This window comes from Scardinius erythrophthalmus (assembly GCF_964197995.2).
Source record: "Scardinius erythrophthalmus genome assembly, chromosome: 2".
Taxonomy (NCBI): domain Eukaryota; kingdom Metazoa; phylum Chordata; class Actinopteri; order Cypriniformes; family Leuciscidae; genus Scardinius; species Scardinius erythrophthalmus.
Window position 1 is genome coordinate 21,383,620 of NC_138222.1, and position 118,070 is coordinate 21,501,689.

General features: G+C 39.9%; 1 protein-coding gene across 3 annotated transcripts; it reads right to left on the reverse strand.

Annotated features, from left to right (window-relative positions):
• Positions 1 to 21,615: 21,615 nt before the first annotated feature.
• On the reverse strand, positions 21,616 to 108,570 carry LOC308683822 (cellular tumor antigen p53-like). Of its 3 annotated transcripts, none has more exons than XM_081354609.1 (12): positions 108,448 to 108,550; positions 107,868 to 107,978; positions 107,509 to 107,569; positions 106,789 to 107,001; positions 69,301 to 69,487; positions 68,561 to 68,673; positions 40,216 to 40,325; positions 40,000 to 40,124; positions 23,363 to 23,469; positions 23,165 to 23,268; positions 22,986 to 23,046; positions 22,597 to 22,866 (listed from the first exon to the last, which is right to left on the reverse strand). In XM_081354609.1, exons 2-11 carry the CDS (start codon positions 107,933 to 107,935, stop codon positions 22,989 to 22,991), a joined length of 1,146 nt encoding a protein of 381 aa, XP_081210735.1. In that variant the 5' UTR covers positions 107,936 to 107,978; positions 108,448 to 108,550; the 3' UTR covers positions 22,597 to 22,866; positions 22,986 to 22,988. The 3 variants fall into 3 exon arrangements, with proteins under 3 accessions (XP_081210734.1, XP_081210735.1, XP_081210736.1); XM_081354610.1 differs by having other exon boundaries at positions 22,757 to 22,866; positions 107,868 to 107,950; positions 108,448 to 108,570; XM_081354608.1 differs by having other exon boundaries at positions 21,616 to 23,046; positions 107,868 to 107,950; positions 108,448 to 108,570.
• Positions 108,571 to 118,070: the final 9,500 nt, after the last annotated feature.

Consider the following 118,070-nt stretch of genomic DNA (forward strand, 5'->3'; position numbering starts at 1 on the left):
TTTTTTACAACCACTTAGCATGCTCGGATCATGACCTTAATTTTTGTGTGTGTTCACATACCTAATGCCATAAAAGTCACCATAACATTTCATAACATTCTGATGAAGCTGTGATTTTTAGAAATTCAAAACAGAAAATGCTTCGGTCAGAAATGACCGAGGACCGTCTGAGGGTTATATATATATATATATATATATATATATATATATATATATATATATATATATATATTATATATATTTATATATATATATATATACACACTGAACAAAATTATAAACGCAACACTTTTCTAGGCAAATCTGTCTAAATCTGTGTTAGTGAGCACTTCTCCTTTGCTGAGATAATCCATCCACCTCACAGGTGTGGCATATCAAGATGCTGATTAGACAGCATGATTATTGCACAGGTGTGCCTTAGGCCGCCACACAATTTTGTGGTGCACATACACTGGCCATTAGAGTATGACCGCCAGCGAACTGATCTGAAAACAAGTGATCTTCCGGCGAATGCGATTTTACATTCATTTATTCAGTCGGTGTGTCTGAATTAATGAAATAATGAAATGAAATGAAATAAAATAAATAAATAAATAAATAAATAAATGTTTATTTCACAGTCCAATTTCACCTGAAAATTAGAGTAGGCTACAACTCACATTCAGTCTAATTCTAAATTCCAAAATATCATGTTTCAAAAAATTCTGTCAGGAGGGGAAATCCAAGATGGCGCAGAGAGCGATTGCATTTATGCAGGCTCTGATAAAAATGGCATAATAATAATCTCCTATAATCGATACCTCTGGCAAAGAAAACAACCAGTTGTGTGGAAACTGTATCCATTATTAATTGAATTTTGGTTTTGTTGTGCTACCTAAGACTCTTCGTTCCTTCAAATGTAAACGAGATGGTTAACCAAGTAGATACCAGGCTAGCCGACCATGACTTTAACATGACCGCGCTCATGGAGGCATGTGATGATGAAGAAGTTAAAGCGATGATGGAAGAAAGTACCAAGTAAGATATACACATACCATTACCCAGCACGAACTGGGAAAAGAGTGTTCCTAAAAGAAGGTTATGCACTCATTGATGGACTGAGAGTTGACCCGTAACTGATGATTCTGAAAGGTAACATCCAGACTCAGGTTACAATATTCAAGGATTGTCACTATATCAGATGGAAATAATCTGAGCAACTATGTCGAAGAAAAGGTAGTTAACTACAGTTTAATTGTAATAAGCTGGTATTGTCAGGGTTCTCCTCTGACAGTTCTGTCAGTCTTGTCTTTGTTTGTTTAATGTGTCTTTGTTTATGTTGTGCTTGAACACATGGCTCTGTCTTTGTTTGTCCTCCTTGTTTCCAATTACCACAAGCTCTTGTTTAGTCATTGATTAGTCTTCGTTTGTCTGAGTGTGCTCACCTGTTCCTTGTGTTTTCTGCTCCCTTTATATTAGCTGTGTCCCAATGTGAAGGCTGCATCCTTCGAAGGATGCACCATGTAGCCTTCGTAGGATCTCCTAATTGCGGAACCAGGTGTTCCCGATTAACGCTCCTTGCACCAAGCAAAGGTGCGAGAGGACAGCTGCCATCCTGATAATTCATTTGATATAATTGAGTAAACAGCTATGGAGCCAGAATTGGCTATTGTCATTTTTATGTTTTACAATTTACTGGAGGACATGGTGAGGATGTTTCAGCCCCGGCACTGGTTTGCGTCCCAATTCAGAGGCTGAATTGGTGGATTACACTTTAAACTGTTCAATTATTGGGTGTTAACTTGGTAAATATTGTAATGATATATGAAAAAGAAAAGAAAACTTAGGCCTCTCTCTCTCTCTATATATATATATATATAATATTATTATTATTATTATATAATTTTTTTTTCCAAAGGTTTAAATGTTCACTTATATCTTACCTTGATGCGATTTTGTAGGCTAGTGTATTCTTTTTATTATGTACACAAATGGACCATGGTGAACATACAGGTTTTCAACCCTGTTTGAATATAAAACCCAGTTGAATATAAAAAAGTCCAGAGCAAACGTTACTCCCGCTTGTCATCGGCAGCTGTCACAGTTGCCAGGCGACAAGCATAATTCCTCCGTAGGCTAGACCGGTCCGAGCACTTCAGATGCGCCCTTTGATATGGGATGCAGCTGTAGTTAGCAACAATTTGTTAATATTGTGACAATGGGCCTACATTTTGTTACTTTAATTTTCGGAACTACATACTTCGTTAAGTATTCACGTACAAATGTGAAGTAACCTACTGAAGTAAGAAATACATTTTTGATTATGAGTATCGAATTAGTCAATTTGCTGATGACACAGTAATATTTTTAAAAGACAAATCCATAATTGGAGTACTCAAATTAAATTGGATAAAATCATATTTAACAGCCTAATTCAATATGGTTTCATACCAAAATGTGTATTCAAGAGAGTCAGAGATTTAGAATTTTTGATGAAATGTGATTTTGATATTTCTAAATTGCCAATTAAGCTTGCAAATTTCCACAAAAATATACTGCAATACTGGAAAATGATATTTAGCCACAACTTCACACCTCATGGCTCCTCCCTGTGGAATAATCGGACCATTACAATAAATAGGCAGGATCTTTACAGCTGGCTAAATATTTGTACTGAAATTCTTTCACTCAATTTATTTCAGGTTTTTATTTATGTAGATCGTCTCTCAAAAAATATGTCATTGATGTCATTTATTATTACTATGGGTAAATCATATATACATAAAAGCAAATGGAATAACAGCAAACCTTCTGTAATGTGTTTTGGAAAATGAATGTAAAAATTATCTAGCATCCATAAAATACTTATCCAAAGATAATCAATCCCTTGGTGAATTGTATAAAGTCATGCATGAGTCTCTTTCTTTCTAAGATTTTGTGCATGCTTGAATTATTTTATTTATTTTTATTCTATTTTTCTTCATTGCAACCCCCTAACCAACCTAAGTGTTTTGAAGATTGTTTTTATTTAATGTACTAAATATGTGTTTTTATTTTTTTTATACACATTAACCTATTTGGGCATAGGCATATGTGCACAGATATCGAATGGAGATTTCATTGTATGATATTTGTATATTATTGTTCCCTTCATGAGTTTGTAAATTGATATTGTTCAATGATAAAAAAAAAAAAAAAAAATCTGTCTGAATAAAAGTCTATATGAATAAATTAATAATTAATTAATTAATTAGATAAATAAACAAATATTTCACAGCTAAACTTGTCATTGTTTGATGCTGAATTTCAAAATAAAAGTCCATCTGAATAAATGAATAAATGAATGAATAAATAAATAAATATTTCACAACCCAATTTCACCTGAAAATTATAGTAAACCTCAGTCCATCACTGTCTGCTACTGAATTCCAAAATATAAGCCCTCCAACACATTAAAAATACGCTATTTTGTCTATTCATTCAAAAACTGATTAAAAGAAAAGTCCTATTTTCCAAAGACCAATTTCACCTCTGATGGAGAGTACACCTCACAGTGTCAGCTACACCATTTCAGGATGGTCTGATGTTGTATTCCAAAATAGGAGCCCCCAAAAATTCATATTTATGCTGTTTTGTCTATACATTTAGAAACCCATAAAAAGAAAACTCATAGTTTTGCATTTCCTCAAACGCAAACTCAAACTCACTGCGAGACAAATGTCCTGAATAGACATGCCTTTCGCCCAAGCCCATGATGACGCAAAACTCCTTGTGAAGTGAGCGCGCACCCTCATTGGGCAATCGGTTCCTCGGGAAGCATAAGCTAGTCGCACAGCTTCCACAATCCAGTGTGATAGCCTCTGTTTCGACAGTGCGCTGCCTTTCTTGGTGCCCGCGTAGCAGATGAAAAGCTGCTCCAAAGTTCGAAACTGGCTAGTCCTGTTCACATAAGCACGCAGTGCACGCATGGGGCATAAAGCACACTTCTGTGACACTGAATTAGCGTCTAGTTCAGTGGGGCAAAACGCTTGAATTGTAACCACCTGAGCTCTGAACGGAGTTGAGAGCACCTTCGGCGTGTCGCCACATCTGGGAATGAGTCTGACCATGCAATCGTCCGGTCCGAACTACATACACACACTTTTCACTGACAGGGCATGCAAGCCTCCCACTCGTTTTCCGCAGGCTAGCGCGAGCAGCCACCGCCTAGCCCCCCGGAGAAAACTCGATATCAGGGGGTGCTTCCCCACCGAATAGCCATCTACCATGTCACGAAAGGTGGCAATAGTGGCCACGTATACTTTCGCTGTAGACGGGGAGCTGCCAGCGTCCAGACGTTCCTGCAAGATGGTCAGAATAGTGGAAATATCACAAATAAGTAAATAAGAAATAAGTACCCGATCCGTCCACAAGATCAGCTGCCTCACTAAGCCCTGCAGGGATTGCGAGCGCAACCCTCCCTGGTGATTGATGTATGCCACCACCACCGCATTGACCGTTCTGATGAGAACATGACGGTCTTTCACGAATGGAAGGAAGCTCTTCAGAGCTAGACGAACCGCTTCTATCTCCAAGCAGTTAATATGCCAGCGCTTCTGGTCCCCCACCCACGTACCGAACGCTGGTCTGCCATCACAGAGGGCTCCCCAGCCGGATAGTGATGCATCCGTAGTGACCACTATCCGCCTGACCACTCTGTCCATAGCAGCACCCTGTTCGTACATGGTCGTGCCGGACCAAGGTGCCACAGTCTCGAGACATGAACGCGTTATGATAGGGGAGAGGGGGAGAGGTTTCGCTTATGTCGCGGGTAATAGTTAGGGGAGGAAAAGAGCTCTTTTGCTGAGACATGTAATGCTTTTTATTTATTTAAACAGAACACTGCGGTTTCATAACAACATTTACACAAACATTCTCGGCTTTCTCTGTTGGTTGCCGAGGGAACTCTGAGCGGGAACTAGCTCTTTTCACCCTAGGTCCACTGTCGTGCACGGACCGTGCTCTTTTCCTCCTGGCACGAACATCAGGAACGCTGCTCCTTCTTGCCGCCAGTCACCCTTGGCAGCTGGAAGCTGAAACAACTGTTTCTCCGCCCCTTCCACTGTCGTCAGCAGCTGGGTACCCTGTGCATGGGCTCGGGCTGAGTGAGGGGAGCGCCATGACTGGGTGAGCTCCGCGTGGAGCTCAGGGTAAAAAGGGTCTCTGCGGGGCGTCCGCCCTCCAGGGTCGGGCACCTGCCAGTCAGGTGAGGGCGCGGGTGCCATTGGCTATTTGCAAGCAAAAGAGTTATTCAAATCAGGCTTCAGCATTTCGAGGAAAATGGATTTCCCCATATGTAATGTCGAGGGACCGACTCGATAAGGGAACCACAGTTAAAAGCCACAAGTTTTTCTTTCTTATAAACTTCATCTTAACTCCTTCGTCACCATTGCATGGCTTCATTTGTCAGGTGGTTTGAGGCGAAACTTGTGCTAATATTAGTTCAATAATTGTTTCAGGGAGCAACGAGCAGACAGTTCAATTTATTAAATTGCGGTCTGAAAATGACCATTTCTTTACGGGGCCGAAAAACTCCACCAGCTTGGCTTGGAGGCAAGACAACAACCTATTTGTAATATTTGCACTAGTCTGTCTCACTTGTGTATTATAAGAAATATCACTCACCCTATCAAGCCCACAACAATAAGAAAAGCAGTAGATAAGGCAATGGGGTTTCACTTTTATGTGTTTTGTAGTGCTGTCATGCAAGCTATGTCTACAAAGGTTTTAAACAAATTTAAGAATCTAGAAATATGATTTCTGAAGTATTTTGTATGCATGTCCTTATGTGTCATATTTTGCAGTGTTAAGGCACCAGTGGATGGAGTTTGTTTTTCCTGAGCATAAACGGAGTTGTGTAGACTGTTTGTTCCCTGCATTTCGACGATGATTGTTTTATAAACAAAGCCCAGATCGACGGATTTGCAGATCGTCTAATGCTTAAGGATCGAGCAGTCACAATGATAAAGGTTCGCTGTCGCATGCGGTGAGTAAACTGCTTCAAATGTCTCTCTGTGTTGTTGTTAGCTCGGTTAGCACAGCTTTAGCTCCGCCCACACGGCCCGCCCCCAGCCGCTCGTTTTTTTTCCGGAAAGACTCGGTACAGCCTATCTTTCTTTTATAAATATAATAAAACTAAAGACGTTTTGGAGATATGAAGGATGCAATACTACTCTATAGGTACTCAAGATTAACAGGAGATTGAGTGAAAATGAGCATTTCACCCCCCCCTTTAACAAGCCATGGTTAATTTGCTCTGCAAGTGTCCTGGGATATGTGAGGGTGTGAGGAAACCCACTGCTGAATCTTGGCCCTGGTTTGTCCTCATGGATGAGGTGTTGGGACAGAGGCATTGCACCAACCCGCCTGTCCTCATTGCCTCAATCTCTGAGGACACACCAGGGCAGAGTTCAGCAGTGGGTGCCCATGGTGAGGAGGAGCCAGGGGCAGCACCACCAGCACCAGCAGCAGGAGTTCTCTTACGAAAGGTTCTCTCGTATTGCGTAAGTTGCTTACGCTACGGGTAAAATGGTCTTTTCTCGAGATCTGAAGCCAAAAATTATCCTTAATTTTGTGTTTATTGTCAACGCTGTGCGGCAGCCAGCAGACCATAGCAGGCTGTATAAGCGTGCTCATTGGCTGACCTGCGGCAACTGCAGCAGCCTATTGGTGAGCCCTGCGTGACGTCGCGCCCTTCACGCGTCACAGCCCGCCAGAATGGGTGTGGCTAGCGTGTATAAAGGAAGGGCTCACAGGCTGGAAATCTGATTTTCATGTCTTCAGCGAAGCTCTACGCATCGCTGGATCTTGAGAAGCCGCCGCCGTTGAAACAAGCGACCAGCAAGCTTAGGAAAGCGTCTGAAGAAGCCGGTCGTCTTCGCCGCCTTCAGCCTTCCGTGCCTGCCACGCTATCCGGCGTCATATCCTTACATTGCTTCTATGTGTGTGTGTGTGTGTGTGTTCGCCGTCGCGACACACACTCTCTAAAAGAGCGTGAGGCGTTTGTTTCAAAATGCCTTGTATTTCCATGTGCTATGTCGACCCTGCAGGCTCGGCTAGCCATTTCCAACATGGACCACGCTTCCGTCTCTCTCGTTTGGGTCGCGCCGAAATGCGCCGCCCGCAGAGACCTCCGGAATGCGGTCCTGCCCGTGAATGCACGCCGGGGGATTCCCTGCGTGCATCGTGAGCTCACGGCCAACTGTTCGTGAATGCAGGCCGGGGGATTCCCCGCGTGTATCGTGAGCTCGCGGGCCGGCCAGCTGTTCGTGAATGCACGCCGGTGGAATCCCCGCGCGCATCGTGAGCTCGCGGCCAGTCTTTCTTACGTTACAGAAAGCAAACCCGCCCCTTGCGCCCTCCCGTTCATACGGCAGGGCTCGAGCATTATGAGCGTTTTAAACATATGAGCCCACGCCGGTGCCTACCCTGCATGACTCGCATGACGCTCTCTTATATGCTCACGCTAACTGAAAGCTTGTGTCATTTCCCTCCGTGGCTCAGTGGCGGAATCTAAGGCTTTCGCGCCAGAGACACGTGTTCGATTCCCGGCTCTGGCGGCAGATAAATTATGTTGCTCTCCTTTGAGCTCGCGGCCAGCTTTCTTATGATACAGAACCAGACAGATCCTCGCGCAGATTCGCCCGGGAGACTGGTTTATTTCCCTTGATCTGAAAGATGCTTACTTTCAGATTCAGATAATACCCCGTCACAGGCCATTCTTGAGATTCGCCTTCGACGGTCAGGTATATCAATACACTGTCCTGCCGTTCAGCCTGTCTTTAGCACCCCGTACATTCACGAAGTGCATGGACACAGCTCTCGCTCCCCTGAGAGGTCATGCGAATTTTGAACTATTTGGCCGATTGGCTGATTCTAGCACAGTCGGAGGAAGAACTTATCTCTCACAGAACAGTGCTTCTCAGTCACCTGGAAAGCTTGGGTCTCACGGTCAACTGGACCAAGAGCTCATTACTGCCCAGTCAGTCAGCCTCTTTTCTGGGTTTAGAACTGGACTCTGTGGCAATGATGGCCCGGCTGTCGACACAGCGTGCGTGCCGTGTTCTACGCCTGGCCGCGTCTTTCCAGAAGGGCAGCGCCGCACCTCTAAAAACATTTCAGAGGATGCTGGATTGTATGGCTTCAGCTGGGTCTACTGCGTATGCGCCCGCTGCAATGCTGGTTGGACGCTCGAGTGACTCACCGAGCCTGGGCGTCTGGCGGCATTCAAATCAGAGTGACTCAGAGCTGCGTTTCAGCACTGAGACCCTGGTTAGCGGCCGACTGGTACCAGCGGGGAGTGACAATGGGAGCCGTCTCGCACTGAAAAGTCTTATAAAAGGTTTATAAGCCTCCATATAAACTGTTTGGAGATGATAGCGGTCGAGAACGCGCTCAAGCGCTTCCTCCCACATATACAGGGCCACCATGTGCTAGCCCGCTCGGACAACATGTCCGTGGTGTCCTACGTGAACCACCAGGGCGGTGTCAGATCCAGGAATCTCTTCAGACTGACAGAACGCCTTCTCGTGTGGGCTCATCACTCGTTGCGCTCGCTGAGAGCTGCGCATGTGCCGGGCCACATGAATGTCGGCCCAGACAGACTGTCCAGAGACAACATTCCCCCGGGAGAATGGTCCCTGCACCCCCAGACAGTTAAGCTACTGTGGCGCCTTTTCGGCAAAGCGGAAGTCGACCTTTTTGCGTCAAAAGACAACACTCACTGCCCGAGATTCCTCTCGAAGAGGGAGGACGCGCTGGCCCAAACCTGGCCCAGCCGACCGCTGTATGCTTTCCCTCCGATCTCGCTGTTACCACAGGTAACCAAGAGGATCAGGGAAACGTGCTACTCAGTGCTCCTCATAGCCCCGCGATGGGAGATCCAGATTTGGTACCCAGAGCTAGTGAGGCTGTCGCACTCAGCCCCATGGCCGATCCCGGTGAGGAAAGATCTTCTCTCTTTAGCCGGTGGATCAATTTGGCATCCCCATCCAGAGCGCTGGTCTATGCATGCGTGGATAATCAACGGATACCCGTTGATCTGCCAGAAGGGGTCGTGAACACGATTACGCAGTCTAGAGCTCCTTCTACGAGAAGACTCTACGCGTCTAAATGGTCAGTGTTCTCCAAATGGTGCGCTACTAAGAGCCTGGATCCACGCACGTGTGGGGTTTTGTGGGCGCTCTGCTTCCTGCAAGAGCTGTTGGACAAGGGCAGGTCCCCTTCCACGCTCAAAGTGTATGTCGCGGCTATTGCAGCATTCGCGGAGACGACACGCACCCTTGCGATAGGAAGGAACGAGCTTATCATCCGCTTCCTTAGAGGAGCCAGGAGGATGAACCCCCCGCGGCCACCTTCAGTTCCTATTTGGGATCTTTCTTTGGTCCTAGAGGCCCCGAAAGCTTTTCCCTTTGAGCCATTAGAATCCGTGGATCTGAAATACCTCTCGCTCAAAACTGTTTTTCTGATAGCTCTGTCATCAGTAAAACGTGTGGGGGATCTACACGCCACATGTCTCGAGTTTGGGCCAAATGACTCCAAAGTCATCCTCAAACCGAGACACGGTTACTTCCCCAAGGCGATTGGCACTCCCTTTAGGGTGCAGATCATCTCCCTATCGGCTCTGCCAGCATCCGATAGCGAGGACAGTGATAACCTCCTATGCCCCATCAGGGCGCTGAGAGTTTACATCACACGCTCCGCCGCCTTCAGGCGTTCTGAGCAGCTCTTTGTTTCGTTTGGTGGGCGCACTAAAGGTCTCGCCGCCTCGAAACATAGCCTGTCCAGATGGATAGTGGACACTATCGCAGCAGCTTATGCGTCCAAACACCTGCAGTGCCCTATGGGCATTAGAGCCCACTCCACTAGAGGCATGGCCTCATCGTGGGCTTGGTCCAGCGGGATTTCTATTCACGACATTTGTATGGCGGCAGGCTAGGCCTCCCCCTCTACATTCGTGAGATTTTATAACCTGGAAGTTCCCGCCTTGCAGGCTAAACTGTTATCAGTATAAGTGATACGTACGTTCTGCTCATCTTTTCATGTGCAGACTACTCTCATGTACTGCTAGCTCTTCTGGTGAGCTGCACTAAGGGGTGAGATTCTCTATACACAGACCGGCGGAGCCGCTCTGTATTTTCCCCGCTATGTGCCTGTGCACTTGTGTTGGCCCGCGTTGCTGGCCGCCTATTCTCCACACAGCTGCGCTAAGGGTTGATACTCTCTATACATAGGCTTCCCCGGGCTTCTCCTGGGACTCATGCAGTGGATGCTCGGCGCGCACGGCGTTGACAAGGGGTTCCCGTAGTGTAAGCAACTTACGCAATACGAGAGAGCCTCTCGTAAGAGAACATACTCGGTTACCTAACGTAACCTCTGTTCTCTCTAGAAGAGGGAACGAGTATTGCGTAACCTGCCGTGTCGCGCCACGAGCTTATTCGCTTCAGTCTATGAAAACCAGATTTCCAGCCTGTGAACCCTTCCTTTATACACGCTAGCCACACCCATTCTGGCGGGCTGTGACGTGTGAAGGGCGCAAAGCGCCCTCATTGGGCGTGACATCATGCAGGGCTCACCGATAGGCTACTGCAGTTGCCGCAGGTCAGCCAATGAGCATGCATATACAGCCTGCTATGGTCTGCTGGCTGCCACACTGCGTTGACAATAAATACAAAATTAAGGATCATTTTTGGCTTCAGATCTCGAGAAAAGACAACTTTACCTGTAGCGTAAGCAACTTACGCAATACTCGTTCCCTCTTCTAGAGAGAACAGAGGTTACGTTAGGTAACCGAGTATGTTGTTTCACTTATTTTTTAAAAGGAAAGAAAAATTCTGTACATTATTTATTTTTATGCAACTTTAAATATGTAAATAAAAGAGAATGAATTGTTCTGGACATTGTTTATTTTTGTAATGACAGTCATAATTTATACATGAAACAAATTCTTCTATCCACCATATTCCTGACGACCTTACTGCGTTTTGAATTATGGGTGGCACTTCCAGTTTGGGGAACTTCCATTCAAAAAGGCTGAAACGAATCATTTCAAATCATAAGTTTGCCCTATAAATAAAGCTGATCTGTCAGTTTGACTAGATGAGCTGTCAATTTTCCTTCATGATTTATTTTCAGACATCATGAGAATAACACTTGGTATTTTAACGTGGCATGTTATAACAAGAATATCTATGGCAAGAGCTCTTTTCAGTCACTGCTTTCTTTTCCTTGTGATTCTTTTCTTTTTTCCCTTTGCATTCCACTGTAAAAGTATGAAAAAGGACAACAACATATACTGCACATTTGTGGTCTAACTCCCGAATTTTATTTACGATATATTCCATTAATAATTCATTGGAATCCACAAAGAATCTCGTTATTCTCCTCAAATCCTCAGGTCTCTTTCCAGGTTTGTTTTCACAGGTAAATGCAATTTATAATCTGTCAAAATGACGGAAATCACTTTAAATTTGTATCACGTAATGCTGAAGTAAATGAACATTTTTGATTAAGGCAACCAGTTACATAATACAGATATATATTAGTGATATTTAACCAAAGACTCGTGCTTTTGGGATTATTTGGTCTGTTGAAGTACCTTGTTGATGCTTTTACACTTTTAAATTTCCTTTTAATGTTTGATGGTTAAAGGGTGAGTAGATCAATGTCATCTTATTGTGACACTTTTTTTATTGCGTTCATAGAGCGAGCCTTTTTTGCTGATTGTTTACATCTTAACGGAATTTACACCCATAATTCGCGCAAAGCATCATGGGGTGTAGGAATAAGAAAAATATAAAATATAAAAAAATAAAAAATTGGTAAATGAAAATCATTTGTTCTATAGGCTACGTACAAGTACTTTTTCCAACTATTTACAACATACGTTAAACATATCAAAATCAACATAAACATTTTAATTTATAGTAGGCCTACATAAAAAAAGAAAAAAATGATGTAGACTTTTATTGAGCAGAGCAGGGAGACCCTGATGGTGCTGCTGGACTGGGATGGGCTGCCACAGAGACCCTGGTAAAACCCTGCTGGTGGGACATCATCTGGATCTGGGGTGGTCTCCAGAGTGTTTGAGTGCATATTTCCACTATCCACTAAGTTGTCTACCAACAGGTTTGCAGGGCTGACTCAATCAACGGCTGCCATGTCACTGAGATTTTTTTCAGAAAGAGTATATTTCTGAAACAAGTAATAAAAACTCAGTGAGTGTTTTAGCGCAATTTTCTCACGTCATGGGATCACAACACTAAGAGATAGTAAATCTTTTCCTGGATTTTTTTTTGTGCGTTCCCGAGATTAGACCTTCCTTAACATAATGCCGAAAACCCGAAGTCTCTAGGTGGTCTGGTTGAGGAGTAGATAGAAGTGCAAGATTGGTGCGCACAGACAGAACAGAAATCATGAGTTAACCCTCTGGAGTCTGAGGTGTTTTCTGGGCACTGGAGGTGTTCTGACATGCTCTGACATTTGTGCTTTTTTCAGTTATTTATAAACATGTTAATGGCAAAGGTGTAAATTCACTCTATATAGCACAAACAGGGCTACCAAAATATGTGATCACCATGCATGTATATTTTTTTTTTTTAAGAGAATAATGCTTATGCGTGGTTATTGAAAAAATTAAAAATGAAAGTTGCTGAAAGAAGACCTCAAAACTCATAATAAATATGCATGAATAAGACTTTTGAGAAATGGATGTTCTTCCTTCGAGTTCTGGCTTCAAAATTATGTGAAAATAGTCTTGCTTTATCGTTCAGATAAAACAATACATTGATTTAAATTGATGTAAAACAGGTTTTGCTTGGAAAGCCATTATGCGAGTGGGCGTGAACGAGGAGTGGTTTACACCTTGGAATACAAAATGTCCCACCCATTATGCATAATGACTCTGCATAATTAGCCATTCATTCAGGTGTGACTCTGACTGACTGAGCCACAATGCAAGGACAAAAAATTAGAAGACTTATATTGACCATTTAAGATTTTGCTTACATCTATCTTGTAAATATGTTTTGCTCTTTATTAAAAAGGTTACAATTACAACAATAATTAAAATTTCAACAATATTTCAAGTGTACTCTTTCTTTGTAAAAAAAAAAAAAAAAAAGATTATAGGCCTACATTTTAGGCCTATCTATGTATTCATTAGTTTGAATATAGCCAAAATTGGAACAGCTAACATCTTAGTTGATGACTTTATTTTATATATATATATATATATATATATATATATATATATATATATATATATATATATATATATATATATATATATAAATTGCTAAACAAAAGCTTATTTGATATATATATATTCAGTATATTCTACAGTAAAAACTGTACTCAAATCTATTCAGCAAAATGTTGTCTTTCATATTTCGCCTGACTGTAACGTTGTTTTTATGAAATATTAGGGCATATAAATGTTAATTTGCAGTTTAATACGTATTGCTTATACAAATAGCCTACATTTTATTTCAACATATTTCAGTCGATTTTTACTCATCTCAGTAGGCTATAGTAATACAGTTTGCTAAAACATCATCATTCATTCACACACGCGATTTAAATTTAAACTGTCTTTTTGCGAGCTGTGGTAAACAGCGCGCATCTCTGCCGTTCATTCATCAAAAACAGAAACCCGATTCACGTGAGAAGAAAAAAAAACTTACAGTATTCCTCAGCTCGCTCCTCGATATACCCGCACTTCTGAGGTAGGCTACTTTTTTCATCAAAAGCTTATGTGGCAGTATATTCTACAGTAAAAACTGTACTCAAATCTAGTCAACAAAATGTTGTCTTTCATATTTCGCCTGACTGTAACGTTGTTTTTATGAAATATTAGGGCATATAAAATTGCAGTTTAATACGTATTGCTACGTACAAATACGTACAAATAGCCTACATTTTATTTCAACATATTTCAGTCGATTTTTACTCATAGTAATACAGTTTGCTAAAACATCCTCATTCATTCACACACGCGATTTAAATTTAAACTGTCTTTTTGCGAGCTGTGGTAAACAGCGCGCATCTCTGCCGTTCATTCATCAAAAACAGAAACCCGATTCACGTGAGAAGAAAAAAAAACTTACAGTATTCCTCAGCTCGCTCCTCGATATACCCGCACTTCTGAGGTACTTTTTTCATTGTTATTGCTCACAGCGCTGCTGAGACGGTGTTAAAGTAATGATCTGAATAAACTGATATGTGGGCGTTCACAGGTTTGCTTGGATTGCCTCATTCATTTGCGTTTGAATAGTGCGCGCTCTCCGTAGGCGGAGTCACATTACATTTGAATTAGCTCTAATGAGGTCGACTGGAATCGCTCTCTTTTAATACAGATTTCACAACATGAGAATATTTGTTTTTTATATAAATTACTTCATTTAAGAGAAGAGAATTCAAGCTTCATGCCTGTATGTCTGTTTGCCTGTTTGACTGAGTATTCGCTGAGTTATTGTTAATTTTCGGACGCGTTTCAGAATGGACGACACTGGCAGATAGAAGGCAGAACTCGCATCACATTTATTTTTCTTTATTTGGCAAAAAGCACAACACTTTGTTTTTATTGTGAGTATACACAAAAATAATACACATTTAACAGAATCGATTGATGTATGAAACTTGTTTTGTAAAATCAAAGTCAAAAGAGTATTTTGGGTCTCAATTCAACTCATAAGGAAAAAAGCGAGCAGATCACGCCGGCGTGATCTCCGACCTCTGAGGGTTAACAATCGCAATTTTGTCCGGTGGAAAATTGCGCTAAAAAGTCATTTTAATAACTTCTAATACCGCATTGGAGAAAAACTACCGCTGCGTCCCATATGAAAGCTGCCAATGACGAGCGGGAGTAATATTCAAAATTTAATATTCTAATATTTAATAATCTTGAAAACCTGTATGTTCACCATGGTCCATTTGTGTACATAATAAAATGAATACACTAGCCTACAAAATCGCATCAAGGTAAGATATAAGTGAATATTTGAACCTTTGGAAAAAAAAAAAATATGATGTTTTATTAACAAAGTTCGGGAGGAGCAGGTTCAGATAATTAACCAAATTATGCACAGCTGGAGATTAATCAGTAATCAACTCAATGACAGAGTATAAATTCACAGCAGACCTATCTCTGTACATTGAAAGTTTGTCAGCATCCCTCCTCCACCCCATCTCCTCACTTCCAGTTCCATCTACACTTACCAACTGGGGGGGAGTACTCTGGGTTCGGGCCTAACTCCGAGCTCGGAGCCCTCCCCCCGGACAGCACGCCAAATACGCATAAACGTATTGTACTAATTATATGTAGATGTGAACTCGTGAAATATATATATATATATATATACGCCAATTCAGGATGCAGCCTCTGAATTGGGACGCAGCAAACCAGCTTAATTTAGCTGGCCATGGTCTTGGCTAAGCCGAAAATACATGACCCGGCAGCGCCGGACCTGAAATATCCTCACCATGTCCTCCAGTAAAATATAAAGCATAAAAATGACAATAGCCAATTCTGGCTCCATAGCTGTTTACTCAATTATATCAAATGAATTAATAGGATGGCAGCTGTCCTCTTACACTGTTGCTTGGCGCCAGGAGTGGTAATCAGGAACACCTGGTTGCGCAATTAGGAAATCCTACGAAGGCTACATGATGCGTCCTTCAAATCACGCATAGGCTGCATCCTTCGAAGGATGCAGCCTTCATATTAGGACACAGTTATAATGTCGGGGTAAAGAAAACATAAATCAGGGTACCAGAAACGCCATGAAAAGAAATAGAGGGAGGCCAGGAGAGTCCTGCTGTGAGTTTGTTTGCTTCGGTGCTGTAAGCTCCGTCTTAGCCTCGTATTTCTTTCTGTTTTGAATCATCATTTACTATAATTTCTAGTTGCTTATACTACTAAATACAGCTTACCCAACATCTCAGATTAACCTGACATCGCTAGCTTCCGTTATTATTAGCACAACACGCTAGTAATTCGCTAGCCTGTTAACGCGCCACCCGTGCGCTCAGTTATTTTTATTTTTTTTTTTTTCTCGTGCGCCCGCGCTTTTGAGTTCATAAAAAGCCCAGGTGAGTAAGAATCAGTCAACAAACATGGTGAGTAATGTCAAGATAACATTGACATTGTTATACTTGACAATAACAAGTCCTGTTATTGTCACTTGCACTTAATGTCACATGTTTAGCATTAGCATAACTTTAATTGAGGATAGTAAGAGTGCTAGAGCTTTAGATACTATTTTGGATGCGCCTAGCATAGTGAACTCTTTACATGATGCGGTTCCGGCTGAGTTAGTGCCAGCGCAGCAAGGCAAATGGGTGACAGTGAGGGATTGCTCTAGACGCAGACCTGACCTGGCAGAAATGACAATTTGGGCACCAGGTCAGGAAGCAGACAGACTGGCTTAACCGACTGTCTGCTAGCGGCCTCGCGTCACCAAGGTCAGGTAAATCCTATCACATAGAGCCTCTTTCACCTAGATATCATCATATAGAGACTGTGTCTGTTCCCTGAATTTGGAAATCCAAAAAACGTTCCAAACCCATCTAAGGTTAAAAATTTAATTGATGTTCAACAAATAAAAAACAGCTATAATACAGATGAGCGAATGCTAAAGCTTGGGTTGCTGAATATTCGATCGCTTACTCCAAAAGCACTCATTGTTAATGATATGATTTCAGATAATAACCTAGATGTGCTGTGTTTGACAGAAACCTGGCTAAAACCAAACGCTGTAAAGTAATTACATTACTTTAAATGAGTCCACCCCGCAAGATTAATGTTATAAACATGAACCTCGTCTGAAAAGCAAAGGGGGAGGTGTTGCTGTAATTTATAGTAATATTTTCAAAACCACTAAGAAATCTAGTTTTAAATATACTTCTTTTGAAGTGTTGGTGCTTAATGTAAAAATATATAGTGTGAACGATAAATCACGTTTGAGATTTGTGCTGGCTACTGTATACAGGCCACCAGGGCACCATAAAGATTTTATCAAAGAATTTGCGGACTTTTTATCAGAATTAATATTGACTGCAGATAAAGTACTAATTGTTGGTGATTTTAATATACACATAGATAATGAAAAAGATGCATTGGGATTGGCATTTAAAGTCCCTGTAAAGGCAATTAAAAAAAAAAAAATTCTAAACACATTATAAATGTAAGAAATGTATTGCTAAAACATATTACAAAGACCGTGAACTGTGAAGTACTGAATTGTGGAGTTAGACCGTTAAACAGTTTTTCACCGTTGCTGTGTTCCGGATTTTTTGGGCGGGGCTAAAACGGGGGCTCGGTGACGCACTGGAGCCCCTGGGCTCCTGGACACGCCCCTACTTGATGACGCACTGGAGCCCCTGAGCTCCTGGACACGCCCCTACTTGATGACGCACTGGAGCCCATTCACATCAGTTTGCAACTCAATCGCGAATTACTGTCAGTAGTACTATTAGTTGCTACATCCTACAGTTTGCTAGCTAGCTATGCCTTCGTCACAGAAATGCGTATTACCTGGATGCGATCACGTACAAAACAGATTGGTGTCCTTATTTAAATTTCCGAAAAACTATCATATCAACAAGAGGTGGATTAATTTTGTGAATAGCCACCTTGATGGAGAGCTGAGGATCACCGCCAAAACCCGCCTCTGTAGTGATCATTTTACACGGGATAGTTTTATAAACTTTCGTCGGAGACAACTGGGATTCATTCACTGATAATCCACTGTTACTGGTGAATGTGGCCGAATCGACTATCTCCCGCCTCGGCCTTCATCCTCCCGTCGCGCCGACAACTGGTGCCATCATCGGCAGTGCGTGCCCACCAATGAGTGTAAGTTGTCTTGTGTGCTTATGTTATAATTATAGTAGGTAGTCCAGGCTCGAACATGTATGGCTTTGTAAAACAAATTAAGCTGCTAGGAGCATCCTTTCCGGCTGTAGCGGTGACAGTTGAGTGTGGTGAGTCGACGGCAGCGAGCTTTCCCGCGAGTTGGCGTGGTTTCAGCGCAGCCAGCGGACACGCCCCCAGCGTTTGAGAGCAGAGACTACTGCTCATTTTTTCAAGATTTTGATCGCTTATTTCATGTACTTGCCGGCTTTTTTTATCATTAAAATTTGGCTGGGTGGCTAATAACACATTTTTTCTGTGGTGTGACAAACTCAGAACACATACTTCATTTTGACTTTACAGGGACTTTAAAGACATTGTAAACTCAATTGGAGTTAGACAACACGTGTCAGGACCTACTCATTCTCATAATCATACTCTAGATCTAATTTTATCACATGGAATAGATGTTGATGCCGTTGAAATTCTGCAGCAGAGCGATGACATCTAAGATCATTATTTAGTCTCATGTAAATTACATTTAGCCAAGGCTGCAAAGCCGACTCCGTGTTATAAATATGTTAGACCTATCACTTCTGCAACTAAAGATTGCTTTATCAATAATGTTGGCTACAAACCGGTTGCTGAGTTTATATGTGAAAACGAGACAACCACAGCAATAGCCGAAACTCTTAAGATCCTGAAACAGTGGATCCTGCATTGGGAGCCAAAGTACTTCATGCTTGATTATTCATAACAGGAATATCAAGCTCTGGACCATACATTTCCAAATGCACAAAAGTATTTATGCTCATTCCATCGTGAGCAAGCTTGGATACGATGGACAAGACAAGGTACAGTCCAGCTGAAGTGAATTACTTTTTATTTTTTATACCAGAATTCCATTATAGTCTTTACTTTTCATTATAATCCTGAAATAACTTCATAAAACAAGTAATAAAAACTCAGCGCAATTTTCTCACGTCATGGGATCACAACACTAAGAGATAGTAAATCTTTTCCTGGATTTTTTTTGTGCGTTCCCGAGATTAGACCTTCCTTAACATAATGCCGAAAACCCGAAGTCTCTAGGTGGTCTGGTTGAGGAGTAGATAGACAATCCAATGTTAAGTTCAGGACAATCTTATTCACTTTCACACTGTTGCTAAAAATATTCTACATTGCACTCTTCATATCACAGTCCTGCAAAGATGACAGAATTTACTCACATTTGCTGTCCTGCGGTAATACATGAGAGCAGTTGCGTTTTAGACTAAACATATGGTGACTGCGTGCGACCTGGACCACATCAGTGAACGGTGAGATATTTTAGTAAATAAAATTATCCTGTCAGAAAATTTTTGCGATTACTTCATTATTTATTTTTCCATCTGAATCATATCAGTGATCTTTTGTGGGGTTTTACGCATGTGCAGTAAGGTGAATTTAGCGTTTTCAGGCGTTTTTCAAAAGTTTCTCATCCACACTGAAACGTCCGAAAACGCCTGAAAACGCTAGTGTGGACGGAGAGCGTTTATAATCGAAAATGCCGTTTTCAAATGTATCCGGATTAATGTAGACATAGCCGTATTCGCAGTAGCAAGTCTCAGTACTTGCTCTGCAGCAGCATCTATTCCACCAAGACCAAATATATTAACATCGCCAATATCCATTTCCAGGCCAATCTCTATTATCATACCAATTTCCTAAGAGTTGTCATGACAGAATTGTGGTAATGGAGTGGCCATGTGGGTGACATTAAAAAAAATTCAATTTCTGAAGCAAAACCCCAAAAATTCACAGGAACTGTGGAATGTAGTTAGTTCACCTTGGGCTGAAATACCAATTTCTAGGTGCCAGAAGTTAGTTGACTCGATGCAACACAGATGTGCAGCAGTTTTCACAAATAATGGTTATGCAACTGAATATTATCTAAGTAATTTAAAGTTAAATCTTACATTTATTCAGTTTATAAGTGTTTGAGACAAGTGTACCAAAAAACAAAACAGCAGCAGCGTAGCAGATCTATTCAGTCAAGATCAAACATGTTAACATTATCATATCAATTACCATGCCAAACACTCAAGTTGTCATGACAGAATTGGCCTCAGTTTAACAATGTTTCTCAACTGATAAAAACAAGTAAGAACAAGATAATTGACCGTTCGCAAAAGCCACGCCCCCTAGTTATTGTTACTACGCCCGTCAAACAATTGAGAACCAGACACATAGCCATGGCTGGGTTGAGCTCCATACCTATTGGTATAAGTGATTGGTTTTGGAGTAATGCAGCAGGCATATCTTCCAGGGCACGACAGAAAGGGCTGCAATCTAGTTTAGGTTACAAAGATTCAGTTTCTACCTGTTCTATCAGAGGTATGATAGGTTAGCTATGCTAGCTAAGCTAAGGATGATGACCAGCCTAAACAAGTAACATTAGCCTACAGTTTCCCCACCTCTCAAGTTTAACCTTTCATCATCGCATATGTTATACGTGTCTTTAAACATTTCATACTGCACTCGCTCGCGTCCTATTCGCTTTGGACGCGCGAATATTCAAAATATTCAAGCGTTGAACTAGACGCGATACACGCGAATTTGACGCTCCATTCGCGTTTTGTGTGAACGTAGCATAAGGAACAGGCTCCGATGTCAAGATTGCAATACTGGAATGTGTGTGTGTGTGTGTGTGTATCAGAGAGAGAGAGAGAGGCACGGGCGCGATTGAAGTTACTCCGTCATTTTATTCATACAGGACATCATTAAAACTGCAAAGTGTTGTAAGAGTAACTTACTTAAACTACTTATTGATAATTGATATGCCAAGTTAGCTCGCTAGCTTTACTTACAGCAGACATATGTATGCTTATTAATCTCCGAGGCATTTAGCTGTGAGTGAGGTCTCCCACACTGCTTAATCCATTGTCGGCATCTTTCCGCTTGGGTCTTGGGTTTTGAAAAGGCAAAAAAAAAAAAAAAAACGCCCCCTCCCTCTAAACTTTTGGGGTACCTGGTGTCAGACTTGCAGGTGCCATAGGCGTATCGTTTCACCTTGTTGCTGAAATCGCAATGTTTGACGGAGGTCCTTCTCTCCTTAGTTACAGTTGCTGAGCTAGGATTGGACGAGGACCGTTCGAGGGCAGGGTTTTTGCGAACGGTCAATTAACATGCTGATCAAGACTCAAGGCCTGTTCCACATAAACACCTAAATTACAAAGGGTAGCTTTAACAGAATAAGATAAAGGAACAAGGCATTTTATCACTTTCGGGAGAACATCAGCAAGAGCAGAAATAAGAACTTCAGATTTTTTTCCCCCAGTATTTAAAAGGGAGTTCACCCACAAGTGAAAATTCTGTCAATTTACTCACCCTCAAAATGTTCCAAACCTGTGTGCATTTCTTTCTTCTGCTGAACACAAAAGATCATTTTGAAGAATGTCTGTAACCAAACAGTTGATGTGCCCCATTGACTTCCATAGTATTTTTTCCCTACTATGGAAGTCAATGGGGCCATTCAACTGTTTGGTTAACCATATTCTTTAAAATATCTTTTGTGTTCAGCAGAAGAAAGAAATGCACACAGGTTTGGAACAACTTGAGGTTGAGTAAGTGAATTTTTTGGGCGAACTATTCATTTAACGGCAAGTAATTATCTGCCATCCAATCGTTTATATAGTTTTTGCAAGTTAGAAGAACAGACAATTTTGTAATTTCATGAGGCTTAAAATAAATAATATATGCATAATCTCCATAACAATGATAAACACCCTTTAATGTACGTATTAATTGCCCAAGAGGCAGCAAATATAGCGCAAAAAGCAATGGGGCCAAAACAGAACCCTGGGGAACACCACAGGACAGAAATGCTGTTGATGAGGCATAATTTTGAACTCTGGCTGAAAAAGACCTGTCTGATGAGTATGAAGAGAACCACTTTAAGGCTGTTCCAGAGATGCCAATACACTGACTTTTCCAGGAACTTAGCCATGAAAAGTGGTTGAACAGCAGCTTGCTTGAAATACATTGGAACAGAACCAGACATCAGAGACTTAATTATAGAAAGGATGCAAGGACCATGGTGTCTAATATTTTTAAACAAAGCAGTGGGTACCACAATCAAGAGGACTAAGAGAAGCTAACCAGTTTGGTAAGATCTTCTAATGTAATCTGAGAAAAATTCTCCAGGAGATACAAAGTATTTTGAAAGGAAGTAGAATGAATGTTATTTCATGTACTGTTTATCTAAGCCACAAAAACCAAGTTAACTGTTGCTGATGGTGTTAAACTAAATTTTGGGATTGTGTCTACTACTAGATATGTGACTCTAATGTTTTAAAATTGCATGTGTTTAAGGGATATGAAGCCAGAAAAACTTAGTAGAAAGATGCAGTCTTATAAAACAAAATAAACTGTCGACAATGCAGGTACAGCAACTCAAAAGCATCAGCATAGATTCATTTTTACATAATGCTTCTGTAATTACTTCATGTAATTTTCATTGAGGGTGTTTGAAGCAGGTTGACAATCAAAAATTGTATGCTTATCCTGAATTCTTGTTTGACAAGCAAAAGCCAGTACATCAATTTTAAATATAATTAAAGAAATTATACCTCAGAACCCAAACAGTATATATTTTTTCATTGAACCGCTTAAAACCGCTTTTGAAATTCCTTTTCTATTTGTGCAGTTAGATGCATCAGGGTTAAGAAACACTTCAGATCTAATATGCAATTACAAACTCAACATTTATCTTTTTATTTTTACAAATATATCCTTGCTGGTTTTACAAAAGATTACTGAAGTAAATAGAAGTAGTAAAGCTTTTGCATGTGTGAATAAACATGCAAAAACTGGTGACACTTGAATAAGGTAAGGTACATGACAGATGAAGAGAAGTCGAATTAGAAAACATTTTACTTCACTACTAATAAGAAAAAAAAAAATATTGAGCATGTACATTTTTTTTGTGAAATTTAGAATGTTTGAAACTTTGGCATCTAAAAAAACAAAAAACAACAAAAAAAACAGGTTACCCCACCTTCAGAACAACTAGAAGCAGAACACTGATTTTTTTGTGCATAGAAAATAACATTTTAAAAAGCTATTTATTCTGAACCTTTTAAGATTTTTTTCCACTCTTCGGCTGCAGACAGGATTGATCATGTTTTGAGGCGTGTCTAGAGGAGAGATTAAAATAGGTAAAAAATTTGGCATGTAAAAATTAAGGAAATATTAACTAGTGTTACAACAAGGAACAAAAACAGAGACCAACAAAATGGCTGTCAGGAGTCGTACCGTTTTTGTCTGTACTTTTCTTGGTCAGCAACAGGCATCATGTGCATAAGCTCCAAACTAGCGTTTATAGTCTTTAGCATTTTGAAACGTTCCTTGCCCCGTACCTAGAAAATGAGGGAAAACAAACCTCTTAAGAAATGTTCATGAATTGTCTTTTTATAAAATAAGTTAATTTATAAATATTCCCATGTTACACACATGAAGAATGTAGATGTCTTCGTCAGAACTGGAGTCAGTCTTGATCTTCTTGCACGCAAGACCAGCAGCAGGGAGCGGCTCTTTTAACAGATCAGAAACCTGACGCTCTGGTGTGATTGGGTCAAGGTGAATAAGATTTAACAGATAAAATAGTTACAAATAATGCACATAATACTGGGATGGGTTAGATATTACCATTTTTATCAATTGCTAAAACACTAAACCCTATTCTCTGGACCAAATGCTCAGTGGCCTAAACATGTTTGTCAAATCACTCTTTTGGCAAAACCTCCAACAAGTTCAGTTAGACACTATTTGCAAAACTCTAAACACATTTTCACTCACTAAAACATTTTGCACTGTGCTGGAAATCAAAAGTTGAACAACTACAACACAGTTGTCATTGTTTACACACATCCACTTATTCACACGTTTTTAATGATGTGATTAAAACAACTGTACAACATATAAGCCAGTTCAGAGTGCACATACGTTGATCCGAACAGTGGATGCAAACAATCTGAGAGGGAGAGGAGAAACAGCTTGTCAAAGAGGTGATGGACGAAGAGGACGAGGAAAAAGAGGGTGAGAAAGAGCAAGTTGTTGAGTGTTGTCAAGCTGGCTACAATATTATACTTGCAGTACACAATATATTCAGCTAAGTTGCAATTACAATACTTTACCTAATTGCCAAATTGGTTTACTGTATCCAATATAATTTTTTTCTGCAACTACATGCTCTGGATGCAGTGTAACACTTGACAATGTATGATGAGTAGGAGTAGCGTAAGCTTTGACGCCTCTCGTGGTTCAAACAAACAGGGCAACCGCGTTCGTCATTACGTTGTGTGTTAGTTCAATGGTTACGCTTTTGGCATAAGTCGACTTGCATATGGCCGTCTGTAATTGTAGGGACATCAACTTTACATTTTCACACCCCTAAACATGATGCAGAACAAAAACTGTTATTGGTTGCGTTACATGTCTGTCAAACATCCTCTTGGGCAATGTTTGACAGACCAATGAAAGCTGCAATAGAGTCCAGACCTCCTACCGTAAGTCTGAAGGTCTGGCTATGCGAGACTAGTTTTCCCTGAAGAGATAAAAGTTGTTGTTGAAAACGAAAGTTAAGAGTGAAGCACATTCATTGCGTTTTACTGTGAAATGAGAGTTCCATATCTTTAAAAAAATCATCACATTAATTTCTCTCTCATCCAATCGCAACCCACCCTAAATTTATTGGAATGTTATGTTTTATTACTTGGCCTGACCGACCCGCGGATTCAGGGCTTAAAGTGAAAAAAAATCCTGAGCCTGAACTTTCTGTGGCTCAACCAGGACTTTTACCAAGCCCGTTTCAGGCATGAAAACCGGTCAGGGGTGAAAAAGGTGAGAAGGATATTACCCCTTTAGGGGGGTCCGGGGGCATGATCCCCCGGGAAGAAAATTTTGAAAATTATATATTTAAAGCATCAATCTGATGCATTTTGCGATGCATTTTTTTGCCAACCTTGGAAGAGCTGGAGAAACTTAACTTCAGCCATGAGTCAAAAATATTATGGCCTCCTTGCTTAGTATTATGCAAGCCATTTCATGCCAGCCTGTCACTGGGTCTAACATTTACAGTATATGAGGCACAATGTGGTAAGGGCACCACAAATGGCTTAATGCAAAACCCCCACAAGATATGGTGGACATGCTGTAACTCATCTACTCTCCCATCGTGATTGACAGCCAATACAATGTTATGTAATTCAGATTTGAATACATTTTATTGGCAAAGATAACCTAAAACACACAATACAGTGGTCATCCTCTATTGACGAGGTTTGCCAAATCGGGTTACACAAAGAGCAAGTCGAAGAGCCCAAATACTGTAGAAGAGCAAGTTTTTCACAGTCTATAGGACTGTCACTCCAGTTCAACTCCAAACTAAGTAATATGATACTGTCACTGTTAGGGATGGGTATCTTTAAGTATTTATCAATACTACTCCTCTTATCGATACTCCTTATCGATCGGGTACTTTAACTTTACTTTATAAGGAAAAAAAAAAGTTAGATAGAGACTACTGTATATAGGCAATGTAGCCTAGGCCTATATTTATTTTTTATTACACTTTTTATTACACATTTACTCTACATTTGGACCTAATTTATTTCCGATTTGTGCAAAGACTTAATATATGGGAGGTAAAATACAAGTATAGACCAAAATGTGAAGTTCATATTTTTCTAAATGATCTACACCGCGTGTCTTTCCCGTGCACACCTGTCTCACCGCGTGCACGGCTGCAGAAGGGAGGCACGTAGCGGAGCGGGGATGGTCCGACAACGTGCTCTCGTGCGGGGTACCGGGGATGGACAGATCCAATGCAGCGAATGAATTCATGAGAGCGACAGAGCCTTTTAGTGCTAATTTTAGCGCCGGTGATAAGCGCGGCAACGCAGCGACCCCGTTCGCCCGACTTTATTCCACAGAATAAGCAAAACTCTACACTCACTGTGGATCAGTCGTAGAACTTGCTGCTCTTCTCCTCTTTATCCGATGACTCGTCTGGTCGATCATTAGCGTTTTTTGCAAAAAACGCAAAACTTATTTTGCAAAACTTATTTTGCATAATCCACAACAACAGGCCTGTTTTCCACCTACCCTGCGCCCATTGCCGCTTCTTTTAGATGTTTAAGTTGTAAATAAGCCATTAACACTAGCTACAGCATCCGCGTAGTCATTGTTTTGGTTTCCGAGAGAGGCACGTTAGAGCGAGGCTGCGTGTGAGATGCATTTAGGGACCGTAATGGCGTGTTCACACCAAACGCGAATTTAATTATTTGCGCAAGTAGATTACAAAGTCAATGCAAAGACGTGAATAGACGCCGGGCGGCACGAATGACGCGAATTGGGCGACGCGTTTGCCGCGAAATCTCGATAATCGCATCAAACGCGTTTTCCGCGCGAGTTGAAAAATTTTAACTCGAGCGGAAAATTCGCGTTTGAAGACGGTGAAATTTACCGAGTTGAGTGCGCCTCTGGATGGTGCTGTGAACCCAGACACGTCGGCGTTTGGCTTTCCTCCGTATTTGGGACTTCCACAACAAGTACAGAGCAGCAAGCAATATCTTTTATTTCAGACATGACGGAAAAATTATGGCAGAAAGAAATTGTGTTGATGATGATGATGACACTCCTTTTCGCGGGATGTTTTTATTCGCGAGTGACGCGAAAAACATCCCGCGAGTAATCTAGAGCGAGTAACGCGATGCGAATATACACTTCACGTTTGGTGTGAACACACCATAAGAAGTGCGGGAAAGGCGAGTTTTTTTTCACAAATGCGCGGAAAATCGGGACAAATATATAACAGTCGAGTTCTCCAGCGGGTGGCAATAGTGGTAGGTTGAAGGGGACCGGTGTGTTATTCAAGTCAGATTAAAGTGCCTCCGACTGTAATTTGCAGCCTGATAAATACATTTTGCCTGCGCCGGAGGCCGGACCTGCCCTCAAGCCGGAAATCCGGCCCACCGCCGGAATACTTTAAGCCCTGTGGATTATTCCGGTGTCCACGGATATAATCGTGCTCCGCGCATCACTATTGTGTGCTCCCGCAGAATGTCCTGAGCCCCGGCTCGTTTGAGACCAGCAAGTTTTGAACTGATCTGTCTGGACATGAACTGCCTTTCTGCAGTGGAAATGGGTGCAACGTTTCGAGAATGGACACAGGCAGTGTTTTTTTTTTTTTTTTTTTGGATGTTTAAAGTTGTGAAAAATAGTTTAAAGAAATGTCTTAGCAATTGTGACTTTTTTTGAGGTGGTTATCCATCTTATTTTCAGCCCCCTCATTTAACCCTCTGAGGTCTGGGGTGTTTTTGGGGTCCTTGAGATGTTCTGACATGCCCTGACATTTGTGCTTTTTTCAGTTGCTTATAAACATATCAATGGAAAAAAAAAATTACACTATTTAACACAAACAGGACTACCATGATATGTGAGCCACATGTATGTACATGTTTTCATTTTTGAAAGAATAATGTTTATGCATGGTTATTGAAAAAACTAAAAATGAAAGTTTCTGAAATAAGGCCACAAAACACATACTAAATATATGTCAATAAGACTTTTGACTAATGGATGTCGTCGCCTAGAGTTTTCTTCAAAATGATGTGAAAATCATCCTGCCTAATCATTCACATAAAACGATACATTGATTTAAGTTTTGTGAAACACTTAGTTTGGAAAGGCAATATGCGGATGGGGCGGATCATGCATATTTAGTAGTTTACACCTGATGAGACAATGCCCCTGCATACTTAATGAGCCATTCATTCAGGTGTGTCACCTATAGATAACTTAAATATACAAGCTTCATAAAAATGATCATTCTAGAAGAAAATTTCAGATGGCATTTAGAGGCTTTTGCATCTGAACTCTTCATACATACACACACACACACACACACACACACACACATATATACACACACACACACACACACACACACACACATATATATATATATATATATATATTTTTTTTTTTTTTTTTTTTTGGAATATTTATCCTCTCCCCAAATTTGTTACTAATAAAACACAACACAAATTATTAAAAGAAAAAAAATATATTTACCTTTTAATAGTTCGTCTACATCTACAGTTAATTTGCAGTTTAATACGTTGCTTATACAAATAGCCTACATTTTATTTCAACATATTGCAGTCGATTTTTTTTGCGAGCTGTGGTAAAAAGCGCGCATCTCGGCCGTTCATTCATTCATAAACAGAAACCCGATTCGCGTGAGAAGGAAAAAAAACTTACTACTGTATTCCTCAGCTCAGTCTGATCCTTGCTCCTCGAAATACCCGCACTTCTGAGGTATTTTCCATTATTATTATTCCTCACAGCGCTGCGAGACGGTGTAAACAAGTAATGATCTGAATAAACTTGTGTTTTCTCGAGCTGATATGGGGGCGTTCACAGGTTTGCGCCGTGGATTGCCTCAGTCATTTGCGTTTGAATAGCGCGCGCTCTCCGTGGGCGTGTCACATTACATTTGAATCAGCTGTAATGAGCTCGACTGGAATCGCTCTCTTTTAATACAGATTTCACAAGATAAGAATATTTGTTTTTTATATAAATTACTTTATTTAAAAGAAAAGAATTTAAGCTTCATGCCTGTGTGTCTGTATGTCTGTTTGACAGTATTCACTGAGTTATTGTTCATTTTCGGACGCGTTTCACAATGGACTACACTGACAGAGAGAAGGCAGAACTCACTTCGTGTTTATTTTTCTTTATTTGGCAAAAAGCACATCACTTTGTTTTTATTGTGAGTATACACAAAAATAATACACATTTAACAGAATCGATTGATGTATGAAACTTGTTTGTAAAATCAAAGTCAAAAGAGTATTTCGGGTCTCAATTCAACTGATAAGGAAAAAAGCGAGCAGATCACGCCGGCGTGATTGCCGACCTCAGAGGGTTAAAGGGATAGTTCACTTGGAAATTAAATTTTGGTATGTTTTAGCTTACCTCAAGGGCATCCAAGATGTAGGTGTCTTTGTTTCCGCAGTAGTTTCAATTTCGATATTTTTAGGTCAAACCGTTCTTGTCTGTCATTCAAATAATGCAGGTCTATGGTCACCACCTCAAAGTGCATGCACAGAGAAGTCCAAATTAAACAATTCCCCATCGTAAGTACACATTGATGGCCTAAGACATGAAATGAGCGGTTTGTGTGATAAAACGAACAGTATTTATATCGTTTTTACGGTACACAACCATGTCCAAGTGTTCTGAGGGCGCGCGCTTCCTGGTGTGACACGTGTGTGCGCGTTCTGGCTTAGTCTGCGCAAGCGCCGGAAAGTGCCGGAAGTGATCTCTCGTGCGTAAAAGGTAGGTAAAAACTATATAAATACTGTTCGTTTTCTCACACAAACTGCTCGTTTCGTGTCTTAGGCCATCAATGTGTACTTACGATGGGGAATTGTTTAATTAATTGTTTTGCGAGGATGACGATGACGACGACGACACATGCATCATATTGTATTGCATATAATGTGTGCTGGTCAACTAGTCTAAAATTAAGAAACCCCTAGGAAAAAAAAAACAAAAAAAAACATAGGAACATTGTGCACAATTATTAATTTATTACTCCAATATCCAAACAGGGAAAAGGGCTTCTATTTGTGACGTGCTGTCATTGCGTTTGAACATTGCACATTTTAAACAGGACATGCATTAGCTGAATAAATGTTAGCCAGTACAAACATTTATAGAAAACAGTTGACAATGAACAGACAGGAGTCCAATAATAGCATACTAATCACTTATTCTAAAAATAATATCAAGTATAAGTTAGACGAATCAGACATATAATGAGGGCTGTGTTAACAGTAAAACGTCCGTCATCAACGAATTTTAAAAACACGGATGGATAATACAAAATGTTTTCTGACATTGACAGAAAAAAAAAACCAAGCAAGAACAAATTTTAAACTTAGCCCGTCAATTTTCATTTTACAATTATCTTTTCTCTCTGTGCGCGCGCGTCCGTGTTTGTGAGAGCTCGCGCAGCACTGATACAACGGTACTTTTTAACCCAAGTAACTAACAAGCTAGTTTTCATACAAAATAGATATGTAACATAATTAGGTACTTTAGTTAACACAATAACGCAACAAATGAAGGCTACGTTTCTCAACACTGAGAATGAATAAATAAACGTTTCTCCAGACTCACGTTTATCGGTAATCCACAACACATCACTTTCATAATCACTAAGCCATAGCGATTTCAAATTTATTAAGATTTATTGTTCAGCATTACTTGAGTTGAGCATTTTATTATATGCATGGCTGAATGATGTCTTCCTCTTATCTGAGTGACCATGACAGAGTATTTTAAGATAATCCATGCGATCCATGTGATCATCGAATCCATAGGATTAAGTTAACAATACAATATTTCAACTTTCCACATCGAGCCCAGGCCGTTTACCTTCAGGAGTCAGAAGTACCATGACTATTACTGTCCTCGCTTATGAAATCAGTCAGACGGCGGCCGCTGTGGAAGGGGGATCACACGGGATTCTTTATTGGTGTCGATTTTCAGTCTCTTTTTAATGATAGGCCTTACGCATCTGTCAATCATCCCCCGCTTGCTATTTGATGAATGAACCCAGCACTATGATTGGTCGAACTCTTCTTCTTTTGCTGTTGCTTGATTTGAGGACTGCGCGTGCAGAGGCGTCACCAGGTTTTTGCGTAGTTTAGAGTAACAAATTGTACCATCGTACTTTGAAGTCAAAATGCGTATCCGCTACGCAAAATGCGTACATGTTGGCAGGTCTGTGGATGCCCTTGAGGTAAGCTAAAACATACCAAAATGTAATTTCAAAGTGAACTATCCCTTTAACCCCCTGGGGTCGACGGTATCGCCGGCGATACCAGCTCGCTTTATTTCAGTTCAGTTCAAAAGAAATTAATTTTGCTCTGTGGACTTTGATATTACAAGCAAGTTTCATACATCAATCGATTCTGTTAAATGTGTATTATTTTTGTGTATACTCACAATAAAAATAAAGTGTTGTGCTTTTTGCCAAATAAAGAAAAATAAACGTGATGCGAGTTCTGCCTTCTCTCTGTCAGTGAAGACCATTCTGAAACGCGTCCGAAAATGAACTAACTCAGCGAATACTCAGTCAAACAGGCATACAGACAAACAGGCATGAAGCTTGAATTATCTTCTTTTAAATGAGGTAATTTATATAAAAAACAAATATTCTCATCTTGTGAAATCTGTATTAAAAGAGAGCGATTCCAGTCGAGCTAATTAGAGCTCATTCAAAGGTAATGTGACTCTGCCCACGGAGAGCGCGTGCTATTCAAACGCAAATTACTGAGGCAATCCAAGCAAACCTGTGAACGCCCCCATATCAGCTCGAGAAAACACAAGTTTATTCATATCATTGTAGCCTACGTGTTTACACCATCTGGCAGCGCTGTGAGGAATAATAATAATGGAGAATCTACCTCAGAGTGCGGGTATTGCAGGAGAGAGGATCCGAATATGTAGTAAGTTTTTTTTCCTTCTCAAGTTAATCGCGTTTCTGTGAATGAATGAACGGCAGCCGTAGAGATGCACGCTGTTTACCACAGCTCGCAAAAAGACAGTTTAAATCTCAGCATCTCTGTGTGAATGAATGATGATGTTTTAGCAAACTGTATTGCTTTACTGAGTTGAGTAAAAATCGACAGAAATATGTTGAAATAAAATGTAGGCTATTTGCATAAGCAACGTATTAAACTGAAAATTAACATTTATATGCCCTAATATTTCATAAAAACAACGTTACAGTCAGGCGTTTCTGTTTGTGAATGAATGTTTCGGTTTTAGCAAACTGTATTGCTATACTGAGTAAAAATCGACTGAAATATGTTGAAATAAAATGTATTTGTATAAGCAACGTATTAAACTGCAAATTAACATTTATATTTCTTATAATAAAAATGAAAGACCTATGTTACAGACATATGAAAGACAACATTTCGTTGATTAGTTTTGGATAGATTATACATTTTTACTGTAAAATATCTGCCACCTCAAATAAGCTTTTGTTTGCCAAAATTTGCTCATGTTAAATATAGTATGTTTTGTCAAAAATAAAGTTATCAAATAATCAATCAAATCCTTACCTTTGAAATATGTATGATAAAATGTATACTTTAGTTTTTACAAAGAAAGATTACACTTGAATTGTTGTTGTAATTGTAACCTTTTTAATAAAAAATATATTTACAAGGTAGATGTAAACAAACTATTAAAAGGTAAATATAAGCCTTTTCTTTAAATAATTTTTATTGTGTTTTATTAGTGACAAATTTGGGGAGAGGATAAATATTCCAAAACTGAAAATACAGTATGAGAATTAACTGCACAATTACTAGACATGTTTTCCTTGGATATTATAGGCCAAATTGCAAGCACAATATGTGGAAAAATAAAAAAGAATTGAGATGCTTCCAGCTGATGCTCTTGCATTCTTGTGGCTCAGTGACTCACCTGAATGAAAGGGTCATTAAGTATGCGGGCCCCATTGTCTCTTCAGGTGTGAACCACTAAATATGCATGACCATTGACGCCCACTCCGCATATTGCCTTTCCAAACAGAAAGTGCTTTGCAAAATTCAAATCAATGTATTGTGTTATGTGAATGATAAGGCAGGGTGATTTTCACATCATTTTGAAGAAAAAACACTAGGTGATGACATCCATTAGACAAAAGTCTTATTGGCACATATTTAGAATGTGTTTTATGGCCTTATTTCAGAAACTTTAGTTTTTAGTTTTTTCAATAACCATGCATAAACATTATTCTCTCAAAAATGCAGACATGTACATTCTTGTTGCTCACATATTATGGTAGCCCTGTTTGTGCTAAATAGTGTGTAATTTTTTTTTGCCATTAATATGTTTATAAGCAACTGAAAAAAGCACAAATGTCAGGGCATGTCAGAACATCTCAAGGACCCCAAAAACAGCCCAGACCCCAGAGGGTTAAAGGGTAACTAAACCCCTGGTCAGAGCCTGACTCCACCCACTGGCAATATTTGAAAAATGCTAGAAAAGTGGGCAGACCCCAGCGGAGATAGAGGGGACGAACCGTACGGGAGGGCGTGCACCTGAGACCTGCTGTCAGACTCTCTAAAATGGAGAGTGACTCACAGGGTCGCAAGACGACGAAAAGTACACAAAAATCGATTTTTGTGAAAAATCGATTGCACAATCGATTGGACCAACCAACGCAAGTTTCGAAAACGAAAATAGGGAATCAATTTTAACGGTCTTTTCTCGGAGCGCGTCCAGCTCGTCACGATACGCCCACAGCGAACGTGCGTCATACAGCAACTGCAGGCTCTGACAAACACGCATAATAACAGCAAATTATACTTCTGCATAATGTGTCTCTTTTTACTACAAAACTGTGAATTCTGCCGGTATGCAGACAGTCTCGTGCATTCAGAGACAAATTCGGGCTACGCGTCTACAATCGCCTACGTAGGCGAAATTTGTTTGACATTTTTAATCGTAAACACATCCATGTTGAACACTGAGGTAATGTTTTTCATTTATGCTATGGCAGTCCACTCTCCTTATTGTTTTTCGAGAATGTTGCACTCCTGTTTGTCATTGTGCACGAAACTTCACGCCAATAAATCATCAGAAATATTGCAGACTTGTGCGCGTCTCAAGCGCCCTCTTTACGTTCGTCCTAATGCCTGTTCATTGTCCGTGGATTTGCCCATATTTTGCTTTTAAAATGGAAACGTCTTTAGACATGGAAAAATCGATTTTACAATCGATTCAACGAACACTTATGTCTCAAAAATCGAACAGGATTTTTTCACAAAAGTGACAGCCCTAGTACAGACCCTTTCCAAAAAATTACAATATAAATGAAAAGTTTATTTATTTCCATAATTCCATTCAAAACGTTAAACTTCCATAGATTATAGATTCAGGGCCCACAACTTAAACGATTTCAAGTATTTAGTTGTTTGTTTGTACATAATTTGGGCTTCCAGCTCATAAAACCCACGAAAACAGGATTTCAAAAAATTAGAATATTACATGAAATCACACAGTAATTACACAGTGATACCATGGTCATTGAACCAGGTTTTGGTTCTTTTGGCAGTGTGGGCAGGTGCAAATCCTGCTGGAAAATGAAGGAAGCATGAAGTGCTCTGAAAATGTCCTGGTAGACGGCTGCGTTGACTCTGGATTTAATAAAGCACAGTGGACCAAAGTCCTCTTTTCTGATGAGAGCAAATTTTGCATCTCATTTGGAAACCAAGGTCCCAGAGTCTGGAGGAAGAATGGAGAGGCACACAATCCAAGATGCTTGAAGTCCAGTGTGAAGTTTCCACAGTCTGTGTTGGTTTGGAGAGCCATGTCATCGGCTGGTGTTGGTTCACTGTGCTGTCCACTCAACGCAGCCGTCTACCAGGACATTTTCAGAGCACTTCATGCTTCCTTCAGCAGACAAGCTTTATGGAGATGCTGACTTCATTTTCCAGCAGGATTTGCACCTGCCCACACTGCCAAAATAACCAAAACCTGGTTCAATGACCATGGTATCACTGTGTAATTACTGTGTGATTTCATGTAATATTCTAATTTTTTTAAATCCTGTTTTCATGGGTTTTATGAGCTGGAAGCCCAAATTATGTACAAATAAACAACTAAATACTTGAAATCGTTTAAGTTGTGGGCCCTGAATCTATAATCTATGGAAGTTTAATGTTTTGAATGGAATTATGGAAATAAATAAACTTTCCCATGATATTCGAATTTTTTGGAAAGGGTCTGTACATGCATCTGATGAGTTTTATCGAGTTGATGTCAATAGCGCTGTAGGCATTTTCATATTTTGCCGCTATGTGAAAAAATCCAGCAAAATGCGCTGGCGCGTTTGTCGACCCCAGATGATTAACTTTAGCCTAAATATAAATTGTGATTATATATAAGATCACTCACATCAAGACGCCGCTGCGGTGGTGGAGTCCATGCAGGAGAAGCCCATTTCCACCTCTATTGCGTTGGAAAAGCAATTCCGCGTAAAATGGAGGTTTCACACTCACGGTCTTCCAGGCCAAGTGCATGCAACCACTGGCGCCTAATTTCCAAGTCTGCTGGAAAGCTATTTAGTCCAGCAGTGCTGTTGCCACTAACAACACTACACCTACCACTGTACTAAATACAGATAAATCTACGCTAGCTCGTACCAAGGGCGTGGTAGCTCGTACCAAGGGAGGGCGTGGTGAGCTGGAACCTGCTTACGTCACGCAGTACCGCAACATCCAATAAGAAAATTCAACTGCAGTAGCCACCGTTCAACCTGAAGAGGGCAGCACTCAGACGTTTTTACACCATATATTGTAGAATTAAAACACTTTATACCAGAGATGGGGGACTCGAGTCACAAATTTAAGGATTGCTTGACTAAATTAAGAAAATGACTCGACTTGACTTTGACTTGAGATCCAATGACTCGAGACTTGACTTGAACTGTATGACTCGAGAATGACTTGATATACATTTTTATATAAATCATCGCAACATCAATTGAACAAAATGAAAGCAACGGAACCATTGACGCCAGTCATCAGATTCTGCGCGATTGCGTGACGCTGCACAAGCCCAGAAAAAAACATACAATGCAGTGAGCACGGCAGCACGCTAAATACAAAAACATCTCCCAGCATCGTTTCTTTTTGGATATAAACACTAGAAATTGACCATATTCATACACAAAGATTTGTTGTACGCATAATAACAGGTAAGGGATATCGGACGACCATCACAACCTCGAACAGTCGAACTTCATTCACCAAATCTAAAAGTAAGCTATAGCTTGTTTAACCTGTTTGTTATACTTAATTTGACTATCGTTAAATCTAGAGAGAATATTGGCCAAAACAGCATGCCTCTTTATAAACAATTATGTTTTCAAATGTAGCTTAATGTTGTCAATATTCAAATGATAATTAATGATGGCATATGTTTTGTATAACATTTGCCACATTTCTTTCCAATCATGCTTTAAAGCCAAATATGTCGTTCTTTCCAATGACAAAAAACAACATAGAAAACTGTTAATGTTTTGTCGTGTTTTATGTTTATCTTAAAGCAGGGTTAGATGTTATCAGGGGGTTGGGGGCAAAATGCCAGCAGAATTAATATGCACCCAAAATTCTAAATGTGGTGGAAAAATTGCCCTAGTATGAGTTATTTTTATAATTAGCCTATAACATTTGATATTAAAAAATATTTCCAGAATATTGGCGCGATTGCAAATGTGATAATGATTTTAAAAAACAGGGCCCGGTTCCCCAAAACGTTCTTATCGCCAAGTAGTTCTTAACCTATTCCTTAACCTGTTAAGCTTCACCAGTGCGTGGGCGCACTGAAGCGTTTTTTTATTTATATAGTTCAAAGTTACTATCAGATTTAATGTTATACCTTGACAAACTATACATCATTAAAAAGATATAATACTCAAGTTTCAGTATTTGACCACTATTGTATTCTGAGAAATTTATAGTGACAGTTATGTCTTAATTTGTGTCAGGAGTTATGAAATGAAAAAATGAGTCGATACCTTTAATATGAATTATGCGCGTCAGCCGCTTCCATTCATAAAAAACTCCCGTGCTGTCGTCATGACAGCGATACACAAAACAACGTCCTTCAGGACTTTTAGCTCAAAAATGTGCAAACTTGGAGAAATATTGATATATTCTCATAGATTCACGTCATATTTCTAAGGACAGGAATAATATTTATTGAATTTATACCCAAATGCGTCGATGTAATCATTATGATCGCTTCTTACTGAGATGTGCAGTGTTTTCAATTCATACCAATAGCCTGAGGGCGCTATATGCACAAAAAATAATCCATATATGGGACATGAAGAAGAGCCATAATCATGTGACATTCCAGGACGTCACTGCTACACACAAAGCTACAGAGATCCCGCTGTAATATGCATGTTTTGAAGACAATAAACATGTTTGCTATGATATTTGATTTGCCTGTGTTCTTCAAGCCATGCCAGGTATTTTCATAATAATAGATTATATTTATAATGTAATGCTAATCGATATAGACTTTATCATCGTGCATAAAACTATAAATAATGTTTTCTGTCTGATTTTTTTTTTATCTGAAGCCAAATTATATCACAGAAGATTATTTAAAACACTCGATTGCATTATGAAGTAAGTTTGGAGCACAAACATGGTTTTAATCTCATAAATGGTCGTGTATTGATGGTGTGCTAAGCTAACATGCTAGCTAGCCCAGGTGCACCTGCCACCAGGGGTTATTCTTTTATGAATTTTGTTCTAAATAAGAATGCTTACTGATATGTTTTAGTGCATTTGACCACTATTTAGTGCACTTCAAATGTGAAGTGAGAACTTTGATAAAAGAAATTAGGGATTGAAACCCTGTGAATAGCCAGTCGTTAGTAACTATAATGCAGACAAAAGAAATGCATATTTCGAGCCATAACCAGGCTGGAGAGGTGTGAATGTGTGCAGGGGGAGACTGAGACTGAATGGGGCTCGTTTGCACCACAAAACAATAGAGACAAAAGTCTGAATGGATGCTTAGACGATGACTAAACATCAGTAGCATTTTTAGAGTAGCCTAATCAAAATAAAGTCATGACATGATCTTGAAAAACATTTAACTAAATACAGAGTTTTAGACTTATTATCTTCATATTTTAAATATAACATGGTCAGACATGTGGCTTTAGCTGTAGTGCATTTCTAGTTTGCTCCAGTGCCAACTTCAATTTTATTTTCATTAATATGTTTCATAAAAAAAAAATTCTAATAACTTTACAAAACTTTGAAGCTATTTAAAAAAAAAATCATTATGACAATAATTAATTCTACATTTACAATAAACTACCAGGTGTCAGCTTTCAAATGAGATCATACTTGTGCTTTTAGTGCAAAGGGTTCATGAACTGTATCTGTTTCAGTTTGGGTATGTCATTTCTGGGGATTTTTCAAAAGTGGGGTTGCAGCTTAACAGGTTAACCTCTATCTTAACGTTATGGCACGATTCCCGACACGTTCGTACGCTAAGTATATCTTCTGTAAGTCACACTTTCGTAAGGTTGGTCTGGACCACTCTTAGCTTTACCTTATCACTGTTGCAGGTCTATACGAATATAATTCTGAAGTTTTAATACACCCAGAGAGTATTCAATTAGGCTAATTCAAGTGTTTTCATGCAAAGAATAAAATTGTCATTACACTGATTGTTGTTAGATTTTTAATTATATTATTATACAATATTATTAATTTAATTAAAAAGCGCTTTTTTTAAGGCCAGTGAAAGCATAGGCTACTGTCAGTTAAGTCCTATTCGGACGCTAGTATTGTTTCTCATGGGCTCGTCCGGTATTTTAAACATTTACAGGGGTAAGTCGGTGATTTTAGTGCCGTCCGAATCCATAATATCAGTGTTTTTTCTCACCCAACCCGCGTAAAAATCCCTGGCCAAATTAGTACCTACTGTTTTTTGACAAACAGGTCGTGTGGTAATTTAATTGCCGTCTGAATCCACATCTCTGAGTTTACAAGAAGAGATTCAAAATCCGCTGTTTAAATCCTTTTTGATCATTGCCGAGCACCGTATGTAAGATGTACACTTTTATTACTGAAATGCTGTAAAGTATTTCCAAGAACAATATTTCATCGCAGCTCTACCTCAGCGAACAAAAATGGGAAAGAGAAGAAAGCACATACAAATTTGAAATGGTTATTATGGCAGCAATATATGATTTTAAAATATGTAGGCTAGGCTATTATAGTTTGTATCATTTTTTATAATATCCCATGAGTCCTAATAAATGCAATTTCAACTATTTCTGAAGTGCTTCTTTTATAAAGAACACCGCTTTCTCACATAAACAGCCCCTGCACGAGAGAATAATTGATTCTCGAGCCATCGATATCAACCAATTCAGCACCATCGCCACGGACAACACCCAGTAATGTCGCACGTAAGAAGGTATATCTTAAGCAGCTTCCTAAGGTATGGCTCGGGGAACACACTTAGGAACATAAACAACTTTGGTAAGATATATCTTTCGAGTCTTCTTAGCACGCTAAGAGTGAGCGTTATCGGGGAACCGGGCCCAGTTCAGTACACAAAGAGTGAATATTGAGATGTGACATTTTAGACATAATATTCCAAATATTCTCTGTTTTTGCTCTATTTCTCCAATGACAATAGTTCCAAACAAGCCACAGAAAGAGTTATGCGTATTTGTGATTCAGTGACCTAGTTGCTTAGTTCCAGAACGAATCTGCCGTTTTGAACAAATCAGTTGAATGAATGCTTCTATGACTCGTACATTAAGACGGTGATTTGGCGCCACCTATTGGCGGTTTTAACTTCATAATTAAAAATATATAACTTATATAAAGGGGATGCCAGTTTGAAGAATGCCATTTGGTGGCATAGGAACCATTATACTTGAATTGTGAATTGTTTAATACCTTTTAATGGTCTTCTGCAATGTCTGAGGCATATTTATTTTTTCATGTTTTAATGTTGGCCTAATTTCAGTTACATTTACATTTTAGGCTATGTAGTTTGAAATTTTATTTATTTATTAGATTTTTATTGTAGTAACCACTCAGCTGTATGTGGAAATGCATATATAAAAAAAAACATGTTTCAAATAAAACCATAGTCCACACAACTTCTGTAGTTTTAACTTATTTTATATATAAATTCAGTGAAATCATCAAACGTTTGTATGATTTGCCAGTGACTTGTGACCCAAGCTACGACTTGACTTGCTTGACAAAGCAGTGACTTGACTTGCTTTTCACAAAATTGACTTGGACTTGCTTGAGACTTAGAGGTTAAGACTTGAGACTTGCTTGTGACTTGCACATGTGTGACTTACTCCCACCTCTGCTTTATACCCAAATGTCAAAAAAGTTACTCGAATCAATGAACAGCACTAATAAAGCCCCATTCTTACAGATCATTAACTAAAAAAAGTTGGTTTAGGGTTTAGTTACCCTTTAAACACTTACTTCTCTTTGTCCCAGGAACCATCTCCCCATTAATCTTTTTCAGGTTGTCTTCCTCCGTTTTGCGGTCACGGCCTGGACATGCACACACTCGAACTTCAAAACATCGGCGACCAAGGACCTGTTTGCTGTGAATGAAGAACACCACCAAACATTCAACCCTGATCTCCAGTGCTCCAGTACAAATAAAAGAAGAGAAAATAGGAGAGAGGGACTCACTCGAATGTCTCCAGGGTCAGTATGGTGAGAATTGGCCTCCTATTCATCCCACCCATACAACTGCTATTGCACATGAAATTCAGTAGTATGGTGGTTACCACTGAACCCAGCTAGAGGGACAAAGACAAAATACAATCAATGAATGTTCTAAAGTCGGGTTTTATCCTGGCATGTTGAATTTGTGTTCGACAAACGCGGCGGTGCATTCATTTGGATTTATTTTTCTCATAGCAAATTAAAAGAACTTATTATACTCTAATTTTTTGGTCATACAAATTAGAGCAGCCTAGCCTACATCGTTCAAAACTGTAAACTTTTATTCATATTAGGCTAATGACAAAAGTTTGTCTGTCATCTCTGTCTCTGGGAACTGCGCGTCACAAAAATGAACTGAAAGCCACTTGCCTCAGCTTAGTCACAATAAGAAATAGGCCATGTCTAAAGCCTTTAAATGTCTAAATATTTAATAAAATGTTATCTGATTATGTATTACATATGAAACCGAGAGACACAGAGGATCTACTCAAAACATGTTTAGATATCATGTGAGTGCTTCCCAATGAGGAAAGGACAAGGCAACAGTGAAAATATCGCTCTAATTAAATGTAAATCGCCCTGAATTAAAATGTAAAAACAGATCACATAATTTGTCGAAATGTTGCGATATTGTTTCATTTAAATTCATAATTATTCTATAAATGTTTAGTTTAACAGCAGCACCACGAAGCACTGTGGTTCGAGATTTATTTGAATAAAAAAAACAACAACGCTTTATTCACAAATCGCATGCACCCTGGTTGTAAGGATCCAAAGATTCCTGTGGAATTTAATATTGAGTTGAACATTTTGTTCATGACAACAAATGAACATGCATTTGAAGATTGTATTTAGTTTTGCTTGGAAAAAGCTGGCCCAAACCGAAGTAGTAGTTCTTCAATTATTGAAATAATAAAATATTTAGTTAATAAACTTTGACAAAATTTTACTACATGTAGCCTAAATGATTTAATTCCTTCACTATCAACACTTTAATAGCCTAATGCTAATGTCTAGAATAGACCATTTCAAGGACGTAAACAATAACATTCCGTTGGAATGCTACTGCGCATGTCTGGCCCTGAAGCATTTCCGGTGGCGGCGTTTTTAAATCTCAGGTCTGTGAAAACAAGCGCGTAACTTTTACGTCTAGCGAAAAGGCAGCAGTTAAAGTATTTCCAAAAACTGAAAATAAACGATGATTGGAATTACCGGACCCTTTAAATAAGACTTTGATGCGTATACTTTTTACACAGAACAACGTTTGCCTGAGTAAGTTAGTCCGATTGGGTGTTGCGGCTGCTTGCGTGTACACGAGAGATGTGATAAAAGCCTATCCCAGTCTGGATACTTACAATTAATTTCTTAGCAGAAAGGTTGGGAACATTCGTTCGTAAAATGTTGATGACATCTGTCTTGTGTTTGGTGAAGATGAAGCAAGTCAAACAGCGTCAAAAACGTACTTATGGTTTGTCCGGGGAGGTTACGAGTGGGCATTTCACTTGCATTTGCTGGCATATCTATGCAAATATTCATATTTATTTGTACAGCGCTATTCAAAATACATATCGTTTCAGAGCAGCTTTAGAGAACATGCATGTATATTACAACGCTAAATGTACGCTAGTAAACGGACTTCATTTATGACATGTTATGCCAGTACTCATTTCATTCGTTTCCAAATGTGTGTGATTAGTTGGGTGAAGTGTGTTGCTGTGGAACGGTGTGCGAGAGGGTTTAAATGTCCTATCTGAGCCCCTCATGTGGTCACAAATAAATAGAGGGTGAAAGCAATGTAATGCTGGCTGTCTTTTTTTTTCTAATGCATAAACCTGTAATTAGTCATTTAAGAGAAATGTATACGTGAAGATTAATAATTGTAAAATTAAGAATAAAACATACAGAATACACTTTTTAGGTCCTTGAAGGGAAAATCTTATTTTATGGTTAGTATAGTCACATACAGATTTGCTAGCTGTGTGTGTATTTATGTAGTCAACATTTGAAGTGGATCAAAAAAAGTTAATCAAAGTTGTCCTAAGACAAGAACGGGTATTGTTCAAAATGAATGTTAACTTTGATGAAAGGTTTTTATCCACTTCAAATGTTGACTACTGTATATATTTAAAAATACATAAACAAAAGAAACATCCTCTCACTTTTAACAGCTTTTATTTCCAGCAAATTTCTTAATGTGTAAATAAATACTTGTATGAAAATAATCTGCTTCAACAACTGAGACAACAACATAAAACATTTCACAGACTTTTTTTGACAAACAGAAATGGAGTTATGAGTCCCTGAAAAAAGGGGGTCAATATCAATCCTCAAGGTCAAGAAACACATCTGGGGGTTCATATGTGTGCAGAATTATTGATTTTGCACGTTGATTTTCTGATCATATATTTTTTTTCCAGACACATTTTTACCAATTCCAAACCACATTAATCTTAACTACAATTCATTTTGTATTGATTCAGTGATATAGAATTGTTCATCAAGGCTGGAAATTAAAAAAAACCTTATATTCAGATGTGCATAATTATTAGGCACGTTTTCTTTTACAGGTAAAATAAGCCAAAAAAGAGAGGTAAAGAATACAAAAAAATGCCCCACACTTAAGAATCACAAGCTGAAGTGTAGTAAAATACATGAAGAATTAATCTTCCATAATCTGGCATTAAGTTTTAGGAGTTCATTTTTAAAAATTAACTCCCAAAACTTACCGATGAAGATGAATTCTTCAAACAGTGGAACAAGAGGATGTGATGCTGGTCCTTCAAGAGTCAGTCCCAATCTGTCCGTCCATAAAGCCTATAAAAACAGCCTATAAAGTCTTCATGTATTTTAATACACTTCAGCTTGTGAACCCAAGTCTCTGAGATCCTGATATCTTGCTCTTCTGGAGACTCCAGGTAAGTTGCAGTTCTGAAAAAATGGTGGCGCTGGAGACTAAAGGGTTCCTGATGGTTTCACACTTATGAGGATTTCACTGTCCAATGGTCATGCTCCTTCTCATGGGCATTAAATAATTTGTGACTTTTCAGTCTGAGTTAAATCTCTTTTTTTGGCTTATTTTATCTGTAAAAGAAAACGTGCCTAATAATTATGCACACCTGAATATAAGGCGTTTTCATTTCCAGTCTTCATGTACAATTATATATCCCTTAAATATATTAAATACAAAATGAATAGTAGTTATTAAGCTTAATGTGGTTTTGAATTGGTAAAAATGTGTCTGAAAAACAAAATATGATCAGAAAATCAAGGTGCCTAATAATTCTGCACACACTGTATGGTAACATGTGGTTTGGCTGTTGTTCCTGTCTCCCTGTAGTAGTCTTGGACGTCTTAAATTACAAATGATGGCTTTCCTATTGAAGACAAAAGCAGAAAAACAAATATTAACTTAATCTGGTTAATGCACAATATTTAAGAACTAATGCTACTATTGTGTACTATAGTAAATGTTGGAATTAACATTAGCCAAGCTTAAGTGATGAAAAATGTTTACCGTTAACGTTACCTTTTGTAAACTACTGCAGCACACCATTCAGGTAACTGTTACAGTACACATTCTGTAATGTGCTACTTACTGTAGTTGTCAACTAACTAGACAACTAGCCAACAAATGTTAACTCCTACTTAATTACAGCCCACAGAACATTTAGGGGAAAAGACGGAAATAAAAGCTTGGTCTATTTTCACTAAATTACACGCGTCAAAATGCTAGGTTTATATGTAAACAATAACGAACAGAGCTATCTTAAATTATGCTGCAGCATACATAAACAGTTAACGTAAAGAAATACAAATAATCCAGTATTTTACTTACCAGAATCGAAATGTGTGCTGTATATTGCTAGTTGCGTATTCAGCCTTCTCGCTTCACTGATGCAATCCAGGCGCGTTTTTCAGGAATTTAAACATTTTAATTTCCAAAAAAAAAATCGTTTCGGGCCAGAAGGAGGACCCAACTAACGAGCAACAAGGACCTAATTTTAACTTAGATATTCTAAATAGCAGGATTAAATAAATTATCGCAATCCCACTGTACATCAAGCGCATCCCGCCATTGTTTTGAATGCGCTCGACAACTAACCGGAAACGTCCTAGGGCCAAATACGTCCTTCCTTAAACAGACTAAAGGCCGTTGAAATGGTCTATAGCAGTCATTCCCAAAGGCGGGGTCCCGACCCACAAGTGGGTCGCGGGAGATTTTGTATGGGTCGCCAAGTCGAGCACTATTTTTCAGTGTGCTATAAACGCGTTCTCATCCTAGGGCGTCATATACTGACGCTTTTGACATTTCGTCCACATGCAACGCACATGGCACCCTTTAGCATCAATATGAGACGCACAGGTTATGGGTAGGGGTAAGGTTAGACCGCTAGGAGGCGCCTTCTGGCCCATATCTATCTGCGTCTCATATTGACGCTAAAGGGTGCCATGTGCGTTGCATGTGGACGAAATGTCAAAAGCGTCAGTATATGACGCCTTGGGACTTTTTCTCATTAAGTATAAATTGTGTACACTGTAATGATGAGAATATGAAAACAATTAGATGCCCTGTCAACTCTTCCTTTCTCATTTCACCTCTGCATTTTACTTATTGTCAACAACAGGTAAATAAAAAAAAATTGTGCTTTGTCAAATATCTGTATCTCTTTTAAATAGTTAAGTGGAAGCTTAACTGACCTTAAAAATGGTCATACATATTTTGTTAATGCATAAATTCTCTTCGTGATATATGAACTATATGGGCCTAATGCATGGGCGTCAGTTTGGTTTGAAATGTGCTGGGGACAGAGACGCATTCGGAAGTGCATTTTCAGAAGTGCTGGGTACAATGACGCATTCATTTTTTTTCTCTCTTTCGCGCAGGTTATGTTTTGAAAGACGATGTCCTGTAGCTCAGGCACGGCCCCACTTTTCAACAGGCCCACCCAAAAGTTTAATAAAAAAAAAATAAAACAATTTTTTTTTACTATATTCTAATTTTGTCAATAATTATAAAAAAATCGCCAATAAGCTCATAATTTGTGCTAAAATAGTGTTTAGTTTTAAAAACCATTTTAAAAAGCTGGTTATATTTTGATGTTTCTGCGCAAGTTCAGCAGACAGTGAGGTTCGGGTTTGTTCCGATCAGAGCTCGTGAGTGGAGAGCGCATTTCTGAATATTCCGCTCTGCTCGTCCACTTCGTAAAAGTAATGATTATGAATGATGATTGTTAATAGGCTATATCTTCATTACCTAAAGATATAAATTAAACAAAAAGTAGTCAAAACACATCTAACAGAACATAGCCTAAGTTGTTTATTTTTTTACAACATTGTGTTCTTATTTTGTTTAATTAACGAAATGTCAATCTTCGTGTTTATAACAGAAGATACAATACAATACAAAAATCTTCAAGATGTATAACGGATTGTCACCTTATAAACAGTCCTTTTTTAATGGAATAATACTTATAATAAAGAAAAAGCTTCAGTGACAAAGAATAAACGCAATGCATTTAATTATACATTAAGCGTTTTCCTTCCATAGAAACCCTTTATTATAAAGAAAATAGGTGGCTCTTAACGTGTCTTTCTATGGGAGGATGGCATAGCGGTGCACAGCAAATATTCAATGCATTCAATGAAAATATTCAATGGTATTCAATGCAAAACAAAAATGAAAAATACAATTAGCCAATAAAATAAACAAATTATTGTGGCATTAATTAGCCCATAAACAATATTTATTTTAAAGCCTAAACGAATTTGTTTAAAGAAAAACACCAGCGTTTGGCATTTATCTGTATAGGCGTTTCAGCCGTCCTTTTCAAACTGGCGCAAGAAAATGCAACAGAATTTGATTAGTTAGACATGAAGAGGATTATCCGTCTGGCATGGCCGCTCACTCTAACGTTAACCTAGATAAATGTTTGCTATTATGAAGCGCATATCCAAGTGTCTGTGCGAGTGTGGAGCGCGCACTATGACATGGATGGAGGCGCCGGTGCCATCACTCGCATTTTCCAATCAACAGTGGAAACAACTTAAAATACTCCATTTCTGGTCATACAGAATATAATAATACATCAGTCTACTTTTATTTGTGTAAACTCACAACAACAAGAAAACGGTGTGCCTTTGTAAAATAAAAGAAAACGAACAGGGCGCGCTTTCATGATCTCTGTGAATTGGGGCGCGCCTCAAAAATGAACTGACAAACAGTGTATAGACAAGCCTCATGAGAAATATAACTATGAAGTTAATAAAAAAAATGTCCACCAACGAAAAAAAAAAATCCAAATCGAAAGCAAATATGGTAGCTACCATCTGATTATGTAATCCTGTCCGTATGAAAGGCGCATCGCTACATATATGTATGCAGGCAGCCTACACTGATTTAGAAAAGACTAGTTCATTAATAAACAATTAAAATCCATCGTTATTTTAAAACGACATAAGATCTCGTTATTAGACATAACTGAGGTGAAAAAATAATATGTAGGTCACCGTATGATTCTGTTATATTTACTTTTTATAGCTATATTAAATCCAGGCAAATGGTTCATGAAACATTGATTAAAATTAAGATATAATTAATACAAAACGAAATTCAATTTAAAGAAAGGCAGCTGTTCTGTTTGAGGTCTCTGTGAAAGTTTTAAAGCAGTCTTTTAGTGCCGCTTTCAGAGCGCTCACGTCCGTAACCATAAACTGACACGTTGTTTTTTCCCTCATAAATGCAAACACGGAAAATAAAATAAAATGAATATTATAATGTTTTTTTGTTGGGTCAGACAATGATTACCAAATTTCTCTCTCATATTGCTCCTCACAACCACTGAAAACGGTCAAAAAAATTGAACCAAAATTCAAATTAATATGGACGGAAGTTAAAAGTGGTGGGTACAAAATGACTCATGACGAAATCTGGTGGGTACGCGTCCCCCCCGTCCCCCCCCGAAATCGACGCCTATGGCCTAATGTTTATTGGGTCACAAGGATTTATCGACTTTAAAATGTGGGTCCCCAGAAAAAAAGTTTTGGAAACACTGGTCTATAGCGTGTGTTTAAGTGTGAATTGCGACTTCTCTTTGTTTTAAGTCAGTCTCAAACTCAGAAAGCCTGTGGGGGGTTTAGAGGAGCAGTTCAGTGGCTTTATCATGGGGGTGCAGGACAAGTGTTAATCGCCCCTCTTTTAAATGTAGAGTGTCGGATAGCCAGTCTGATGAGCAGGCAAAGGCAACATTCTTTTAAGGATAAATCTGTCGATGTGTCCAAATGTAGGCCCTATATCTAATTAAATTATAAATATTGTAGTTTTATTTATTGTATTTAGAGGTTTTTCAGACAAAATTTAAATTGAAGTGTTCAAACCAGTTGTTTCAACTGGTTTTGTAGAGTTTTAGAATGTTTGAGCAGTGAGTATGATTGTCAACAATCTGGCATTATCTAAACATGAACTGTTGACGAAACGCGTTCATGCCAAGAAACGAATGCAAGCGATCAGCATACAGAGCGCTTTTACTCGATCAACCTCGCTTTATTGTAAGGCGAATTCAACTAGGCATTCTGTGTCTTTGAAGCAACACAGGCTAAATAATGTAGTTTTAATTGTTTAATTTGGCTGCAATTTTTTTGGCAATACAAATTTAAAATGTCACAAGAATAAGATTCTGTATTTTTTATTTTGCATCGCAAAGGGAATAAACTCTAAACTCGATGCAACCCTGTTTTAAATAAATAAACTGTCCCGACACTTTATTTAAACCTTGAAATGTGCAATGGGGTTTCAAACTTAATTTTAGTGTTATTTTGCATTTTCATTGGTTTTTATATTTTAAAGCAATACTACAGTGGGGAGAACAAGTATTTGATACACTGCCGATTTTGCAGGTTTTCCCACTTACAAAGCATGTAGAAGTCTGTAATTTTTATCATAGGTACTCTTCAACTGTGAGTGAAGGAATCTAAGAAAAATCCAGAAAACCACATTGTATGATTTTTAAGTAATTAATTTGCATTTTATTGCATGACATAAGTATTTACATAAACCTTTGTTTGCAATTACAGAGATCATACGTTTCCTGTAGTTCTTGACCAGGTTTGCACACACTGCAGCAGGGATTTTGGCCCACTCCTCCATACAGACCTTCTCCAGATCCTTCAGGTTTCGAGGCTGTCGCTGGGCAATATGGACTTTCAGCTCCCTCCAAAGATTTTCTATTGGGTTCAGGTCTGGAGACTGGCTAGGCCACTCCAGGACCTTGAGATGCTTCTTACGGAACCACTCCTTAGTTGCCCTGGCTGTGTGTTTCGGGTCGTTGTCATGCTGAAAGACCCAGCCATGACCCCTTCAATGCTCTTACTGAGGGAAGGAGGTTGTTGGCCAAGATCTCACGATACATGGCCCCATCCATCCTCCCCTCAATACGGTGCAGTTGTCCTGTCCCCTTTGCAGAAAAGCATCCCCAAAGAATGATGTTTCCACCTCCATGCTTCACGGTTGGGATGGTGTTCTTGGGGTTGTACCCATCCTTCTTCCTCCAAACACGGCGAGTGGAGTTTAGACCAAAAAGCTCTATTTTTGTCTCATCAGACCACATGACCATCTCCCATTCCTCCTCTGGATCATCCAGATGGTCATTGGCAAACTTCAGACAGGCCTGGACATGTGCTGGCTTGAGCAGGGGGACCTTGCGTGCGCTACAGGATTTTAATCCATGATGGCGTAGTGTGTTACTAATGGTTTTCTTTGAGACTGTGGTCCCAGCTCTCTTTAGGTCATTGACCAGGTCCTGCCGTGTAATTCTGGGCTGATCCCTCACCTTCCTCATGATCATTGATGCCCTACGAGGTGAGCTCTTGCATGGTGCCCCAGACCGAGGGAGATTGACTGTCATCTTGAACTTCTTCCATTTTCTAATTATTGCACCAACAGTTGTTGCCTTCTCACCAAGCTGCTTGCCTATTGTCCTGTAGCCCATCCGAGCCTTGTGCAGGTCTACAATTTTATCCCTGATGTCCTTACACAGCTCTCTGGTCTTGGCCATTGTGGACAGGTTGGAGTCTGTTTGATTGAGTGTGTGGACAGGTGTCTTTTATACAGGTAACAAGTTCAAACAGGTGCAGTTAATACAGGTAATGAGTGGAGAACAGGAGGGCTTCTTAAAGAAAAACTAACAGGTCTGTGAGAGCCGGAATTCTTACTGGTTGGTAGGTGATCAAATACTTATGTTATGCAATAAAATACAAAATCATACAATGTGATTTTCTGGATTTTTGTTTTAGATTCCGTCTCGCACAGTTGAAGTGTACCTATGATAAAAATTACAGACCTCTACATGCTTTGTAAGTAGGAAAACTTGCAAAATCGGCAGTGTATTAAATACTTGTTCTCCCCACTGTAGTTGTTTGTTATTTTGTGTAGCCAAGTCAACAAAATCAGTCTTTTTCTGATTTGGTCAATGTATGGATATGTTTTGAAAAATTTATTTTGTTGCTATGGCCGGGTATCCCTGTCAGTCATCTCAATTTCGTGAATGATTCACAAAACAATAATTTAGCAGATTAAAGACGAGCTTCATCATCATTTTCTGGTGCGATCGGCTGACAATCTTCCTTCGTCAGTTTTGTTGTCTTTGCAGCGGCTCTACTAGAATGTAGCAAATTGATGTTGTAATGTGCCATTGATAATTAAACAAAACGCTTGACTTTAATAAAGTTACCTATTTAAGCATCAAGAACAGTAAAACAAACGCTGTCGGCCAACATCGGTTAACAGCATGAAGGCTACAATGTTATAGGTGTTTTCTGGGCCCTGGAGGTGTTCTGACATGCTCTGACATTTCTGCTTATTTCTGTTACTTGTGACATTTTCATGGCTAAAGTCGGATTACACTGTATTCAGCACAAACTCTGCTACAATAATATATCAGCCGCATGTGTGTAAAAGTTTGTAGTTTTGAGATAATGACATTTATGCGTGGTTTGTGAAAATACAAAATAAAATTGTCACTAAAATAAGGGCATGACACCCATACTGATTATTTCTTCACAAGACTTTTGAAAATTGTATCACGTAGCCTAGAATATTTGCTCCAAAACTATGTGAAAATCATCCTGACAACTCATTCAGATAAGACATCTTAATAAAATCTAATATATTGATTTTAGATTTGTAAGATGTGTTTTCTGTAAGAAAGCTTTATGCGAAGAGGCGTGATCACATCATTAATATGTAAGCCTTTCACACCTGAGAAAGGCAAAGACACTCCCCTAACGGCCCTATTAGGTGCTATCAGGCCCTATTATTCTGAGCAACCTTGCACAAAGAATGAGGAGATTTAAAAAAAGAATGGCTTTTTGATTGTTTGGATTTATTTACAACACAACAATCCAAAGATACACAAAAAATGCATATTATTGTACACACTGAACTAAAGACAGAGACTTAACCAGTCACACACCTTTGTGCCATTCCTGAAACATAGTACATACCTGTCATTTCCAAGGTGTTTGATTTTTCACTTTACCATGTTCATGAGCCATGAGGAGTCAGCAGGACTCCTCAGTGGAGCATCTGATCCCTGAAAAAAAAAAAAAATTATATATATATATATATATATATATATATATATATATATATATATATATATATATATATATATATATATAAATGAACACCAGGTTTGTTGTGCCTTGTAGGCATAAGCTATGTGCTGTGCTGCATAAAATAATAACAATAGCCTATCATTATAAAGGAACCCTTCAGTAACACTGCACTAGAGAAAAATATATTGATTATCATATATTACTTAAATCTCATTTCATAATGTCATAACGAAAATAAACATTTGGAGTAAAAAAATTAAGCCTATATTGTTTGGAGCGATTTGCTTTTCAAACGCAAACGCGTTATACTGAAGCATCAAGCCGATCCAAACTATTAAATTATTTTTATCATATTATACATTTACGTTTGAGCAGATATCCAAAACACAGTATTTAACAGTAAACACGGTTCTAAACATAATAATATTCACCATAGTACATACCCATACATACATACACTCATAGCCTACTAGCCTATTTTTATCATGCTGTGTTTTATTATAGAATATAAAAACATCCTCGTATCGGACATGTATATACATTTAGCACTGAAAGGTTGCCTACCAGTCTAGTTCACATTTCAACATGTTTCTATATCACTCCAATCTCATTTCATAACATACATTTTAATCTGGCACCACCAGTTTAACATGTCTTACCTTAAAAATCTTATCTTCAAATCGCGTTCTTCTAATTCTTCTGAGGTAAATCCAAGGTAAACAGCACAGCACAGCACAAACACAATCTTTCATCACAGTCTTCCAAACTCGATGAAAAGCAGAGGAGTAAGTTACTGAAGTTTCTGATTCTTTGTTTTGAGGTGATGAGGGCGTTTACAGGTCTGCGTTCCGCGTGGATGATTTGCATGTCAATCACTCGTGTGCGCGTGTGCGTGGTCACATTATGGTTAATTAGGACGCGTTTGAGAAACAGTACACGCCGCTGCTTTTATACGGATTAATTAAACAGAGAATATTTGTTTTTTATATAATTTACATACTTTAAAAATAGAGACTCCAAGCGTTGTATAGACATTCGTTTCAAGTCTGTGTGACAAACATTCGCTGAGTTACAGGTCATTTTCTGTCGCGTTTCAGAATGAGTTTCTCATATAGAGAGACGGCAGAACACGTATCATGTTTATTTTCTTTACTTTATGAAAAACATAACATTTTGTTTTTATTATTATTGTACACAAATAAAAGAAGACATTTAACAGTTTTAAATTATGTATAAAACTTGCCTGTATAAAAATCGACAGAGTTATTCGAGTCTCTTTTGCACTGATAAGAAAAAACGCGAGCAGATCACGCCGGCGTGATTGCCGACCCCAGAGGGTTAATAAAAATGACAGGAAAACAACAAATCAAAATCACACACAAAGCTCAGAAAAGTGTTACGAAACAATAAATGAACATTTCAAAAGTTTTTATTTTTGACAAATATTAAACTAGAGACAAAATTATGAAGATGGTATAGCTGAGATTCGATCTCGGAACGCTTGAAGCTCCGCGAAGCGCATGTTGTTGCGTTGACTACAGAGCTATCGTCTGAACGCTGTCTAGAAAATGAGGTCTTATGGTCATGCAAAGCCTCATTGATGTAGCCTAATATTTTTCTACTGCAATGTTTTATGTTAAAATGTTTTCGTTATTTATTAAAGAAAATTATGCTAATCATAACAACCTACTGTAAGCCTATTTAATTCTTAATAAAGAATGCTAAAGCACAAATGCTGCCGACTAACTTCGGTTAGCAAGTCCTGATCAATGTTTTAATTTTACGATCATTTAGTTTAATTTATTTCACTGTTATGTTTCAGTTAATAAATCTACTGACAAATTAAAATAACACGAAGTATAAGACATAACCTATTGACATGCATAGCCTTTCTAAATTATAGAAAATTTGGACACACAATGTTAACTTTAGTCTACTTTGCTTAAATTAGATGCAATAATAGAAGCCTACATTTGTTTCAGTTCTAAATTTGTACTGTGATTTCAGTATTGTGATTATAAATTCGTTTAACTACAATGTTTCATTTGAATTTATCTGCTACCAGCTCTGAATCGCTCAATGAGCCGCGGCGCGGCAGTAGATTACGCAATAGAGAGAATAAACTGACACTTTTCAAGAGTCTGTGATTGTAGCGACTCTTTGCAAAAGGCAGCAAATACACACCCGCAATTATATAAAAAGTATATAAAAGTATTATTCTGGTTGAGTACCAACTCTAGATGCTGAACACTGGTGGTCGATGAGAAGAGATCCCTTTGGGGCTAAACAATTAATCATATTTTTTAATCGCTATAACTTAAACGATTTCTGCTTTTCTGAAAAATAAAAAATCGTTGCGATATTTGCCCAGCTGATTATTTGTCCTTTTTTATTTAGACATTTCCGTTATCTTGCATTGGTAACAAGCATACACCATCTTTCCTACATGGGCTTGCCAGATGTCAAGAGAATAAATCCCCCAAACAGGGCTTTTCTCTTAAAAGGATAAATTTTCTGCCCTGATGATCTGACAACACAGACAAACATGGAGTTTAACAATGTTCATTGTGAAATTATGTTAGAAAGAAAGCGTCATACAGCCAGCCTGTGTTTCTTTATGAGGCTGTGGATGTGATTTGCTGCTATTAAATCTGAAAGCGAATAAAGCAGCAATAAAGAGCACTTTAAAATCTAAAGAGTGTTCATGTGATTTTATAGATTACTGTAAAATTAATGAATGCATAATAATTGTGAAACCGGGATCAATAATTGGACCAACAAAATCTATTATCGTTGCATCCCTAATCGACATAATACACATTTTCGAGGACAGCATTGGGCAGGATGTAGAATAACATTGTTTAAAATAATGGATTAAGACGAAAACGAGACGATAACTAAATAAAAACTAGTTTTGAATGACAAAAACTATGACGAAAATCTATTGACATTTTCGTCAATGAATAAAAACTAGACGAAAATGTTAGATAGTGACGATTTGGGAAGCGATCCAGTCTGATGTCCTGCATTTGTGGTAGATGCGCACATTTGTACTGTGACGTGCTGATCTACCCAGCGGCACACGAGTTGGCATGCGCTGCATGTCTCATAAAACGTTAAAACATGTAAACGTCTGGGAGAATGAGTAGAGCAGACATGTAGATCTGAATAAGAGTGACAACGCAAAAAAGAGCTATATTCGGTACGTTTTCTGTGCGCACACACCCGACCCGAAGCGTGTAGCCATTCACATAGACACCTATACAGCGCGCGAGTACAGAATTGAGCTCTCTTTCGTGTCTGAATGGACAAATACACACAACATTGTCTAAATGTTCGTTTTGGAGAGTATTCATGTAAATTATGTCGGTTATGTCTTAAACAGTTGTGAGTGTCTCGTATGTGCATCAGTGCATTGGATCCGCATGTCATTGGACATGATCCGATGTCTTAAAGTGACAGTGGGTAATAAACCTAATGCGGTCTGTGTCCTTAATATTGATCAAGCAACAAAAGAAAAAGAGAAAAGCATTCATTGCTCGTTAATAGCTTTAATAAGGATGAATTATATTTAATTCATACAAATAAATATGTCTGCTTGAAAGAATAGAGAATGATGTATGCAAGTAGTTATAAAGAATTCATATATCATTCACTGAAAAAAAGACTGTTCTACTTTAGGAAAAGTGGTTTTATTTAATTTTAAGATTTTTTAAGTTACAGTAGTTAAATCTGTATCTGTATTGCACGTTCAAACTTTAAAATCATTCATATTAGCAGGTTAATATATGTTTTTTCCGGGAGTATATGGGTTTGGAAATTTTAGAGAAATTCTAAATAAATGCATTTAAATTTAAACCCATTATATTTTAATAATCTTATTGTATTTCGTCGACTAAAACTAGACTAAAACTAAAACAATTCAGATGACTAAAATATGACTAAAACTAAAATGGCATTTTAGTCAAAAGACTGTGACTAAAACTAAATCAAAATTTGCTGTCAAAATTAACACTGCATTCCAGGCAGTAAACATTGCGACTCTACAGTGCAGAGAGCTAGAGGCAAGTTGCACATGAAAAGACAGTTTAAAAAAAAAAAAAAAAACAACACCACATACAACAGACTGAGCCAGAGAAAGTTGAGAAAAAAGACGAGTGAGACGGAGAAAGTGAGAGAAACAGACGAGTGAGCCCGAGAAAGGGAGAGAAAAATAAGGTACAAATGGCGCTCTCCAAAAAAAGGAAAGTGGACAGTGATAAAGCGAGAAGAAACTGTGGTACTTATTAAAAGTGCCAATATGAAACGCCATAATGAGACAAAACAAAGATTATGAACAAACATACCCACTCAAATCTGAAGTAAGATCACAGAAAATAAGTAGTCTCAGAGCCTAACATGACTAGTCCACCAGGATCCTGAGCCACACATTCACTGCACAACATCATTCTCATGAGTTGCTTGGATTTTGGGTCAACACAAAAAGACATTTACTGATGGAGGGGTTGTCAAAGAATGCAGAGTGCAGTAACTGAAACACTACTTGAGGGAAAACAAAAACAAGAGCTTTGTGATAAAATAAAGCAAATACCCATGTCAGCATCATCTGCCACAAAGAAAAGTGACATTAACTCAGGATGTGCTAACCTAGCTGCTAGATGAGGCCATGCATAAGGCATAATGTGTAGGCTTAGCCGTGGAGGAGTCCACTGACATGTGACAATGCTCAGCTGTTAGTGCATATCAGGTTTTTCAACAGACCGGAAAGCAATTTGTGAAGATATGTTAGGTGTCACTCCCCTTCAGACCAGTACAAAAGGAAAGACATCTACCTGGCCATTAAGGAGATGTTAACAAAGAGGAATTGAGCCATAAAAAGTGGTTTCAATAACCACAGATGGAGCCCCTGCTATGATAGGGAGAGATAAAGGAGTTGTAGCAAAACTGAAAGAGGACAATCCTGAGCTCATAGCTTACCATTGCATCATTCATCAATCTGTCCTCTGCACCTCCCTGTCAGATGAGCATGCTGAGGTGATAAATACAATGATGAAAATGATAAATTTTCTCAAAGCATCCTCTTCCTACCAGCATCGCATGCTTAGGGAATTCCTCAGAGAAGTTGATGCCAATGCTGATGATCTTTTGCTGCACAACAATGTTAGATGGCTAGGCAAAGGCAGGGTGTTAGGGAGCTTTTAGTCCATCAGGAGGGAAGTAGCATCTTTTTTGGCAGAGCTAAGAAGTCGTCAAGAGGCAACACAGTTCTCTCTTTTTAGAAAATGAGAAACAGATGGACAATGTGGCCTGTTTGGTTGATCACTTCCCATCTGAATGAAATTAATTTGAGGCTACAGGGCAAGGACAATTCAATTTGTGAACTGATGACAGCTGTCCGCTCCTTTCAGAGGAAACTTGAGGTGTTCAAGGAAAACGTAATCGGTTACCTAATGTAACCTCTGTTGTCTCTAGAAGAGGGAGCGAGCATTGCGTAAGTTGCTTACGCTACGGGTAAAGTCATCTTTTCTCGAGATATGAAGCCAAAAAATTATCCTTAATTTTTATAATCTTGTCAACGCAGTGCAGCAGCACGCAGACCTAGAGCAGGCTGTCTAGCTTGCTCATTGGCTGCCCTGCGGCAACTGCAGCAGCCTACCACTGAGCCTGGCGTGACGTCGCGCCCTCACACGTCACAGCCCGCCAGAAGGGGCGTGGTTTAGCGTATATAAGGAAGGGCTCGGAGGCTGCTCCCCTGGTTTTCGTCGACTGAAGCGAAATGAGCTTGTGGCGCGAGCATGGCGGGTTACGCAATACTCGTTCCCTCTTTTAGAGAGAACAGAGGTTACATTAGGTAACCGATTACGTTCTCTTACGAGAGGTTCTCTCGTATTGCGTAAGTTGCTTACGCTACGGGAACCCCCTTGTCAACGGCGTGCGCGCCCAGCATCGACTGTATGAGTCCCAGGGAAAGCCCGGGGAACACGCATGTACATAAGCACACAGTAGGGAGTGCAGAGCGGCCCAGCCGGTCTGTACTGAAACTGACAACCCTTATAGTGCAGCTCAACCAGGAGAGCTAAATCGAGTAGAAGTAGCCCGCGCACGAAAATTGTGGGCAGGGCATACACGCGACTTAGACTGATAAAAGTTTAGCCTGCAGGGCGGGAACTTCCAGGTTGTAAAACCTAACAAATGTAGAGGGGGAGGCCCAGCCCGCCGCTGTACAAATGTCATGAATAGAAATCCCGCTGGACCAAGCCCACGATGAGGCCATGCCTCTAGTGGAGTGAGCTCTGATGCCCAAAGGGCACTGCAGGTTTTTAGACGCGTACGCAGCCGCAATAGCGTCCACTATCCATCTGGACTGTGTTTCAAGGCGGCGAGACCCTTGGTGCGCCCACCAAACGAAACGAAAAGCTGCTCCGAACGCCTGACAGCGGCGGAGCATGTGATGTAATTTCTCAGTGCTCTGACAGGGCAGAGGAGGTTATTATCGACCTCACTGCCGGATGCCGGCAAGGCTGAGAGAGAAATGACCTGCGCTCTGAAAGGAGTGCCCATCACTTTGGGGACGTAACCGTGCCTCGGTTTGAGAATGACTTTTGAGTCATTAGGTCCGAACTTGAGGCACGCGGCGTTACCGGATAACGCGTGTAAGTCACCCACACGTTTGACTGACGACAGAGCTATCAGAAAAACGGTTTTGACCGTGAGGTATTTCAAATCCACAGTTTCTATAGGTTCGAAGGGATGTACTTTCAAGGCCTCCAGGACCAGAGAAAGATCCCAAATAGGAACCGACGGGGGCCGCGGGGGATTCATCCTCCTGGCTCCTCTGAGGAAGCGGATGATGAACTCGTTCCTTCCTAATGCGCGGCCATGCGTCGAGTCAGCGAACGCTGAAATGGCCGCAACATACAATTGGCGTGGAGGGGGACCTGCCCATGTCCAGCAGCTCTTGAAGGAAGCAAAGCACCCTCGAGACCCCACACGTTTGTGGGTCTAAATATTTGACGGTGCACCATTTATTAAACACAGACCATTTAGACACGTAAAGCCGTCTCGTAGAGGGAGCTCTAGACTGCGTGATCGTGTTCACAACCCCTTTTGGCAGGTCAACGGGTATCCGTTGAATATCCATGCATGCAGAGACCAGCGCTCTGGATGAGGATGCCAGATCGAGCCGCGGGCTTGAGAGAGGAGGTCTCTTCTCACCGGTATCGGCCATGAGCCGGTGTCTGCCAGCCGCATTAACCCTCTGAGGTCGGCAAACGCGTGGGCACGTTTTGCTGGATTTTCTCCACATTGTAGCACTATAAACTGTCATTTTAGTCATTTATGGTCATACAGAAAAAAGAAATATAAAAAAAGTATCTGTGATATTTCTACTTTTGTATGTGTCCACTTACAATCAAATCAAAACATTGTGCTTTTGTAAAATAAAGAAAATAAACAGGGTGTGCGTTCTGCCACTCCGTCGCGGTAAACTTTTTTTTCTTGAGCACGTAAACTGAAACAAAACTCAGCGAATACTTGTCACACATTTATGAGCCATATACCTTTATAAACATTTAAGTGTGTACTTTTAAATGATCGGATTCAAACTGAAAACAAATATTCTCTGTTTAAGTAATTTGTATAAAACCAACAAGATGTCCAGCTTCTCAAATGCTTCCTAATTATTTTTTAATTTACCACGCCCACTCGCGCAAAAGATATTCACATGCAAATCTCCACATGGAACGCGATCGCGCTCATTAGGCCTACCTCAAAAACAAAACACCAAAACACTTCACAAGTCTCTGCTTTTAGACGCGCCTGAGCTTACATTGGATTTACATCAGAAGAAGAACGCGATTTGAAGACAAGAAAGATGTAAGGTAAGAAATTCTTACATATTAGTTTGCTGTTGTTGCATAAATTTCACATTGCAGTTGTACTGTTGCTAGATATATGGTGAATATTATAATATTTAGACCCGTGTTTACTGTTACTGTGTTTGTGGATTTCTGCTCAAACGTAGATATGTATATGGTAACCATAATGTTTTATATTTGAGCGCGATCGCATTTGAAAGTATCATATTTTGAAACGTGATCGCGTTTGAATGTATCATATTTTGCAGCGCGATCGCGTTTGAATGTATCATATTTTGGATCGCGATCGCGTTTGAAAAGCAAACGGCTTCATGTTTTTACTATTATCTTAAGTATATTTATCCAGCACTGCGCATAGCTTATGCCTACAAGGCACAACAAACCTGGTGTTCATTATATTATATATTGTTGGACACATTTGTGTGTGTGTGTGTGTGTGTGTGTGTGTGTATTCTGTGAATTTTAAAAAGCAATTTTAACCAGAAAAATCTAAAATTTATTCCCAAAATCGTGCAGGCCTTTCTCTTGATATCAGTATGTTCACTTTTTTTTTTTCAGGGCCCAGATGCCACTCCTGCTGACTTCAACATTCACATGAGTCTCTGTACATGAACATGGTAAAGTGAAAATCAAACACCTTGGAAATGAAAGGTATGTACAATGTTTTTAGGAATGGCACAAAGGTATAAGTGCTTTTTTGGCATTTGTTGTGTATCTTTGTACTATGTTGTGTTGTAAATAAAACCAAACAATTTTAAAGCCATTCTTTTTAAAATCTCCTCATTTACAGTATTGTGCAAGGTTGCTCAGAATGACAGTGCCTGATAGCTCCTAATAGGGCCGTCGTAAAATTTTTAAATCAATATATTGTCTTATCTGAATGAGCAGCCGGGGTGATTTTCACATAGTTTTAGAGCAAATATTCTAGGCTACGTGATACAATTGTCAAAAGCCTTGTGAAGAAATAATCAGTATGGGTTTCATGGCCTTATTTCAGTGAGATTTCTTTTTTTTATTTTCACAAACCACGCATAAATGTCATTATCTCAAAACTACAAACTTTTACATACATGCTGCTGATATATTATTGTAGCAGAGTTTGTGCTGAATACAGTGTAATTAGACTTTAGCCATGAAAATGTCACAAGTAACAGAAATAAGCAGAAATGTCAGAGCATGTCAGAACACCTCCAGGGCCCAGAAAACAGCTCAGACCTCAGAGGGTTAACTCCGGGAACCACGTTTGATTCTCCCAGTGCGGGGCTATGAGGAGCACCGAGTGGCGCATTTCCCTGATTCTCCCGATGACCTGTGGCAACAGTGAGACCGGGGGGAAAGCGTACAGCGGGCCGCTGGGCCAGCGCATCCTCACTCTTTGAAAAGAACCTTGGGCAGTGAGCGTTGTCTTTTGACGCAAAGAGGTCGACTTTCGCTTTGCCGAAAAGGCGCCACAGTAACCGGACTGTCTGGGGATGCGAAGACCATTCCCCCGGGGGAACATTGTCTCTGGACAGTCTGCATCGTTCAGGTGACCGGGCACGTGCGCGGCTCTCAGCGAGTGCTGAGCCCAAACGAGGAGGCGTTCCGCAAGGGCGCAGAGAATTTTGGATCTGACACCGCCCTGACGGTTCACGTAGGACACCACTGACGTATTGTCCGTGCGGACTAGTACGTGGTGATCCCGCAGGTATGGGAGGAAGTGCTTCAGCGCATTCTCGACCGCCAGCATCTCTAGACAGTTTATGTGAAGGCGTTTCTCCCGGTCTGACCAGAGGCCATAGACCGGTCTGCCCTCGACGAGAGCCCCCCAACCTAGGTTGGAGGCGTCTGTCGAGACAACTTTCCAGTGCGAGACAAATCGCACTGTCATTGTCATGTGGTACCATTCGGCCGCCAGCCAGGGCTGCAGGGCTGAAACGCAGCCCTGATTCACACTGATTCGCGAGCCGCCGGAAGTCCAGACTCGGTGAGGCACTCGCGCTTTCAGCCAGCGTTGTAGCGGGCGCATGCGCGGTAAACCCAGCTGGAGCACAGCTGCAGCTGAGGCCATGTGGCCCGACATTTTCTGAAACGTTCTCAGTGGAACCCGACTGCCCGTCTGGAAAGACGCGGCGAGATGTCGAATGCCTCGCGCGCTGCGTTGACAGTCTGGCCGTCATAGCCACCGAATCCAGTTCTATTCCCAGAAAAGAAATTGACTGACGGGGCAGTAATGAGCTCTTGGTCCAGTTGACCGAGAGACCCAGGCTTTCCAGATGGCTGAGAAGCGCCGTTCTGTGAGACATAAGCTCTGTCTCTGACTGCGCTAGTATCAGCCAGTCGTCCAGATAGTTCAAGATCCGCATAGCCTGTCTTCTCAGGGGAGCGAGGGCCGCGAAGACAGGCAGGACGGTGTATTGATATACCTGACCGAAGGCGAATCTCAAGAATGGCCTGTGACGGGGTATAATCTGAATCTGAAAATATGCATCTTTCAGATCGAGAGAAATAAACCAGTCCCTCGGGCGAATTTGCGCAAGGATTTGTCTGGTTGCGATCATTTTGAACGGTCGTCTCATGAGAGCTTTGTTCAAACATCTCAGATCTAAGATAGCTCTGAGAGCTCCGTCCTTCTTGGGAACGAGGAAATAACGGCTGTAAAAGCCCATCTCGCTCAGAGAAGGATGCACCTGTTCTATCGCCCCCTTGCACAGCAGCTTTGCTATTTCTGCTTGAAGTAGGTGAGCTACTTCTGTATTCACTCTCGTCTCGGTCCGTGCTCGAAAGCGCGGGGGACGGCGAGCGAATTGTAGCAAATAGCCCTGCTTTATAGCATTCAGCAGCCATTCTGACACGCCCGGGATCGCTTCCCATGCTTTCGCATGTGTTACGTCCCTTTTGGTCTGTCTGTGTTTTTATGCTGTTGTGGGAGGTGTTTGTTTTTATCCAGGAAGAAGACCGGATTGGTTCCTGCAGTCTGATTGGTGCCACAACCTGATTGATCAGCTGACTCCTGGACGTGTATAAATGACTCCTTTTGTTGCTGCTTCATTAGCCCCTTTTGTGCTCACTTGCTGTTTTGCTTGTTTGACTTTGTTATCTGCTGCTAGAGTGTAAAGATTTAAGAGTGTTTGTCTTTGGATTGTTCAGTTGAGTGTTTGGACCACCGCCTGTTTAATGACTTTGAGAATAGATTATCCCCTTACATTGTTCTGTTAGAACTTAATTGTATATATTGTATATAGTAATTTGGGAGGTAGGGAGACCGATGCCACCTGTTTAATTTGATATTTCTGTGCCTGTTTTGGATTAGGGAGTTAGGGAAGTAATTGTATTTTTCTTTTCTTTTTTTTCTGTATTAGGGCAGGAAGAGGTATATTCCAAATTAGTTGTTTTTGTTTGTTATTTTGGCCTTGTCGGCTCCTGAGGTAAAATCCCATGGTAACATAAATCTGTTAATTTACTCAAATAAATACTGTTTCATACACTTTACTATAACAACCGCACTGTTTTTTTTTTTTTTTCATGTTAAGTCCTTTACCCTAGACGGGGCGTAACAGCATGCATAGCTAGGGGCAGAATGGTCTCTACCCCTAGCTATGATCGCCGCGCGGGATGGGGAACCTGTATCAGAGGAGCTCGAATACGGAGGCTCGCTGATAGCGATGACTGGCTGGGCAGCACTTAATGGCTCGGTCGCTGTGGACGGAGAACATTTTGTGGCGAGAAACCCGTGACGCGAACGCGGAGTCAGGGGTAGCGTGTTTATTGGTAAGTGTGACGGCTGGTCTCTCTGACGGCTGGTCGAGCGCAATCTAGGGCGGCCGGCCTGTCGTCGCTGCAAAGACGGAGGCTGAGAAGAGCGCTGTGACGAGCTGCGTGCAGGAGGCTGAGTTTGAGAGAGGCCTGCAGCTGAGCTCGAGCGGCGGGGCAGGAAGACTCATAGCCTGCGATGCCTTCTGTACCTCCGAAAAGCAATCCACAATCCCGCTTACCGCTGGGCCGAAGAGGCCGGTGGGGGAGAGCGGGGCGTTGAGGAACACGGAGCGCTCAGATTCACACATGTCCGCGAGCGTCAGCCAAAGATGTCTTTTGGTGACGGTGAGCGCGGCCATGGATCTTCCGATGGCTTGTGCCGCGGACTTTGTAGCGCGAAGTGAGAGGTCCGTCGCGCTGCGCAGGTCCATCAGGACAGTCTGATCCGGGCCATTCTCATCCATTTCGCGGAGGAGATCGGCTTGAAGGATCTGGAGAACAGCCATAGAATGCAGGGCGGAAGCAGCCTGGCCGGCGGCGGCGAAGGCGCGGCCGACGAACGCTGACGTGGTCCTGCAGGCCTTGGACGGGAGGGCAGACTTTGAGCACCATCTGGCAGATGGCGGGCAAAGGTGCGCTGCGACCGCTTCCTCTACCGGGGGAATCTGTGTATATCCCTTCTTGGCGGCCCCGTCTACTTGAGAGAGGGTTGAGGAGACCGGAGAGCAGAGTCTAGCGGAGAAGGGGGCGCTCCAAGACTTCGAGAGCTCAGTGTGGAGCTCAGGCAGGAAGGGTGCTGACCTAGAGGCAGGCGCTTGGCGACGACAAGGCAGAAAACACCCGTCGAGTCTGTTAGGCGCGGGCGCCTTCGGTTGGGACCACTCGAGGCCTAGTTGGTCGACAGCCTTAGTGAGGAGGCGGAGAAGTTCCGCGTCGACATTGGTGCGGGCCCGGCTAGACTCCCGTGTCGAAGAGGTGGAGCGGTGAGATCCGGACCACTCTTCGCTGTCCGAGGCCAGGAGAGAGCAGCTGTCACCGATGGCAGCCTCGTCCGCTTCATCCCCTGAGGCGACGGCAGTGCGGGCGAGAGCCGGCAGCTGCACGTCGGGAAAGGGGGGCGGAGATGGAGAGAGAGCGAGGCTCGCGGGAAGGGTTCCGGCGAGCACTTAGCTGCTGCATCGGGTTCCGGTGGCCTCTGGGAGCAGCGCTTCTTCAGCGAGAGCATCGAACGAGGCTACTCGAGCCCGCAGGGTCGACATCAGCAGCTCTTCGCAGAATTTACAGCCCCCCGAAGAGAGAGCGAGGGCTGCGTGGTCTCGTCCCAGGCAGAGAGCGCAGATCACATCGCGGTCCCTGTCGCTGACCGGGGCTCGGCAGAAGCCACAGGAATTGCGAGGCATTTTGTAACAAATGCCTCGCGCTCTTTTTGAGGAGTGTGTCGCGGGGCGAGCACACAATGAAGCACAGCAAAAAAAGGATACTGTCGGCGGATAGCGAAGCAGGCACGGATGGCTGAAGGCGGCAAAGACGACCCGTAGCGTAAGCAACTTACGCAATACAAGAGAGCCTCTCGTAAGAGAACCTGCAGGGAGACTGTGCACACTTCCCTGCAGTGCAGGAAAAGGTTCAGGGTCAGAGAGATGTGTCTTTTGTTGACTTTATTGATAAGCTGATTGTAAACTTCAGCAAGCATTTTGACAGCTTCAGCTCTGGGCAGCAGCTCATCATGTTCATTCAGAACCCATTTCTCATCACAGATGTCAAGGGGTTCTTATGGCCTTTCCAGATGCAATTGGTTGATCTCCAAGCAGATGTGGCCCTGAAAGAGCAGTTTGTAATAACTGATGCTTCCACTTTCTGGCTCCAAATGGTCCCCGAGACAGCTTTCCCAGGTCTGAGGATAGTAGCCGTTTACATCTTGACCATGCTTGGCTCCACATACAACTGCAAGGCAGCTTTCTCCACAATTAACAATCAAAACTAAATATCGTTCCAGACTTACCAATGAGCACCAGTACACTTGTATGAGAATGGCCCTGACTCCATTCACACCAAGGTTTAAAATCCTGGCAAGACAAGCTAGAGCTCAATTCTCTCACTGAGCAAAAAAGTGGGGGAGTGGGATATAAGAGGGGAAGAAAGTGATACTCTAAAACTGTTCAATTGTTAAGATGTGTCGAGATTTATTATCTGTAAAATTGGTTGAGACTGTTGAGTCAAGATGTGAAACAGAAAAGGGGAAATTGAAGCTTTTCCTCTTTTTTTTTTGTCTGAAGTTAACCCTCTGGGGTCTGGGCTGTTTTTGGGGCCCTTGAGATGTTCTGACATGCCCTGACATTTGTGCTTTTTTCAGTTGCTTATAAACATATTAATGGCAAAGGTGTAAATTCACTCTATAAAGCACAAACAGGGCTACCATAATATGTGAGCCATGTGTATGTACATGTTTTCATTTTTGAGAGAATAATGTTTATGCGTGGTTATTGAAAAAAATAAAAAATAAAAATTCTGAAATAAGGCCACAAAACACATAGTAAATATGTGTCAATAAGACTTTTGACAAATGGATGTCCTCGCCTAGTGTTTTTTCTTCAAAATTATGTGAAAATAGTCTTGCTTTATCGTTCACATAAAACCATACATTGATTTAAATTGATGTAAAACAGGTTTTGCTTGGAAAGCCAATATGCGAGGGGGAGGAGTAGTTTACACCTTAGATTACAGTGTCCCACCCACTTTGCATAATGATGAGCCATTCACTCAGGTGTGAAACTGACTGAGCCACAATACAAGAACAACAGATATATTTAGAAGACTTATATTGACCATTTAAGATTTTGCTTACATCTATCTTGTAAATATGTTTTGCTATTTTATTAAAAAGGTTACAATTACAACAATAATTACAATTTCAACAATATTTCAAGTGTACTCTTTCTTTGTAAAAAAAAAAAAGATTATAGGCCTACATTTTATCTATGTATTCATATTTCAGTCGATTTTTACTCATCTCAGTAGCAATTCAGTTTGCTAAAACATCATCATTCATTCACACACGCGATTTAAATTTAACTTCTGGCAAAGATGAAGTTGACGATAGGCTATTGACTCGCGATCTTCGCAGTAGGCTAGTGTTTTGGATGGTTTGTTTAGAACCAGCTTTCTGTAAATATATTTCACATTTTTTAGACATGTGAGGCGAGTATAGGCTACGGTCTGGTTCATGATGATCTCCAGTTCAAGCACCTTATGTTGTGATTGCTAGCCTATATTTACTTTAAATCCAGGAAATTTGTTAATGAAAAAAATATTAAAATTAAGATACAATTGATACAAAACGAAATTCGTTTTAAAGAAAGGATTTGTACTTTCTGTTTTGAGGTCTCTGTGAAAGTTTGAAAGTCTTTTAGTGCTTTTTTTAGAGCGCTCGCGTCCATAATGGAGAACTGTCACGTAATATTGTTTTTTCCTCATAAATGCGAACACGAAAAATAAAAGACAAAAGACTTTTAAATAAAACTTACTCTGAAATTGTGTTCTCGGCGGAATTCGCTCTTCAAAATGCTGTCGTTCGTCCTCTGAGGAAAAGGTGCATTCTTCCTCGCTGTCCAGAATCATCTGAAGGGAGTCTTTATTACTGGAGAAGCCTGTCATACTCAAAACGCGATGAACTATCAGTCTGAAGTCTGATGAACAAACTGTGTTTTTATGGCATTGATCGGGGGGCGTATGCGATGCATACTAGATCAGGTAAACTATTTACATGTGAATCGCGCCGGGGGCGGGGCGGCTGCAGCTCATTTAGAGATAATGAAGGGAGAAGGAAAAACGGTACCTCTCCTTGCTTTCAAAGGGATTACATGAGTTAAAAACATTTGTTTTTTATATAAATTACTTCATTTAAAAGAGGAGATTTCAAGCTTCATAAAGACATATCTCACGTGCCTGTGTGAGAAGTATTCGCTGAGTTATGATTCATTTTCGGACGCGTTTCAGAATGGACTACACGGACAGAGAGAAGGCAGAACTCGCTTCGTGATTATTTTTCTTTATTTGGCAAAAAGCACAACATTTTGTTTTTATTGTGAGTATACACAAAAATAATACACATTTAACAGAATCGATTGATGTATGAAACTTGTTTTATAAAATCAAAGTCAAAAGAGTATTTGGGGTCTCAATTCAACTCATAAGGAAAAAAGCGAGCAGATCACGCCGGCGTGATCTCCGACCTCTGAGGGTTAAGCACTTTATTTGAACCTTCACAATTTTCACATTTTATAAATTTTTTCTCTTATTTTGAAAATGCAGCCCTACTTTTATTTAGTTAATGAGAGAACATTATCCATATCTGCAGTAGGGCTGGGCGATATGGTAAAAAAAAAATCATATCTCTGTATTTTTTGGTTAAATGGCGATATACAATATATATCTCAGTACTTTCTACGTAATATTTGGATAAAGAAAATCTGTACTTATATATATATAAAAAAAAAAAAAAATGTATTTCACATCCTGCCCAATGATATCCTACAAACAATGTTGACATTGAAGGATATGGAAACAAAAATAGTGAACGTTATGTAGACTATGCAATATATTATGTGCAAAAAGGTGGTTAAAATCATATTACATTCTAACATTACAATCTAAAAACATAAATAATGCTTTTGTTTTTAAATTGACTAACGGCTAAACTAAAAATGAAAATAAAAATTATAATAATATACCCCATTATAGTGGTCACTTTCATAAAAAAAAATTAAGCACTGAGGAAAGCACCACATCTCAAACGGATTAAACAGCGCAAGCTGCTTAAAACTTGTTAACTATATCTTACCAGTTATTTTGAAGTCCTTAATATAAGCTTGAGTCAAGTTTAGGACAAATTGTACTATGTACTTTCACTGCAGGAGCTCACACTGCATCCTCAGCTATTTTTCAGATGCATCAAACTACTGTAGCGATATAAATGGTTTTGCCACATTCCATATCGTTTAAAAAAAATATCGATATATCTTCGATATACCACCCAGTCCTAATCTGCAGTCATGCATATATGTTCAGTTCTACGCTACGCTGAAAACGAAAATAGTGTCAAACTTAAAAGCGATTCTCAAACATTCTAATTATGCTTTTAAACGAAAGTTTGCCTCGGGTAGATTAACAAAAAGACCCTAGGTTGCATTTTGGCGACAGTTATCCTTTAAGTGTTACATAAACAGGGCAGGTACCATCTTCACAATATACATAGATGTAAAATGTAAAAACTTAAAGGAACCGTATGTAAAAAATGTATTTCAATTAATCATAAAATGGCCCTGATATGTCACTAGACATTAAGAAATCATGTTCATTTCAAATACTTATATCACTGACAACAGTAGTCCGGCCAGGATATTGTCATTTAAAAGTGAAGTTGCAGCCCTCAACTGATGTTGACGTTGTCATGTGTTTTGGTCTGATGCGCCATCCTCCACCTATCTACCAATCACGAAGTCAGTAGTGTTTCGGCATCCGGGTTGCCAGCTCTGCTCTAGTTACCACAGCTGCAGCAACAAACGTGTCAGATAAAAAATGTCTAACGTTACGAAAACTAAAAGACCTCGTTATGAATCCGAAATACGTCGTGACAAAGTCCGAAAAAAACAAGGATTTGTAAAGGAGATGCCTTTGAAAGATGGAGACGGCTGAAAACGGAGAAGAATTTGAAGACAGACGCCAACGTTGCTAATTTTCTCCTGGACAGGTAAGATACACCGCTCTACAGTAATTTGAAAGTGATTGCAGTACCAGTTTTGGCCACAATCTTACATACGGTTCCTTTAAATATCTAGGAAACAGTAGATAATCAGTTGTTTTAATTGTACTGATTTCAAGTGAATTCGAATTCACCACATCAAAATACATAATAAACAGCACATTAGATGACTAGATGACTTCTGAGATAAAAATTGTAGACAAATGTTATCAGTTTAAGCATTTTGAGTGAACAGTAGAACATAAAAGTGCTATATAGGCCTAAATGCTTCATTCATTCTTTAATTCAATCAAGAATTTAAGCAGTGTGCTGAATTCTGGTGTACCTGCGGGGACTCGTAAGGCAGTGTCACACTATGCCTCTTGGTGTTTAGATCCTGGTGGTACTGTATTTTTTGACTGCCCTCCACACGGATGAGATGACTACGGTGAGAAACACCTGAGAAGAGCAAAGGGCAATCACTATAGAAAAAAATGGATACTGACTGGCATTGCTGACTTTTTAATACCAACTTGTATTATACAATATAATAATTTGGATTTGTTCTAACAAATTCATAAGACTTTCTAATTTAAATTGCATTATTTTAAAATTCTTTATTAGGCAAAGTAACACAATCATTAATTGGGTGACAAGTGTGCAGATTCTTAAACATTTGGTTCACCCTAATCTTCAGTATTTAGTTTAATCCCGGTCCAGTGAGGCCAACAACAGCTTTTATATCATCTTATTGCATAATTTTAGTGCGCCTCATTTGCAATTCAGAACACACTCACTCATGCAACAATCTATAAGACGAGTCCTGGTTTGACATTATTTTGTGATTTTTTTTTCTCTTCATCTCTTGGCTCTTCCTTAAACAGCCTTTTTTAGCCATTTGAGAAGCTTGCTAATTTTTAACATTACATGTTTGTAGTTGTATGGTTATACTTTCCAAATAGTGTGATGCATACTTTTAAACATTAATGATGCTGCCCTCTTGCCAACCAAACTTCCATTGCAACTTGGCAAGTGTATATGCATTTCTAAAACTCACAAATTCAGCTGAATTTAAAACATACAAACCTTCGTTATTCTCAGCGACACTCTGGTGGTGTGGGCAGCGGATTACCACCTCGGAAACATGCTCTGATTTCTTATAAATTGCTGTGGCTCTCAGCATGGCACCCTTAGGTGGTTCTCTGCCCACCAGCACATCCACAGGACATGTTTTTGCAAGCTGACAGTACAGCTTATTCAGTAGCTGAGAATACTGTGGGAGAGATAGGTGGAGGGTTACAGCAAGACGAACCTCACCTTTTTGTCAATATAGTATCTGTTGGGAATGACATGGTAAATTTGAAATTTGATTTAAAAAAAAATAAATAAAACAGAGGGGATAATTTTTTTCTTTCTTCCAATGGAAATATAAAAATTCTTAGGACTTCATCAGCATGACAGGCACAGGGCTGGGCCCGGTTTCCCGATAACGCTCACTCTTAGCGCGCTAAGAGAGCTCGAATGATATATCTTACCAAAGGTGTTTATGTTCCTAAGTGTGTTCCCCGAACCATACCTTAGGAAGCTGCTTAAGATATACCTTCTTACGTGCGACGTTACCCGGCGCTGTCCGTGGCGATGGTGCTGAATTGTTTGATATCGATGGCTCGACAATCAATTATTCTCTTGTGCAGGGGCTGTTTATGTGAGAAAGCGGTGATCTTTATAAATGAAGCACTTCAGAAATAGTTGAAATTGCAATTTATTATGATTATTGGATATTATAAAAAATAATCCAAACTATAATAGCCTATAATAGCCTAGCCTACATATTTTAAAATTGTAACATATATTGCTGCCACAATAACCTTTTCAAAAATTTACGTGCCTTCTCTTTCCCATTTTTGTTCGCTGAGGTGGAGCTGCGATGAAATATTGTTCTTGTAAATACTTTCCAGCATTTCAGTAATAAAAGTTTACATCTTGCGTACGGTGCTCGGCAGTGATCAAAAAGGATTTAAACCGTGAATTTTGAATCTCTTGTAAACTCAGAGATGTGGATTCAGACGGCAATTAAATTACCACACGACCTGTTTGTCAAAAAACAGAAGGTACTAATTTGGCCAGGGATTTTTACGTGGGTTGGGTGAGAAAAACACTGATATTATGGATTCGGACGGCACTAAAGTCACCGACTTACCCCTGTAAATGTTTAAAATACCGGACGAGCCCATGAGAAACAATATTAGTGTCCGAATAGGACTTAACTGACAGTAGCCTATGCTTTCACTGGCCTTTAAAAGAGCGTTTTAATTAAATTAATAATATTGTATAATAATATAATTAAAAATCTAACAACAATCAGTGTAATGACAATTTTATTCTTTGCATGAAAACACTTGAATTAGCCTAATTGAATACTGTCTGGGTGTATTAAAACTTCAGAATTATATTCGTATAGACCTGCAACAGTGATAAGGTAAAGCTAAGAGTGGTCCAGACCAACCTTACGAAAGTGTGACTTACAAAAGATATACTTAGCGTACAAACGTTTCTGGAACCGTCCCATAAGGTTAAGAGAGAGGTTAAGGAATAGGTTAAGAACTACTTAGAGATAAGAACGCTTTGGGAAACCGGGCCCAGATCATTTCTCTCTATCAGATCATGCTTTAACCTTTTTCTTGACAATACACATGGTAGGGGTGTTCCAATTGATCGGCTACTGATCACTATCGGACGATAATCACTTCTACTGACTGGATCATGCTGATGACGCATAAAGATGTGCGCCTGCTGTGAGAGGTATGGCATGACATGCTCCAGCCGTCTCTGTCCGGCGAGGGTAAAATAATTATAACGCTGAATGTGAGGTACAGTTCATTTCTTTATTAAATAAAGTCATCTGAAAACTTTCTACAAGACATAATTTCACAAACAGTGTGAGCGGATCACTGAATGCTCTCTCTTTCCATTTCAAAATACGTAAATGGCTTCACATCATCAGATCGAATCTGCACTATAAGCGAGCTGGACGCTGCACAGTTGACAGAATGGTCACTTGTACAATCGAGGCAGTGTCGCATCGCATAAAAAAAATTAAATGTCGCATTTAAAAAAAAAAAAAAAAAAAATCACCCACAAGAGTCACCTAAAAGGAGGGATTAACCACATTTTCCAAAATGAAATTCAGCCCCTGAATTAACCCCCTGAGGTCGGCTATCGCGCCGGCGCGATAGGCTCGTTTTTTTCCCTATCAGTGAAAAAAAAAAAAAAAAAAAATAATTACTTTTTATCTTATATGCTTGTGTTATACATCAATCGATCCTGTTAAGTGTGTATTATTTTTGTGTATACTCACAATAAAAACAAAGTGTTGTGCTTTTCGCCAAATAAAGAAAAATAAACATGATGCGAGTTCTGCCTCCTCTCTGTCATTCTGAAACGCGTCCGAAAATGATCTGTAACTCAGCGAATACTTCTCACACAGACACGTGAGATATGTCTTTATGAAGCTGGCATTCTCTTCTTTTAAGTGAAGTAATTAATATAAAAAACAAATGTTTTTAACTCATGTAATCCGTTTGAAAGCAAGGAGAGGTGCGTTTTTTTCCTTCTCCCTCATTATCTCCTAATGAGCTGAGGCCGCCACGCCCCCGGCGGCTATTCACATGTAAATAGTTTAGGTAATCTCTGCTTCGCACCCGCCCCCCCGATCAATGCCTTGAAAACACGAAGTTTCATCAGATCAGATTCACTGATAATTCATCGTGTTTAGAGAGGATGGCTCGTTTCTCCGGCAAAGACGCCCTTCAGATGATTCTGGACAGCGAGGAAGAATTCACCTTTTCCTCAGAGGAAGATTGTAATTCAGACGAAGAACGGCAGCATTTTCAAGAGCGAATTGATCCCACAGAGGATACAAGTTCAGAGTAAGTTGTTTACTGTTATATAATTCCTTTTCTGATAATATAGAACTTTATATATATTTAATTTCTGAATTTTCAGACTATATTTTCCCTAGTTTTGGCTAGCTTTTGACAACTTACAGTAACGATTGCCTTACAATATCCCTAACATCCGTGGAACTTATATGCTCAAGTGTAAACTTTTTTTTAAATGTGATATTGCTCTTTAAACATATTTGTATATTAAATATATTTCACTCAGTTTTGATTAGCTTATGACACTGATTCATGCTAAAATACTGCATTATGCATAATGTAGATTGTTTGCGAATATCTGCTTATAGGTTATATGTGGTTTAGTGCAACTATAGTATTTCAGCCTCCGGTAAAATATGTGATACTGTCTAAATACTAGGGCTGTGCAAAAATATCGATACAGCTAACTATCGCGATATTTTTTTTCACGATAGTGTATCGATATTTCAACCTCTAGTATCAATATATATAAAAAAAAAAAAAAAAAGTTTTCATCAAATCCCTGTGTGCGTCAAACGACCTCCTCCACCGCTGCTGTAGTTGTCGCTGACTCACGACAGTTGTCAACTGTCACTCAACTGTCCAGTTGTATGAGGCGCCGGACTGGACAAAAGCGAAGCGAACTGCGCGAGCGAGCAACAGAGCAACCGAGGGCCGAGGGTGTCCGCGCGCGAGAGAGGCCGAGGGTGTCCGCGCGCGAGAGAGGCCGAGGGTGTCCGCGCGCGAGAGAGGCCGAGGGTGTCCGCGCGCGAGAGAGGCCGAGGGTGTCCGCGCGCGAGAGAGGCCGAGGGTGTCCGCGCGCGAGAGAGGCCGAGGGTGTCCGCGCGCGAGAGAGGCCGAGGGTGTCCGCGCGCGAGAGAGGCCGAGGGTGTCCGCGCGCGAGAGAGGCCGAGGGTGTCCGCGCGCGAGAGAGGCCGAGGGTGTCCGCGCGCGAGAGAGGCCGAGGGTGTCCGCGCGCGAGAGAGGCCGAGGGTGTCCGCGCGCGAGAGAGGCCGAGGGTGTCCGCGCGCGAGAGAGGCCGAGGGTGTCCGCGCGCGAGAGAGGCCGAGGGTGTCCGCGCGCGAGAGAGGCCGAGGGTGTCCGCGCGCGAGAGAGGCCGAGGGTGTCCGCGCGCGAGAGAGGCCGAGGGTGTCCGCGCGCGAGAGAGGCCGAGGGTGTCCGCGCGCGAGAGAGGCCGAGGGTGTCCGCGCGCGAGAGAGGCCGAGGGTGTCCGCGCGCGAGAGAGGCCGAGGGTGTCCGCGCGCGAGAGAGGCCGAGGGTGTCCGCGCGCGAGAGAGGCCGAGGGTGTCCGCGCGCGAGAGAGGCCGAGGGTGTCCGCGCGCGAGAGAGGCCGAGGGTGTCCGCGCGCGAGAGAGGCCGAGGGTGTCCGCGCGCGAGAGAGGCCGAGGGTGTCCGCGCGCGAGAGAGGCCGAGGGTGTCCGCGCGCGAGAGAGGCCGAGGGTGTCCGCGCGCGAGAGAGGCCGAGGGTGTCCGCGCGCGAGAGAGGCCGAGGGTGTCCGCGCGCGAGAGAGGCCGAGGGTGTCCGCGCGCGAGAGAGGCCGAGGGTGTCCGCGCGCGAGAGAGGCCGAGGGTGTCCGCGCGCGAGAGAGGCCGAGTGTGTCCGCGCGCGAGAGAGGCCGAGGGTGTCCGCGCGCGAGAGAGGCCGAGGGTGTCCGCGCGCGAGAGAGGCCGAGGGTGTCCGCGCGCGAGAGAGGCCGAGGGTGTCCGCGCGCGAGAGAGGCCGAGGGTGTCCGCGCGCGAGAGAGGCCGAGGGTGTCCGCGCGCGAGAGAGGCCGAGGGTGTCCGCGCGCGAGAGAGGCCGAGGGTGTCCGCGCGCGAGAGAGGCCGAGGGTGTCCGCGCGCGAGAGAGGCCGAGGGTGTCCGCGCGCGAGAGAGGCCGAGGGTGTCCGCGCGCGAGAGAGGCCGAGGGTGTCCGCGCGCGAGAGAGGCCGAGGGTGTCCGCGCGCGAGAGAGGCCGAGGGTGTCCGCGCGCGAGAGAGGCCGAGGGTGTCCGCGCGCGAGAGAGGCCGAGGGTGTCCGCGCGCGAGAGAGGCCGAGGGTGTCCGCGCGCGAGAGAGGCCGAGGGTGTCCGCGCGCGAGAGAGGCCGAGGGTGTCCGCGCGCGAGAGAGACCGAGGGTGTCCGCGTGCGAGAGAGACCGAGTCCGAGCATTAGTATTGGACTGGTACACACATAGTAATATAATTACTATATAAGATGCATGGAAGTTCGATTAATGGACAACAATAATCAGTGCAAACGTCTTGTTTTGAACTATTGTTTAATAAATATAAATAATTCGAGCACATAAACTTCCATATGGAGGATTAAATAAGATTGAATGTATGTAGTAATAATATATAAATATTATATAAGAGGCATGGACGTTCGATTAATGGACAAGAATATAAATAAAAACAACAATTAAATTATTATAAACAATAGTTCAAAACAAGACGTTTGTAGTACTGATTATTGCTGTCCATTAATCGAACTTCCATGCCTCTTATAGTATATAATATTATGTACCAATTAGGCTACTAATGCTGGGGCACACTCGGTCTCTCTCGCGCGCAGACACACTCCGACTCTCGCGCACTGTTGCTCGTGCACGCAGACACACTCGACACAATGCAAATACCTTTACGAATAAATTGAAATTAAAGTTTTTGTCTGCTGAGTTATCAATATAATGTGATACACATACCTGAATACCCCAGGTGGTACATAAAAAGTTGTATATTCAGCTCTATTTCTTTATTTTTTTATTACATTTTTTATTTAAAAAAAAATATTGCAATATATCGCAATATGTATTGTATTGTATCGTGATATATCGTATCGTGACCCATGTATCGTGAGGCCCTTGCCAATACCCAGCCCTACTAAATACATTATATTTTTATATAAATGTTCTGGTTTTGGTTGGCCTATGACAGTATTTATCATGCTGCATATGTTTTTGAATACAGACTGTGTAAATGTTTTAGTGATGTGTCGTTCGCGAACGATCCGTTTATTGCGTGCTTCAATAAATGCGTGCGGTCTATATGGCCCATCAATGGTCCATAACCATCAATTGCTCATCAGTTTACTTTGAATAATGTATGCTAACAGTTTTATTTTAATTTTATTTTTTTAGGAATGTGTCTGCTTCAAGCTCTCCTTCTCCAGCACCTCGCAGAGGGGCACGCAGGTGTCGTTCAGTTCTCAGTGCGATCGAGAATCATACTGAGTAAGTACATATACGTAATATTTTACAGATGAAATGTAGCCTAATTGTGTTTACATCATAATAATATAAAAGTAGCCTATACCTATTCTTGTGTGAAATGTCCATGGCCATTAGTGATTGATAATGATAATACAAGTTCTTTTATTGTGTTATCAGCATGCTCATGTGTTTTTTTTTTTTTTGTTTTTTTTGTTTTTTTTTACAGATGTGACAATGAACATGGGGGGTGTGGACCTGTCTGACCAGCTGATACAGTACTACACAACACAGCACAAAACCATGAAGTGGTACAGAAAGATCTTTCTACACTTCTTGGACATTGCTTCCACCAACTCTTTCATTGTGCACAAAGAGCTACATGGTAACTTGTCCCATAAAGAGTTTATGGAGCAACTTATAACAGAGCTCTGTGGTGTGTCACAGAAAACAGCACCAAAACGGACCAATAGTGACCATGTACCAGTTCCAGGAGCTGAGCTGGCATCAGATGACAGGGATGCTGCCACAGTTGGTCGCCGCAATTGTGTGCATTGCACACCAGTGCGCGGTAAAAGACAATTAACACCATGGAAATGCCAGGCATGCAATGTTCACTTATGTCTTCAGTTAAACAGGAGCTGTTTTCAGGAGTGGCATAAAGATGTGTGACTGTGTTCAGATGTGTGTGCTCTGCTGACCACCTTCCACTAACCATCAGCCTTCAGAAATCATTCTGATATGATGACTATTTTTTAAAATCAATGTTGGAAACTGTTGTGCTGCTTAATATATATTTTTTATAACCTGTGATAGTTTTTTCAGGATTCTTTATTTTGCTCATTTGATTTACTTGTAGCCCGCATATAAACGGGGCACAGGAATTTACTGTGAGATACCTGCCTTTACTTTTGTTTATCGCTCACAATTGCTCACATTTGATTTGCTTAGAGCAAATTTAGAACATTTAGTTCCTCCACATAGAGGAATTACAATAAAACAGATTGAAAAACAAAACCTTTGAATCTCCTCTTCTTTGTTCAGGCACTTGATGGCCCATTAGAGTGTGTCACACCCCTGGTCTGAATCTCATTAATATTGATGGGCCATTGGCCCATTAATATTGATGGGCCACCCCTCCCATGCATAAACCTCTTCTGACAAAAAAACTGTTTTAGAAAGTTCAAATCAATGTACTGTTTTATGAGAACGATAAGGCTGGATAATTTTCACATCATTTTGAAGCCAGAACTCAAAGCTACACAATTCATTGGTCAAAAGTCTTATTTACACATATTTAGTATGTGTTTTGTGGTCTTATTTCTGCAACTTTCATTTTTATTTTTTCCAATAACCACGCATAAACATTATTCTCTTAAAAATTCAAACATATACATGCATGTTGATCAGATATTTTGGTAGCCCTGTTTGTGCTATATAGAGTGAATTTACACCATTGCCATTAATATGTTTATAAATAACTGAAAAAAGCACAAATGTCAGAGCATGTCAGAACACCTCCAGGGCCCAGAAAACAGCTCAGACTCCAGAGGGTTAATGTCTGTAAAAATCCTGATTGAAACATCCCTATAAAATAAATCTACATGAAAAAAAGTAGGCTTCAAATAGATCGGTATGAGCAGATACTGCTTCCTGTGATCGACGATCGGCTCCAAAAATCCTGATTAGAGCACCCTTAAAAGGAACACGCATACTTTTTGGGACTAGCTTATTCACCGTATCCCCCAGAGTTAGATAAGTCCATACATACCCTTTTCATCTCCGTGAGTGCCGTAACTCAGTCTGACACACCAACCGTTAGCCTAGCTTAGCACAAAGACTGGAGGTAAACGGCTCCAGCATAATGCTCCCAATAAGTGACAAAGTATACAAATCACAACATGTAAATAGGAAAATGTGTAAAACAACTAGGGTATATTAAGCTCCTGTCACTTTGAGTATTCAATTTCTGTACATTAATACTGTTATATTTACCTGAAAATCAAAACCACTGCTTTTCATTTGTATTTATCTATGCTTGTGTAAGATAAACAGAACCTCAGATCTCCTGAGATATGGACAACATCTCACTTCCTTCCCTTTACACATTCTTCTCTTCACTCAGAAAGACAAAAACAGCCGATGATCAGTGCCGATTATATCCTGTCAATCAAAAGGGTGCGGTAAAACAAGACGAGAGCCACTCACACTGTGTGTGAAGAAAACCTCTCGTGTTGAGTTAGTTAAGGTAAGTTAATGCGACAACGCATTAACAGCTAAAAACAGCTACATAAAAGCAGGCTCTATTTGACCCAATGAATCACCCGTAGTTCAAGCCAGGGTTGCCAGATTTGCAGTTTTTCCCTGTACTACCGGTAAACATTATTTGTAGAACGCCTCCCACCCAATAAATCACAAAAGGCTCTGTGCTTTGTTATTTATTAAAAAGAAACAGTGTCATCTTTCAAATTCTGTCCATTTTATCACGCAATTCAAACAATAAATGCCGTTTTGATGCTCTTAAATGTGATATGACAGATCGCTATAGCGCCTCAGTTCAAGCAGCAGCGTGGAGCGAGAGTCTATTCTTCCACTTTAATACAAATTATATCTAGAAAAACATGCATGAATATCAGAAGGCAAGTTGAAAGTTACAGTACAACTTACCAAAATCTGTATCATGTCTCATGTAATCACTCAGTGTTTCAACCGTGGAAAGATGTCAATAAAACTAGCTTGTGAAGCTTAAAACTTGATTGTGTCACAATATCACTTAATGTTGCATTTACCTCAGGAAAGTCATCTTTTTGTTAGTTAGCTTTAAAAAAAGAAAAAAAAGAAAACATACTCTAACATTATAGTGTTCCAAATGAGAGGGTTCTCTGTATAGTTTGCAGCATTATTTGGGAGAGATTTTTTTTTTTCGTAAGAAAAAAAGCCTTCTACCGAACGTCCAGTTTCACTGTTGATCTTGTAATAAAGATCTCATCGAGGACAAACAAACTGTATTTTTGTATTTTCATTTCATTTTTAATTTATAAAAAGTTAAAGAAATAATGAATTTCAATATAAAAATATTAATGATTAATCGATAGTCGATCGTTAATTCTCTCGACGATCGACTAAGAAAATTTAATCGAATGCCCATCCCTAACTGTAAGTTCATGCCCCACATTGGGGGATGTTTTGTCTTGGTCTGGGCATTTAAAGAAATGCTGAAAAAGGCTTGGGTGATTTGTACTCAAATAAGCCCGTAATGCTGAACATCCTTGGACACTCAGCATTATGTATTTTTTCTAATGTAAGGTATGCATCTTTTACTCTTTACCTCAGAGCATTTGATGTTATATATTGCTTATCTTTGAATTGATCATAAATTGGCATGATACATTTACCTGACTAATAATAAATTGTTACATTTGACTTTAATCTGACTTACTCTGAAATTAACAAAACTATTACTGAAGTTTTGAGTGGAGCATAGGACACACCAACTGCGATTTTAGAGCTCCGGCTAACACTTGGCACTAGTTCAAGTGTACTTGGTCTGTAAAGGCTAAAAAGGGAATTTCCATTTAGGACAACAAAATGTTGCTCGACCAACCTAAATAGGGTGAGCCTTACCGCTGTTTAATGTAATGTTACTCAAGCTAAGTATGCGTGGGAAACCATGGCATGACCAAACCTACTATCAGAGAAGTAATGTTGGTCGGCTTATATCTGTAGTAGTGGTCATGACCTCTGACTAGAGATAGTGTTGATTTAATTCAAGTGTATATAGATCTATGGGGTCTAAACAAAATACTTTTAGATAGAGCAAGTGCGAAGACAGCCTTCTAAACAGTATAGTCAATTACCTCTGTCTAGTGACCAAGACTGACGAGTTTGTGATCGTGAGCCCCCATAAAAATGAACGGCCGGTGCGAGGACCCTGTGGACACTTCTCATATGTTGCCGGTACTCTGACCCCCATACGAAACATAAAAGCAAGCTATTAATTAATTGTATACGTCGCCATTTCTGAGCTTTCATAAGCATGAGTGTTGCGCAAATCACCGTAGGTGCGTTCACCAGCGAGAACAAAGAGTGTTAAGATTTGCGCAAGCCGTTCCTAATGATAAATTATGCAAACCATTTGAATTCTATTGAGAATGTAGTAAAACACTATGGAGAAAGTCAAACATGATCTAAAAACAGCCACTAAAAAGACTGATGAAACGAGTGGAAAACATGCTCCTGCAAGCTTCTGAAATTTCTCATGACCACCTTTACTATAATATATCACGTTCTGTTGTATTTGAGTAAATACATTTATTGTATAAATACTAACATGTTCAGTATAAGAATTTTAAGTAAAGATAGTTTGACTTCCCATGGCACTTTGTAAACAAGTGATTGCAGTCTTTATTGCAGTTACGTTATCAACCAACGTCATATGTAGGACCAACTGTATGACTAGCAACTTCCTACTAAATTCTAAAAAAAAAAAAAAAAAAACAGATTCTAATTATTGGACAAAAAACATCCTCACGTAATAACCTAGAATACTGTCTAACACCTGATGGCTGTTCTGTAAAGTCTTCGTCGTCGGTTAGGAACCTGGGTGTGCTCTTTGATACCAATCGTTCATTTGAAAGTCACGTGTCTAGTATCTGTAAAACCGCATTTTATTCATCTTAAAAATGTAAATTAAATCACTTTGAAATCTAAATTACGTCATATGCTCTCACTGAAAAATGCAGACCAATTAGGTCATGCGTTCATGACATCAAGGCTAGATTATTGTAATGCTATTATGGGTGGTTGCACTGCACGTAGGGCTGGGGAAAAAATCGATTTTAATTTAAAAATCGAGTTGATAGGTCAAATCAATTCATATTTTCAAAAAATATTTTTTTGATTTTTTTTCTCCCCCTCTTCTATATAGCGTACAATACATACATTTTGCATTCGCCAAATCTTCCTTCAGGGTTTCCATAGAATGCTCCCTGCGGCGCACGACATCACGACAAAAAGACTAACGCATGTTTAATTTTTTAACGGTCCTCCACGACGACGCCGGCAAGTGAGTGCGTGTATGTGAGTGAGTGTGTATGTGCAAGTGAGTGTGTGTGTGTGCGCGAGTGAGTGAGTGAGTGAGTGTGTGTGTGTAGGCTATGTGAGTGAGCTTGTGTAGCCAATGTGCGAGTGAATGAGTGTGTGAGACGGCTCGCGATGACTGGTCGTAAAACAACGCGTAGTCTGACATGTTTCTTGTCCACGACATGACAAGATTTTTAGGAGTCAAAATCGTGTAATCTGACAGTGACTATCGTAACAGACAAACAAAATGTTGTTTATGTTGATGCACTTTAATTAAACACAATAAATATATATTTTTAAAATATATTTACAGTTCGATGTTATTTTGTTTTAAATAAAAAAAATAAATAATAATAAATAATAATAATCGGATCGAAAATCGAGTTTTTTATAATAAAAAAAAAAAATTAAAAAAACGCCCAGCTCTAACTGCACGCTTAAACTACAGCTGGTTCAAAATGCAGCAGCTAGAGTTCTTACCAGAACCAGGAAGTATGACCATATTAGCCCGGTTCTGTCAACACTGCATTGGCTCCCTATTAAACACTGTATACGTTTCAAAATATTGCTGATCACTTACAAAGCACTAAATGGTTTAGCTCCCCGGTACTTGAGCGAGCTCTTAACGCATTATAGTCCTTCACGTCTATTGCCATCTCAAAATTCCGGCCAGTTGATAATACCTAGAATATCAAAATCGACTGCTGGTGGTAGATCCTTTTCCGATTTAGCACCAAAACTTTGGAACAATCTTCCTAACATTGTCCGGGAAGCAGACACACTCATTTGCTTAGTTCACGCTTAGTGGCACGCTACTCTGGTAAAGAAGCCCTTCAGCTGATTCTGGACAGCGAGGAAGAATTCACCTTTTCCTCAGAGGAAGATTGCAACTTGGCCAACGAATGGCAGCATTTTGAAGACCGAATTGATCCCGCCGAGGATACAAGTTCGGAGTAAGTTGTTTACTGTTATATAATTCCTTTTCTGATAATATAGAACTCATGAATTTTCAGACTATATTTTGCCTAGTTTTGGCTAGCTTTTGACATCTTAAAGGAACAATTGCCTTACAATATCCCTAACATTCGTGTATATGCTCAAGTGTAAACTTTTTTTAATGTGATATTGCTCTCAACACATTTGTATATTAAATATATTTCACTCAGTTTTGATTAGCTTATGACACTGATTATCATGCTAAAATACTGCCTTATGCGTAATGTAGCTTGTTTGCGAATATCTGCTTAGGTTAAATAATGTGATTGTGCAAATGTATTTCAGCCTTCGGTAAAATATGTGATACTGTCTAAATACATTATATTTTTATATAAATGTTTGGTTTTGGTTAGCCTATGACACTGCTTATGCTTCAATACTGCCTTATGCACAGATGTTTGTGAATATAGGTGTAAATGTTTGAAATGTAGTGATGTGTCATTCGGGAACGATCCGTTCATTGCGTGTCACTAAATGCGTGCGGCCTATATGGCCCATCAACAGATACTCGCGGTCTACGGCCCATCATAGTCGGGGAGCCAAAGTCTCAAAAGCTCAATAAAATGGGTTGAACCTGACATGGTCTGTTATACTTTTTATTTGTGTTTTTTCTGTTAACTTTGACCCTAAGAACCAATAATTGGAGGGTCTGCTCTGCCGGAAATATCGCGAAAAAAAAGTGTGGCCATTTTAGTGTATACACCCTTTATTTTTTATCAGAAAAATGTGAAAAATGATTTTTTCACTCAAATCCTCAGTGGGTTTGGTAGGCTGTCAATAAATGCATTCCAGATACAAAGAACACATTTGCTGACAACATCCACTGAAAAAATAACTCTTAAAACACATTTCTACATGATTTTGCATCAATTTAATGCAAAAAATTAGGCGTTTTCTCACTTTTTTCCAATATTTTCATCTTTACTTCATTGGCAATCAACTATTCCCCCAAGTTATGACATCAGTCAATATGTCATTCTTTTCACCAAACAGTATACTCACTCCACAGAAAAAATCATAAAAATCCAACCAAAATCAATGGATCTGTCATGATTTCACTAATAGTTGATCAGCAGGCTCAGAACCTCAATAGAATTGTAGGCTACTCTCAAAATTCCGAAAGACATGTAGTCCATGAGCCGGGGGGTTGATCGGTATCATCGGGGGAAAAAATGCTATCATTGTTATTTGGCAAGGTATACACCCCTAGTATTAGAAAAATCACTATAGGAGTGCAGGGGTGGTAGCGAAATCACTTTTTTCAGCTCATGAAGTTACTAACCCCCTAAGATAAATTCCGTTTTTGAAATCTGGTGTATATCTGGTTTAGGCTCATGCTAGGGATATTGTCAATATTCTATAATATGGTGCTTGGTATCGCTGGAAAGGGGACCTTTTAGGCTTTCATTTAAGCCCAGTACTGAATCTGTCTGACAAACACAGAGGTCACATGACTTCTTTAAACCAGAAATAACACACATTTTTTCACAATTTCCGCCTAAACTAAAAATCCGCCTAAAATCGCTGTGCCATGAAAGAACACCACGGACACAAAAGTCAACAACTTCAATACTCAAGGCACTCTGATGACTCAGAAAATGTATAATATACCCATACTATTTATTTGTGAGAGCCTTAAATTAGACTTGTGCAGCCAGCACAAGTCTTCAAAATAGAATAGAGCCAATAGAATGGACAAATAGAATACCCTAGTCCAGGGCCAAATGTTGTAATAAAAACACTTGTAATTGGTGTAACAAAATGTTTCTATCATGTATTTTGATATTCACCCACTTTCAGTTAGAATGTCAGAATGTAGCTCATGCACTGAATGTTGATGGATTTTGACAAGGTTTTGTCAGTTTTGTGAAAAGATTGTTGGTTCAGTTGACTGGTTATAAAAACACTATAACTATACCATCTTCAATCAACATCCATTGAGTTCCAGGGGTATTCAATGTAAGTACAAAATACTTTTTCTCTTGTGCTTGTGAATTGGTGGGGAATAGTAGCAGTAGCTAATGTAAGCTTGGTGTTTTTCACACTAAGTATACTTCTTTTAAACTTAAAATAAGAAAGTATACTTTCAGTCTACATTTTATGTACTTCTCAGAAATATACTTAAAATTACACTTCAGTGTACTTGATGTATACTGAGAGAAAAGTCTAGGGCCCGTATTCATAAAGATTCTAAGAATCCTCTCAGAAAACTCTTAATTTTGCTTAAAGGAGAACTCCAGTCAATTTTAACATTGAGCTCATTTTTTTTGTCAATTTGGAGTGCTGTCAATACAGAGAACAACGACAAAAATCAGTGTTGCCTACACCATGTTATCCTCTTTTTAAAATTTGCACCCTGTTGACTTCAATGGGGCAATATTTAAACCTGCTTTTAGCCTCTTAACATCCTTGATGTGTCATTACAAGTGCACAGCCATCTGAGCGCTGGCTGAATTATTATCATTTTTATCCATATCTTTCACATCTACTGCAGTCAGATTGACCCGCGTTCACTCTGAAGGAATCACTCACATGGCTGTGCACTTGTAATGACACATCAAGGATGTTAAGAGGCTAAAAGCAGGTTTAAAACTTGCCCCATTGAAGTCAACAGGGTGCAAATTTTAAAAAGTGGATAAAATGGTGTAGGCAACACCGATTTTTGTCGTTGTTCTCTGTATTAACAGCACTCCAAATTTACAAAAAAATAAGCTCAATGTTAAATTTGACCGGAGTTTTCCTTTAAAAACTTTTACGTAGGAGTCTTAGCTTAAGAGCGATTCGGGGCCAATCTGAGAACAACTCTGAGCAAGGAAAAGACAAAAACTTTCATCTTAGTGAGGAGGCGGGGCTGACCCCGTTGCTATGTATGACACAATCTTTTGAAGACTGTGATTGGTTGGTAGTCCAAGAAGGAAAAAAATTGTGATTTGTCTATTCTAAGCCTTCACTTTGAAATTACATGCGACTGTGTACATTACACACTGCTGCATTGTTGCATTTTCCCAGTTGCCAAATATCGTAATGTAGTGATTACTTTCATTTCTGGCGCTATTGCATTTCTGCGGTGTCGGAGATGTTAGCGCGTCTCTAAGATCAGTCACAAACATGATCCATGCACGATCTAATCTTTAGCGTCTTATTAACTCACTGTCATCCATTGTCTGCAACAGATTTCTTCTCCTTCTTCTTTCTGCCATGTTCTCCTCTGCTGAAGAAAGTCTTCAGCCTCTTAAAAGTCCTCGTCCGTGCTCCTAACAATTTTGACCTTAAGACCTCTTTTAAGGGTTAAGATGCTTTCTGAATTACCTTTTTCTTTACTGGGATTTTTTTCTTTAATTTTAAGAGTAAACGGCCACATTTCTAAGAATTTTCTTAGAATTTTGTCACTAGGAGCGACTCTTTGCATTAAGATTCTTTATGAATACGGGCCCGGGTATATTTGGCCTGTACTTGAACTCAATCTTTTGATCCAGATATACTTAAAAGCAGGGTTCACCAATCTCGGTCCTGGAGGGCCGCTGTCCTCAGAACAGCGGCCCTCCAGGACCGAGATTGGTGAACCCTGCTTAAAAGAATAATTAAGAATTCAAAGTACTGTATACTTGTCTTGTAGTTGTGTTAACTCTTTTGTAGGCTAGTCCACTGGTCGTGTAAATCAATTTACTCTAATTCTACTTTTTTGTTTAAAATGTTACCTTTCTTTATGAAACTTACTGACATTCAAGTGTTAAGATTAAAAAAGGATGCATGAAGCTAATAACATGTTTTTAAATTTAAAGTACAGTTAAAGGTATTTTTCAAGTGCAAAAATAATAATGTTACATGTTAAGTGCAAAGTATAATGTTATGTTTACTTAAAGAAAACTTACAAGTACACTTGCAGTATAAACTACGAAACTAGTAGTTTACTGAGAGTACACATCAGTGTACTTTCATAAACTAAAAAATGTACTACTTGTATTAAAACAGTAAACTAGTATACTTATAAGTTCACTTGTAGTACAGATGCATTACAAATGAGAAACCTAGTTGTGTACTTAGTTTACTACTCTTACAAATACTAAAAATACGAAAAGTGAGCCAATTTAGTCCCAAGCAGTATTGAAATAGTACACAATTTTACTACAAGTACACATTGATATTAGTATACTTACTACATAAAGTATACTTAAAAATATACCTGAAAATGACTTAAGTATACTTCATAAAATGAACATGAAGACATGCACTTTTATGATGAAGAGATGCACTTTTATGATGAAGAGATGCACTTTTAGAATGGAGAGATGCACTTTTATAATGGATAGATGGACTTATGATGGAGAGATGGACTTTTATAATGGAGAGATGGACTTTTAGAATGGAGAGATGGACTTTTAGAATGGATAGATGGACTTTTATGATGGATAGATGGACTTTTATGATGGATAGATGGACTTATGATGGAGAGATGGACTTTTATGATGGAGAGATGGACTTTTATGATGGATAGATGGACTTTTATGATGGATAGATGGACTTTTATGATGGATAGATGGACTTTTATGATGGAGAGATGGACTTTTATGATGGAGAGATGGACTTTTATAATGGATAGATGGACTTTTATGATGGAGAGATGGACTTTTATGATGGAGAGATGGACTTTTATGATGGAGAGATGGACTTTTATGATGGAGAGATGGACTTTTATGATGGAGAGATGGACTTATGATGGATAGATGCACTTTTATGATGGATAGATGCACTTTTATGATGGAGAGATGGACTTTTATGATGGAGAGATGGACTTATGATGGATAGATGCACTTTTATGATGGATAGATGCACTTTTATAATGGAGAGATGGACTTTTAGAATGGATAGATGGACTTTTATGATGGAGAGATGCACTTTTATAATGGAGAGATGGACTTTTATGATGGAGAGATGGACTTTTATAATGGAGAGATGGACTTTTAGAATGGATAGATGGACTTTTAGAATGGAGAGATGGACTTTTAGAATGGATAGATGGACTTTTATGATGGAGAGATGGACTTTTATGATGGAGAGATGCACTTTTATAATGGAGAGATGCACTTTTATAATGGATAGATGGGCTTTTATGATGGAGAGATGGACTTTTAGAATGGATAGATGGACTTTTATGATGGAGAGATGCACTTTTATAATGGATAGATGGACTTTTATGATGGAGAGATGGACTTTTAGAATGGATAGATGGACTTTTATGATGGAGAGATGCACTTTTATAATGGATAGACGGACTTTTATGATGGAGAGATAGACTTTTATGATGGAGAGATGGACTTTTATAATGGACAGATGCACTTTTATAATGGATAAATGCACATTTATGATGGATAGATGCAATTTTATAAAGGAGAGATGGACTTTTAGAATGGATAGATGGACTTTTATGATGGAGAGATGGACTTTTATGATGGAGAGATGGACTTTTATAATGGACAGATGCACTTTTATGATGGATAGATGGACTTTTATAATGGATAGATGCACTTTTAGAATGGATAGATGCACTTTTAGAATGGATAGACAATAACAGATTTTTACAGCGATTGATTCCATCAATCTTTTCACAAAACTGACAAAACCTTGTCAAAATCCATCAACATTCAGTGCATGAGCTACATTCTGACATTCTAACTGAAAGTGGGTGAATATCAAAATACATGATAGAAACATTTTGTTACACCAATTACAAGTGTTTTTATTACAACATTTGGCCCTGGACTAGGGTATTCTATTTGTCCATTCTATTGGCTCTATTCTATTTTGAAGACTTGTGCTGGCTGCACAAGTCTAATTTAAGGCTCTCACAAATAAATAGTATGGGTATATTATACATTTTCTGAGTCATCAGAGTGCCTTGAGTATTGAAGTTGTTGACTTTTGTGTCCGTGGTGTTCTTTCATGGCACAGCGATTTTAGGCGGATTTTTAGTTTAGGCGGAAATTGTGAAAAAATGTGTGTTATTTCTGGTTTAAAGAAGTCATGTGACCTCTGTGTTTGTCAGACAGATTCAGTACTGGGCTTAAATGAAAGCCTAAAAGGTCCCCTTTCCAGTGATACCAAGCACCATATTATAGAATATTGACAATATCCCTAGCATGAGCCTAAACCAGATATACACCAGATTTCAAAAACGGAATTTATCTTAGGGGGTTAGTAACTTCATGAGCTGAAAAAAGTGATTTCGCTACCACCCCTGCACTGCTATAGTGATTTTTCTAATACTAGGGGTGTATACCTTGCCAAATAACAATGATAGCATTTTTTCCCCCGATGATACCGATCAACCCCCCTGGCTCATGGACTACATGTCTTTCGGAATTTTGAGAGTAGCCTACAATTCTATTGAGGTTCTGAGCCTGCTGATCAACTATTAGTGAAATCATGACAGATCCATTGATTTTGGTTGGATTTTTATGATTTTTTCTGTGGAGTGAGTATACTGTTTGGTGAAAAGAATGACATATTGACTGATGTCATAACTTGGGGGAATAGTTGATTGCCAATGAAGTAAAGATGAAAATATTGGAAAAAAGTGAGAAAACGCCTAATTTTTTGCATTAAATTGATGCAAAATCATGTAGAAATGTGTTTTAAGAGTTATTTTTTCAGTGGATGTTGTCAGCAAATGTGTTCTTTGTATCTGGAATGCATTTATTGACAGCCTACCAAACCCACTGAGGATTTGAGGGAAAAAATCATTTTTCACATTTTTCTGATAAAAAATAAAGGGTGCATACACTAAAATGGCCACAATTTTTTTTCGCGATATTTCCGGCAGAGCAGACCCTCCAATTATTGGTTCTTAGGGTCAAAGTTAACAGAAAAAACACAAATAAAAAGTATAACAGACCATGTCAGGTTCAACCCATTTTTGAGACTTTGGCTCCCCGACTATCAATAGATATTTCTCTGTCCTATGGCCCATCAACAGATTATATACATTGTGCGTCCATAACCATCAATTGCTCATCAGTGTACTTTGGATAATGTATGCTAACATTTTTTATTTTTTTTTTATTTTTTTTATGAATGTGTCTGCTTCACGCTCTCCTTCACCAGCACCTCGCAGAGGGGCACACAGGTGTCGTTCAGGTCTCAGTGCGATCGAGAATCATACTAAGTAAGTGCATAGACGTAATATTTTACAGATGAAATGTAGCATAATTGTGTTTACATCATCATAATATAAAAGTAGCCTACCTATTCTTGTGCTAAATGACAAAAAACTTTGTCTTTTTTTATCCATGGCCATTAGTGATTGATAATGATAATACAATTTCTTTAATTGTGTCATCAGCATGCTCATGTGGGTTTTTTTTTTTTTAACAGATGTGACAAGCACCTGTCCCGAAGAGAGCCAAGGCTAACCAGCAGGCAAGCAACAGGCAGTCCATTCTGTCATGGAAAACAGAGACTGATGTTGACATGGTTCCACAGACTGGTTGCACAACTGAGTTCTGTTGACTCACATTCGCCCATGAGTCTATTCAAACAATTTTTTTCAAAAAGTGCCGTCTCAACTCTGTGCCATAACACCGATGCTCAGGCTGCCAAGGCAACTGCAAAGGGCTGTAAATATAAATGAACAAATGTCAGCATCAGTGAGATGTACCGCTACATTGGGCTGCTATTGTACATGGCCATGGTGAAGGTCAGCTCCATCAGGGACTACTGGCGGCAAAGCGGTGTTTTCTACGTACCCTTTCCAGCTACAGTTATGTCTACGGACAGATACATGGTTCACATTCCATTTCATGGAATGGGCACATGAGTCACCCAGATGCAGATATGGATAATGACAGAAAGAGGGGCACAACTGAACATGACCGTCTTTTCAGGGTCAAACCTCTCATGGACACTATTCGTCATGCTTGTAAAGCCATCTATCATCCTAAAAGAAACATGGCTGTGGATGAAAGAATGGTCACATGCAAAGCACACAAAGGTATGACAGTACATGAAAGCCAAGCCAACCAGGTGGGGTTTCAAGTTGTTTGTTCTTGCAGACACATCGAATGGATACACTGTGGACTTTTCTGTGTACACAGGAAAGAACAACTTTCCCACAGACCATGGACTGTCATATGATGCTGTAACATCTCTTTTAGACCTCACATTTTTGGGTTCTGGGTACCATGTGTACATGGACAATTTTTATACAAGTCCAAAGCTCCTAAAAGACTTGTTTGCAATGAAGTTTGGTGCATGTGGGACTTACAGGGACAAAAGGAAGGACTGCCCTCGGAATGCAGCTAACTCACTCTCTAAAAAAATCTGCCAGGGTATCCATCAGGTGGATTTGGGATGGACCTCTTGTATTTGTGAAGTGGATGGACACACAAGGTCTGTTCTACCATCCATCCTGCTTATACAGCAGACACTGCGCAGAGGAGGGTGAAAACAAGATACACGGAGGACAATGACATTTCCATGTCCTGAACCTGTGACTGCCTACAACAAACACATGGTTGACCTGTCTGATCAGCTGTTACAGTACTACACAACAGCACAAAACCATGAAGAGGTACAGAAATATTTTTCTACACTTCTTGGACATTGCTTCCACCAACTCTTTCATTGTGCACAAAAATGGTAACTTGTCCCATAAAGAGTTTATGGAGCAACTTGGAAAACCGCACCAAAACGGACCAATAGTGACCATGTACCGGTTCCAGGAGCTGAGCTGACATCAGATGACAGGGATGTTGACACAGTTGGTCGCCGCAAAAGTGTGCATTGCAAAGCAGTGCATGGTAAAAGGAATTTAACACCATGGAAATGCCAGGCATGCAATGTTCACTTATGTCTTCAGTTGAACAGGAACTGTTTTCAAGAGTGGCATAACGATGTGTGACTGTGTTCAGATGTGTGTGCTCTGCTGACCACCTTCCACTAATCAGAATTCAGAAATCATTCTGATATGATGATTATTTTCTTTAATCAATGTTGGAAACCGTTGTGCTGCTTAATATATTTTTTATAACCTGTGATAGTTTTTCAGGATTCTTTGAATACAAATATTTTTTTTATAAAAAAAACAAAAGGTTCGTCATTTTTCTTTCTTTTTTGGAAAGGATGTATTAAGTGATATTTCCATTGTTAGGAAAGATTTCTATTTTGAATAAATGCTGTTCTTTTTAACTATTTATTCATCAGTGAATCATTCTTAGTTCATCATTCTTAGATCAGGCTGCCTCACGCCACCTTGATGAGGCATTAGCCATTGGGGGAGTGGTCTTTAGTCACACCCCTGGTGTGAATCACATTAATATTCATTGTCATTAACACTCCCACGCATACAGCAGTACTGACACAAAAGCTGACTTGCAAAATTAAAATCATTATATTGTTGTTTATGAAAGAGTGGTCAGAAAGATTTTCACATCATTTTGTAGAAAAAAATTCTAGCCTACAAGAATAGTAATTCAAAAGTCTTGTGGACAACTATTCAGTATGTGTTAAATGGCCTTATTGCGGTGAAATTTTTTCCCCAAAACGTACTAACCACGCATAATATTTTTTTCTATAAAATGCAAACATGTACATCCATTTTGCTCACATATTATTGTAGCAGAGTTTGTGCTGAATGAGGCAAAATTACATGTTGGCCAATGGTATGTTGTAAGCAGCTGAAATAAGCACAAATGTCAGGGCACGTCAAAACATCTCAAGGGCCCCCAAAAACACCTCAGACCACAGAGGGTTAAGCACCAACACTTCAAAAGAATTATATTTGAGGTATGCGCATGCGCAGCGGACGGTGATGGCTGCTTAATATCGACGCTCCACCTCAGTGCCTATTTTTCGCCCTTTTTCAATCCCTACTAAGTTTTTGGCCGCATTTCATGTAAATATCTGGATCTAGTGCTATTCTAGATGGCATCTAAAAGAGATATAATCCAGTCCCCGGCGAAGAAAAAGCAGAAAGATGATGATCGCCTTCATGACGCCATTGCCGAAATGCTTGATAATCAATAGGGTTGTTCCGATTCCGATACTAGTATCGGAAATGCCGCCGATACCAATAAAAATTCTGGCATCGGTATCGGCGAGTACATCTACCCAACGTACCGATCCGATACCATTTTATTAAACAATACCTAGTAATGCACGCTAGCTTTGCTTTACGCTGCGAAACGGAGATCATTTCTTCTTCGCTGCTCTAAACAGTGTTGCTTGTGGCAAAACGGGAAGTTGTGCTGTTGCCACAAGCAACCACTGTTTAGAGCAGCGAAGAAGAAATGAAAACGCAAATTTTCAGATGCAGGTCGCGCGGCAAGCGCATACTAATGTAACGGTGCGTGTCCACTACAGCGGCAAAAGTCCGCTCAGTGCCGCTCGCAACGCTATAACGCCTCCGCTTTGGGGTGTGTCTGTTGCAAATGTGTGTTTAATCTCTGTTTTTTACAACACACACACAGTATAATTATTAGAGATGCACGCGATTACATTTAGAAATAGGCAAGCTTTGTTTCCAAATGCACCAAGCAAAGATATCCTTTCAATTTTATAAACTTTTATTAACCCAGCCAATATAATCATAATGAACACATCCAAAATAAAATCTTTAACATATATATGACAACTGCAAAGCGTCTAATTTGTAAACAAAATGATTTACGCACTAAATCCAGCATAAACTCCGGCACAATTTGCATATTTTTAAACTCTCAAAACAGACGTCACATCCCGAACCTCACAGCAATTGGCTACCGACCGCGTTTTTCTCTTGGTATTTGCATGACGTGCCCAACCTTTTGACGCTCTCAACGCTTTCTCCGGTCCGCTGTCAATCCCAAAATGCACTGCGCGAGTGTGAAGCTCGACTTCCATAGGAATGAATTGAAAACGCCCGCTCCGCTCTGCTCGCACCGCGCCAGTGGACACGCACCGTAAGAGACGCTGACGCCCAACATCAAATGGCAAACGTAATGAAAACGGAACAAAACTGCGCTACTCGTTATTTTGTATATTTGATCCAGCAAAGAAAGCATTTGAATTCTCCACAGAAGTAATAACATCGCTGCGAGATCTAGTGAGAAACATTCACATTTCTCCGTTATTAACAGATCAAACAGCGCTGACGTGGAAACCAGGAACATTGTGCTTTCAAGTAACGTTATGTCGGTTTTATTTTGACATTATGAATAAAATTGCTGCCCTCAAATGTTAATCTGAAATAAAATAAACCTTTGTTTATAACTTAACTACTACAATATTACATTTCATTTTTTTTATAAGGAGCTGTTTTTGTTTTATATGTCAATTATAGCTCCATCATTGCTCAAAGTAAAAAATGATCATACTTTGATGTTAATAAAAAAAATAAAAAAAATAATAAATGTAAATCAAGGAAATTTCTCTGGCATTTCTTTCTTTTTGCTGTATTGAAAACGTACCGAACCGTGACACCAGTGTATGGTATCGAACCGAACCGTGAATTTTGTGGACCGTTACACCCCTATTATTCATATATAATTTTTTAGATTCCTAGATTTATTTGTTGCACTTTTTATACAGTTATATTGTAAAACTAAAATACCTTTTATAAAATAATTCTATCAATTCATACAGGGCTAGTATGAATTGCAGCTATATACACACCCAGGTATCGGATTAGTACTCGGTATCGGCCGATACCCTGAGTCCAGGTATCGGAATCGGTATCGGGAAGGAAAAAAGGGTATCGAAACATCTCTAATAATCAACTGAGCGCCATAAAGCAAAGCATGACGATGATTGTTCGCGAGGAAATATCGACGATTACAGCACGACTCGACTCGCTGGAAAAAGATGTCAAATCGTTCGGCAGTAGATGTGACAAGATGCAGGCAACGGTCCAGGATGTTAAGAGAGACTCGATTGCTAACAAGTCCTGTCTGGAGGAGCTCCAGTAGAAATTACTTCTTTACGAGGATAAATCAAGACAAAATAATCTAAGGTTGGTGGGCCTAAGGGAAGGAGCTGAAGGCGGGAATGCAATTAAGTTTTTGCAGACCCATATTCCCAAGTGGATTCCGGCTCTTAAAGGGAAGACGATAGAGATAGAACGCGCGCACCGTCTGTACGCGAATGAGGATCCCTCTAGGAATAGAGCGTGCACTTTAATTTTCAAGCTTCTTTGTTACAACGATCGGCAGGCGATCCTACAGGGAGCCAGGAGTGCTTCACCTCTGAGTTTCGAAGGGGGTATCTTACGGTTCTTTCCTGACTTCAGCAAGGGAACGTCCCAAAAAAGGAAAGCTATGGCTGAAGGTCGGAAACGTCTCTAACTACTAGGGATCGAGTCATTCCTGCTCTACCCCGCGTCGGTTAAAGTACGTCACGGCCAGGAGCAACTGTTTTTCAAGACCCCTGCGGACCTGGAGCGGTACATCTCATCTCTGAGCGCTGCCACCACGGAGATGGATACCACCGCGCTATTAGATATGCCGCTGCCTGAGGATTAAATTCGGCCTTTTTGCTTTTGTTTTTTAACATCCTAAGTAGGGATATAGTTTTCATTTCGCTGTGATGGACACTCAGGTGAGAGATGCTGATGTTTGAGTAACTGTTACCCTTACAGTCCGAGTGCATGGCCTCGAGCAGATTTATTTTCCAGGCAGATAAGAGGGTGCGGTTTTCCCCTCTGCAAGCTGCCGATAGTAAATTGTTCTTTGTGTTATTGTTGTTAACTAATATTATGTTAGAACTACCAGGGTTTGCTGTTTTTGTTATTTTACTGGTTCATGGGGGTGAAATTATTAATGATGCGTTATGTTATATGGCTAACTTACCGTTGTCTTATGGGTAATTATATTGTGACAGAATGAGGGATTGTAATGTGATATCGTGGAATGTAAATGGTCTAAATTCTCCCATAAAAAGATCTAAATGCCTAGATTATTTGCACCGTAAACGAGCTGACATTGCATTAATCAGGGATTAAAGTGAAAAAAATTCTTCTGACTGAAATTTTTTTTTTTTTAGGCCAAGTCATATTCCTTTTACTTTTTAAATAGTCGAGACCAATAGCGTTTTAAGGGGAGACGTTTTAAACCGCTTTTATATTGCCAGTAGGCGTATTTTAAAAGCTATATTTTAATCTATGAAAACCAGGCATGGAACATACTAATACAATTAATAATTTGCATATATATATATATATATGCAAATTATAACACGTTTACACAAAATTTGTTAACACACAAGTAAGTTACTTTTCCCCTTTACTTAACATAAATTGTAAGAATATGACTAATAGTAAAGACTTGTACTAATAAATACAGTGCTATGCATAAGTGCTATGCTATAAAATTCGGAAAGATCCTCCACTATACCTTTAAGTTCAATTTCCAAAAGATGATTTTTTATTCCTCTTTTTAGTCAACTTTAGCATGGGTGTCTAAACTTATGCATAGCACTGTAAACATTAGGCCTAGGCTAAAGCTATTAAATAGCAGTCCCAAACTAGTTTTTGTTAATACAATGTTGGTATGAGCCACTACAGTCATTTAAAAATATAAAAAGTAACACAAAGAAAAATAGTAGCATTTTGGGGTTATATGGAAACGACAGTTATCATGGTGAATACACAATATTAACAATAACTGTTAATGAAACATGGAAACTGGTGAATAGAATGAGAATCATACCTGCATTACTTTTATTTCGTGTAATTTACAACGTAACGGCGTTGCATGCTCGTAGTTTCTTTTGCACTTGATCAGTGAAGCAATACAGCGCGCGCCGCTGAATTTGCGCGTGCAATTGAGTGTGCGCTACGAGAACAGGATAACGGCTGACAGGACAAGAAAGTTCGTTTTTCTGAGGTGAAAAACTTTATTTCAGCGTACACTTATGTCACTGCCTGCCTGGTAGTTCCTATTGTGCTGGGTTTTCTGAAGTAACGTTAGTCATGATTCGCCTCTCATAACATATGCTCTAAACACGCACGCAGTGTGGAAAAGGAGGAGCGGGGGCGCGGGGAGCAAGGATCACAGCGCAAATTTGAACTATATCGATGTGATATGGTCTAATTCCATATCGCATTTAAAAAATATATCGATATATTTTTTATATCGATATCGCCCAGCCCTACCTGCATTATAAGTGTGTCACTGAAATATAGTTCTACCTCAGCGCTCAGCTGTAGCCTGACATGCACTTTCCGTGAGCGGTAATTGAAAACCCGGAGTGGACTATGAGCGGAGTGATTACAGAGTGCTTAGAGTGGAGAGAGGAACGTGCTTTTGCTCCACTCCAGGCTTTGATCACATCCCCCTCAGCAGGGTGAATACACCTCGTCTTTCCTTAATTTAAGACCTATTCAAACTAAAATTAAGATATTTATTACACTATTTGAGAAATGAAAGCCTATTTACGGCCTTAAAATTATGAAAAGTGAATTTAAGACTTTAAGGACAGACTGGAACCCGCAATGACGGAAATCCGTCATGGACTTGCTGCAATTAACGGAAATCCGTCGTAGCGACGGAGAACTTTAATCCCTGATTAATACAAGAATCTCATCTCAAGGCTTCTGATGTTACTCGCTTTCAGAATAGACATTTTAAAATGATAGCTTTCTCTTCGCATAATAGTGCCTCAAGAGGAGTTATTATACTCCAGAACAGGAAATTCTCGTTTCTATTAGAGAAAATAGGAGGGGACGAAAACGGGCGGTTTACTTATGCTTCTGGCTCATGGAACAATTTAAAAATAGTTCTCTTCTCAGTATATTCCCCTAATAATTACGATGCAGACTTTTTCCCATCTCTTACTAAACTATTTCTTAACCCTCTGGGGTCTGGGCTGTTTTTGGGGCCCTTGAGATGTTCTGACATGCCCTGACATTTGTGCTTTTTTCAGTTGCTTATAAACATGTTAATGGCAAAGGTGTAAATTCACTCTATAAAGCACAAACAGGGCTACCATAATATGTGAGCCACGTGTATGTACATGTTTTCATTTTTGAGAGAATAATGTTTATGCATGGTTATTGAAAAAAATAAAAAATAAAATTTCTGAAATAAGGCCGCAAAACACATAGTAAATATGTGTCAATAAGACTTTTGAATAATGGATGTCCTCGCCTAGTGTTTTTTCTTCAAAATTATGTGAAAATAGTCTTGCTTTATCGTTCACATAAAACAATACATTGATTTAAATTGATGTAAAACAGGTTTTGCTTGGAAAGCCAATATGCGAGGGGGCGTGAACGAGGAGTGGTTTACAACTTAGAACACCCACTCTGCATAATGAGCCATTCATTCAGGTGTGACACTGACTGAGCCACAATGCAAGGACAAAAGATATATTTAGAAGAAGACTTATATTGACCTTTTAAGATTTTGCTTACATCTATCTTGTAAATATGTTTTGCCATTTTATTAAAAAGGTTACAATTACAACAATATTACAATTTCAACAATATTTCAAGTGTACTCTTTCTTTGTAAAAAAAAATGATTATAGGCCTACATTTTATCTATGTATTCATTACTTTCATATTTCGCCTGACTGTAACGTTGTTTTCATGAAATATTAGGGCATATTGTTAATTTGCAGTTTAATACGTTGCTTATACAAATAGCCTACATTTTATTTCAGCATATTTCAGTCGATTTTTACTCATCTCAGTATAGCAATACAGCTTGCTGAAACATCATCATTCATTCACACACGCGATTTAAATTTAAACTGTCTTTGCCAGCTGTGGTAAACAGCGCGCATCTCTGCCGTTCATTCATTCATAAACAGAAACCCACGTGAAGAAATTCACGTGATAAGGAAAAAACTTACTAGTATTCCTCAGCTCGCTCCTCGATATACCCGCACTTCTGAGGGACATTTTCCAATTATTATTATTCCTCACAGCGCTGCAAGACGGTGTGAACAAGTAATGATCTGAATAAACTTGTGTTTTCTCGAGCTGATATGGGGGCGTTCACAGGATTGCGCGGATTGCCTCAGCCATTTGCGTTTGAATAGCGTACGCTCTCTGTGGGCGGAGTCACATTACATCTGAATCAGATGTAATTAGCTCGACTGGAATCGCTCTCTTTTAATACAGATTTCACAAGATGAGAATATTTGTTTTTTATATAAATTACTTTATTAAAAAGAAGAGAATTCAAGCTTCATGCCTGTGCGTCTGTATGCCTGTTTGACTGAGTATTCGCTGAGTTATTGTTCATTTTCGGACGCGTTTCAGAATGGACTACACTGGCAGAGAGAAGGCAGAACTCGCCTCGTGTTTATTTTTCTTTATTTGGCAAAAAGCACAACACTTTGTTTTTATTGTGAGTATACACAATAATACACATTTAACAGAATCGATTGATGTATGAAACTTGTTTTGTAAAATCAAAGTCAAAAGAGTATTTCGGGTCTCAATTCAACTCATAAGGAAAAAAGCGAGCAGATCACGCCGGCGTGATCTCCGACCTCTGAGGGTTAACTTTGTAGACTACAAACTGGTTGTAGGTATGGATGCTAATGCAGTTTGTAACCCCTTAATTGATAGATCCCTTGTCGCTGTTCATGGTGATCTGGCTTTGCAGTCATTAAACGAGCTCATTGTTGATAACAACTTGTGATATTTGGAGAGTGAAAAATGGGAACTCTAGAGATTACACTTTTTACTCGGCGCGCCACAAATCATTTTCGAGATTAGATTACATCTTGATTTCTAAATCTCTTATCCAAGGAGTAAATCACATTGATATCCTACCTATCCTGATTTCAGATCACTCCGCTGTGATTTGTAATCTATCTCCTCCGATAATTCCCTTAAGCTCCAAAAGGTGGCGTATGAATACAACTTTCTTGCAAAATGAAGATTTTTTGTCCCAGTTACGTTTTAAATTATCTCTCTTTCTTCAAGAAAACTTAAGTTCATCTATTAATCCTCAAATCCTATGGGAGACGACTAAATGTTTCTTGAGAGGAAACTGCATTTCTTTTGCCTCCCATGTAAATCAATCCAGAGGGAAAAAATTTACCCAACTGGAGGCCCAGATTAAACATGTAGAGAAGGATCTTAAAAAAACCTTTACGGAAAATAAAAGCAGACTCTTGGGCAATTTAAAAACTGACCACAAGGCTATTCTATTAAAAAGGGCAGAATTTTTGATACACCGTACCAAACAAAATTACTATCTTAATGGTGAGCGGCCAGGAAAACTTATGGCTTTAAGGTTGAAACGTAATGAGGCCCTGGCCTCAATAACAGCCACTAAGGATAATACAGATGTTCTTCACACGGCTCCAGGGGATGTAAACAGACCAGAATACTGCTCTTATCTCCCTGCTGCTGAAAAAGGGAAAGGAACCCCTATGCTGCTCTAGTTACAGGCCGATTTCACTAATTGGTAAGGATGTCAAGTTATATGCCTAAGTTCTAGCCCACCGTTTGGGAACGGTTGCCAGTTTTTTTAATTGCCCACGATCAGACAGGTTTCCTTAAGGAACGTTTTGCTGCGGATAACTTGCGACGTCTTTTGAACATTATTGACTCACCCGACCCGGTTAACGAACAACGTGCTATCCTCTCGCTAGATGCTGAGAAAGCCTTTGACCGGGTCGAGTGGACATATTTATGGTCTGTCTTAACCCGTTTTGGCTTTGGCCCGCGTTTTATACATATGATTCAGACCCTTTATGTTAACTCATCTGCGCGGGTCTCAACGGGTTTGTGCTGTTCGGAGGCAATCCCATTGAACCGGGGAACTAGACAGGGTTGTCCGTTATCCCCTTTACTATTCGCAATCTCATTAGAACCCTTAGCGCAGGCAATTCGACAAGACCACATTATTTCCCCGATTACTGTAGGTGACTAAGCATTTTATCTCTCTTTTTGCAGACGACATCCTGCTCTATATGTCTAATGTTTCCTCTTCTCTTCCTCAAAGTCTTAAAATATTTAATGATTTTAGCATTATAAGTGGTTACAAAATTAATTGGGGATAATCCGTATTAATGCCCTTGTCAGCGTCGACTAATGCTGCATTAGCGTCCTCCTCGATCCCAATTAGCTCGATCCCAATCAGCAAGACATTCAAATATCTGGGAATTCAGATTTTTCCTTCACTGCAGACTATCTCTAAAGAAAATTATAGTTCTTTATTTACTTCTATCAGGCAAGATTTACAGAGATGGGATGTTATTTTAACCTCACTGCAAGGCAGAATTTCTATCATCAAAATGAATATCCTCCCTCGACTTTTATTTCTGTTCTCCATGATCCCTTTATCTCCCCATAGAACCTTCTTCAAAGAATTAGATTCCTTGATTACCAAATTCATATGGAACAAGAAGAGACCAAGAATTAAACTTTCAACACTACAGAGAAGATCCAATAAAGGAGGTTTGTCACTTCCAAACTTCCATTTGTACTTTTGGGCATGTCAGCTGCGATCTCTTAAGGTTTGGTTAAAGGATGATTCCCAGATCGCCTGGAGGGATGTGGAAGCGTCCGCTGTGCTCCCGCATCGGCTCCAGGATATTTTATTCACGGGTGTATTAAAGAAAGATGTGAAGGTTGGGAACACAATTGTGTGTAATTCTCTGAAAATCTGGCATGAGGTATGCAAATTCATGGGGTGTTCATTTAAGTTCACGTCTGAATCTCCGATCTGGCATAATAATAATTTACAATCAGATAACAGACCTTTTGTTTTTAAGTCATGGTCGGATCAAGGTGTACATACCCTGTGTGATATATTCAATAATCAGGGCTTGAGGTCCTTTCAAGATCTGAAAGAGTGTTACAATCTTCCTGGACATTCCTATTTTTTATATTTAAGGTTGAAAAGTGCTATGCGTGCTTACGGAGTGCCGTGGAACTGTAAATTGGACTCTCACCCTCTGATGGACTGTGTGAATTATTCACAGGCACGAGGAGCAGTGTCATTCATTTACAACAGTCTGCTCAAGCATGGCTGTGGTAGGCTCTCGATTACCACGATATGGGAAAAGGAATTCGCTCCCCGCAAACTTAATTGGGACTTGATATGGGACACTATTCCAACAATGTCTAAAAATCTTGCCCACCAATTGATACACTTTAAATTGCTTCATAAGGCATATGCTACTTCATATGTTTTGCACAAAATGAAGCGATTACCTACCCCCTTCTGTTCACTTTGTAATTCCAATTCTGTGGGTACCTATATGCATATGTTTTATGAGTACCAGCTTATCAGTAACTTCTGGGATGAAGTGTTTTTAAGTGTATCAGAACTATGTGATAAGGTTATCATATGTTTGCTGAATATTGATGAGGATCTTGATCTGACGGTTAGCCAGCGCAGGATTCTACACACTGCTCTAACTGCAGCCAAAAATATATTTTTTAAGATCTGGCATGAGCCTACGGTCCCAGCAGCCAAACTATGGCTTATAGAAATTAAATATATTGCACTACTAGAGCTCACTACAGCGAGAATCAACAAAGCTAAACCAAAGACACTTAAAGGTGAACTAAGTAACTTTTTTTACCTTAACTGAACAGCTTCGGAGTCATTGGAATGGTTATATTACTTATTTCGGGTTGAATGGTGGTCGTTTCCCACCCCCCTGGTGCCCGTGAGCGGAAAATACGCACTTGCAACTTTGAGCCGGCGTGCCGCCGGCCGCCGCGTCAGGAAGTCTCGCGTGATATCAAGTCTCGCGATGTAAACAATTGCTTTACGGCCAAAAGAAATCTGCTAAAATGCTGTCATTATTGCGCTCCCTCACGCTGTCCGAACCTGGATGAAGAAGACGTTTTAAAGAATGTCCCATCTGCTTTGATGTCGTTGATCTACTAGCCTCTGGTGTCTGAGAATCACCAACGAGTTTTTACAACAGTGTTGTCAAATATCTATTCAGAAGCTGTGGGGGGAGCTCTAGAGAGAAACCTGCGAGCAAAAAGCGAGAATACAGCGAAGAAATCCCGAAGCTACTGAGTGCTGCTTTAAGGCCTGGACTGAATTTGTTACAAAATTATCTCATATAATAACTCGTTAGCTCATATGTACTGAATGTTTCGGAGTGTTGTTAAGGAGCAGTGGAAATCCTAGAGCTGTGCTAACGTTTATTAACCCCCTAACTTATTCATCTATTTTCACTGTTATAATTTTTATTTATTTATTTTTTCTCTCAAAGCAAACCCTGGTCTTGTATATAGTTAATGGTGGTCTCATGTGGACCTTGTTCAATCTTGTAATTAATCAATAAATAAATAAATAAATAATCAAAAAAAAAAAGAATTATATTTGAAACTAGACATCTTAGTAATTTTGAAAATATTAAAATAAATTACAGCAACACCTCCCCTTTTGCCTTTCTAGGCGAGGTTCATGTTTATAACCGTAATCTTGTGGGGTGGACTCATTTAAAGAAACGTAATCGTTTAGTTTTAGCCAGGTTTCTGTCAAACACAACACATCTAGGTTATAGTCTGTAATCATAATTTACAATAAGTGCTTTTGGAGTAAGGGATCGAATATTCAGCAACCCAAGTTTTATCATTTGCTCATTTGTATTATATCTGTTTTTTTATTTGTTGAACATCAATTAAATTTTTACCCTTAGATGGGTTTGGAAGTTGTTTGTATTTCCTAATTCAGAGAACAGACACAGTCTCTATATAGTAAGTAAGTAAGTAAGTTTTATTTATATAGCACCTTTTCACAGGTATAAGGCCACAAAGTGCTTCACAACAAAAACATTTATATCATAAAATACACACAATAAAAGCATAGACAGAACATGATCATATCAACCCACAAGCTGCTAATTAAAAGCCTGAACAAATAGATGAGTCTTTAGTCTGCATTTGAAGGCATCAACAGAGTCAATAGAGCGCATAGAAGGTGGGAGGTCATTCCACAACCTAGAAGCAACAGCCTGAAAAGATCGGTCACCTCTAGTGCGATAGCGAGTGCGCGGAACCGGGTGTAGCGCTGAATCAGGTCACTAATATAAGAGGGTGCCTGACCATGCAAAGCTCTGAAAACTAAAACCAAAATTTTAAAATTTATCCTATAAGACACTGGTAGCCAATGAAGTTCTTTTAGGATAGGGGATATATGAGACCTCCTATTAGTACGTGTCAGAATTCTAGCTGCAAAGTTTTGTACTAATTGCAGTCGAGAGAGCTCCTTCTGGTTTAGGCATGAAAATAAACTATTACAATAGTCTAAACGCGAAGACACAAAGGCATGAATGATAAGCTCCAAATCATTTTGTGAAACCATATTTCTAAGTTTTGAGATTTTCCTTAATTGAAAGAAGCAGTTTCTCGTCAGCTGCTTGCAGTGCTTCTGTTACAGTGTTTCTGTTTTGTCTGCATTAAGCTGCAGAGAGTTATCACTTAGCCATTTTTTAATTTCCACAAGACAAAGGAGCAAGGAGTTTAACTTCCAGATCTCTGATGGCTTAAAGCAGCAGTAAAGCTGGATATCATCAGCAAATAGGTGAAAAAAACATCACTGAACCTTTGTATGATCTTTCCCAAAGGGATCAAATACAACAAAAATAAAACAGGGCCCAGAACAGAGCCTTGAGGCACTCCACAAAGCAAATCCGCAGACTCAGACCTTATTTGGTTAACTGTAACACTGAAGCTATGCCCCGATAAATATGAGGAGAACCACTGTAGAACTGACCCTGACAGCCCTACTTGATCCCTCGATCTTTTCAGCAAAACCTGGTGGTCGACAGTGTCAAAGGCTGAGGACAGATCCAAAAGAACTAGAACAGTGTGTTTTCCAGAATCAGCAGACATCATAATGTCATTTGACACCAGGGTTTTTCCTGCATAGAGAATTATGAGGCGGCCGTCTCCGTCAAATTTCGTGCCGCCTCCGGCTCTCGACAAAACTCGGACAGACACTCATGGTCAGATACACTTTTTCCACCGTGACGGTTCTGTTGCGGTTACCGCTTGTGTCCATTCTCAAACCGTATAGTCCTGCTGCTGCGCGCGGATAAGTAATAAAAACATTCCATTCCAATTAATCGAGGGTGGATGACAGATAAATAATTTTGTGTTGAGTTTAATAAAGACACGGAACTCGGTAAAACGCAATGAACGTGCGTCACTTTACTTTCGTTTTCAACAACGTAATTCTCTTCATGGAAAACCAATCAAGGATCAGGAGGACTCGATAATGCTTGTCTGGGACCTATACTTTGTCCGGGACACGTGTGTTTTTCTTTCTTTCTTTTTTGAAGGGAAAAGTGAGAGAGAATTGTAGCCCATCCGGACAAATGCCCTGATTAAAAAAAAATAATAATATAAAAATATTCCGAATCACCGAAAACGTGAGGATGATTCTGTTTTATTTAAATTAATGTAAGTGGCGATTGATAGCCTATAGTTGATAATATAGGCCTACCTAATGTACTGACGGTAACAAAGTTGCGCTGTTGAGGCTCGTGCTGTTATTTATAACATATTATATTTAACAAACAATATATAGCCTAGGCTACACACGATCAGAGTGATGTTTTCCTGAATGCCATCAAGACTGAAACCGAGACTGATTTCATAACAGTTCAATAAACAAATAGTTAAAATTAAGTCACTTACATTTGAGACGCAATGACTGTTTTTGTTCTGTTTCTGCAGCGAAAATAGTTCCAAACAAAGATCACAGCAGAACCGTAACGTATCTCACAGCAACACTCAGCCGTGTTTCATTACTGAATGATTCAGCGTTTTGAACGAATCGATTGAGTCAAAGATTCAATTACCTATTCATAAACTGCCTCATTCGGAATTCGGAAGCCTTTTGAACGAATCGTTTGAATGAATGACTCAATGACTCGCTCATTAAGATGGTCGCCTGCCGCCTCCTACTGGCGGTTTAGTTTCATAAAGTATAATTCTTTTCAACATTCCTTATTTGTATATTTAAAAATATTTAAAATAATCTAAATTTAATACAGTTATAATTTTTCAATGTGAATTATTTAATTTGATTGGAAACAGCCTAATGTCTTATTTTAATTGAATATATTGATCAAATTTAAGAATTTGAAATGAAAGATGGAGCAAACATTTAATAAAATAAAACCTTATAAAGGTACAAAAAATTATTCTGTTTTCAAACAGCGATGTAATGAAACATTGACAATTTAAGTTTGAATGGAGTAAAGCCTCTGTTAAGGCTATTAAGGAAATGTAATTTTGCCAAAAGAAGAACTTAATTCTTAAATTCTTAAATTGTTCATTTTTAATTAGCCAACTTCAGTGTGATATGTTACCATATTATCATGCTTAACACTGAGAATTTGAATAATTGTAATGTGATCAGATGCAGATATCTAAATCAAAGAATATGGGCGGTTTGCGGGTGGATTTATTTATTTTTAACAGTGGATTTGGGTGACTCAAAGTGCACCAGATTAATGAATTTATCTTTAAAATGTACAAAAAATTCTTGCCCCCGGACCCCCCTAGAGGTACCAACCTCCACCCACAAAAATAATGCCGAAAACACATTAGGCTATATGATGATCTATGAAAAATAATATTTAATTACCTTATTATTAAAATACATTATTAGGATTTTACCACCTCCGCCTCATTTTGAGCCAGGAAAAACCCTGGACACTTTCAGTAAAGCCGTTTCGGTAGAGTGTTGTTTACGAAATCCGGACTGAAATGGCTCATGGATGTTACTTTTGTCCAGGAAAAATGTCAACTGTTCGCAGACTACCTTCTCAATGATCTTGGATAAAAGCGGAAGCTTAGAAATAGGCCAAAAACTTTTAAAATCCGACGAGTCCAAACCTGCCTTTTTTAGTAGTGGCTCCACTATAGCATGCTTAAAAGCATCTGGAAAAACACCAGTAGACAGCGAGAGGTTAACCATTTTGGTTACACAAGGGCCAATTTCCTCAAACACCTTTTGGAAAAGCCTAAACAGAATGACGTCCAATGAACAGGAAGATGGCTTCATCCTGGTCACCAATTCAGAAATATCAGCAATCGTCACAGTCCTAAAAGTGGACCACATGCTGGAGACTGGTTCAAAGACATCAGTGGTACCCCACGAATGGGACGGGATTTTATCTTTAATCATTTTGATTTTGTTGGTGAAAAATCCCAAGAAGGCGTTGCTGTCAGCTTCACAAAAAACAGGGATAACTGGGGCAGCAGGACAAACAAGTGTATTAATCGTGTCAAACAGCACTTTAGGATTTTTTTAATTTAATGTTACTAGTTGACGGATATAGACAGATCTGGCTTTTTCAACCGTCACATTATAGGACAACACAAGATCCCTGAGATAAAGCCTGTGCACCTCAAGGCTAGTGGATTTCCACAGGCGTTCAGTCTTTCGACACAGTCTGTTAAGATTTAAAATCTCTTCATTAATCCAAGGCGACGTATTTTTCTGAGCAGACAAGTTTGATTTAACTGGGGCCACCTGATCCAGAATTTTTACACAGTGATTGTTTAAACAGTGAACGAAATCATCCACATCAAGGCAGTCCATAACTAGAGTAGGATCAAACAAATCAGAAAATGTATCTGCAGTATTTGCAGTGATAACACGTCTCTGAGACCTAACTGCTAAAGGTTTTGGGTCAGAACTGAAGTGAAGATCAAACAGAACAATACTATGATCACTCATATACACATCATTTACAGATACGTTTAATATATCTAGGCCAAGTGTAAAAACGATGATGATGATGATGATACTCCTTTTCGCGGGATGTTTTTATTCGCGAGTGACGCGAAAAACAAGAAAAACATCCCGCGAGTAATCTAGAGCGAGTAACGCGATGCGAATATACACTTCATGTTTGGTGTGAACACACCATAAGACGTGCGGGAAAGGCGAGTTTTTCACAAATGCGCGGAAAATCGGGACAAATATATAACAGTCGAGTTCTCCAGTGGGTGGCAATAGTGGTAGGTTGAAGGGGACCGCTGTGTTAGTCAAGTCAGATTAAAGTGCCTCCGACTGTAATTTGCAGCCTGATAAATAAATTTTGCCTGCGCCGGAGGCCGGACCTGCCCTCAAGCCGGAAATCCGGCCCTCTGCCGGAGTACTTTAAGCCCTGCTTTCTTTATTTCCTATTCTTTGCCTATTTTTATATCCTAAGAAAAACATTAAATGTTGTACAAGCAATATAACTGATATAAAAAAACACCTTGATACTATTGAACTAATATATTGACATTCTAAACATCTTCAAACACAAAATAATCTAGTTCTAGAAAATAACTGACTAACATTTCCAATGACCATTTGCAGTCAACAAAAAAAATTCACATTATGCAAATTTGGGGAGGAATTAAAATAGTTTATATTCAAAATCTTTTGCTCATCACTCACTGTGGATGTGGCTGACTTTGCAGTGCTGGACTGATTAAAGCGTAACTGGAAACCATATTCCCCAGGATAGTCAGAGATGGAGGGCACTACAGTTGCAGGAGGTGGGAGGTTATCCACAACTGGGGCCACATCAGGTGCAGGAACAGCAGTGTCAGTGTTCTCTGGGAGATCAAGGTCAAAGCCATCTGTGAAAGCAGGGCCATCGGGCAATGCCTGAAGTAGGAAGAGAGTTTAAATTTAGGTATGGATGCTTTGTGATGCTTCATTCTGTTCTTGAATTTAGAATAAGCAAAAAATAAATGCAGTAAAGTTTCAGTCAAAAAAAGCTGTTGGACCTTTGGTAGCAGATATCTGGTAATCATTTAAAGCAATAGTTCACACAAAAATGAAAATTCTGTCATTTACTCAGCCTCAAGTGGTTTCAAACCTGTATGAATTTCTTTCGTCTGCTGAACACAAAAGATGATATTTTGAAGAATGTCCATAACCAGACAGTTGATGGACCCCATTGACTTCCATAGCAGGGAAAAATACTATGGAAGTCAATGGGTTCCATCAACTGTCTGGTTACTGACATTCTTCAAAATATCTTCTTTTAGGTTTAAAACAACTTGACGCTGAGTAAATGACAATTTTAATTTAAGTGAACAATCCCTTTAAGTCATAATTAAAAAAACATCCACTCTGAAGTGCAACTCAAAAATGAAAATACCAGCTTACAGCAGTAAGCCAAGCATCACTGTTTGTACGAGGCAGCTCCTTGATCAGCTCACCAAATCCTCTATGGATGAAAAGAAATATCATAAAACAGTTTTTTTTATGGATGTTCCCATAAATGGATGGATTTAGTATACATTTGCATTTAGTTACTAAATGGATGGATTTAGTAGTTTTAATGATCTAAAAAAATAAAATAAAGACATAGGCTACATTAAAATGTAAAACTTAACATGGATGACAATGCACATGCATGATCCATTTTGGTCACTTGTACAATATGGTCTATATGTTGCCAGTTTACATTCTCATTTTATTGTTAGACTTCAACAAAGATTAATTTTATAGTGAAATGGACTTACAGGTCCCCCCAGATCTGCTCAAACTTGCCCTGGCTCAGGGGCAGCTCCATCATCTCCCCATCACTCATGGCTCCAGTGCTCCACTATAGCCAATAAAGAGGGCACTTTAGACTGCAGAAACAAACAAGCAGGAATTGTGACAGAAAAAATAATAAAAATAAATCACATATAAGGAAAGAATACAAAAATGTCAAAACAATGTGATGATGTCATTACAGGTCCTGTGACTGATGATAAAAAGACCTAATACCAAACCCCAAAACTCACAGTAACTTAACCGTCATCTCAAAGAAAAAAAAAAGTTGGCACACTTAGCTTCACTGTGGTATCAAAGACATCTCATGTAAAATACTGATAAACTAAGAGGCGTGAAGTGTGTTGACGTCCACACAAGAAAAAAAAAAAAAAACTTTCCGTGTTTAAACAAAAAAGTGTAACGTTAGGCTATCATGCCTTCACATCAGGCCCAAATCTAAACACTGAGAAATCGAATTTCGACTTTCAAACATGCGTGTTAATTAATCAGCAGATCGATCACGCCTCAAAGTTAAGTTCCTTTCCTAAATTTCTAAACACTTACCACTTTCTGATCTTGGAAAAACACACGCGCTACTTCAGATAAAAGCTATCTTGCAGCTCACAGTCTCTTCCTTTATCCATCCCAGTGAAAGAGAAAGAGCAGCGCAGTCACGTGGGAGCGGTCATATGACCAACCAGAGGCGCGTATTATTAAAGTGCATTTTTTGAATTCACAATCAAGAAAGTATGAAAGCTTTTTTCCGTCACGGAAAAATATAAAAAGGTAATTGCGTTTTTTTTTCTTCTTAGAATTGCCATATATAAACTCACAATTGCTAGTTATAACGTCGTGAAATAAACGTGCACTTGCGAGTTATAAAGTCAGAATTACAGAATATAAACTCGTAATTGTGAGAAAAAAAAGTAAGAAGTGAGACCCAGTTAGACGAAGAAGTGATAGATACAAAATACTTTATTTATAATAAGTAAATTATACACTTAATAAATAAAAACGATAAACAATGAATGGTTAAATTAAAATAACGTAAATTTAGAAAACGTAAAATAATATTGCCACAAGAGTAAAGAAGAAGAGGCCTTCTTGCTACAAGCAAGATGCCAGAGCTAAAGAGAGAGCAAGAGGAACTTTGCAAAAAAAAAAATTCAAGTCAAGTCACCTTTATAGCGCTTTTTACAATAAAGATTGTTTCAAGGCAGCTATACAAACATAACAGGAAAATAATGCAACAAAGTTTGTGTCAAGAAAGAAAATAGCATCACAGTCCAGCTTAAGTAAGTTCAGTGATGGTTCATTTTTGTTGTAAATAAGATATTAATTTAGTTCATTTATAAATATATAGCCGCTCTGGAGAAAACCGTGATGTCATTGTCCAACTCAGTTCAGTTCTCATATAATGGCTTCAATGCAGGCAGATCAATAATATTGTTGAATTGTCCTTTGTTGAATAATAGACTGCATTGGCACCATTGTATGAGAACTGAACTGAGCTGGATGATGACATCACTGATTTCTCCAGAGCTGCTGTTTATGAACTAAATTTCTTAAAATATATATATTTTTTACAATCAAAAAGAATCTACACCGACCTTACTTGAGCTGGACAATGACACTAAATTCTTCTAGAGCTGCTGTACTGCCAAAACAACTTTGTTACATTATTTTCCTGTTATCACTGAAAAGCTGCTTTGAAACAATCTGTATTGTAAAAAGCACTGTATAAATAAAGGTGACCTGGCTTGACTTTCTTTGGCTCAATTTCTCTTACAGCTTTCTCAATCTGCTGTCATGTGAGACTTTGCACACTCGATCCTCTCCGCACACAAGAATGTTGTCCATTACATTAACAACTCCTTCTGTTCCTTCCAGACACCTTTGGAACACCTCTGGAGCTGATGAAACCCCAAACGGAAGCCTGGTAAACTGTATGGGTGTGTTAAAGGTACAGAGTTTAAAACTGTCATCATCCAGCCGAATCTGCCAAAATGTTTGATTGGCCTCAACCACTGAGAATATATCTAAGCATTTCTGCATCAACATCCTCAAGCGTTTTGAGAGGATAGTGTTTTCTTGTTGGGTTTTTATTATTGACACTGTAATATTGTATTTACCCATTATATTTACAGTTTTTTTGATGACATCCAACTCTTCCATACATTTCAGTTCTCTTTCAATGTCTTTTTTTTTTCGGGACCACTGGAACTTTCCTGGGAGCATGAATCACTGGCATGACCTCAGACTTTGTCTGAATGTGATGGACTCTAGGAACACAACCCAGTCCAGTAAACAAATCCTCAAATTCACTCAGATATCTGTTGAGGTATCTCCTTTTATTTTATTTTATACATCCTTTTGATTACACCCAACGTGTTGCACAATTCTCTAATCTCTACCCAGAATTGCTCAAGCATTTTGCTTTATGATCTATAGTTTACTCAAGGGCGACATCTTGTGGCCTGAAAATGTCACTAGTTTACATCGTGATTTTCTCGTGACAATTCTGTCAAGCTTCAAGGCATCCAGGAGCCCGTTCTTCGTACGTGGATCACTCAGTTGTCTGGATTTCACTGTTGACGATTTGACATGATCCAGGATTGTTAGGTTTTTCGAAACTCATCCCTTGGTTGCTGTCATAGCAACAGATCCGTAAGTTCAAACCTGCTTGCGGGAGCAGGCTTATATCATGTAAACAGGATTAAATTGCATATTTTTAAGGTGATACTTAAAGTCTGTCACAGCCACTGCTACTTTCTTACAATACCTTAATGAACCAGAGACAATAATTATTTAAAATAATAATACAAATTTGAGAATAATATTATGTTGTGTATTCTGTCATAATATAGACACAGCCAGTTTTACTCATTGAGAGATTTATTCATGAGAGGAAAATTACCTAATAAGTTTACTGGAGTCTTACACACAATGTAATATTAATTTAAATGGTGACAACTATTATAGGTGTAGTTTGATGCAGCGCAGGAGATGCAGATAACTTAGTAAAAAAACGCTTCTGATCAGTCAAACTTTAATTAATGCTGTCACGTAACAAATCAGCTTCACAGGTAAAATTAGATGAATTGCTCATTACAACATTGAAATAAAAATGTAAAGCCTGTACAAACACTAGAAACTGTTAAATAATGGAAATAATTTAATCATATGAGAAACAGTACACATTTCATTTATCAATTTTAACTTATGTTGTTTTGGTTGCTTGGCTGTTTTCTTATGAAGGTCCAGAAATTCTTCACGTTTTTCGTCAGGTGTGTGATGTTCTTTTTTAATATGAGTTGCGTCCCAATTCAAGGGGCTACATCTTTTGAAGGACGCAGACTTCAAAGGACACACCATACCATACCATCTTCTTCCGCTTAAAGGACACACAATATTCTAAATGTTCCGATCCAATCTGACTTTTGACCTGCATGCTGCCTGAATCATAATCATACACTGTTCGTTCGTTGGCCAGAGGAGAACTGGCCCCCCAACTGAGCCTGGTTTCTCAGGTTTTTTTCTCCATTCTGTTACCTGATGAAGTTTTGGTTCCTTTGCCACTGTCACCTCTGTCGCCTTTTGATTTTGGCTTGCTTAGTTGGGGACACTTAATATTCAACAATATTATTGAACTGCCTGCATTGACACTATTACATGAGAACTGAACTGAGCTGGACGATGACATCACTGTTTTCTTCAGAGCGGCTATACATATATATATATATATATATATATATATATATATATATATATATATATATATATATATAATGAACTAAATTAATAACATTTTATAGTGCAAAATAAAGTGTTTGGAACATTTCGTATAGATTTTTGCAAATTATGTTTTTTGACTTCTTCAGACCCTATAGTTTGCATAGACAGTAAAAGAATAATATTACTATGACGCAATCATTAGCCTACTTTTACAAAAACTGCTTCTACAGGGCCATAACATAAGCTACAAGGTAATGGAGCATTTTATACATTGTCGTGTTTCTTTAGAAATAAATAATGGACAAATGGAGTCTTTAAACGCCTCAGATGTGAAGTTATTCGCTGTCAAAGTGACGCCAAAATGAATGGGAGTCAATGGGATGCTAACTGCAGGTGGGGTTCCGTTAGCCAATGGCGGCGTCCGGGGGTACCTTCAAAATAATACAAATCCCTGCCCCCTTGATAGTTTGCAAAACTACCTGTTTCCGATTTTTTCCCGGGCTGCACAGGCCCAAAATCCAAGATGGCGGATATATCACCAAAAATTGCAAATAATCGCCTTTTTAAACATTTCAAATGGATATATGTTAGGTTACCATGGGTAACATGAATTATCATGATTATCAACCAATGATGGGTGTAACCACCATTATGCTATTTATTGGCATACCCGGAAAAACACATTGACTGATTAAAAGTTTCCTTCATATAACCTAATAATAATTTTAATTAAAATAATGTTCTGCGCTCACCACAATAATTCTGTTAACAATCAGATGACATGGAAAATTATTGGGGAGAATGGATTACATGAAGCCAATGGGAAAGATGGGAAAGATAGCCAGCCTTTGTTACTAGGAAACGATAAACAGAATGAAACTTTTGAGCTTTTGCAGGAAGAGGGAAATTATTTTTCCAGCCTGGGCAACTGGTGTTTTTTTTCTTGCTAGGACCCCACTAAATACAAAACAACCTGTTTCCAATTTTTTTCTTCATTTTTAGTGCCAAAATTCAAGATGGCAGACAATATGCAGAAAAATCACATAAAATAAAATATATAATCTTTTCACTTCTATACAGTCTTTAAAATGGTAAACTTTTTGATGAATGTATTCCTAATTAGGCAGACAAGTGAGACAGACTATTTTCAAAATATTTATTGGATCATTTGCCCAAAAATTGGGTAAAAAAAAATAGAAAAATTGGAAACTGAAAAAAAAAAAAAGAAATCTGCATTTTGTTTCATTATTGAAGAGTTCAACAAAACAGTCAGCCATTGTCACTCAAGTATTTATCCTCATCACTCTCACTGTCACTGTCTGACTTTTCAATATTGGTGCATGTCTCCTCAGAGCCCTCACACCTGCAAAGTTGCGTGCATGGTAAGTTGTTGCTCTTGCAAGAACACCTTCTACTGCATTGGCTGGCAAAACAAGAGCCCTTCACAAGCTCCACAACAGCCTCTGGTGCTGGTGGAAGTTTTGACAGGACAGGAGCCCATTGCCCATCATCAATTTGCCTCCATCCCAGTGATAGTGCGTCAAGAATCTTTGGAGCAGAAGCTGTATCTTGTGCCCAAACATTTGCTTGCCAGTGTGCTCTCAGAATGTGCTCTGTAACTGCTCCTGAAGTGGGACATAGTTTTTCCACTCCCTGGTCGGGTTTTAGAGTTTTAAACATGTTCCACCGAAGGGCTTTAGCTGTTTCATAACCAGGTTTGAAGAGCTGACACATGAATTTCTCACATCCAGCTAACACGTCTGGAGATGGATGAGGACCTACACCAAGCCTACAAAGTGCATTAATGACATCATCATCTGTCTCCATGAATGACTTGAAACAAGAAACCTTTCCTTTTCCACGGATATGGCCTGTGGTATCGCAACCTGTGAGTGCATGGAACCCTGGTAATGCTGCTGCGTACATGATCAGTAGAGTGTCCGCCTGTTCTTGTGAGCTCCTCATGCTCACCATGTTAACTTTTGAGGACATAACACCTTTGTGTGTGTGAACTGTAATTGACAGTTTACATAGTTCAACAGCTTTATGAGCAAGGTAGAGAACGAGGTTGGCTTTTTTCTGCCATGCTTTTTTCTGCATGAGGAGCTCACAAGAAGAGGCGGACACTCTACTGATCATGTACGCAGTAGCAGTAAGTCATTTTGGCAAAACCCCACATATCTTCACATGTGACACAGATGTCTTGGTGCTTGCCCTACGCAGGATACCAGACCTCAACAAAGACAGTCTCATTATCATGGGCACTGGAGATCGTCGACGAAAGATACAACTCCAACCTATTTACGTGGGTCTTGGCCCAGAGCCTGCAGCAGCATTACCAGGGTTCCATGCACTCACAGGTTGCGATACCACAGGCCATATCCGTGGGAAAGGAAAGGTTTGTTTCAAGTCATTCATGGAGACATAATGATGTCATTAATGCACTTTGTAGGCTTGGTGTAGGTCCTCATCTATCTCCAGACGTGTTAACTGGATGTGAGAAATTCATGTGTCAGCTCTTCAAACCTGGTTATGAAACAGCTTGTGAAGTGCTTGTCTTGCCAGTCAATGCAGTAGAAGGTGTTCTTGCAAGAGCAACAACTTACCATGCACGCAACTTTGCAGGTGTGAGGGCTCTGAGGTATGGCAAGCCGTTTTAACTTTTATTAATTTCCAGGATATGAATCCTTGATATCCAGTGCTGGACTGGTAATCTGGCATACCAGGCAAATGCCCGACGTGCTTTTTGGGCCGATAAATCTCATACTTTTTTTTTTTTTTTTTAACGGCCCATAAAACTTGTACATCGGCGGCCCATTCGTTTTGTTTTGTTTAATTGACGGCACTGGGTTAGTGCCGGTGTAATGCATTGGTCAAAAAAAAAGTAAGCGTTAGTTTTTTTTCCCACTGACAGACCGGCCCATGAAACCCGTAGATCAGCGGCCCATTGGTTGTTTTCTTGATTGATTTCTTGACACTGGGCTGGCCCAATCACATCTTTAAACACCTCCCCCTTTGGGCTTTGAGTGAGCGTGCAGTGTCAAGTGTGTATCTGTCAAAATAGTCTGAGAGATGGAGAAGAAACGCAAGGAATGTACAGAGAAATAGCGTGAAAAATAGATACAGGCCCTTCAATGAGACGCTGTAAAATGTGTCAAAATATATATGTTTTCTGCAGCAGTAGGACCTTAATCAGCTCCAGTGGCTGATGAGGAGGATAGTGAGGAGGATCAGGAGAGAGATGAGAAAGTGTAGAGTCCGCGGTAAGCAGAACTACTTTCAAAACACTTTGGCTATGAGTGTAGGTGTCATAGATCGCGCCTCTGTGGCTCTCTCCATTCATCAAAGAACACCTTCACCAGAGTATTGAACTTCATTTCCCATAAACCCCGTACCTAGGACTAATCACCCACACAGGTGTTCCCAATTCTCCTCTCCATATGAACTGCATTCTGACTCTCACACATTGCGAAGTCCTGTTTTGCCCCGGCTGACATTTCCAAGCATTTACTCTCTGTTATTGATTCCCCGTGTACTGATTTGTGACTGTTCTTCGACTCCCGATTCCTTGCCTGCTGCCTGCCTTGATCTTCTGCCTGTTTACCGTCTACTCTGATTACTGCCGCCTGCCCCGACCTCTGCCTGGTATTGTTTATGCTCTTGGATTACCTTCGCTATTGTTTACGCTGTTCTCTGACCATTGCCTGTTGTGACTATCCTTAATAAATACTGCAAATGGATCTGAACGTCTCTGACTCTGCATCACAGAAGACTTCGCCAACACAGGATCCAGCAGCTATGTATCGTCTGACCACAGAGGTAACATCTCAAGCATCCATGCTGGCTGCCCATCAGCAACAACTTGTCAAGCTAACCGCACTTACAGAACAGCTGGTCAGATCCATGCAAACACTCACCACACAAGCCGCTGCATCAGCCCCGGCAGCGGTCGCTCCTGCTCAACCACCCCAGTCTGTGAGTACCCCATCCAGTAATCCTCGATTGTCCCTTCCTGATAAGTTTGATGGCTCTCCTGCGCTATGTAAGGGATTTCTGTTGCAATGCTCGTTATTCATCAATCAGCAACCACAGTTTTATCAGACTGATGACAGTCGAGTGTCGTTCATCTGTTCTTTGCTGACCGGAAGGGCTCTTGAGTGGGCGACGGCGCTTTGGCAGGGTGGTCAACTGTCATTCCCTTCGTATGACAGTTTCCTTCAACAGTTTAGAGAGGTATTCGAGCATCCCGCTGGAGGAAAAGATCCGGGTGAACTCCTACTGTCCCTGCGTCAGGGCGGATCATCGGCCGCCGATTACACCCTCTCGTTCCGCACCCTAGCCGCACAAACTGGATGGAAGGATGACCCGCTGAAGTTACTGTATCGCAAGGGTCTCAATTCTAACCTGCAGGGGGAACTGGCATGTCGGGATGAGGGGAAATCACTTAGTCAGCTCATGGATCTGGCTATTCGTCTTGACAATCTGATGCGAGCTCGGCGAGTGCCACAAATGCCTCGATTTCCCAAACAGCTATCCACCAACCAGGATTCTGAACCCATGCAGGTGGGCTACACTCGTCTTACGCCAGCGGAGAGAGAGAGAAGAATGCGCAATCATCTCTGCTTGTACTGTGGACAATCCGGCCACATGAGGGCGACCTGTCCTAACCGCCCAATTCCCCGAGATTCTGCTGCGGTGAGTTCTCATCTCTGCTCTTCTAAGCCCTTTGAACTAGCGGTTACTCTGCGTTTTAACAAAGAAATAGTTAATACCACCGCTTTAATAGACTCTGGAGCCGCTGGAAATTTCATTGACCTGACTTTTGCTAAGACTCATTGCCTTTCTCTTCTTCCATGTGAATCTCGGATGGCAGTGGCAGCATTAGACGGACGCCCTTTGGGTACCGGCAAGATTCATTACATCTCTCAAGAAATCACCTTATCTACCAGCACTCTTCATTCTGAACTCATTCAACTGTTCTCCATTGACTCTCCACGACATCCCATCATTCTCGGTTTACCTTGGTTGGAGAAGCACAATCCCACGATTTCATGGTCCGAGAGGCAGATAACCCAGTGGTCCACAGCCTGTCAAGAGAACTGTTTGCACACACTAACCAAGTTTACTCCCATCACCATCCCCTCTGAGAATTCCGATCTTCAGAAGATTCCGGTTCAATATCACGATCTCTCTCTGGCTTTCAGTGAGAACCGCGCCAATCAACTCCCTCCTCATCGGTCCGGGGACTGTGCCATTGATCTCATTCCAGGAACCATGCCCACACGAGGAAGAGTTTTTCCTCTCTCCCAACCGGAATCCGAAGCCATGAAAGCTTACATTGAGGAACAGCTCTCTAGGGGATTCATAAAGCCATCCACTTCCCCTGCTTCAGCTGGATTCTTCTTCGTGAAGAAAAAGGATGGAGGGCTGCGTCCTTGTATCGATTACCGCAGTCTCAACGAGATCACAGTTAAGTTTCGCTATCCACTACCTTTAGTTCCAGCAGCCCTCGAACAGCTCCGTACCGCGAGGTACTTCACTAAGTTGGATTTACGAAACGCCTACAATCTCATTCGAATCAGAGAGGGAGATGAGTGGAAAACAGCTTTCTCAACCACAACCGGGCACTATGAATATCACGTTATGCCATTCGGGCTCGCCAACAGTCCTTCTGTATTCCAATCCTTTGTCAACGAGGTCTTCCGAGACATGCTCAATCAGAGCGTTATTGTCTACATTGATGATATCCTCATTTATTCAGAGACTTTCGAGAAGCACGTGAAAGATGTTAGAGCAGTTCTGCAACGTCTCATTGAGAACCAGTTGTATGCCAAAATACAGAAATGTGAGTTTCATCAAACGCAGGTCACTTTCTTGGGTTGGATAACGGCAAGGTACGGGCAGTTGTAGATTGGCCTCAGCCTACCACTGTGAAGGAGTTACAACGTTTCCTGGGTTTCGCCAACTTCTATCCTCGATTCATCAGAAACTTCAGCATCACGGCAGCACCTCTCACCTCTCTACTTCAGGGCGGAGGTCGGCAGTTAAAATGGTCATCTGAGTGTATCACAGCATTTCAACGACTCAAGGAGAGGTTCACCACAGCTCCCATTTTACACCATCCAGATCCCGAGCGGGAGTTTATTGTGGAGGTGGATGCATCCAATACAGGAGTCGGGGCTATACTGTCACAACGACAAGGTAATCCAGCATGATCATTCCCATGTGCCTACTATTCCCGCAAACTTACCCCAGCAGAGCGAAACTACGACGTGGGTGACAGAGAACTCTTGGCGATGAAGACAGCATTCGAGGAATGGCGGCATTGGTTGGAGGGAGCTCATCTGCCTTTTACGGTGCTTACTGACCACCGTAATTTGGAATACATCCAGGCTGCCAAGAGACTGAACCCCAGACAGGCAAGGTGGTCCCTCTTCTTCACCAGATTCAAC

Bases quoted from the DNA above. Each gene is read 5' to 3' on its own strand.
- LOC308683822 (XM_081354608.1), bottom strand. From the start codon at position 107,935: ATGAGTGATGGGGAGATGATGGAGCTGCCCCTGAGCCAGGGCAAGTTT. The intron at 40,125-40,215 runs GTGAGTCCCTCT...CTTCATTCACAG, and splicing joins CTGACCCTGGAGACATTCGA to CAAACAGGTCCTTGGTCGCC. The intron at 23,047-23,164 runs GTACGACTCCTG...TCTCTCCTCTAG, and splicing joins GAAAAGTACAGACAAAAACG to ACACGCCTCAAAACATGATC.